Raw genomic sequence first — 111,354 nt, 5'->3', positions numbered from 1 at the left:
TTGAAAGGCATCGTAGGAACATCTTCCCACAACTGTCCTGCCGTACAGCCTCACATTTTCCCTCTTATAGCCACAGACATGCTATGTACCAGTGGATGCTGTATAAATTCCATGTTCTGATTCCAAGTATTTTCCAGTCTCTTTTTGTAAGTCCCAGACTATAATAAACAGCTTGCACCATTCAGTTTATCCCTTGGTATCTCCTTTGTTCCTTTGAGCTGTGTGCATATGAATCAGCTTAGCAGCAGTGGGGGCATGGTGGGAGGTGGGAGTGGGGAAGAATCATTCACCTTCTAAAATGATAGCAGCAGAGAGTCTTCTGTGGCAGTACCTTGGCTGGTTTCCTGCAGGCCTCCCCTTGGAAAGCCCAGAATAGCCACCTGTTGCACTCTCCTGTGCAATTCTGGCTGGGAGTCAGTTTGACCCTAAATGATTTAACCACGCTGGTTTTGCAGAATTTTTGTGATAAGAACAACAAGATCCTGCAACCTGGATAATATTCAATCCCTGCTAGCCAAAATTCTCTGTACCTTCAATGTCCCAGCCAGAGGCAGGTGATAGATTTGTGTTGTATTCGTAAGACTAGGAAGTTCAGTTTGCTTTTGGCAAGAGGAATTTTATAAAATAGTTCATTCCACTTCACATAATCATGGCCAGCCTTGGGAAAGTCAGAATTGCCAGTGTTGGTCGTGGCAGTTTCTCAGGGGATGACACCATGGGGAAAGCCAGGGAGAGTTCCTGGAGTGTCAAAGAGCAAGGGGAGTAAGAGCTGCTACCACAGTGGCCGGCAGGGGGCGCGCGGGCCCGGCTCGCAGCCTCTTTCTGGGCACGTGACCATGGCCCTGACCTCTCGCTTTACGGTCGGATGCCCCGGCAGGCGGCAGCCGTTGCCATGGGGATGGAGCTTGGGTGGCAACCGTATCTAGGGAGCTGGTGAAGAAGGTGCCCGCTGAAAGTCCAAAACCAGCTGAGGGCTGCAGGAGGCAGGACCCCGGCTTTTTGAGGAGCAAGGTGGGCGCGCTCTGTGAGTCTGGGGCAGAGTCCAGGGGCCGGTGGGGGTCGCGGCCTCGGGTGGCTGGGGGCGCAGGAGGAGGCTACGGCGCTGGGCTCTGCCCCCACAGACCCGCACACCTGTCCCCTCCCCAAGCCCCATGTCTCCAAGCCGGCCAAGGTGCCTGGCAGTTTGGAGAGTCAGCTGCTGCTAGCTTTCGCAGTGGCTTCGCCTCCAACTCGTGTTTGTTGTAAGGAAAAAATGAAAAGAGTATGTCAGAGGGCTTTTAAAGTGTTCATTTCTTTGCAAAATTAGGGTTGCTTTTATCCTCATAATGACCATTACCTTTTTTTTCCCTGCACTGTGTGCGGGAACTGTGTTGAGCACTTGGCGCCTTATCTAATCTTCACAAGCCCTGAATTTAGTATTATCATTTTGATTTTGCCTGTGAGCAAATTTAGATTCTGAGGGGTAAAGCGACTTGCCTAAGGTCATGGAGCAGGTGAGGCAAAGAAATGGAATTCAATGCAAGGCTTTGACTACAAAACCCATGCTTTAACCACAAAGCTACACTGCTTATTCTCTTATTTGTGTCCTTGGAGTCATTGCTAATGCCTAGGTTATGAATTTTGCTGCCTGTGGGAATGTGAATATATTTTAAATGAGTTAGAAGGCTCTAAGCATATTCCTAGAAAGATGAGAGGGCATGGTATCAATATTTTTAAGATTCAGGCTGGACTTTCCCAAGAATATGACATTCTTGCTGGGTGTGGTGGCACACACCTGTAATCCCAGTTACTTGGGAGGATGAGGCAGGAGGACTGCAATTTCCCGGCCAACCTGGACAACTCGGCAAAACCTTATCTCAGTTTTTTTAAAAAAATGGGTGAGGGAGCTGGGAACATTAGCCCATGCCTATCGCTTGGGAGGCTGAGGCAGGAGGATCATGAGTTCAAAGCCAGCCTCAGCAACCTAGCAAGGCCCTCAGCACCTTAGCAAGATCCTGTCTCTAAATTTAAAAATATAGGGCTGGGGTTGTAGCTCAGTGGCAGAGCTTTTGCCTAGTGTGTGTGAGGCACTGGGTTCGATCCTCAGTACCACATAAAAATAAATAAATAAAAATAAAGGTATTATGTCTATCTACAACTAAAACATTTTTTAAAAAAAGACTTAAATTTTAAAATATATTTTTAAAAAGAGGGCTGGGGATGTGGCCTTGTAGTTAAGGCCCCTGGGTTCAATCCCTGGTACCTACCCACTCTCCCCCACTAAAAAAAGGGCTAGGGATATAGCTCAGTGGTAGAGCACCCTGGATGGCCTCCATCCCCAGTAACACACAAAAAATATGATATTCCTCTTATTCCTGTGTAAAGAAACCAGAGCTGGTGTTGCACATTTCATCAATAGGATAGTACACCCAGGAATCAAAATGGGGCTTGCTGATTATTATGATCAATATCTCTCTAGAGGAACCTCTACAGAGAAAAATGTCGGATGCAGAAGAAAATGCCCTGGAAGAAGCAGAAGAAAGTGAAGAAACAGACGTGGAAGAAGAAGAATACAATTTGAATTATAAAGAGGTAGAAAATATGGAGCAAAAATCAAAAGAAGATGACACATCAGTATGGAGAGAATCTCAGGAGGAGGAGGAGGGGGAAGTGATGGAGGAGGAGAAGGAGGAGGAGGAGGTGGAAGGAGAAGAGATGGAGGAGGAGGAGGAAGAGGTGGAAGGGGAAGAGATGGAGGAGGAGGAGGAGGAGAAGGAAGGGGAAGAGATAGAGGAGGAGGAGGAGGAGGAGGAAGAAGAAGAAAAGGAGGGGAAAAGGGATAAGGAGAAGGAGTGGAGAGAAGAAACAAAAGAGGAGAAGGGAGATGAGGGAGAGGAGAAGGAAGAAGAAGAGGGTGAAGGTGAGGAGGAAGGAGAGGCAGAGGAAGAGGAGGTGGTGGTGAAGGAGGAAGAGGCTGTTGTAAAAGAAACCGAGGACAAGTTTGGAAAAACTGAGGAAGAGGTGGCTGCAGGAGTCCAGGAGGACATCACAGTGATACCTTCAGAAATCATGTCCATGATCAGTTTGGAGAAAGAATTTTCTAGTTCTCAGTCATCCATTTCAGGAGCTTTCCTGGTAAGTAGAATTGTAATTCATTCCTCCATTCATTCAAAATCATTAATTGAATACTCAATATACACCAGGCTCTGGGGATACAAAACCAAATAAGACACAATCCATTTAATTAAGGAGCTCTAGGGTATGTCTGGAGGCAGACCCACAACTGCATACGTAACACAACATGGAGGTGCAGGGATTGTGAGATGCACAGGAGATTAAAAAAAAAAAAAGTCAATTTAACCCATTTAGGAGGATGATCAGGACAAGTTCCCTGGAGGGAGGTGTGCACTCAGCTGACTTTAAAGGGCAGTAGGGGTTAGCGGAAGTGGGCTCATCTTAGTTAGCATCAGTGCAATAACAGTGGTATTGGCCTCCCCAGTCTGTTCCTAGTGGGGGAGAACTCAGCCCTGGCCCAACATAAATAACTCTGTGTCTAGCAGGCTTTTGGAAACCACCAATGACACTTAAAAGAATGATTTTACTGTCGTTGCCTGCTGGTAGGCTGAGAATAAATCCAGACTCACCCAGGACTCATTTTTTTTCTATTAGTTATTGATGGACCTTAATTCATTTATTTGTTTATATGCGGTGCTGACAATCGAACCCAGTGCCTCCCACATGCTAGGCAAGCCATCTACCACTGAGCCATAACCCCAGCCCCTTGGACTCATTTCTTAAGTACAAAATGTGCCAGGCTCCTGACACATTATGAAAAACATCTCATAATTCCAAGGTGAGGCTAACACCAAGACTGGCTGGTGAAGAATAGAGGGAACAATAAATAGGAGAATGTGCAGGAGGCACTGTGTTTAAGAATCATGATCTCCTTTTATTTCTTTTTAAAGGAAACCCAAGGAGATAAGTCTTCCTTACCATCAGGCAATTCTGAAATAAATGAAATTTTAAGAGATCTCAGCTCACAACATTCATTTCTGGATTTGGAGCAAATCAATAATGAGATTGATCAGACAGATTGGCAGTTCCCAGAAGAGCTTGAGGAGAAACCTGGAGAAGCTCCCCAAGACACAGTGGAACAAGCAAAAGGGGATTTGATATCAGAACAGGAAGCCACAGAATCAGAAGAGGATGAAAGGACACATGAAAAGAAAGAGTCATACAACCTCACTGAAAAAGGAGAAAAAGAAAGGGTCTCCAAGGAGTCCCTGGTGTCCACCACCACAGAGGATTCCTTGTTCCAAAAGGATGAGAGCACCCCTGTGTACCCCTTGGTAAGCATAAAGTGCACCTTCATTTCCCTGGTGCTTGGAGAGTATGAGAAAACAGGAGAATTGCATGTGTGTCTGGAGAACGCCCTACCAGAAAGATGCTTTTTAAGCTAAGAACTCTGGTTGGACATGTGTGATGAACGGGAACATGAACGCTCCATCTGGGTTCAATACTGTTGCTCAACGGGCAGGAAATTCCATGCATAGTTTGTTCCATAGGGTGTTGTTTTGAGCAAGAGACTCAAAATCTCGTCCTCCCTCTCTCCCCTTGACTTTTCTCCCTCTCCTCCCACCCTCTTTCCTTTTCTTCTCCTTTCCCACCTTCTTCTCCCTCCTCCCTCTTTCCTCTCCTCTCCACCTGCCATGTTGTAACCTCCCGGGTCCCTTCAGTTCTTTCCCTTCCCCTTCTTGCCTCACCTCTCCGCCCTCCACTGGGTTGATGCCTTTATGGACTCCCCAAATCCTGGCCAGAAAAGTGACAGGTGTGATGAAAGTGGAGACTGCTTTGCAAAGCACCAGCCTGTCCCAAGGACTCTGCCTCTGCTGCTGATATTCCAGGGAAGCACCATCTGGGAGGCATAAAAATATTATCATTTACTCAGAGAAGGAAAAGCAGGGTTTTTTTTTTCTTTTTCCCCTTCTTCTTCCTCCATCTGCTACTTTCAGAAAATCATTTCCTAGGATTTGCCTTGTTTTTCTTTTTTCCTGTAGTCTTATGCCTGTGGAAAGTTTGGCAGCAATCGATGGCATATAAAGTACCCAACATAGCTCCTAACACAGTGACCCACCATGGGTGTTCTACACTCTATGATGCAGAGGACAAGGACGATGGGGAGTGGAGTCATCCAGTGGGGAAGGCAGACTGCTACAAACCTCCTTTCTAGAGATTTGACCTTCTTTGAGCAGGGGTCCCCCACAGCCTGCAGTTGTTCAGCCTGAGCTGTAGACTAATGGGGCTGTGGGCCCATCCAGACTTTGGTCTTATTTCTCCAGCTCACCAGAGCTCAGGTAGGATGGCCGCAAGAGCGAGGAATCCATGCCCGGCCTGCCGCTGGCCTCCAGGAGAGCCATTCCCCAGTTCTGGTTCCAGTCGGCTTTGGTCTCGCTGAAGGACCAAAACTTTCCTGGATCTTTGCAAGTTTCTTTAGCTTTTTGAAAGTACCTTTCTCCTTTATTATTTTTCTTTTGTTTAAACCAATCAGTGCTCTTTGTAAAGACGTCATACAACATAGACATGTCTGAAGGAAGAGCCCTCTCCCACACCCACTCCCATCCATCTCGCTTCCCTGGGAACTCCTGCTCCATCTGGGAGACTGTGTCTTTCCTGATCTTTCTCCTGACGAACACCAACATACTGTGTGCTCATAGGGTGCACACACACACAGCTCACATTTGGTTTAATTTTTTTTCTTTTTTAACCACTGAGATATCCTGCATTTGTGCAAGATGTGGAAAACTCGGTATGTCTTGGAAGGTTTCTGATATCGGTGCCTGTAGCTCCATTTTTTCTTTTTAAATGTAACTGCTCACTTCTCTGTAGCCATTTATGTTTCTTCTAATTCCTTCTTCCCTCTCACAAAAGTTGCCATGGGGAATGTGCTCCTCCTTCTCTCTTGTGCCTCCGGTGGCCACCTTTTTCTTTTGAAGTCCCCTGAGAGAAGTCACAATGCTACTGGCAAAAGACATAACCATGAATTCCACCCAGCCAGGAAACAAAGTAATCATGTTCTTATGGGCAGGATCTCAGAATATCACACACAGAGAAGTTCAGGTTTGACAATAAAATTTTATTTTTCACATCAGCATGTTTTAGGAAAAGGCTGAGGTAAGAGGTGGCTCCCTCCTGGTCATTGTCCCCCACATTAGAGCTGATATAGAATATAGGGATTAACACTCTGCTAGGTGATGAGTCCCATCATCACTGGGTGAAGGCAGCCCAGTTGACCTGGGAAGAGCTGCTGTAGCTGAGGAGAGAGTCTGTCCAGAAATGTTTGCTTTTTATAACTAATTTACAAAATGGAAAAATTAATTTTCAGGATTAATATGATGATCCTTTTAGGATTAGCGACTTTCCAAAAGAACAATTTCATTTTGCATGAATCAGTTTTTAAGAACCAAATATTAAATAATTCTGTTCCTAGAAGTTGCAGCTTGAGACAATTATGATTCCATCGTTCTACCACTCACGCCCACACAATAAAAGATCTAAATAGAAATATAAATTATAAGGAACAGGCACATGGAAACAGAACAGGACAGAGAATGAAGAATGAAGGAGAGGGAAATTGGCCATATTACCTGCTATGTCTGTCTTGGGGAAAAATGTATGGTATATCCATTTAACTTTATAAATACTTAGTTCATAGATAAGAAAGGAAACTTTCCTGATTTTGTTTCTATAGTCCAATATAATTCCCTGATTTTTAACGTCTCATCATTCAAACATCACTTTCTACATTCTTCCATGTTTAATTAATTGTCCCTAATTTTTTAAAAAGAATTTTAACTTATTTTACTTATCTATTTTTTTTAATGTGTGCTGAGGATTGAACCCAGTGCCTCATCCATGCTAGGCAAGTGCTCTACCACTGAGCTATAGCCCCAGCCCCCTGGTTAAAAAAAAAAAAAAAAAAAAAAAAAAATATATATATATATATATATATATATATATATATATATATATATATATTTCTTATTTATTTATTTATTTTAAGAAGTTGACGGACCTTTATTTTTTTTTAATTTATTTGTATGTGGTGCTGAGAATCGAACCCAGTGCCTCACGCATGCTAGGCAAGCGTGCTACCACTGAACCACAGCCCCAGCCCCATGGTTAATTTTTAATAGACCTTATTTTTGAGCAGTTTAAGCTTATTGAAAATTGAGCCCAGGGGCTGGGGATGTGGCTCAAGCGGTAGCGCGCTCGCCTGGTATGCGTGTGGCCCGGGTTCGATCCTCAGCACCACATACAAACAAAGATGTTGTGTCCGCCGATAACTAAAAAATAAATATAAAAAGAAAAAAAAAAAAAAGAAAATTGAGCCCAGAGTTACAGAGTCCCCATCGGCTCCCTTGCACCTCCCTCTTCCCCAGGTGACCCTTTTATTAACATCCTGCAAGAGCAGTACATTTGTTGGCCTCCGTGGGCCAACATTGACAAATCATTGTTAACTAAAGTCCTTGGTTCACATTAGGGGGTCACTCTGTGCTGTATGCTGTGTGGGCTTTGACAAGCACAGAATGATGTGTATCCACCATTTCAGGATCTTTCAGGAGAGATTCACTACCCTCGGGATCCTCATGCTCCACCTATTCCCTCTTCTTCCTCCTGCTGGGCCCTGGCTGCCGCTGGAGTTGTCACTGTCTCTGTCATTTTGCCTTTTCTAGAATGTATGGAGCCCTTTTAGATGAGCTTCTTTTACTTAGCAATATGCATGTAAGGGTTCTCCATGTCCTGCTGTGGCTCAGCAGGCCATTTCTTTTTATCATTGAATTGCATCCCATTGTACGGATACACCACAATCTGTATGGATACACAAAAGATTACTACAAAAACAAGCTGTCATTGAATTAAAAGCAGTAGACTTTAAACATAAAATTATAATAAAAAAGCTTTTCTATTCAATTAAAAGTAATAGATTTAGCTGGGTTCAATGGTACATATGTGTAATCCCAGCAATTTGGGAGGCTGAGGCAGGAGAATCCTACGTTCAAAGCCAGCTCTTCAGCAACTTTGCAAAGCCCTAAGCAATTTAGCAAGACCCTTTCTGAAAATGAAAAATAAAAAGGTCTGGGAATGTGGCTCAGTGTTTAAACACCCCTGGTTTCATACCTCATATCCGCCCCCCCAAAAATGTAATAGGTTTTAGTACTTATAATTTTTTATTTAATGAAATTTTTATTTTTGGATTTATTCCTAGAAATGTGGAACTTTTAATTCTTCTAAGAGAATTTTGTCTTTTTATCTTTTATCCTTCCAGGAAAAAATGGTATATAAGAACCAAATCTTAGGTTGAATACTTGCCTTTCTTGTTACTTATTGACTTTATTATCACCTGACTGTTCACCGTGCTTTCAGGAAGTAATGGAATTTCACCATGTTAACTGCTCACTGTGGGTTGGTGCCTAGTGAGGTCTGGGTCTTGGGGAATGGAAGAGTAGGGAATGGTTTCTATTTACGGTTAAAGGCTTTTTCTTTTCTTTCTTTCTTTTTCTTTTTTTTTTTTCTAACTGGGATTGAACCCAGAGGTGCTTAACCACTGAGGCACATCCCAGTCCTTTCTTGTATTTATTTAGAGATTGGTCTCAGTTGCTTAGGGCCTTGCTAAGTTGCTGAGGCATCCATCTATCCCACTGCCTTTCCATTTTCATTTGCAAAACCGAAACTCTGCACCCATTTAACCAAATCTCTCCTTCCTTTCCTCCCTCAGCCGCCGGCTCTTGCTGTTCTCCTTTCTCTCTCTGAATTTGGAACCATAGCAGTGCTTGTCCTCTCGTGACAGGCTTATTTCCCTTCATGTTTTCAAGGTTCATCCATGTAGCCTGGGTCAGAACTTTCTTCCTTTGAAAGACTGAATAATATTCCACTGTAGGGAAAGACGGCAGTCTGTTCATCCATTCATTCACCAGTGGACACTGGGGTTGCTTTTGCTCTTATGAATCGTGCTGCTATGGACATGAGTGTACAAATATTTTTTGAGTCTTTCCTTTCAACGGTTTTGGATTTATACTCAGAAATTTAATTGCTAGATCAAATTGTAATTTTTTCCCCAGCACTGGGGATTGTACCCTGGGCACTCTACCACTGAGCTACATCCCTAGTTGCTGCCCTTCCACCTCCCCCACTCCTACCCTGCTTTTTCTTTCTTATTTTGAGACAAGGTCCTGTTAATTACCCAGACCACCCTTGAACTTGTGATCCTGCTGCTTCAGCCTTCTGAGTAGCTGTGATGTCAGGCACGTGCCACCATTCTTGGTGTGATAATGCTATTTTTAATTTTTTTGATCTTTGATTTCATTTTTAATTATCTCAAATTTTATGATCACATAATTTGAAAATTTGTGCTGATGGGATATCTCTTCTACTTTAATCCTTCTAGTGAGTTGGCAAAAGCACCATTACCCAATCACACTTCCACAGTTTTCCCACAGTTTTTGTGTTTTTGAATAGCTGTTTAAGAACAATCTTGCATTATTACTTAGTCTGATACAGAAAGTATTCAAAAGTATAATCTAGTTTGCTATTGTACATGCTGACTTTAAAACATCTGAACTTGCAAAAATGTGTTACATATTCTTTATTTGATATTTTACACATAAGTAAAAGACAGCATTTTATTTTATTTTGGGTACTGGGGATTGAACTCAGGGACACTTGACAACTGAGCCACATCCCCAGCCCTATTTTGTATTTTATTTAGAGACAAGGTCTCACTGAGTTACTTAGCACCTTGCTTTTGCTGAGGCTGGCTTTGAACTTGCAATCCTCCTGCCTCAGCCTCCCAAGCCACTGGCATTACAGGTATGTACCAATGCACCTGGCAAAGGCAGCATTTTAGATATGAGGAATTCTAATTAAATTGGATTGGTCAACAAAAATATAAAGTAGACCAGACTGCTTCCTTGTCCTCAGCCACGGTCCTTAACAGTTTGATGAACACAAATTGAAACGCGTGTGAGTCTTGTTGGGCTCAGAGACAGTGAAGGGATCTCCTCCAGGATTTAAACTTGTTCACAGAACCAGTCATGTAATCTAAGTATAAAACCAGCCTTCAGTAGGCTTTAAATGGCCTTCACTACCCTGTGAAAGGTTGGACATTACTAATGAATTCTAACCATATCTCTGGAAAGGAAAAATGGTGATCATACTTACTGAACTGGGATTATCATCAAAACTTTTTAAAAAATCATGTCCATTGAACTACAAATCAATTTTATTTGAACCAAGCCTGTCCAAAAAAATATTCTGCCAGGGCTGGGATTGTAGCTCAGTGGTGGAGTGCTTGCCTTGCATGTGTGAGGCACTGGGTTTGATCTTCAACACCACATAAATAAATTAAAAATAAAGCTATAGTGTTCATTTACAACTAAAAAAAAATCTGCCAGCCATTCCTGATCTGAATTCTGGTGTCTGTCATCAAGTAAATGATGGTGCATGCAAGAAAGCCATGAGGCATTCTGTTTTGTAATAAACAAGCCTGTGGCTATTACTCGTTAGTAGCTTTTCTGAGTTTTTCAGATAGTTTTTGTTCTGGGAGGTTCCTTTTTGAGATTCTCCAAATACTCTATCAGTGCTCCCTGTCCCCAGGTGACACCTGTATTCCTGTTGGGGAACCCAGGCCTGACATGCCTTCCACCCAAGCAGTCCAAGGCTCAGCCCAGTCTTGCACTGGCTGCTCTTCCCTTGGTGTGGCCCTGGGCACACTTCTGAACAAGAACCTTCTTGTCTTTCTCTACATCACCCATTTTTATCTTGCAGCAATTTCTCTGCCCTGTGCACCTCTTATCAGCTTATAAGACTTCTTCTTATAAGCTACTCTCCATTCTCTTCTGTTCTTAATTTTTTGGGGGGATGGGTACAAGGGATTGAGTCCAGGGATGCTTACCACTGAGCAACATCCCTAGCCCTTTTTATTTGTTTGAGACAGCATCTTCCTAAGTTGCTGAGGCTGGCTTTAAACTTGTGATCATCCTGCCTCAGCCTCCCGAGCTGCTGGGACTACAGGTGTGTACCACCTGCCCATCTAATGTAGGGTTTTTGTTGTTGTTGTTGTTTGTTTGTGTGTGTGTGTGTGTGTGTGTGTGAGGTTTCTTTCACTTAGTGTCCCCTCTTCAAAGATTCTTTCATATTGTAGCATGTAGAGCCTTTCTTTTTCTTTTTTCTTTTTGTTTGAGTCGGGTGGGTACCAGGGATTGAACTCAGAAGCACTTGACAACTGAGCCACATATTTAGCCCTATTTTTTTTGTGGGGACAGGTACCAGGGATTGAACTCGGGGGCACTAGGCCACTGAGCCACATCCTCAGCCCTATTTTGTATTTTATTTAAAGACAGGGTCTCACTGAGTTGCTTAGCGCCTCACCATTGCTGAGACTGGCTTTGAACTCATGATCCTCCTGCTTCAGCCTCCCAAGCTGTTGGGATTAAAGGTGTGGGCTACCCCACTGGGCTTTTTTTTCTTTCTTTCTTGAGATGGTGTCTTGCTGTCATCCAGGCTGGCATCAAAATTCTGGACTCCCACGATTGTTCCTACCTCAGCCTTACGAGTTCTGAAACTGTTGTCCTGTACCATGTACCCGGCTCACTGCTGAGAATTTTCTTAAAGTGATTTTTCTCTGTGGCACTGGTGCTGTGGAATTCTTCTCTGGGTATTGGTGCAGGAGCGTGGCTCTGGGCTCTGCACACTAGCATCCTGCTGGTTTTGCTTTTGTCTTCTAGAACTTGACCTGGTCGTTTGGATGGAACAGTTCCCTCCCTGTCTTCTATGTCCGTGAGAAGAACCATAGAGTCCTTCTGTACGTGTCTTCTCACAATGCCGTCATCTATAATATCTTCAGGAATAGCCAGTACCACCTGCAGGTATGTGGGGCTTTTCCTGCTTGTAAAGGGCTCTAACTTGTGGGTAGTGTTTTGCTTTGGACTTTCAGGCTGACTTCACTGTATCATTGTCATACTTTCCTGCCTCTCCTTTGAACTACAGCAAATCCTGCTTTTTTTTTAAAGAGAGAGAGAGAGAGAGAGAGAGAGAGAGAGAGAGAGAGAGAAATTTTAATATTTATTTTTTAGTTCTCGGCGGACACAACATCTTTGTTTGTATGTGGTGCTGAGGATCAAACCCGGGCCGCACGCATGCCAGGCGAGCGCGCTACTGCTTGAGCCACATCCTCAGCCCAAATCCTGCTTTTAGAAACATGTTATTGTTCACTGTCTCTATGATTCTAATCAGCATCAGTTGACAAATAGCAGTGGATATTAATTTTATCCTTGCAAGAATTTAAAACATCTGTATTTTTTACATTTCTGCAAAAATGTGGACAATGTAGACCATGATGTCTCCAGAGAACCACAGTGAACACAAGGACATCTGTTCACCAGGGAGTCAGGCCTAATGAATACTTAGACTCCTTTCCAGTTTCCAATGAGCTTGGATCCTCATAACCAAGCTGAGATGTGGGTATTAACATACCCATTTCACAGAAAAAGAAACTGAGGCTCAGAATAGTTTAAGTGACTTGCACAAGACTGTGGGTGGTAAACAGTGACTGGAGTTCTCCTGACCTGAATATATTTAGGAGGTCAGTGGGCCTCCTGTCCCTCCCTCCCTACAGTAGCTCTCTTAGTTCAACCCTGCCTTCCTCCTGTGCGTCCTCCATGCTGTCTTCCTCCTACCACTCTGTTTCCTTCATTCTTAACATTTTACCCCTCTCATTGTCATCACTCATCTACCTAACTGTCCTGTTTCTTGGTGTCTGACATGCCCTGGTTGACCTGGTGAACAGTTCTGTGTTATATTTTCATTGACTTGCTTTGTTATAGGACCCTCCTTAGTCAATACCTAGTTCAAAACCTTCACAAAGTATTTACCAAGAACCCGGACAATGTTGAGCACTGAGCCAGGAGTCCAAGGCACACACACGCAGCTCCAGGAGTTTCCTTCCTGGAAGCACAGAAACACTGACATCAATCAGCAGGCAGCCGCCTTGGAGCTTGGTTGAGTGTGCAGCACAGAGGGCAGAAGCTCCAGCCGAAGGGAAGGGAGCTTGTAGACAGGCTCGGCTGAGCTAGGAGAGGGAAAGGAGGGTCATGCTCCACAGAGTCCAGCCTCACCAGAGTCAATGGCTGGGAATGGCCTTGACCATTCATCATATCACAAACGTGAATCATGACCACTGCGTTTCTGATTGTGGGTCTGCAGTCGTGAACAAAGCAGGTGTCGTCCCTGCCCTAGTGAGCATCCAGACTAGTGTGGAAAGACATCAGATAGGTGAACGCATGACGACATGGTCACACTGTAACAGAGCAAAAATACTCCAAGAAAAATCGGGGTGAGAGAGAATTACTTTAACTTTTTAAAAAATTGAACCCAGGGATGCTTACCACTGAGTTCCATCCCCAGCCCTCTTTATTTAATTTAATTAATTAATTAATTAATTTACTAATTTATCTTTGGTACTGGGGATTGAACATAGGGGCATTTCACCAGTCCTTTTTTAATTAAAAATTTTAAATGTTTTATTATTATTATTATTATTATTTAACTATTTTAAAACTAGTTAATAGACCTTTATTTTATTCATTTATTTATATGTGGTGCTGAAAACCGAACCCAGTGTCTCACATGTGCTAGGCAAATGCTCTACCACTGAGCCATAACCCCAGCCCCTGTTTTATTATTTTTAACATTAATGTTTTGGTATTGGAGATTGGACCCAGGGGCTCTTTACCACTTTACCAGTCATTTTACTCTTTACCAGTCCCATCCCCAGTCCTTTTTTTTTTAAATATTTTTTTATTTGTTGATGGACCTTTATTTTATTAATTTATTTATATACTGTGCTGAGAATTGAACCCAGTGCCTCACACATGCTAGGCAAGTGCTCTACCACTGAGCCACAACTCCAGCCCCGCAGTTCTTTTTATTTTTTGTTTTGAGACAGGGTCTCACTCAATCTGAGGGCCTTGCTAAATTGCTGAGGCTACCTCCTGCCTCAGCCTTCGGAGCCCTGGGATTATGGGCGTGGCCACTGCAGCCTGCACTTAGAAAGTCTGTTTCTGCTGAGACCTGAGGGATGAGAATGAGCCAACAGGGACAGTTTAAGGGAAAGAACTTTCCAAATTGAGGGAGCTCCACGTGCTCGTGTGTGAGGCTCAGAGAGAAGGCCAGGTGGCTGGTGCAGAGCCAGGAGGGAGTGAGGGAGCCGAAGGACACAGGGCTCCCTGTGCTGCGCTTTCAGACATTCACATGCTTCCGCAGGATGCCTCTGTTGTGCGGGGCCACCCTAGGACCATAAGAGAGACCAGGAGGATTGTCTCTCTCCAGAGGGGAACTGTGTCCCAGTTGGTGGGCTGCGGGGAGCCCCATGAGTGAGTGGGAGATCCCAGGCATCATCTTTTTCTCAACCTGGGTTGGGGGGTTGGGTAATGCCCCCACCCCCAGGGAGCCACCGTTCCTGTGGGGAGTGTGGCTTATTCTTCAGGTGTTTGAGGAGAGGAATTCTGAAAAAAACCCACCACGAGATGGAGGAAATCACGGGCAGGCCCACGGGAAAAGTTCCTACCCAGAGGAGCCTTGAAGGGAGCTCAGATCTCTCTGCGGGTCCCCAGTCTTCTCTGAGGTGCGTGAGGCTGGGCCCATCCTGGGTGCTTCAGAGCAGTTTCTCCTTATTTCCACAGGGCCACCCCAACCTCATCTCCTGCCTCTGCATCAGTGAAGACAGGCGGTGGGTTGCCACAGCGGACAAAGGGCCAGACTGCCTGATAATTATATGGGACACCTTCACAGGGTAGGCTTGTTCGGTCCCTCCTCCCCCTCCTCTTCCTCCTCCTCCTCCTCTTCGTCTTCCTCCTCCTCCTCTTCATCCTCCTTCTCCTCTACTCTTCCTCCTTTCCTCCTCCTCCTCTTCCTCCTCTCCTCCTCCTCCTCCTCCTCCTCATTTAATTCCTAAGTGGTTTTGTTCAAAAGAAACATTTAAGTCAACTTTTTCATTGCTGTAACAAAAAGACCTAACAAGAGTAATTAGAGGAAGAAAAGTTTATTTGGGGGCTCATGGTTTAGAGGCCTTAGTCCATGGATAGCCAGCTTCATACCTTGGGGCTCCAGGAGGGCAGAACCTCATGGTGGAAGGGTGTGGTAGAGGAAAGCAGGTCAGGACATGGCCACCAAGAAGCAGAGAGAGCGTGTAGTCGCTTCTTTTCCCCCTGATTTCTGTACAGTGTCTGCCATCCAGTAAGCAAAGAACGAGTAACACTGAGGCCCAGAAACTTGGTTAGTTGGTGGCCCCAAGTAGCCTGGGCTGGGAGGGGCTGACTCACAGTATCCCAGCACACATAAGCTCAAAGGATAAACCAGAAGTCAAATCGGCCACTTGCAATAAAAACCATTGCTTTCATAAAGACAGATTTTCTAGTCCCGGGTCAGCCTACCTTTTCTGGGGAAAAAAAATATTTTTCAGTGCTGGGCAAGGAACCCAGGGCCTCATACTAGCTAGGCAAGGCTGTACCACTGAACTCCACCCAGCCTCCCTGGGAAGTCCTAAGTGGTCATCCCCAAGTGCTCCCTTGCCCCAGCATGCCATATGTGTTCCATGCTGCCTGGCCTCCCGGCTGCGGCACATTTCCTGGTGGGTGTGCTTTATTATGTTCCATGTGTTTGCCTGCCACAGAGGCTCTCCCATGCGCTGTTCCTTGGCAGCCCCTCCGCTTCTGACAGCTCACCCTGCTCACAACCTTCAGTTGACCTTTCCCTCCTTTAAAATTAGTAGGCTTTCACTTTTTTAGAGCAGTTTTAGATTAATAGGAAAATCGAGAGGATAGTAGAGAAGGTTCCCTGTATCCGTTATTTACATCTTACACTAGCGTAGTACATTGTTGAATTAAGGAACATTGTCATTATTTGCATAGGAGTATACCTAGATTTCCTTCCTTTCATCCTAATGTCCCTATTCTGTTCTGGGATCCCATCCAGGTGACCACCTTAGATTGACTTGTCATGTCCCCTAGGCTCCTCTGGGCTGTGGCGTCCCCAGCCTTCCCTGGTTTGGGGATGACCTTCGCAGTTTTAGGGACCAGGGCTTCTAGGGAGCCCTCCATGGGAATGGGTCTGGCATTCTTCTCATGGTAGGACCCAGAGCCCTTGACTCACTGCAACATCTGAGACGTGAACCACAGTAGGCGTTGTCTCCTGGGTAGATGGCGAGTCCTTTCAGTCCAGTGTCGCAGAAACCAGCCCAGGGCCTAGAGAGGAGGTCAGCAAGTCCAGGCTCAGACATGGGAGCCTGGGCCCAGGCGGTGGGATTCTGCACCCTCCAGGTCTGCTTGGCAGCTCATGCCCCTCTTGCTGGTGACGCTGGAAAGGAGTCTGCAGGAATCAAGGTGGCCACCCTTCAGTGCCCTTCTTCCTAATCATGAAGCTCAGCATTTGTGCCCCCCTCAGCATCAGCTGAGGAATTGAGGGACTTCTAGGGGCCAGCGCAGCACTGCTCAATGCGTGACACACAGGCTGAGCTGGCCCGTGCTGAACAGGAAGCAGAGAAAGTGAGAGGAAGCTTCTGGGAACTCAGTGGCCATCTGACCTTGCCACAGTGTTTTTACTTTATGAAAGCATTTGTCTGCAGTAGAGTGACAAATTTAGAAAGAGTCCTTCACCTCAGGTAGTTTGGGAAATGCTAGGCAAGAAGCTGCGTGGGCAGCTGGGTGTGGGCAGGCTGCTGTATTGCTTGGGGCAACAGCTGCCAAGCAGGAGGCTGGCTTAGCTGGGAATGGGACTGGGAATTTGGAAACGCGAGTGCAGCTCGGTTTAATCACTGGGAATACAGTAGATGTCCACCAAAGTGGAGGGAAAGAGCCCTGGAGTTCCAGAAAGCAAAACTGCAGCGTGTGGTGACGCCTACATGCTGACTTGGTGGATTCCTGAGTGACATGGTAGCCACGTGGCCAGGAGGAAGAGCGCGCAGGCTCTGGGGCCACCTGGCTTCCATCCCAGTCCTGCTGTGTGCTTCCTGTGAGGATTGGAGGCCTAAAGAAACCAAGTGACTTTCCCATTTGTGGAAAAAATGAGGCTAATACCTACTGTTTGACTTCTTGAGGCTGCTGTAACAAATTACCACAAGTTGGGTGGCTTAAAATAGCAAAAGTTTACTCTCTCATAGTTCTGGAAGCCAAAAGCCCAAAATCAAGGTGTCAGCAGGTTGGTTCCTGCTGGGGTCCTTCCCCTGGCTTCCACAGCTTGTGGCACCCCTCGGCGTTCCTTGGCTGTGGACGCAGCCCCCCAGCCTTTGCCTCCATCTTCGCAGGTGTTTCCCACCCCCCACCCCGTGTCTCTCAGTCTTCATTCTTCCCTGGGTGTTGGGCCGTCCTCATCCAGTATGATTTCATCTTGACTAATTCCATCTGCAAGACCCTGTTTCCAATGAGTCACATCCTGAGGTTCTGGGTGGACAGGAATTTGGGGGCACACTGTTCGGCTGACTCTCACAGGATTGTTGTGAAAATCAGGTGAATCCACACCTGGCCCAAGATAGATGCTCATAGCGGGGTTTTCTTTTGTAATCCCTGTCCTAGAGGCAGAGAGCAGCTCTAGATTCTCCAACAGGAGCTTAAGGCCCTGGTTGGGTGTGTGGGGAAGGGAGAGGCAAGTCCAGGGGAATGAGAAGGTTAGGCAGAAGTCCTGTTAATATCCTGGAGCGAGGGTCTGGAGCGAGGGTCGGGTCCCCCAGCTTCCTGGAGATCTCCACAGGCCACGCCACCCAGTCTCCACCCTTACCTTACTTGGGTCTCAGTGGCATCTGACACTGCATTTCCTGTGGCTTCTCTGACACCACAGCCCCCTAGTTCCCTTCTGCTATGGCCCTTCCTTCTAGTCTCTTCTCAGGATCCCCTTCCCGGCCATCCCTTGAACACCACCCATGGTGACAAGGCCACCAGCACCATTGTTCCCCAGATAGGAGAGTCTAATCTCAACAAGGGCTCTCTCAGCATCCCCTCTTCTTCCTGATGAGGAAGTGCTAGAGGACTCTCCACCTGGATGTCCCTGGGCCTCTCCTGCTGAAAGAGGAGTTTTGGGAGGGATCTCCCAAACTGCCTCGGTGACCTCCCCACTGCCTGGCCTCTCCTGTCTCCTCTTCTCTCCCCTCTCCCCTCCGCTCTCTCACCTGGGCTATTGCAACAAGCTCCTGGCTGATCTCCCTCCCAGCGGTTTACTGTGTGACTCATTCTCCATGACACAGATCTTATTTCATTGTGATAAAATATACACAACTTAAGGGATTGTGGCTGGGTGGTAGAGTGCTTGAGAGGGCCTGGGTTTGATCCTCAGCACCACATAAAAATAAATAAATAAAATAAAGATATTTGTGTCTAACTACAACTAAAAGAAATAAAAATAAAATATATGTATATACGCAACTTAAAATTTACCACTTTAACCATTTAAAAATGTGTAATTCAATGGTATCAATTATAGCCACCATGTGCAACCATCACCGCTTTTTCCACAAACTGAGTGGCATTTTTATCACTCAAATAGAAACTCTGGACTCATGAACTCCGCATGCTGTCTTGCCCAGGCCCTGCCTTCTGCCTCTGTACATGTGTCTACTTTGGACATTCATAAAATCACTCAATATATGGCCTTTTGTGTCTGGCTTCTTTTACCGAGCATGTTTCAAGATTCATCTGTGTCATAGCATGTGTCAATGCCTCATTCCTTTTGATGACTGAATCAACATTCCATTATATGGATAAATCACATATTTATTTATTTGTTTATATATTATTTTTGCAGTATTGGGTGTTGAATCTAGGGATGCTCTACCATTGAACTATATCCCTATCCCTTTTTTTTTGTATTTTTTATTTTGAGACAGGGTCTTGCTTAGTTGCTGAGGCTGACCTTGAACTTATGATCCTCCTGCCTTAGCCTCCCCAGTAACTGGGATTAGAGGTATGCACCACTGTACCTGGCTTATCTGTTGATTTTGATGAAAACGCAATTATTTTAATCCACTTCAACTGAAAGCTGAAGTCTTGGCTAGCTTTCATCTCCAGTCCTAGTGCTCTCTCCAACCTGGCCACAAGGGAAAGTCACCACCTCATGCAGCAGGATGTCCACAGAACCTGTCTCAGAGGCCTGTCAGCTGTGCCTCTTCCCCTGGACAGAGCTCGGCCTGTTATGAGCAGTTCTGGCCTGTTGATCTTTTATTCATTATGAAGCTGTTCCCCTGCTAGATGCAGCATCTTGAAGGGAGTGACATTTTTTTTTTTCCTAAATCGAAAATAAAGCATATCTGTGATTAACAATTCAAATGTCACGTGGATACAAGTTTTGTGATCTCCCAAATGGTGACTTTGGGACCCAGAAAAGATTACTCAGAGAATGTTTTGGCTTTAGAATTAATATCCTCTGTATTGAAGTGACAGATTACAAACAAAATGCTTCCTTAAATATTTTGTTCACTTTCTCATTTATAAATCTAGCATATTTTTGTGATCACTTTTGAGAAAGCTTGGATTAATGTTTGGCTTCACAAATTTGACTATTAGCTCTTTTTAAGCATTTTAAACTGCATTTATAAATTTAATATATTCAGTTTTACATGTTTTTAGTAGTCTAACAAATTCTTCACTGGTACTTAAGTAATTCTTAGAAATCTAATAAATTTAGTCACAAATATGGCAAATCTTAAGTTGTCTTAAGTGTTATAACATTGTACAACTTAATAGGATTTCAATTTAAAATCACAAGTCTAAATCCACTATGTGTTTTAAATTAGAATCAAATCTAATCTGGTAGAAACTTTGATATGTGAAATTCTCTTAAACATTATGCATTCCTTAAAAAAGAAGAACAAATTTTCTTATCATAAATATGTTACTTCTATGGATTTGACTGACTTCTCCATGTTTAATTCTAAATGTCTTCAGAGATGAGATACATTTTCCCACTGAGAACTCCACTGTGTCACTCCCAAGAATCTGAGGGTTGCCTTTCAAGTGAATTGTGAAATGACAGAACCTGAGTAGGCCTCAGCTGAGACACGGACTTGATTAAGACAGTTGGGGTGCCAACGTGACAAACTTAGGCCCATTTAAATTCACTGGGAACAGGACACCATAGTGGAACAAAGTGGGGCGCAGCCTGCCTGGCTCCCATCCTTTTTTTAAAAATATTTTTTTAGTTGTTGATGGACCTTTATTTTATTTATTTGTATGCGGTGCTGAGGATTGAACCCAGTGCCTCACACATGCTAAGGCAAGTGCTCTACCACTGAGATACAGCCCCAGCCTCTGACTTCCATCTTACTGCCACCCACTCTCCCCTCACAAGAGAAGCACGTGGACCCCCAACCCCATGTTACAGCCCACCTGCTCCAGTGCTGCTGGGGTTTCTTGCTTTCTTTGTCTGTCTCAGGTATGTCAAGGTCATCTGCTTAAATTCTGCACACGTCAAGCTCCACCTGAGCTGTACAGTTGTAAGTCCTTACCAGGGACACATACAGAAGCGTGCAGGTAGAAAAGGAAAGTCCCTTCTCTGCCAGACCATCTCCAGACTGCAACCACCGTGGACAGTCTGCAGTCGCTCCTACAGGCCTTTCTCGTACATATAAATGCCCTCACACCCTGAGGTTCTGGGTGGACAGGAATTTGGGGGCACAATGTCCGTCTGAATCTCACAGGATTGTTGTGAAAATCAGGTGAATCCACACTGTGTGCCACAGTCAAAATGACACTATGGATTTGTTTCGTGATATGCTCTTCTCACAAAGTTCTCGGTCACTCTCTCAGATCTATCCCATTCTTTTTGTGGCAGCCAAGTTTTTCCACTCGATGGCTTTGCCATAATAGTTTAAAATAATTCTTATTTTAACAGGTTTGTTTTGCTTTTTTTAATTTTGCTGTTAACACAGCATCACCAAGAAGATGCATCTTGGTTTATTTTGTTTAATTTTCCTATTATTTCTCTAGAAAAGTTACAGGAGTTGCAATTGCTGGACCTTAGAGTACAGATAGGGTTTAAAATTCAGATAGTCAGAGCTACATTGCTCCCAGGAAGGTGGTGCTTATTTGTTCTCTGTGTGCAGGGGGCACCCATTTTCCTGAGCTGGGCACCTCCTAGTTGTGGTTTTTATATTTGCATCCTTCATGCCTGGTGAAGCGCCTCATGCTGAATTGGCACCTGGGAACAGGTGACAGGGCCACTAGAGCTCGTGCAGGGTGAGCTCTAACACACAGCATTCGTGTCCTCTTCCCTGTTAGGCTGTTGGTTGTTACTGAGGCAAATTCACAAAACATAAGATTGGCCATTTGGATGTGTGCAGGTGGTTGGGCATTTAGTACATTCCCAATGTTGTGCACTCATCCTTCTGTCTAGTTCCAAAATATTCTCATCCCCTCCTACTGTACCCAGTAGGAGCAGAAGCCTCCCATCTGCTCTCCAGCCTCTGGCAACCACATCTGCTCTCTGTCTCTGGATTTGCCTGCTCTGGACATTTCATATCAATGGAACCACAGAATGCATGGCCTTTGTGTTTGTCTTCTTTCACTAGCATGTATTTTTGTGGGGCAGGAGAGGGATACTGGGGATTGAACTCGGGGGTTCTTGACCACTGAGCCCCAGCCCCAGCCTATTTTGTATTTTATCTAAAGACAGGGTCTCACTGAGTTGCTCAATGCCTCACTTTTGTGGAGGCTGGCTTTGAGATCCTCCTGCCTCAGCCTCCCAAACTGCTGGGATCACAGGCGTGCACCACCGCACCCAGATAGCATCATGCTTTTAAGTTTTGTCTGCGTTGTAGCCTGTGTCAGGGCTTCACTCCATTTTATGGAATAGTGAGTAATAATGAATAAATTAACTAGACACAGATATTCTTATGTTGTTATTAGTGATTAATAATGAGTCAATTAAACATAAATATCCTATTGTGTAGATAGACCACATTTTGCTGTGGTTTTGGAAGGTTTGAGCTGAGCTGGACGCTGTTCCTCCCTGTCCTGTTTTGCAGGATTCCTGTGCACACCATATTTGACAGCTGCCCAGAAGGTAATGGCATTAGGGCAATAGCCATTACCCGTGACGCCAAGTATCTGGCAACCATCTCAGATGCTGAAGTCCAGGTAAAGGGCCCTCTGGGTTGGCCTCAGCAAGCTGGTCAACCTGTCAGGTGTCCCCACAGTCAGCTCTGCTCCAGCCAGCTGGCCTCTGAAGTATTCCCAGGAGATGACCAGACTCCATGGTGCAGAGTTGGTGCTTCCTGCTTTGTGGCTTGGCTTGTGGTCCATTGCTTAGTTGCCTGATGTTACCATGTCACCACAAGGGACATAGCTCTCTGCAGCAGCCCTCAGAGGCCTTCTCACTGTGCTCTCCTTTGTAGAAAGTGTGCATCTGGAAGTGGACTTTGGCAGTGGAGACGCCGGCGTGCAGTCTCCTTCTCCCCAAGGAGTATGGTTTCCAGGTAGGTCAGTCTGGTCCTATAACCCTCAGCCTGACCTCACACTGAAGCCAGGTCAGAGCCTACCTTTTGCTTTGGTGGAATTCTGCTGTGGTGCAGCAGCACTTTTAAAAGTACTTTCATATCCCAGGCCTTGTTTATCTTTGCTTAGAAAAGCTAATATAGTTCAAGCACTTATTATGTGCCAGATTTGGCTAAATTCTTTACTTTCGTGATCTCACATAATCCAGGCAAACATGCTAGCAAGGAGATATTAATGTCTGTGGACTATTAGTAATTATTCAATAATCGGTCTGAAGTCACCCAGCTAGCAGACTTTCCTCTTCTAGACACGTGCTCTTAACTGCTTCTAACCTTATCAGAAGCTCATTGAAGTATGGAGAGAAATTATCATTATTCTTCTCAGTTTACATGAGGTGACTTGCCAAGGTCACCTACAGCATTTCTGCACAGTCTCTTGCTTTCCTGTGTCACTCCTGTCTGCCATGTTGTCACAATGTCCCTTGAATCCTTCATTCGTTATACATCTGTTGAGGATGTGCCCTGTGCCGGGCACCTATCCGGCTCACAGGGTCTAAAACCCCCAAAAAGGGTTTGGGTCACTAGACTCAGCAAGATACATGTCTTTATGTAGTCCTTATGCTCTGATTCCCTCCTTTCCCTTCTGAAAAAAAAATGTCCTTATTTCTTTTTTTTTTTTTTAGAGAGAGTGGGAGAGAGAGAGAGAATTTTTTAATTTTTATTTTTTAGTTCTCGGCGGACACAACATCTTTGTTTGTATGTGGTGCTGAGGATCGAACCCGGGCCGCAAGCACGCCAGGCGAGCACGCTACCGCTTGAGCCACATCCCCAGCCCCTGTCCTTATTTCTTAAAGTGGCACTAATACATAGTCAGGTGTGTGTGGTGACTTGGCATGGGTTTTCCTATTGCTGCGGAAAGTGCCTTCAGGGCTCTGTAGAGACTGCACTGGTCTGTGGGTCACTCTGGGTGCTGGTGTCTTCTTAATAATATTATTTTCCAGTCCTTGAGCACCAGATGTCTTGTATTTATTTATATCTTCTTTAATTTTTTTCAGCAGTGTTTTAGTTTCCTTTGTACAAATCTTCCACATCCTGGATTAAATTTATCCCTGTGTATTTGATTCTTATTTATGCTCTTATAATTGTAATTGTTTTCTTAACTCCCTTTTCAGATCATTCGTTGCTAGTGTACAGAAATGCAGGAGAATTTTGCATCCTGTGACTTTGCTGAATGCACTATTTAAATTTACATTGATTATGATTAAATAGAACTTCAGATGGGTTCCTCAGTATTGCTAGCTGCCCTGGAAGCGCTCACATGTGGCTGTTAGGTACTATATTTGGCATCACAGATCACACGGAGCATTTCTATTATTGCAGACAGTTCTGTTGGGCATCTCATACCCCCTCCCCTAGTGAACTCTGCCTTCTTGGTACCCTAGCTGAGCAGGGGATGTGGCCGGAGAAAGCCACCCAGAGAGTTAATTCAGGTGACATTGAGTTCAGCCATTAAGAGCAAAAGAACTCTCTGCTGTTCTGGCTGTTCTGGTGGCTGGCTAGCCTGCTTCCCACCTCACCGTGCACACACACACACACACACACACACATATTGTTGTTGTTGTTGTTGTTAAATAAAGCACAAATGCAAAATATGTATATTTTAAAGAAGAAAACAAAATGTACCTGTGTACTTACCACTGATCAAGATATGGAACATGAACCAACCCTAGAAGCCCACTGTGTGTGTGTGTGTGTGTGTGTGTGTGTGTGTATATGTGTGTTTGGATGTTTGGTTTGGTACTGGCGATTGAACCCAGGGGTGATCTTCCACTGAGTTACACCTTCTACACCTTCAGCCCTTTTTATTTTTTATTTGATTCAGCGTCTCACTAAATTGCCCAGGATGTCCTCAAACTTTTGATCCTTCTGTCAAGGTCTCCCGAGGAGCTGGCATGACAAGCATGTGCCATCGCGTCTCTCTTTGATCCCTGTCCCCAATCTCATTTGCTTTCTTTTCTCCCTGCAGTGAACCACTATCCCAAGTTTTGTGTTATACATTCCCTGTTTTCTTTATACTTTTCTCTATTTATGTATCCCTCAATTCCATCTTATTTAGTTTGACCTGCTTTTGACCTTGATATATTTGAAGTATATTTTATTGCTTCATCTGCTCAGCATTGCTTCTGGGACTCATCCTTGTTGGTTGCCGAGCTGTGATTCTTTCATCCTCACTGTTGCTCTGAGTGTAACACAACTTACGCTGGTGATGGGCGTTGGGCTCCTTTCATTCCTCTTCCACTCTTCCCACCCCGTGGCTCCATCCAAACCATGCTTGTTGTGGTCTCCGGCATGCCAGTGGGATGACCATGTTAGATCTCTTTACTCTTCGTCTGTGAGCAGCTCCATCCATGGCTTACAAGACACTTTTTGTGCTATTGCAGAGACCAGTCTTTCTCTGGCTCCTTTGTGGATTTTTTTCTTTCATTTGCATACATTATAAATATTGGTGTTCCTCAGATTTAGTTCTAAGCCATCCTCTTTCTCCTCCTCCTCCTGCACCTTCTTCATCTCTTTTAATTCGACTTCCTCTTTCTCTATTCTCTTTCCTCCTCCCCCCTTCTCCTCCTCCTCCTCCCCCTCCTCCCCCCTCTCCTCCTTCTGTTCTCTGTAGCTTTCTTGAGTGTTCTCATCCATTCTAAAGATGCCCTGAAGTTGTTCCTCTTTCCTGCATCTCTCCTGCCATCCTGTCCAGGCCGTAGTCACCTCTACCTTGTGACTACAGCTCCTTACCCTGGGGCTCTGAGCTCACTCTGGCCTCACCCCTGAACACTCTACCCCTGCAGGCACATGATGTTCTTTAAATGAGTAAAATATATATGTCTCTCTTACTTAAACCCTTGTATGATTTCTCATTACCCTTAAAATAAAAACAAAACACCATATTATGGCCTCCAAGGTCTGATCTGATCCATTAATCAATCTTCCAACACCGAATTCTATATAAGTGAACTTGTTTTTTTTTGCTGTGGGCTTTGGCTTCTTTAAAAAACTCAATCATTTTGTTCCATGCATCAATAGTTTATTCCTCTTTATTGCTGAATAGTGGCACATGGTTGTGTTACAATTTGTTTATTCACTGTTGGTGGACATGAGTTGAGGCTATTAAAACTTAAGTTGCTATGAATGTTCATGTACAAGCCTTTGCATAAATATATGCTTTCATTTTCATGGTAGTTTTCTTTTTCTGCTTTCCTTCCCCTTTCTTTGTTTCTTGGAACTCTACCACTGAGCTATATCTCCAGCCCTTTTGTATTTCTTTGAGACAGTCTAAGTTGCTTAGGGCCTCACTAAATTGCTGAGACTGTCCTTGAATCTCGATCCTCCTGCCTTAGCCTCCCAAGCCACTGGGATTACAGGTGCATGCCACCATACCCGACAATTGTTTTTATTTTTGAAGGATATTTTCTCAGGTAAAGAATTCTATTTTCTTTCAGCACTTTGAAGATAAGATTCCATTGTCTTCTGACTTCTTCCATTTCTCTTGAGAAATCAGCCATCAATCTGTATTTCTTTAAAATTTTTTTTTAGTTGTTGATGGACCTTTTAATTAATTAATTATATGTGGTGCTGAGAATCAAACCCACTGCCTTATGCTAGGCAAGTGCTCGAGCACTTGATTCCCAGCCCCAATCTGTATTTTCAAAGTTATCTGGATACTTAGAAATTTCTCTTATTTTTCAGGGATGTATCTGTTTGTATATGGGTATGTTGTTGATTTTTTAAAGCTTACTTTTGGGGGGTTTCTTGGACCTGGGATGCTTATATCTTTCCTCAGTTTTGGAAAATTCTTAGCCATTGTTTCTTTAAATATTCCTTCTGCTATATTCTTCTCCTTCTGGGACTCTAATTACAAATGCGTTGGGCCTTTTTTATTGTGTCCAGTTGGTCTTTTGTTCTCTTTTTTCTTTTTATATCCTTTTGTCTCTTTATGATCTAGTCTGGATATTTTCTGCTATAATTTATCTTTCTTTTCTACTGGCTAATCATCTCTTTGGCTATATCTAATTTCCTTTTAAAACATCTTTTTGAGTTTTTTAATCTCCTTTTTTTTCGGATTTAAAATTTCCATTTGCTTCTTTTTTTTAAAAAATAGCAGTATCTGCTGAGATCTTCTTATCCTAGCTTTCTTGAGCCTATTAATCACAGTTTTCAGGCTGCGTCTGTTAATCTCACACCTGGACTCCTGTCGGCCTCTTGCTTCACCCCCTTGGTTTTCAGTCATTTGCATCTGCCCCTTTCATATGTCTGGTTATGTTTCATTGAATTCTCAGTGTTCTATTTTAAAAAGTATAGAAATAATTTGAAGCTTGGGATGATGACTTCCTTCAAAGAAAACTTGTTTTCCCTTAGAACTGGGGATTGAACCCAGGGGCCTCACATATGCTAGGCAAGCGTTGTACCACTAAGCCCTCTCTCCAGTCCTTTTTATTTTTATTTTGAGATGGGGTCTTGCTAAGTCGCCCAGGCTGGCCTTGAACTTGTTTGTGATCCTTCTACCTCGGCCTCCCAAGTTGCTGGGGTTACAGATGTAGCCACCATGCCCACAAAGACTCGGCAAAGTAGTCAGTCTTGGAAGGTTCTGGTCCGTGCACTTGCTTTTATCAGGTCCTCCCTCCCCCAGGCCTCTGGCCTGGATGATTTAAGCAGTAGGCAAAGGAATGGGTTTGGAGCTGGGGTGAAAGCGACTAGCCTGGAACATAAACAGCTTTCCCCTGTCTCAGCGCTGCCCCCTGTAGCCCGCTATCTCTAGCTGTAGCTGCCCACCTCCGGTGCACATTTCCAGATACAGGCCTTCTGGCTCCCCGGGGGAATTTCTCGCTCTGTTGTTGTTGTTGTCGCTGTTTTGTTTCTGCATTTAATGTTTCCCTTACTTCTGTAGTTTCTGCAGAAGTGATTTTGGGGAAGGAAGCCAGCAACTCAAACCATGCACTATCTTGGCAGGAATCAAACTCTTCTTCCAACATCTTGCTTTCGTTCCAAGATCTCTTGTGGCCCTGTCAATTTTAGAAATGTGAATGCAGAAGTCCTTGTCCACAAGGACACAGAATAGAGGTCATTGGAGAGGGGCTGGGGATATATAGCTCAGTGGTAGAATGTGTGCTCAGCATGCATGAGGCCCTGTCCCTAGGACCAAAAAAAAAGGTATTTTGAATGTTGGCTTACTTTCTTTCACTTATTCTAGTTTATAGAATTGTAATAAGTAAGACTTGAAAATGAACACACTTTCTACTGTATTCCTTAACAACCAGCATTTAAATGGTATTCTCATTGCCCACCACATGCCATGTCTTCTGTTTTATATTCCTTCTTCATTATGTATTTTAATTAAAATTATTATTTAGTTGGACACGGTGGCACACACCTGTAATCCCAGTGGCTCGGGAGGCTGAGGCAGGAGGATCTTGAATTCAAAGCTAGTCTCAGCAATTTAGTGAGGCACTAAGCAACTCAGTGAGACCCTGTCTCTAAATAAAATACAAAAAGGATTGGGGATGTGATTGGGGATTAGTGGCTCAGTGGTTAAGTGCCCCTGAGTTAAATCCCTGGTACCAAAATTATACATATTATTAACATATATATTATTTCACATTAATATGTATTTTTAACATTCAATTTAATCAGAGAGAAACAAAATATATCATGTAATATATTTTCATACTTCATATTTCAGAACTACCTTACTTTTAATCCAACAAATAATAAAGAATTGGTGAGCAATAGTAAAACACAGGCAATATATTATTCATGGGTAAGTAGAAATATTTTGATTTCTTTAAATATGGGTCAAGTTTATTCTTTGGATACAGACATTTTAGTAATATAATAATACTGTATTTAGGGAGCAATGACTATATATCAAAATGTTGATTTAATTATAGTCTTTGTTTTAGTCCCATTGGAAATTAGCATATTAAGTCAGAAACATAATTAAATTTCTTTAAGTAATAAAGCAAATGTTTATTTGAATATAGTTACAGGTCTAAAAGTATATTTTGAGATCATGGACTTTATTTCCTTTCAGAAAGGAATTAGCAAACAGATCGGTAGTAGCATATATACCAACACAGGAAAAAAGAATGACATTAAAGAACAAAGTTAGGGCCTGGGGAGATAGCTCAGTTGATAGAGTGCTTGCCTAGCACGCACACACCCTGGGTTCAAACCCCAGCATCACTAAACAAACGGTGGGGCTGGGTGGGCTAGGGTTGTGGCTCAGTGGTAGAGCTCTTGCCTAGCAGGAGGTACTGGGTTTGATCCCCAGCACCACATTAAAAAAAACTAAAACTAAAACTAAATAAACAAAATAAAGGTAAAAAAAAAAAAAAAGATGGGGCTGGGGATGTGCCTCAGAGGCAGAGCCCTTGCCTACCTTGTTCAATTCCCAGCCCTACACAAAAAATTAAACGTAGAATTGCCATATGACTCAGCAATTCTAAGGTATATGCCTGAAAGAATTGAAAACAGGCATTCAGACAAATAGTGCTACACAAACAAATACTCATTGGAGCAGCATCTCCACCATAATCAAAAGGTCAAAACAAGCCATATGTCCATCGACTGTCAATCAGCTGATGAATAGGTAAACAATGAGACAGATTCATACAATGGAATATTATTGAATGAAGTACTAGCACTTGCTATGATGTGAATGAACATCAAAAACATTTTTTCTAAATGAAAGAAGCCGAATACAGAAAGTCACACATTGTCTGATTCCATTTATGTGAAATGCAGGAATCGGCAAATCCATAGACAGGGTGGTTATAAGGGGCTTGGTGGGAGAGTTGGTTACAGGGTCTTTTTGGGGTGATGAAAATGTGATAGTGGGGAAAAAAGAGAAAATATGATAGCGGTAGTTGCACCGCATTTTAAATATAATAAATACCACTGAATTATACACTTTAAAATAGTTAGCAGTTAATTTCATGTTAAGTGCATTTTGCCTCAATTTAAAAAATGCAAAACAAAAGCACATTGACTTGTTAATTCTCAGTAATATTCATTGCTTCAGCTGTTTATTTTAGCTTTAAAGGCTTATTAATGCAGAATTAAAATTCTTATTAACTACCATTTAAAGTCTCAGTCACTCTGGCATTTTCTGTGTATTCGCTTTTCTTTGAGAATTTTTTAGAGGTTCCTTAAGATGGTAGGTTCTCTTAGCTGTAGAGATTGCAAATCTCTGACCCTGTTTAGATGTGTTTGTTTTGATTTTGCTATTATGTAGTTCCTATTTTGGAAATTGGGCCTTTTTTTTTTTTTTTTTGGTAGTGATTATTTTATTCCTTTGCTTATCAGTGTGAAGAGAAAAATATACTTGCTCACAGTGCCCCACTCTTAACAGAAAAAGTGAGTATGCCTGTTGCATTTTTATATACCAGATTCCATGGAGAAGGATTGTGTATGTGCAAGCTCAGTTGTTTCGGATCATGTTTGAATGTCTTAATATTGAACCACTGAGAAATAATTGGAAAAGTTTTACTTGGGTCCTTTGCCCTTACCAAATTGTCAGTTGAAAATAACAGAAATATTGTTAAAAGTAAATGCCTTGGGCTGAGGATGTGGCTCAAGCGGTAACACGTTTGTGTGGCATGAGTGCGGCCTAGGTTCGATCCTCAGCACCACATACAAACAAAGATGTTGTGTCCGCCGAAAACTAAGAAAAATAAATAAATAAATATTAAAATTCTCTCTCTCTCTCTCTCTCTCAAAAAAAAAAAAAAAAAAGTAAAATGCCATATAAGAAAATATCCAAAAAGCAATGGATTTTATAATGACATATTTTTTTTTTAATATTTATTTTTTAGTATTTGGCGGACACAACATCTTTGTCTGTATGTGGTGCTGAGGATTGAACCCGGGCCGCACGCATGCCAGGCAAGCGCACTACTGCTTGAGCCACATCCCCAGCCCCTATAATGACATATTGACAAAGAATGAGAATTAATTAGAAGTCATGCCAGTGGAGTAGCCGGACATGAGTAGATCTCTTAGGAAGCTGCTCAGTTTCAGATTAATTTTTTAAAGAGTGTGTTCAGCTATTTAAGAAGGTAGGGAACCAGATGTGGAGAAAGTGTTTCTTCTCACCTTCTTACTTCAAGCCCCCTGCACCGGAGCTGGAACTGGGCTTCTGTCTACTACAGCATTTCCTCCCTTTGATGCCCACGTAATCTGCCCTCAGGGAACACTTTATGGTGACTTTACTGCTCCTGTTCTTTCTTAGTATGATTTGTAAAAATTACTTTTAAAGAGGATATGCCAAAAGAAAAAAAATAAAGATGGAATGAATGGACATAAGGAAAGATGGTTCTGTGTGCAAACTTATTTTCCAGAAATGAGAGTATAAAAGTAGTCAGCTCTCATTAATCAAGGTAGCTATGTTCTATAAAGTCCCTGCAAGTACTGAATTAGTGAATAGTGACCTATCACTCCCAGGGGAAATACAGTGGGTTCCTGTGAGCCCCTGGTCACATCTTTAACACTCAGCATCATTTTATGTATGTTTCTGCTTAAAGACACCATTAATATACAACACTGATTTATTAACAGGGGGCTCATGATGAATAGCACTAGAACTTTTCATGCCTGAATGAAGCTCATCTGACATGCATTTCCTCCACAGGGCACATCACAGCCTTCTTGTACTTAGGACTCTAGGTAGCACTTCAGCATTAAGTTTGAGGGCTGGTTTAAATACTGAAATCACCAACAAAAAACACCAAAAAATGTGTGCCACACAGCACTAAATGGAAAGAACATTTTTTTATAGTATGAGAACTGAAATAAGAAGGCAGAACCCTGGACTGGGGCTGTGGCTCAGTGGTACAGCACTTGCCTAGCATGTGTGAGGCACTGGGTTCAATTCTCAGCACCACATATAAATAAATAAATAAAGGTCCATCAACAAGGTGGTGGCAGAACCCTTCCTTGTTTGACTTTCAGCTGGGAAAGTACGTGTCATGTAAGTCAAGTTTTGTTTTGTTTTGCCATACTGTAAATACACATATATGCAAATGACTGTGAAAGTACTATATTGATTTAGGGTTACAAATAAATTCTAGCAAGTAGATGAAATTCACAAGTACAGAATCAGCAAATAATGAGCATGTACTGCAAATTGAAATGGTAAAAATGCCTTATGTTGAAACAGTGCTACTCTTAGAAAGAACTTGGTGCTCTTGTTTGGCCAATTTTTCTTTACTGATCCTCTTGGGTTGGGTCAGAGGACACAACCCCACAATCTTCTTGGCATACTTAGAGAACTAGGCAGCAGACTTGCTTTATCACATTGCTGAGTTTCATTTATTTCATGAACATTCACTAAAAAGGCTTTTATCATTGTTCTGTATTCTTTCTATACTTCAGCTCTAAGACACTGCCTAAGAAGAATGGCCTAGTGCCTTATTTTGTAGTACAGATTTAATAAGGAGTCTTATTTAGGGCATTTCTATATAAGTGTTTAAATAATTTTTACTGATGTGAAAATATCTCATGATCAAAGGAAACTGGGGTAATTATTTTATGATATGTTACAACCAGAGCATGCTTTTGCTCATGAAGGATGTCAATTTCTTTATCAGCCTCTGAAACCTCTGTAGAAGTTGGCCTGGTATAAACAGTGATTACCTACTCTTTTATTTGCTTTAAACAAGCAGTTTAATTGAACGCAGTACATAACCCATCATTTGCTCTTAGTAAACTTTAGGAGGTTCAGGACTGTCAGGACCATGGCAAGAGCCATGGGAGAAGGCCTTTAGTGATTCTTTATGTTTTTTTCCTCTTTCTTTTTTTTCTCACTTTATTTCAGCACAGTTTTATAAAAATGTTACATTTTTTGACAAATGCTTTGTTTTGTATCTATTACCAATAATAACTCATACTCTGTCTTTTGAAACACAGACATTCAACAAGCTTGTGGGAAAATTTAGCCAGTCCGTCTTTCACTTGAATTTAACACAAATACTCTCGGCGACGATGGAAGGGAAGCTGGTCGTCTGGGATGTACACCATCCCCCGGAGTCTTCCTCCACCCTCTTTAGCTTTCCCTACATCAAGCCCTGTAAACTGGTACATCTGCAGAGGGAGGGCATCACCGTGCTCACCACAGTTGATAAGTAATTAATCTAGTTAAAAAGTAGCTATAGATGATTGTAAAAATGCTTTAGAACTCTTTCTGTGCACATGTTTAGTATATGCATAGAATATTTCTGGGGAGACTCATAATTAACTGAGAACATTGGTTGCCTCTGAGGAAAAGAAGTGAGAACAAGAACTAAGGGTTGGGGTGGAGTTACTTCTTTTTATAGTCCCATTTGTACTAATTGGATTTTTTTAAGATCACAGGCCTGTGTTATGTTTTTAAAAATCCCTTTGTGTTGGTGAAACAAAAAGTAACTGAAGTTTTTTCTTTGGTGCTAATTACACTTGTTTTGCACCCCAAATTTTGCATACTTTACATTTAAAAAAATAACTCAAAGAGCTGTCTTGTTTCCATCTGATTGAAAAATGACATTTATGCATTGTGTGAAGATCAAATGCATCAGAACTTTATAGAATTCACTAACTTCATTTTGAGGGACTGTGGAGGCTCACAGATGATCTAAAACCTTGCTTAGAACAGAGTTCACATTCTAGCTGCAACTTTTCCTGGCTGGATGACCTTGAGCAAGAAACTTAACCTTGCTAAACCTACATCTCTCCATCCACAGAGTGGGCACCACAGCACTGTCTCTCTGTGAGTTATTTTATGAGGCTTTCATGAGACAAGTGTGTAGAACTCTGCACACTGCTTAGCCTAGAGGTGCCCCTAGGTAAGTGATAGCCATCATTAGTGTGCTAGAGAAGTTCCCAGAAGTGTGGAGGAAATACCCAATGATGAGGACCTACCCATATGGTTGGAGTCACAGTACCATCTGCTTTTAAAAGACCCATTAGCTTTCCTTTGCCTTCCCTCTGATACAGGGGAATAGTGAGGTCCTGGTGTGGTTTCACAAAGAGAGGTGCAAATTGTCATCTTCACCCAGCAGTGCATAAAACAGGAGATCTGTGATTGATGACGTAGTCAACTCAATTAGTTGGGGCTTAGGGCCCAAAGAAGACCATGCCTAGGTTCCCCTCTTTCCGTGTTAGAACCAGCCAGGACCTGGGAACCCTTGAAGGAAAACACTTGGCCAGTTTTGCTGCTTCTGTCCAGCAGAGGGCAGTGAAATAAGTTCTAGCTCATTACTCTGCCCACCTGCCTTGCTTGTTAACCAGAAACCTCATTTAATCACTGTGTATAATATATGAGAAAATTTACTCCCCTTCCCCATCACAATAATTGTGTCACAGTCTTTAAAAAAAAAAAAAGCTCATTTGGGGTGGATCCAAGGACTGGAAATAAAAGCCATTTTGTCATGCGACACTGCCTTTGACTGTGATGACTGGACAGGGGTTTATGATCACTCTTACAACAGTGCCCTCCTTGGAAGCAGCTAGTATCCCATTGCCAGCCTGTGTGGTTTTTGGAGGGGTGGTTGATTGACTTGGTTGTCATCTATAATGGTATAGCAAATGTAAATCACTGTCCCTCTATGCATATGGTTGACGTTGGAGATCAGGAAAGAGTGCATGAACTTTACTTCAGATACACCTGGATTCTCTGTGTGGTCAGTCTAGCCAGACGGTTGCAGGGCATATGTAAGTCCCTTGGGATATTTGGGATATACTTACTCAGAAGATTATTCATCAGCATGTAGTGGTGTATAACTGTATCCCAGCTACTAAGGAGGCTAAGGTAGGAGGATTGCCTAAGCAGCTTAGTGAGCCCCTTCCTCAAAATTAAATTTAAAATGAGCTGGGGGTATAATTCAGTGGTAGAACACTTGCTTAGCATGTGCAAGACCCTGGGTTTGATCCCCAATACTGGGGGGAAAAAGTCTGGTACGATGGCACATGCCGGTAATCCCAGTGACTCCAGAGGCTGAGGCAGGAGGAGCACAACTTCAAGGCCAGCCTCAGCAACTTAGTGAGTTCTAAGCAACTTAGCAAAACTTTTTTTCAAAATAAAAAGGGCTGGGAATATGGCTCATTGGTAAAGTGTCCCTGGGTTCAATCTTCAGTTTCCTACCCACCACCAAAAAAATCATTGCTTATCTTAGATTCAGATTTATCTGGGCATCCTGTGTTGTTGTTTGCTAAATCCAATAATCCTAGGTCTTGAGCAAATTTTTCAATTTTTCTGAGCTTAATTTCTTAGTTGTAAAGTGGGGCAACCTCATACTTTTCCTAGATATAAATCAGACAAGATTCAATGAAGTGGGCTGGGGATGTGGCTCAAGTGGTAGCGCGCTCGCCTGGCATGCGTGCGGCCCAGGTTCAATCCTCAGCACCACATACAAACAAAGATGTTGTGCCTGCTGATAACTAAAAAATAAATATTAAAATTCTCTCTCTTTCTACCTCCCTCTCTCTCTTAAAAAAAAAAAAAAAAAGATTCAATGAAGTTTTTCTTATCATGCCCAGAGCCCAGAATCCAACATAGTCAGGTATTCAATAGATGGTACTTGCTATTACTGCTATTAACAAACCCATGTTATTCTCTATTTCAGCTACCTTGTCACAGGTGACATTAAGGGTAACATTAAGTTCTATGACAGCACCCTGTCCATTGTTAACTGGTACAGTCACTTCAAACTGAGTTCCATAAGGAGTCTATCCTTTTCAAATATCCCAGCAAATCCTCCTACTGAGGAATCAAACTTCCTTCCGGACTGTACTTTAAAAGGTGACTTTTTCATTGTCAGGTAAGTTGTTGATAAATCTAGTCATCTGGAATGTCAAATAATGTCTGGGGTCATCTTTTGTTTGCAAGTAGTGGAACATTCCTCTTGTTCCTCAGATGTGAAATGAAGAGGCCTAGCCTTTCTCCTCAGCCCTTTACCTGCTTACAGATGGTCTCCTTTGCTGATTGCGAAGGATCATTGGATCATTTTTTTAATATAAGGAACCTTGAGTAACTAGAAGCTGGGAAGTCCTTATGCTGTGCTCTCTCACCTCTGTTGAGCCTTGAGTCCTTGGCCACAGTTGCTCTCTTGCTCTGAGCTGAGCTTGTCCCAGCCACTGTGGTTAAAGGCGCTAGATAATTAATAGCCATAACATTTCAAGACCGAATTATCTGTGAGTCTGCTTAATTACCCTTGCAGTCTTTACAGGCACATCTGTATATGTGCACCCAGCTCCATATTTGCATACACAAATGAATATTTGCATGTGCAGATTAGCTAATTGTACAACTGACTGTCCATCTGCATACTTAATGACTCAATTTACATGTAGAAAAGTGGGCTTTTTTCACTTGCAAATGGAGGCTGTTGGGTATTGGTGGTGTATTTTTGGAGATGTTGGGTTAATAATGTCACTAAATTACAGATGACAGAGGCGTTTCGTGTGCAATTAGAGGCAGAATGGCTGGCGTGCCCCATTCCCTGCAAACACTGATACTGTTTGGTCTCTCCTTGGCAAACAGGAATTTTATCATTGGAACATCTGATGCCTCGGTGTACCACTTAACAACAGATGGCACCAAACTTGAGAAGTTATTCATAGAGCCCAAGGATGCCATTTATGCCATCTCCTGCCACCCATACCAACCTCTAATCGCCATTGGGAGTGTCTGTGGGATAATTAAAGTGTGGGATTATGAAAAGAAGAAGTATCTTTTCAGCAGGGTCTTTGAGAAAGGGCTTGGAATCCAGAGTCTGACCTACAACCCTGAAGGTATGTTCACCTCTCCAATCTATCACGGGTTCCAAGTCCAAAACACGTCCACAGGGGCTATGCCCGTAGCTGCCAGGGCTCCAGGAAGTTGCCCCCGATAGAGGAGACGCCTTCTCTCTGAGAATGCTGTGGCCCTCTGGACCTCCTGCTCTCTGAGAGCTCATGCCAAGTGTCCAGCTTTTCAGTTTATTTCTCTTATAGAGACTTTGTTGTGCTGGTCGCTGTCTGCTCTGTACCTAGGACCAAGCCTGGCTCAGACTCCTGTTTCTCAAATGGAATAAAGTCCTTTTTCCATCAGGGTTCTCTGGCTTGTCATTTCAGGAGCTCTGCTTGGAGCTGGCTTCACAGAGGGGACAGTTTATATTCTTGACGCAATGTCCTTAGTAAATGAAACCCCACAGGCTTTCAAGTATTCCAGGACCAGCGTGACTCACGTCAGCTTCTCTCATGACTCCCAGTATATGGCGACTGCTGTAAGTATCTTCACTGACTGCTGGCAGGTAGCTTAGCACCCTTACTGAAGATCAAAAGAGGGCCCGTCGGGGAAAGTGGGGGTGACGGCACGTGCTAACGTTGCAATGATGGATGCACAACTCTGTGGCTGCGCTAAAAACCACTGGACCTTGCACATTAAATGGGTGAGCTGTGTGGTATGTAAATTATATCTCAATAGGCTGTTTCCAGCAAGGGGTGGGGGAGGTAGAAGGCCTTTTGCCTGTGCACAAAATTAGGCCTCAGAACTTCCAGACGTGGCTTCTTCTGTGATGGCACCTATTCTTTTAATCTTTGCCTCTCATTGTTGACAAGATGAAATCTCCTTGATTTCAGAGCAGCATCCTCTACCCAGCATTTTGTATTCTGTTCCTTCCTCTATTCTTAGGGCTCATGGTCTCAGGAAGGATATTCTAGACCTTTGACCTCTCCCTCCTGCCTGTACCACTGGTCTGCTTTTCTTGGGGGAGAAGTACCTTCCCTGGCCCCCCAGCCTCTGAGCGCCTCTACTGCTGCACAAGTCGCCTCTCCTCTGAGGTGCTTTCGCCAGGGCAAAGGCATTGGGGCACACAGCTTGGGAATATGTGTCCCTCCAGACCGTGCTCTCCCACCACAGCCTCTGTCATACCTTTTCTATTTTCTGCAGCTGAACAAAGAGAAGGGAGGACAAAAACAAAGGGTCAGGCTCTTGGTTTTCCGAGGAGAATGGGGGGCGGGGCAGGACTTGGAAAGAAGAGTAAGACTCCAGTGTCAGATGAACTCTTTTTCTCCCGTCCACCTTTGTCTACTTGTAACTGTAATTTTCTCATCTGTGAAATTATTTTACTGCATGTTCTGACAGAGTAAGATTTTTTTGGATAAGATATTCTGAGTTTTTTTTTTTTTTTTTGGTACCATGGAATGAACCCAGGGGTACTTAACCACTGATCCACATCCCCATCTGTTTTTATATTTTATTTAGAGACAGGGTCTCGCTAAGTTGCGTAGAGCATGGTAAGTTTCCAAGGCTGGCTTTGAACTTGAGATCCTCCTGCCTCAGCCTTCCAAAACTCTGGGATTACAGACGTGTGGCACTGTGCCTGGGTGGATAAGATATTCTAAAAGCAAAATTGTTGTGAAGAGCATAAACATGATTCTTAAGTCATAACATGAAAAAAAATAATAAATGACTTCTGCTCCTGTGCTTGTATCCAGGATGTAAATTTCACTGTGGCTGTGTACATGGTGGTAGTTAAAAGTGGACAAAGGGTCTGGGAATATTTAGCAAGACTCCGCTCTCACCGCAAAAGCATCCAAAGCCTCCTATTTGGGGTTCACCTGGACAGCAACGAGCCTAGGCTGCTGAGCCTGGGTTCAGACAGACTCTTGGTGAGCTGTTTAGTTTTGTTTTCCTGGTCTCCAGGACTGTGTCTTATTCTCGTTACAATATCCCTGGCATCTTGCATAGAACAGGCCCGCAATGTGTGTTTGTTGGAGACAAGGCGTACCCAGCACAGTGTTAGATCCTCCCCGAGTCAGCATCTTGCCTTAACACAGCTGTGACACTGTATTGGGATTCGGGGCCTGAAGGAGGGGCTCCTGGGAAGGGGCAAGTGGGAAGGCAAGGGAATAGGGTATCCCCCACAGCATGGAAGACTCAGGCTGGGGATGCAGCTCCATGGTAGAGCACTTACTTAGCATGTATGACACCTGGGTTGAACCCTCCAAGCTCCTAGAGGACAGGAGATAAAAAGAGAGACAGTGCAAGCACAATATTAAGGGATGAAGTCAAAAGGATTCCAAAGCATTCAGTGTATCCATCTGTGGTTTCTTCCTCCCTCCTTTCATCTTCTCTCTCTACTCCCCCTCTGCCTTCCTTTTCTGCTTTTCTTTATTCTATCCATTCATCCTGGAGTACCCACTAAAACATATCTATGGGAAAATGCAGCAGGTTACTAATTTGTGATCATTAAATGCTGAGATTTAGATATGAATTAGTTCCTGCTCTTAAAGAGTTTGCAAGATAATATTAAGGGTGCAGAATAACATAACTGTAAGAGTTCAAGTTGGGGTCATTTGGACCTGAATTTGAAGTTTCCCTCTACCATTTCTTAACTGCGTGGCCTTGGGCAAGCAGCTGTGAACATATATTTGACCCTCTGTGAAATGGACACAGCTACTACTCTGAAGGGAGTTGGAATTAAACTACCCAGGGCCTTACTCATACTAGGCAAGGGCTCCACCACCGCGTCACATCCCCAGCCCAAACAGTTGGCCCTGTTTCTCAGGGGAGTACTCAGTATGGTAACTTCTTCCCTACGAGATCTAAGTGATTCACCTAGATCTCAAGTTCCCAGAGCCAACACTGTCTCCCTGTGGGCTGAGGATTAGAAAGGCCAGCACCCAGAACTTGAGGCTCCTTGAGTGAGCTCTTCATCCAGCTCAGTCCTCACATGTGTCTTCCTGGGTTCTTCTGCAGATAGAGTATAATCTCAACAAGAGCTACAAAGACAACCTGGAAGTCCTGGACATACACCGAACTGACCAGGGCAATTACCCAACCTGTATGGTCTGGTACCCGCCACTCGTCAAGGAGCAATTCTTGCTTATTTGCAACAGTGGCTACAAAATGAAACTTTTTAATTCGACCACCAAAATGTGCAGGTGAGTGCAAGGTTCGCCTGGATCAGCTCCTCCGCCCCCAGTCTGTTTCAGGTCTCCGCCCAAGGGCCCATGACATTTTGGCTACTGTAATCATCCTCCTCACTTTGCAGAGGAAACTCAGGCACAGAAACACAAGTAGTTTTCACACAAGGTCACACAGCCCGGCAGGCTAGTACAGGTTAGAGGTAGGATGCCCAGAGCTTGATGCTTATGAATCAATGAATGAGACAGAGTCTGGGGCCCAGGAAAGGTTGCTGATGCTCTCCAGTGCCTGGCTCTTCTATGTGAAGAAAGCCATGTTTTCACCAGACTACTCCCAGCTTTTTTAAAAAAAATTTCTCACCCTGGCTCTCAAAGGTGGCATCATTTGTCCCCTGTCTGCATGAGCCAGCCTCTGTTCCAGGTGCTGAAGGGGGGAGGGGTAAAAGCCAAACAGCAGGCTGTGGCTGGGGCTCAGTGGTAGAGCGCTCACCTGGCACGCGTGAGGCACTGGGTTCGATCCTCAGCACCACGTAAAAATAAAATAAAGGTATTGTGTCCACTTACAAGTAAAGAAATGCATATTAAACAAAACAAACATTTCTCCATAGTGGGGCTTACACTTGCAGTAAATGCAGAAATTGACCAGGTGGTGAGGGAGCAGGTGCCAGGGAGTGGTGGCATGCAAAATGACCCCAAGAGGTGGGGTCCTGGGAAAGAGGAGCTGCTGTTTTCAAAGGGTAGCAGGGGATACCTCAGAGTAGGTGACATTAGGCAGAGACTTGAAGGAGGTGAGGGGGCAGGCTAGGGCATTGGAGGAAAAGACCTCCAGACAGGATCTGCACATGAAGAGAACTGAAGACAGAAAGCATCTGGGTTTGATAAATGCCAGGAAGTCTTGGTTGGAGTGGAGTGGGCAGGGGAGAGTATGGGAGAGCTCAGCCTGGGCCGGGCACCTGACACCTGGCCTCTGTCCGGGTTCTGGACTCTGGGGTACAGAGGGCAAAGGTAGAGCAAGGTCAGGAGGCTATTGTAAGAGATGATGGTGGCCCCAAGGGGTGACAGGGAAGGAGTTAGGTTCTGGGTACATCGTGCAAGCAATGCTAACAAGGTTTGCTGGTCGTCATTCTGCATGCCACCACTCAGCGGCACCTGCTCTCTCACCGTGTGGTCATTTACTGCATTTACTCTGAGTGAGAGGAATGTGTCAGGCCCCCAGGGTCCTGGCCTGAGCAGCCAGAGCAGCAGGACTGACCTCAAATCAGATGAGGAAGGACAGGTCTGAGACAGTCAGGACTGGAAGTTTAGACCAGGTAAGTTTGAGATTCTACTCATCATCCACGTAGGAATACCCGGCTTAGGTGCTTGAGTCCAGAGGTCATGAAGTAAGCTGGGCTGGAGGTCAAGAGGAAAGAAGGGTGGTTTAAAGCCACAGATAGGAGATGTCGAGGTAAGAGTAGATGAAGGTTGAAGGCCAAGCCTAGGGCATGCACAGCTGGTGTCTGAGTGCAGCACCTTTCCTGCAGAAGTGGTCCTGCAGCCAGGGGTGGCCGCAGGGTGTGCTGGACCTGCAGACTTTGGGCTTGCTCCTCCCCATGGGCACAGATGTGTGTCAGCTCTGTCCAGACCTGCACTCATTATCCATTTCACCCTCAAAACCCTGTGTCCTGCTGAGGTTCAGGTCTTCCCAGTGACACAGCTGGGCAGGACAGGCAAGACTTGATCTTCAAACCTCGCTCTGACTCTGACCTCTACTACAGACTGCACAGACCTGTGCAGCCTGGCTTTGGGTCCTGCCTGGACAGAACTGGAGGGGATTTTCTGCCTCTCAGGTTTAGCTAGAAAGAGGCAGAGCCAAGCAAAATTGGGAGCGACAGCATTTCCCGGGAGCAGGTAGGTGGAGAGCTCGCAGCAGCAACTGTGTTAGAGGACAACCACTGTTGTGACGAATGTCTCAGATGAGATAGGGCCTGCAAGCCCCGGTCATGGGGTCTTTTTTCTTCCTTAAAAGTTTTTTTTTTTTTTTTTCTAGAAAGCATAAAGAAAAATAAGAAATTCCACATTATATGGTAGGAAGAGAAATCCAGTACAATTTAGCGGGGAAAAATCTATTAAAACACTTGAAGAATGTATAAAGAAGAGTTTTAGGAAGATTTTAGAATCTCTGTGCATCATCTCTAATGGATGCACACTTCTAGGGCAAAGACTATCCCACAGATACTCTGCATTTGCAGGGCAGGAGAGTTAGGGATGGCATGCCTCAGGCTTGACATTCCTGCTAACAACTATCAACAAGAGAGACTTCTAGCCACACATTTAGCAGTTTTGCCTATTGGAGATCAATCTGAAATTAGCATAAGTCATCTTTTTTTTAAAAAAATATTTTTTTAGTTGTAGATGGACACAATATCTTCATTCGTTTATTTTTTATGTGGTGCTGAGGATCGAACCCAGGGCCTCACACTTGCAAAGCAAGTGCTCTGCCACTGAGCTACAGCCCCAGCCTCACATGAGTCATCTTTTAAGAAGATAATTTATAAAGATAAAATTCACATAACGTGAATCTCAGCATTTAAAAATGAACAATGCAGTGAAGTCCCACACAGCCACAGTACTGTGCAGCCGCCACTCTTGTTTCTAACGTCTGTGTCCTTCCGAAATAAAACCCCTTGCAGGAGACATCTTCCATTTGTAGGAGAAGTAAAGCCTCATAACCCCAGCTTAATGGGGAAGGAGTTGCTTTTTCTGATAAATCCAAAATAATTTTAAAACACATTTTAAAAATACTTGAAAGAACATGAAAAGGCAGTTCACAGAAAAAGGCCAATAAACATGAGCAGATGCTCAGCAGTCTATCAAAGATGCAAATGAAAACAAGATATCATTTTTTACAAATCATATTAGCAAAGATAAAAATGATCGATAGTGCCAAGTGCTGGCAAGGGTATGGGAGTCAGACGCTCTCTCCCGCTACGGTGGGGGTGCAAATTGGTGCAACCTTTTGGGAAAGCAATTTGTCACCCTCTATTAAATTTTATCATATCTTCTGAATTCTAGGAATGGAGCCCACAGACGTACTCACACAGTTATGCCAAGACATAAGTAAAAGGATCTCTTGTTTGAAAATATGTTTTAAAATGGAAACAATCCAAATGTCCATTAATAGGGGGTTAGTTAAATGATGGATTGTCAGTACACTGGAACACGGTGCCGCTTTTAGAAAAGAAAAAAAAAGAAAGTAAGATAGTTCTCTATGTGATAACAAGGAAATATCTCTAAGATATAAGATTAGATAGAGCAACTTGCCAAATAAGCATAAACAGTATACTTCTAACTTCATATGAGATCATAATTACAAAAGAAATTCTCAAATCATGTACATCTATTTCCCAGGCTTATCCTGGGACAGGGTGCAGCAATGTGGTGTTATAGGTTTATGTGTCTAAATGTTTGAAAATTTTCACAATTAGTATATAATATTTTTTTGGTTAGAAGAAAAAGATAATTAATTTACAAGATTGTCTGATAGGCTTAATAATACAGTTATGTGGTGGCAGTTAGGTGGCTGTGTGCCAGAAACCATTCTGAGGGCTTCATACATATTGAGTAATTTGACGTCCAGTACAGCCAGTGTAGGGGCCAGTGCTGTCCTTATCCCTATCTTACTAATAAGGAACCGGAAGCACAGATAGCACCTAACCTTTTCTTTTTTTTTAAAGAGAGAGAGAGAGAGAGAATTTTTTAAATATTTATTTTTTAGTTTTCGGCGGACACAACATCTTTGTTTGTATGTGGTGCTGAGGATCGAACCCGGGCCGCACGCATGCCAGGCGAGCGCACTACCGCTTGAGCCACATCCCCAGCCCCCCTTTTCTTTACTTTGAAATTTATTATTAATAATGATGACCCATGAAATCATCCTAATTCTGTTAGAAGCCCTCAGGGCTCACTGGGTACAAATAAGGGGTCCTGAGCTTATGTGCTGCCGGCCCCAGGGAACATCTAGCCCTGGCCTGGAGTGAGCCCTAGTTATAAAACAGTCTGAATTAGAGGAGTCTAAGCCAGGAGTAGCCACACACACCTGAAGTACCAGCTCCTCAGGAGGCTGAGGAGGAGGATTGCTGACACCCAGGAGTTTAAGGCAACATAGCAAGACCCCGTCTCAAAAAAGAAAAGTTGAATTAGAGAAGTGTCACCAATACCGTTGCAATCTGATGCATGAGCACAGATGGGCTTTGGAAATCTGTGTGTAGCACGCACCTGTGTAAATCAGACACATGGAACAAAGCGTAGATGTCATCCTCATCTTGAGGCCTCACACTGGGACTGGGGTGCTCTCTGTGTCCTGCCAGTGAGCGTCCTTTCCTTGCAGCTTCTTTCTTGTTTCTTGTTCACGTGTGCTTTAAGTCGTTGACACTTCCGCAAGCACTCTTCACAGCCAGGCTCCCCAGAGCGTTTGCTGTTTGGAGTTGTTGCCTCTTATTTACAGCAACCGTTCGCAGGGACTGGGAAGGGCTCTTACATCCCAGCTGAGCTGAGTGACAAGACAGGAAATTCAGAATCAAAAAATGCATAAGATCATCATGACCAAAGAGTCCCAAAGCCTGTGTTTAGATTTGTGGAATTTAAAAATCCATTCCTTTTTTCCCATCCAGAAAGACGCTTCTTGGGCCAACTTATGGATCTCCTATCAAGCAGACGCAGATCCTCCCGGTGAAAACCACCCTGGATCTACAGAGGCGCTACCTGGTGTTCATTAACAAAGACAAGGTAGCAGCCCTCTGCTCTCTACCTCTACTCTCTATCTCTCACCCGTGGGCGGCAGTCAGTCCCAAGGACTGACAGACTCAAGGACACCTGGTCTGCTGGCCACATGTAACCACTTCCGTCCAGGGTGATGTGATAGTAAAAATTGCTAGATTAGTGAGCAAGACTCTGGACCAGTATCTGTAGGTGGACCTGCTGTATTTTCTGTATCTCCAGTGAAGACACGTGGCCCTCTTTTTCCAAAGGATGGAAAAAAGTCTTTTTTTTTTTTAATCTTTTTCTTTTTTTTAAGTTACAGATGGACACATTAACTTTATTTATTTTTATGTAGTTCTGAGGATCAAACCCAGTGCCTCACATGTGCTAGGCCAGTGCTCTACCATTAAGCCACAACCCCAGCCCTTGGAAAAGTCTTTTTAAAGACATGAAAATTAGTTATACCTAGTTGTACATTTCACAAATCATCTATGTAGGAAAGTAGAAAGTCATAGATTGTAAGAATTATTCTGGAAACCCCTGGACATCTGATTGCGAGGATAGGGAGGAAGGCTCCCCGTCTCTCATGTGCGAAGCTGTGAGGGGCGCCCATCTCCCCCAGCAAGGGCCAGTAAATGGATGCTCTGCTACAGTCCACATGCCTCCCACACCCTAAGATGGTTCTGGACACACAGGTTCTTGCAGCTCATGGATCAGGAGGTGACATGCAGCCGGCCAGGCCTGGGTTGGGATCCGGTTGCCTGAGACTGAATGTCCTATTACATATTCCTTCCTAGGTTGGACTTCAGATCTTGCCAGTTGATGGAAATCCACACAAGACATGCGCTATTGTCTGCCACCCGGATGGGGTGGCCGGGATGGCTCTTTCCTATGACGGCTCTTATGCCTTCACAGTAGGAGGACGGGACCGCTCAGTGGTGCAGTGGGAAGTCAACTTAAGGTGCGTGACAGGACACCTTGGCCTCTGAAGGAGGCGTCAACCCCTTCTTTTCACTCAACAGCAGCTGACAGCTGTGGAGCCCTACCATATGGCAGACACTTTGCTAGGATGTCACAGAGCCTGGAAGGATGCCCTTGTAACACCTGTTTACTGTACAGACCAAGAGTTGCCGTGCAGTCTCGTGGGCCATGGGACTGAATTGATGCTTTAGGTTATTCGAGTCCACCTCGACTCACCGTGCTCCCTGAATACCCCTCATTGTCATATCCACACCAGCCGGAAAGATCTAGGCTGAATCTCCAAAGTGTACATTACAGAATTAGAGTATTATTTGAAATGTGTACTTTCAGTCTCCTCTTCTCACCCTTCCTGCCCTGAACTGAGAACCTCTACCTAAGGTGATTCTGGAGGATTCTAGGGTTGAACATCAGAGAGTACAGGGACATGGGTTTGAATATGGAGCCTACTCTGCTGGCTGTGGGACCTAGGGCAGTTTCTTAATATCTCTGATATTTAGATTTCTCATCTGGGAATGAGGGTAACAATAGAAACCTTTACAGGTCCCTTGTAAGGATAATATATGTGAAGTACCTAATGTAGCTAGATTACACCTGTAATCCCAGCAATTTGGGATACTGAGGCAGAGGGATCACAATTTCAAGGCCAGCCTCAGCAATGTAGCAAGACTCTGTCTCAAAAAAAAAAAAAAAGTATTATTTAGTGCAAAGCTATGTATGCAGCAATGAATGATCACCTTCCCTTTTCTTGATGAGAGTGTTCACTTATGAGCTCAGGATCTTTCTCACTGAGAGAAGGGAGAAGCACTAAAATGATCCCTTCAGCTACTCAAATCCAGTCAACTGCAACGGGGATGGAACAAACCACTCAGCAGCAAGTTCCCAGTTGAGAACACCCTCTCTGTGTCCCCGCTCTGCCTCTGTTTCAGACCTTTCCCAATAGTGTGACTTTAGGGGTAAATAGAGACAGCTTGGAGGCACCTTCCTTCCTCAAAAACACAACTTGATTCCTCCTCCTGCCAAGCACACACCTTCCTCTTTACAGTGGACACTCAGGCTTCTCCTCTTAACAGAAATTTGAGTGAAAATAGCCTGTGGAGTCCACTCCGGTGCTCAGGTGGCTTGAGATGGCAGCTGCAGCTCTGACTTTAATCTGAGCCTTCACCCAAGAGAGCAGGGCCGGGGCATGGGGCGTTAGCAGCCGGAGGTGAGCGCTTCCATTGAAAAGCCCTTCCTGAGCATGTCCTGTGTGAGGTACTTGATTCCGTGCCACCTCACCTGCCACCTGTAACCTTAGTGCAGGTGATACCCTGGTGGGAAAGCAGTCTTCCCTTTTTCATTCTTGTCCTCTTCTCAGCCATCCCGGGATCTAGAAGGGTAGGGATTAATAAAAACAAAACCAAAAGACCTGCTTTCCAGTAGCTTTCCCATGCCTGGCCAGAGTCCAGGCTTCTGAGAATTTCAATTTAATCTGTTGTGGGGACAAAGGATCATTATAAACTAATTAGCACTTTATTGCTGCTTCTGGTGACTTAATATGTTCGGCGCTTCACTAATGGAAAGAAATGTAAAAACCCTAAACAAGGAAACAAACAGATTTCCTACTAGATGGCAGAATTTTAGGGTGAAAGGAAGATGACAGATCCCCTCGTGTTCCGATGCTTCTAATTAGCACGTGTCCAGGCCCAGACGCCGGGGTTGCGGCATTCAGAGCTTTTTCTCCAGCACCCCTTCTGCCACCCTCCCGGTGCTTGTCCCACATTCCCCTTCCTGCTCGCCGCCTTTGCTAGTGTGCTTCCCTTTTCCTCTCCCTGGCATGTGTTTTAAAATCCTCCATTCCCTTTTTATGCTCAGCCTGGCTGTCTCCTCTTCTCCTGCCGCCCTATTCAGATAAAAGCAGAAACTTTGATTCAAGTCTTAACTTCACCATTTATTTACTGGATGACATCAGGCAAGTCTTGTAACTTCTCTCAGTTCCTCCGTTAAATGGGAGTATCATCATTGAGTTCAGACTGGCTTTGAGGGTAACGATTACCACCATTGTTATTGCTCTGCCTTCTCCAACTTAGGCAGAAAGGTGGGGGAGTTATGAGAAGGTCATCAGGATCCTGTGTAGCTGTGTGGCAGTAGGAGCAGGGACAGTGACACTTGCCACTGTCCCCATCCCTGTCTGCCTGGCTCTGTGGTTGGCTTCTCTCTGCAGAACTAGGTTTGGTTTCTCAGTAGGAGTGTGGCCACTGACAGTTCCTCAGTTTCACAAATTGTAGTTCTCATCAGAGGGGGAGCGAGTCTCTCTCCCTCTTTCCCTGGTGGGAGAAATCCTGATACAGTCCTTGGCCCCGCTGGGTCAGCTGACCACGGTCAGGAAGCAGGGCATGTGGTCAGTCCTGACCAGCATAGCCCAGAGTGTTGGGCTGTCCAGGAGAGCCAGGAGCTCGTGCAGCCTCCCATCTGGGTTCCTTGGTAGTAATGGGCTCCTCTGGGTCCCTGCCGTGCTCCAGGACCACATGGCTGAAGGTGGGGGAACCCCGAGGGCTGAAACCTCCTCCACAGCCCAGTGTCAGAGCCAGGAATTGGGGTGAGGACCAGGCCCTGCAAGAGGGGACCTTGAGCCTATTTGGAGAAGGCACCAGGTGCCCAAGCCCTGGCACTGCCTACTGAGCTTGGGCAGAGCCCTGACAGCAAGACAGTTTTGTGGGTATCTCTTTGTAAGAGAGGGTAGGGGCATGGCGGTTCTGTTTCCATGGTATCAGTGATCCTAAGCACTTTGTTTGGAGTCTTTCTTCTGGGCCAGGCCTGTACGGAGTGCTTTTCACATGTCCCTCCTGCTGTCCTGTCCTGTGAGGTGGGCACTGTTGTTATCCCCACATAGAGGTGAAGAAGCTCACTGTGTGGGGTACATCGACGGCTCAAATGGAGTAAATGGAATACGTGCGGCTGGGATCCTGCAAAGCCAGGCTTGCTGCCCTGATCCCCACTTCCAAACACACTCCACAGGAAGAGACCAAGGACCTGGCAGCAAATCCTCCCTGAACACTCACTTTTCAGATCCTTCCAGCAACCTTTGTGCACCTTCCCACCTCACAGATGAGGAAACAGAGGCTGGGGTCAAGTTTCATGCCCACAGTCAGTCCACAGCTTGCAAGCATCCCTGTGGCTCTACATTCCAGACGTGGAGCCCTTTCCCCACAGTGTGCCGCATTGCAGTGTTTTAATGTCCCAGCGGAGGGGCCAATCACCAGTTAGCAGAAGCCCAGTTCATGGACTGGAATATTATAAAGATTTCAGCTTATTAGCCTTTTATATGAGACAAAGTCAGTCTTATACCAAAGTAGGTTTTCTTACCACTTAAAGGACCTATTTTTGGAAATCTGACCCTGTGTTAGAGAGCAGAGGGTTATTCTTGTCTGACTGGCATGGGTCCCTGTGGTCTCCTGAGTTTTTGTGTAAGCAATTAGAGTTGGCGGTCCACCTGCACGGTTTCCCAACCTTTTGGTGTCTAAAGTTACCGGTAAAGCTGCTCTGCTTGGGAGTATGTGGTTTCAGAATACAAGCACCCACCTACCCTCCCTTAAGAAAGATGTGGTCTCCAAAGACTGCAAGCAAATTACCAAGCACCTGCCCTGTTATCAGCTAAAGAACACAACCATAATTAAGGTGGGTGCCCTGTACCACCGAGTCCCACACTTGACATTGAATTTTCTGTCTCTGGCTTCATTACAGAGGGACTTCTCTGACGGAGTTGGCAGAGACCTGCACTGGACTGGTGGCTCAGTGCCCTTCAGAGGGCCCTGCTCCAGGCAGAGCCCTGCCTGGGCCGTGTTGGAGCATGAGTGCCTCCTAATTGTGACTTTCTGTTGCTGTTCCAGTGCCCTGGAGGCTGCGGTTTCTCTTGGGGGTGAAGACTTGACCCCGTTCTATGGTCTGGTGTCTGGTGGCAGGGAAGGAAAGTTCTACAGGGTAATTGTCCTCAGAATAAATGCTTCCTGCTACATCTAGTTAAGTCTGTAGAAGAGACACGCCTGGGCTTGGCCCTTGTTGTTTTTCTCCCAAACTCCTTTCCCTGCTAAGCTCAAAACATACTTTGTAGAGAATGTACTTGAACTCTTAACACCCTTGCCTAAGCCAGAATGCCGTGTTTCCATTTCATCTCCACACAGGAGCTGGAGGATTATTTTTACTACTCTCAGCTCCGCAGTCAAGGTATTGATACAATGGAGACCAGGAAGGTGTCGGAACATATTTGCCTGTCGGAGGTTCCTTATGTCATGAGAGCAATTGGCTTTTACCCATCCGAAGAGAAGGTAGGTAGGACAGAAACAAGAACGGGGTGGATGCGCTATTTATAACAACTACCTCTGGGAAGATAATTATAGGTCAGAGTAGAAGTTTAACATTTTTCTTACATAAATGGATCAGAAAGAAGGTTGTGGGCATTTCAGATGCACTCCTGAGTAACTGATTTACAATAAAGACACGATCCCAGCTACTCTAGAGGCTGCGGCAGGGGAACTGTGAGGCCAACCTGTGCAACACGGCGAGACCCCCAACTCCAAAACCAAACAAATAGAAAGATGCGTGTCATTCCCCAAAGATGTGTTCCTTATGGAAGTTCCATATTGGGGAACCCGGGACTTACAATATGGGTTCTGGAACTGGACAGACAGCACCCTGCTGCGCCCTGGCAGGAAGAGGTCTGGCCTTCTCAGATTTGAGGGGACGCCTGGGGGGCCCTGGGCATGGAGGAAGAACTCGGCATTTCAATCACTTTTATTGTCACTGTAGAGTGCGTGTGTTAATGGGGCACCTCTGGGAGGTGGGGACCCTTCTGGACTGAGGAGGAGCCCAGTCAGTCATTTGTCACGCAGCGGAGATAGGCAGAGACACCCCCACTGCAAGAGCTCCCATCAGGGACAAGAAGCAGCCCAGGGGGGCATCCTCAAGTGAACTGTTTTTTTTTGGTACTGGGGATTGAACCCAGGGGCACTTCACCAATAAGCTAATCTCCTGTTCTTTTTTCCTTTATTTTGAGATAAGAACTCATTAAGTTGCTGAGGCTGGCCTCACACTTGCAATCCTCCTACCTCAGCCTGGCATGTACCCTGTACCCACCTTACACATACATGCATAGTTTTAAAAGGCTTTTTGAAATAATTTTTTAGTTTTAAAAAATTGGTACTAAATTGAATATATATTTCTATCTTATTTTTTACTTAATATTATATCATAAGCACTTTCCATTTTACCATAAAATCTGTGAAAACATGCTCTCTAAAGGATATATTTTAATTTTATAACTTTTTCTGATTTAAAAAATAGAACTGTAAAGAGGAAAATAGAAACTAGAGATGATCACTGTTATTATTTGGTGGATATATATATATATATATATATATATATATATATATATATATGTATATACATACTATATAAAGAAAGATATGTTTATATTTTTAAACAAAGAATTGGCATTCAATGGTGTAAATATGTATGTGTGTGTGTGTATATATATATATATATACACACACACACACATCAACATTATACAGTCCGTATATGTGTAAGTACTTGGCGTACGTATGTATGTGTGTACATGTATCGGCATTCTCAGTAACGACTGGTTGGTGAGGTTGATGGTGAAAGTCCCTTGATGGCCTGCCTTTAGAGGCTTGTACCCAAATGAACAGTCCCCCAGCTGGTGGACACAGAGGTGGTCTGAGTATTTGGCCAGCAGACACAGCTGTGATGAGCGTCTCTGAGCAGGGGTTTTGCTTACTTTTCCAGTTATTTTCTTGGGTCATTCTGAGAAGCAGAATGACTGAGTCAGAGAACATGAACTTGTCGGCCCCCATGTTGCCTGGCTGCTGTCCAACACTGTGGCCTGTTACCCACCTGCCATCAGGCACACACAACCCCTGAAGCCCAGTGGAGTCTTGATGTTCATATTAGGTGACAGAGCTCCAGGGGCCTACCCAGAATCATGTATTGTGTGTGCTTGAAGGTGGCTTTTATTTTCAAGTAGCATCTGGAGAGAGAAATGAGTCATTGGAGCCCACAGCCCATGGCTGAGTCCTAAATGAGGACCTTGAACACCAGGTGTTCTCTAAGCGCCACAGAGGGGGTTCCTGATGTGCATTTTGTAAACACAAGACTGGTACCACACTGCTACCAAGAAGGGGTATGCGGCCTACGTAGTGGTTTTCTTTAAGCTGGTGTTGTGTCTATAGTCCCTGGTACATGGGAGGCTGAGGCCAGAGGGGCACTTGAGCCCAGGAATTCAAGGATATTCTGGGCAACATAGCAAGACCTCATCTTAAAAACAACAAACAAACAAACAACAACAACAAAATAGTATTCCTTAGAGCTATATTTTCCAGACCTAACCTTCCAATGCTGGTTCCCAAACTGGTCAGCCACATCAGAATTATCTGGAGAATGTCCTCAAATTTCCAATTCCTGGGTCACATCCCTGATGGAACTAATCTGTCTCCAAGTACAGGGCCTGGCACTCTGTATTTTCACCTCCCTGGGTTCAATCCCCAGCACCACGTGGCGGGGGCGGAGGGTGGGTATTGCATAGGATAAAAAAAAATGGGTCCACTATTCAGAACTTTAAAAGGTCCCTGGGCTCTGGAATCTGTAAGTGATGAACACTAGAGCATTCCCCAAGCTCATTCCATTATGGAAACCTTCTCATTTCCTGAGGAAAGCCCAGCTCACACCTTACTGCCCCCACTCCATTGCATTTCACCTTCATGGTTGTATCTGTGGTTCTTTTTTTTTTTTTAGCTAAACGTGTATCTTAAACTGATACCCATCTTCTCTGGGTGATTGCTTGGCACAATGCCTGGTGCTTCAAGATTGAGGAAAGAAAAGGAGCCGATCTTGGTGGGAAGTGCAGGGGACTCAGAATTAGTTGACCTGATGGCCATTCCTAGCTGCTGGATCTGCAAGTCATTTCAAAGATAGTCTGAGTTCCTGGATCCTTGACTCTAAGATGAGGCTGGAAAAACCTGCAACCTCAGTGTTGCCATGAGACTAAAGAACAAAGGCCAGGCAGCACCCAGCACAGAGTAGGCACTTACTCAGTGGGATGCTTCTGCCAGGCACGGTGGTACAGGCCTATAATCCCAGCAATTCAGGAGGCTGAGGCAAGAGGATTAAAAATTCCAGGCCAACCTTAGCAACTTAGCATGACCCTGTCTCAAAATAAAAATTTTAAAAAAGGCTAGGGTCTAGCTCAGTGGTAGAGCTCCCCTGGGTTTAATCCCTGATATCCCCACACCAATACTTCTTCATCCTGCATTTCTCATCAAAATGGCATGTTCTTTTTAAGAGGTTGATGGGATGGTGATTTTTTTCTCATTTTTTACTTTTTATGGTAGAAAATTCCAAAAATCCACAATAGTAGACATTTATCCTATCCTTGGCAAAATAATAATAATAATAATAATAATGTATAACAACCTACCAAAATCTTGCTGATGAATAATAGGTATCTAAAAAAATAATTTTTTAAAGATGGACACAATATCTTTATTTATTTTTACTTATTTTTATGTGGTGCTGAGGATCAAACCCAGTGCCTCGCATGTATGAGGCAAGGGCTCTACCGTTGAGCTATAATCCCAGCTCCTAGAAAAATAATTTTTAGTCTATAGCAAATGTTTATAAAGTGACATTGATAATTATTTACAAACTAAAAACTAAAAAAAAAAATGGAATAAAACAGCAGTGTGAAGTCTCCACTGGCGCCTGCATCTGCCCATCCCCAACCCAAATGGGGAGTTTCAGGGCTGACGTCAGCATCTTCATAAATCCCTTGGACTGGGGTTTTAAATCCACTTTAAAGAATATATTTACTCTTTGGAGACACTTTCTGAAGGCCCTGGGATCCAGATGTGCCCCATACCAGTGTGCAGGCTTTGTGAGCTGATGAGTTACTTTATATCTGAAGCTGCACAGGGAGAAGTTTCTGATCTTTTGTTTTTCATGTCAGATTTATAGTGATTAAAAAAAAAAAATCTTTTCAAGGCTTTGAAACTTCTCAACTCTGGCTTTTCTGTGGTTAATGGAACACATCCATCCTATTAAGATGCAATGGTCCCCCGTACCCAAGAAGCTGCACAAAGAAGTTGGCCTAGCTAATAGTGTTTTAACACTTGGGCACATTAAAGGCTCAAGCACAGAGATCCAAACCAGCCCCGCTAAGACTATATCGTATTTATATTTTTCTTACATCATAGTAATTGCCTCAGGGATTTGAAGCTAGTCAACGTGGTAAATTGAAGCCAAATTATACAAGAATATAACCCTCCCCAAAGAATTCCTAGCCCTTCCCTTGTTTTGCAGGAAGCTACTCACAGAATACAGCTAAAGCAGTCAGAGTGGGCAGTTCTTATAAACCATGTTTTTAAATGAACGATTAGTAAAGTGTACAATGTTATCGAATGAGCCAGGACCTAGGTGTCCAGTTTATATAGCTGATGATGTCGAGAATGTTTCATCTCCCATCTTTATAAATGCATCAGGTCTTCCAGGACATTGGAGCATCGTGTTGGAGGGGCCCCTGTGCAAGGTTCCTTGGCTGTCACTCCCAGCCTCTCTTCTGTTTAACCTGTGCAGCATTGTATAATCCTGACCAGTTTTTGTAGTGAATTAACACCGTGCAACCACTTAGTTCCATAAATTTAAGGCGAATCCCAGGAGACACATGTGTGCCTTCAAAGTGCCCCCAAAGTGAACACTCCACAAGTGTTACCTGAGTGAGTAAATGAGTGAATGGTGCCCACGGGCCACATTTGACTGCAAGGACAGTGAGGAAGGAAGAATCCCTGACTTTATGATTTGACCTCTGAGTGATCATCAGGTACCCCTAATGTGTCTGCTGTGTTCAGGAGTAGTGGCATTGTTTAGGAGTGTTCGGAGAGGAAATAAAGGACTACTTGTCTTCTTAAATGTGTATATCTTTGGACTCAACAAATTTACTTTTTTTGTGTCTGTGTGGTACTGGGGAGCTTTGCTACTGAACGACTTACCCAGTCCTTTTTAATTTTGAGACAGGGTCTTGCTAAATTGATGACAACCTCAGTAACTTGTTGAGGTTGGCCTCAAACTTTCAATCCTTCTGCCTCAGCCCCCTGAGTGCTGGAGTTATAGCTGTGTGCCATCTTCCTTACCCAACAAATCTACTTTTAAGGGTATATCCTACAGGAAAAGTCTCACAGTGTACAATAATACACATAAGGAAGGGACAATTATTGCAGGATAGTTTCTAGCAGCAAAAATTAAAACAACCCTAATGTCCATTGACAGGAGATGGGATCAATAAAATAGGGCACCCCTACATTTAGTAACCATTAAAAAGTGAGATTGAGCTGACATATCTGTAGCTGTCTATAATCCCAGGAACTCGAGAGGCTACAGGAGGATCACAAGTTTGAGGCCAGCCTCAGCAACTATCTCAAAATAAAAAATAGAAAGAAGTGAGGATGTGTTTCACTGATAGAGCACCCCATGGGTTCAATCGCTAGCACCCTCCCCCGCCAAAAAAAAAAAAGTGGGATTGACGCATGCTTCCTGATTCAGAAAGAATGTACAGGATTTGTTACTAAAAGGAAAAAGGCAAGTTTCTTTATTATATGGGTTTATATATGCCTGGGAAAACATGAAGGAACATGTTCTAAGCCTCTTTTTTGTGGGGGAGGGGGTACCGGAGATGGAATCCAGGGGTGCTCTACCACTAAGCTGAATCCCCAGCCCTTTTTATTTTTATTTTGAGACGGGGTCTCACTGAGCTAATGAGTTTCAAACCCTTAACGATACCATTTCTGGGGGATGGGATTTGGGAGGATGTTGCTTCCTGCTTTATACATATAACCTGATTTAAACTGGGGCCTCCAAAACCAGCTGGAACCCTGGCCTCAGCCAGCCAGAGTTTTGTGGTTGCTCTAGGGGCTCGTGCCCTCCCTATCTCAGGGTTCTGCCTGTGCATGTGCAGGTTCTGTGCACCCCCGTTACCCCAGGCCTGACACCTTCCCTCCCCCACTTTCCACATAGAGCCCACTCCCACAAGAGGACTTTCTTGAAATTTTGGGAGTCATCAGGTAAGGTCACACAAAGCCACATTCACCTCAAGCTCCTGTTAGACATTCTTTTTCTCAGTCCTTATGACCTGCCACCATGGGGGCCTCCTCTCTGGCCTCCATCCCACTCAGCCCTCCCCTACCCTGGCTCCTCCAGCCTCCTTCCTGGAAGGCCCCAGAAGCTCCAGGTTCTTCTTCCTCTGTGAGCCATGGAATTTCAGCTCTTCTTAACTTCTGTTTCCCAGTGTACACTGTACACCCTCCCAGGGGTCTGTAAATGAAGACCACTACCCTTCTTGGAAGACACTCAGGTTACAAATGCAGGGGATGAGGAACTTCAAACCTACATTTTCATATTACTCAGTTTTTCTTAACTGCAGCCCATAGTTTGTGATGCTTTTGTATTCAGAACAAAACTCAGAAAGACAAACACACAGATCCTCCTAAAGCCTTGTGCACGAATCCTTACAGCTAAAATGTGGTCCCAGCTGGGGTGGAGAGACCTAGCCAAGTAGTCCAGCCTCACCCATAATGAGGGGGAGAAATTTGAGCCAAGAATCATGGGCACAATTTCTGCTCTGATAAAGATCCCAGGGGAATTTGGAAATTTGCACATTGAAGAGAGGCTCTCAGTATGTTGGGTCTTGCTTTGAAACATAAATATTGGGAGGCATTTCCATCCTGAAGGTAAGAGAAATGGCCCACTGTTCTAGGGGAGGCCTACCTGGTCCGCTGAGAGCCTCCAGGCTGGGCCCTTACCCAACAAACAGCTTCCTGCAGAAAAACCAGAGCAGGACAAGACTTTCACACTTAACACATTAAAGAAATAAATCCTGGGATACCATGAGCCACTGGAAAAAGGAATGTAGGTGATGATACTGTAGCGACCACCAACTACAGCAGCAGCGGCTCTTCTCTCTGGAGCTGTGCTTTGAGCTGCTGAACCCCTGGGGCCCTTGGTCCTCCTGGGTCATTTAATCCTCAGGGTGACTGCAGGAGGCACAGCTGGCTGTACCCTCTCCATTGCACAGGTGGAGACAGTGAGCACAGAGCCTTGGGAGGATTGCAGTCACTCAGGTCCAGAGTCTAGGACTAAGCTGGCCCACACCAGACCCTGGCTCTGATCCTACAGGTATTAGGTACAAAGGAGGAAGAAAACTCTGAAAGTCCAGATGGCCACCCTAGCTATTGTTGTGGGATGGGGATTCACAGGACATTTATATCTCCATTGTTGGAATTTTTCACAACAAACATGTATTAATCTTTACAGTTTTTATGGGGGCTGGGGTTGTGGCTCAGTGGTAGAGCGCTTGCCTAGCATGTATGAGGCACTGGGTTCGATTCTCAGCACCACATATAAATAAATGAATAAAATAAAGATCCATCAACATCTAAAAATTTTTTTTAAAAAAGTGTAGTGCAATGATGGTGGAAAAAGGGCTGGGGATGTGGCTCAAGTGGTAGCGCTCTCGCCTGGCATGCGTGTGGCCCGGGTTCGATCCTTAGCACCACCTACAAACAAAGATGTTGTGTCTGCCGAAAACTAAAAAATTAATATTAAAAAATTCTCTCTCTCTCTTTAAAAAAAATTCTCTCTCTCTCTCTTTAAAAAAAAAATGATGGTGGAAAAAATATATATCTTATATATTTTGGGGGATTGAACCCAGGGGTGCTTAACCACTAAGCCACATCCCTGGCCCCCTGCTTTTTTAAAAATATTTTTTTAGTTGTCAATGGATCTTTTATTTTATTTATTTATATGTGGTGCTGAGGATTGAACCCAGTGCCTCACACATGCCAGGCAAGCACTGAGCTCCAACCCCAGCCCACCCTGGCCCTTTTTTAAAAAAATATTTTTAGGGGCTGGGGTTGTGGCTCAAGTGGTAGAGTGCTCGCCTAGCATGGAGCACTGGGTTTGATCCTCAGCACCACATAAAAATAAAATAAAGATATTGTGTCCACCTAAAACTGAAAAAATAAATACTTAAAAAAATATTTTTAGTTGTAGATGGACACAACACCTTTATTTATTTTTATGTAGTACTGAGCATGGAACCCAGTGCTTCACATGTGCTAGGCAAGTGCTCTACCACTGAGCCATAGCCACAGCCCTTTTTAATTTTTGTTTTTATTTAGAGATAGATTCTTACTAAGTTGCTCAGGGCCTCACCAACTTGCTGAGGTTGGCTTTAAACTCGTGATCCTCCTCCCCAGCCTCCCGAGTGGTTAAGCACCACCACACCCAGCAAATTTTAAAGTACTAATGTCCTTGGATCTGAAGTTTACTTGCTCCTGCCATGTCTTTACCTCCATATTACTTCTTTTCTTTCATTCTTTTTTTTTTTCCAGGGGGAGTGGTACCAGGGATTGAACCCAGGAGCACATGGTCACTGAGCCACATCCCTAGCTTTATTTTGTATTTTATTTAGAGACAGGGTCTCACTGAGTTGCTTAGCGCCTCACTGTTGCTGAGGCTGACTTTGAACTCTCGATCCTTCTGTCTCAGCCTCTCAAGCCGCTGGGATGACAGGCACATGCCACCATGCTTGGCTTCTTTCTTTTCTTAGTAACTTTACTGTGATGCAACACACACTGTACCATCCATCCATTTGGAGTGTGCAATTCAGTGGCTTTTGCATGTTTGCAGAGTTATGTGGCTGTCTGCCCCATGTAATCCCAAGTGTTTTTATCACCCCAGAATAAACCTCAGGCCCATTAACAGTCACTTTCCTTTCCCCCTCCCCCAGCACCTGGCAACCACCCATCTGTTTTCTGTTCTGAGGATTTGCTTCTTCTGGCATTTCATATAAATGAGAGTGTATAATATGTGATATTTTATGTCTGGCTTCCTTCACTTGGGATGATGTTTTCAAGGTTCATCCGGGTTGTGGTGTGTGTTAGTGCTTCGTTCTTTTTTATGGCTGAATAAGATTCTATTCCTTCATGTGAATATGCTGCATTTTATTTATTCATTCATGAACTGATCAACACTCGGGTTGCCCCTGCTCTTGGCTATTATGAAAAATTTTGCTATGAGCCTTCCTGTGTAATTTTTTGGGTGAATGTGTGTTTTCATTTATCTTGCATATGTACCTAGGAGTGGATTGCTACCTCAAATGGTGACTCCATGTCCAACTGTTTGAGGAACTGCCAAACTGAGTTCCATCCATATTATTTCTTGACTTGAACCAGAATCCATCTGGTGCTTCACGGTGCACAAGGCAAGATCAGAATTTCAGAGAGCTGTGGGCACCTGACAAACCCTCAGTTGTGGTTTTGGGATAGGGTGCAGAACTTGTCATTCAGATAGCAATGTCCCTTTGAAACTCTTGAAAAACATTCACAGAGGTGGGGAAGAGTCCCTGAAAGTGTTTGAGGCCTGGGCTCTGATGAGGGAATGAGTGAAGGTTATCATAAGAGGCCTTCTGGTTGGCGTTGTCCACACGGGGTATAAAACAGCTGGGAGAAAGCTCTGTGGCCAAGTGGCCCAACTGCCCAGGGGGCAGAACCTGACCATGGGGTTCACCACTCCAGGATAAAGAGGCAGTTGTTCAGATATAGTAGCACCCCCTTGTCCATAGGTTTGCTTTCTGTGATTTCAGTTACCCTGAGTCAACTGGATCCAGAATCCATTGAATGGAAAATTCCAGAAATAATTCATAAGTTTTAAATTGTTTTTCTGAGTAACATGATGAAATATTGTGCCATCCTTTTCCATCCCACCCAAGACAACTATCTCTCTACCCATTGTATCTGCTCTGTATACACTACCCGCCTGTTAGTTACTTCATAACCAGCTCTGTAGTCAGGTCAACCACTGTAGTATTACAGTACTTGTGTTCAGGTAACTGTTAATTTACCTACTGGCCCCAAAGTGCAAGCATAGTGATGCTGGCAATTGGATATGCCAAAGAGAAACTGAAAAGTGCTTCCTTTAATGAAAAAGGCAAAAGTGCTCTTTTTAATAATAATTTTTAAAAAGGCCAGGCATAATGGCACACACCTGCAATCCCAGCAATATAGAAAGCTGAGGCAGGAGGATCCCAAGTTTGAGGCCAGCCTCAGCAACTTAGCAAAACCCTGTTTCAAAATTAAAAATAAAATAAAAAGGACCAGGGAGGTAGCTCAGTGGTAAAGAACCCTTGGTTTCAATCCCTAGTAACTGCGCTCCCCACTCCAAGAAAAAGTCATATGCTCAGGTTACTAAGATCTATAGTAAGAACAAATCCTCTGTGAAATCATGAGGAAAGGAAATGAAATGTATACTAGTTTTGCTATTGCACCTAAAATCACAAAAATTATGACCAACCACTATCCATGTTCAGAGCTTAGTTAATATCGAAAAAATGATGATACAGGGTTCTATACTATCTGTGGTTTCAGGCATCCACTAGAGGTCTTGGAATATATCCCCAAGGATAAGGGAGGACCACTGTATGGTTCCAGAGGAGACCCAGGGCCGCTGTGAGGCCAAGGGGGATCAGAGGTGTCTGCAGACAGGGCCATATCGTGAAACTGCCCAGCCCCAAATCCTCTTTGCCTGACTTATTCCCTGAGCTGGGCCAGGGAGGCAGGGCTGGAGTGAGCAACTGGGAGGAGGCGTGGGAGATGAGCTGTGACCAGGGCTGCCTCTCGCTTCATTGAGGATGTTCTAGAGAGCATTGAATGTGGAGAGGAGGATGTGAGCAAGAGGGAGAGTGCTCCAGCCTGGGAGTCTGTGAAACCATCACAAAAGGAAGCCAACCCCATCTGCAGCCTTCTTACAAGAACACCGAGTGGCCTCAGTTCAAATGCATCAGGTTCCTCTCCATTAAACAGGGAGCTTATAAAACTTAATTATAAAACGTAATTCAGAAGCCCTCTGTGTGCAGCTGACAGCAGGAACCACAAACCAAAGGCCTACCTGGGTCAGTGACAGGCAGAAGTAAAAATCCCGCGTGAGGGACTCTAGCCCACCAAGGGCAGGCCACCCTCAGGTCACAGGGGCTAGGTCAGCCGTACCAGCAGAGGCCCCAATCCCTAAAAGTTGTAAATCAAGTGACAGATCATTAAATAATATCCCACCTTGGCCAAACCAATGCACAGTAACTACTAGAAACTGAGTTCGTGAACCAGGGCAGTGAGTGGTCATTCCAAGGAAGCCTGTGTGAGTTCTCAGAAATTCTTTCATTGTCCACTTCTCCATGCGGCACTTCCCTGAGCCCCTGCAACACCAGGCTAAGGCTGACTGAGCTGCTGTGAAGGTAGACAGCTCAACACAGGAGCCGGGCGTGGACCCGAAGCACCCACACTCAGCCCACAGTTGCCCCCCATCATCGTGCTACTGAAAATCACAAGGCTGGCGCTGGTTCCTTTTGACATGAGCATCACCTCCATGAACCCCTGTGTCCCAAGACAGTGGTTCTCAAAGGTGGGCCCCCAGGCAGCCGCCCTGGCATCACTTGGACTTGTAAGAAATGCAGATTCTCAGCCCCATCGCGGGCTTGCTGAATCAGACACTCTGGGGTGGGACCAGCAGTCTCTGTTTTACCCAGGCCTACATGGTTGTGTTGGTGCCTGATGCGGTTTGAGAGTCCTTTGCCTTCAAGCTGGACATCCTGGCCATGGCCACACATTCAAATCACTGGGAGCTCTTAGACACTGTGACTGCTCAGACTCCACGCCAGACTACTTAAATCGGGATCTGGGAGTGGGACTGACCCTCCGAATCTTTAAAGCTCCCCGGGTGACTGGACTGAAACGCTGCCTTAGCAGATGATGGGCTAGCCTACGATAAACGCCCGGACGAGGACAACCAGTCTTCTGTACAGGCCGGCGTGGCCTCCTGTTCCTCCAAAACCATCTTCATGCCGGGGTATTATGAAGGTGCTCAGCATGCCATTTCCATCTCAGAGGTTCCTCTTCCAAACATGGGCTTTGTTTAGACAAGTGGCAGCACCTGCCTTTGCAACCAACATTTGCAGAGGTGACTCAGGAAGGAGCTGTCAGGGATGCCAAAGCTGCCAGCTTCCTGCTTGTTGAGCAGCCATTCCTGGTCCATCACCAGGAAGAAGAGAGGAAGGAGTGGGTCACCTACTGAGTGGTTTGTGCTGAGAATGTTCCCTGAGATCTTTGGAACTCTGGGGTGGATGAACTCAGGCACTATTCTATTGGATTCCATTTTGTCATCCTAGTTTCCTGCTTCTGAACTAAGTTCAATTGTATATTACATTAATAATTTATATATATATTACAATTTTATAGTTATAAATTACTATATCTAATTAATATGATATATAATTATATATTGTCACTTGTAATTACCTATGTTCTAATTAGCAATTGCATGGAAAATATAATAATCATAGAATAATTACTGTTTGTTGAGTGCTTACTATGTGTTAGGCTTTGTGTAAGCATTTTACATATATTATCTCAAGAACCCACTGTGTTAACCCCTCCTTCAAGGACATTGAGGCCAGGAATGTGAAGTAATTGCTCAAGGTCCCATGCATAGAAAATGGCAGTGCCAAAGTTGGAACCTAAGTCTCTCATCAAAGATTATACTTTCAGGGGCTGGAGTTGTACCTCAGCAGTAGAGCTCTTGCTTGTACTTATGAGGCACTGTGTCTGATTCCCAGCACCACATATAAATAAGCAAATAAAATAAAGGTCCATCAACAACTAAAAAAATAAATAAAAATGATTATACATTTAGTTTCTATTGGTTCATAGTAAATAGTGGCATACAATATATGAATACAGTTAAAATTATATAATATTAAGATACTGTAGTATGTAAGTATGATACTGGGTGTTGTTTTATTTGTACAAAACTTTACACACATAATAACATGCAGTTGTATAAAACTTAATATGAAACAGTGTTATCCCTTACAGCTACTAATATAGTGTCAGTTATATTTAATTTGTATCCATAACCAATAATGTTATTTCAAAAGACCATTTCTAAAATGTTGCATTGAGAATTTGTGGCTGCTTTGAAAATACTGGGTGACAGGCTGAGGGTGTAGCTCAGCAGTGGAGCACTTGCCTAGCACGTGGCAAGGTCCTAGGTTCCATCCCCAGCAGTGGGAAAAAAAAAGTCCCTCCTGTGGGCCTGGGTGGGTTGCCATGGGCTGCCCAGGTGATGGTGGTGGTGGCATAATCGTGTGTCCTGTGCTAACGGCCAAAATGAAACCCTTATCAGAATGGCACTTAGGGCCTGAGGCATGATGTTTATCTCTGAGGAGGTGGCATTCCTGATCAAAAGGTAAGGAGGCCGAAGCAGCCCTGCAGAGTACCGTAAAGTTCTTGGGATCAGACAGCCAGCATCTGACAGTTCTTTTCTCACACAGATGGAGTGAAAAATGTCATGTTTTCTGTTTGCTTCATGCAGATGTGCGAGTCTAAGCAGCAAATGTCTGCAGGTGAACTTGCTGAAGCAAAGGGAGCTAGCAGGCTGTGGTGGTGCCAGGGCCACTCAGCAACCGTGGCCGGGGTTGCAGTGATCCAAGGGTCTTCAGAGTAAAAGGAAGCAGTCTGTGGGCTGGGGATGTGAGCTCATGAATGAAGCTGTCTCAACCAGTGGAGAGAGGCAAATGGAAAATTCAAAGGATGGTTTCGTGGGGCAGGAGGTGGGAGGTGGCCCCGGGAAAGAGGCACCTGAGTAGATGCAAGGCACTGGTGACTTTCTTCTTTAGTTGGGTGATGGCTTCTTGGAAAAAAAATATTGAGATGGAATTCACTGACCACACACCCTTTTAAAATGTGTAATTCAGTGGATTTTATCATATTCACAGTTGTGTGAACAGCATCACAATCCACTTGTATAACATTTTCATCCTCCAAAAAGGAAACCCCAGACCCATTACCAGTCACTCCCCATTTCCTCCAAACCTCCTCCCCAGCCATAGGCAACCACTTTTACTTTCTTTCACTATGGATTCACCAAATCTGGGTATTTCATGTAAATGGACTCTTACAGTAGTGGGGGGGAAGGAGACTGGTTTCTTTCACTTAGCAGCATAATCTCTTATAACGCATATTTTCAAGATTCGTCTATGCTGCAGCAGGTATCTGTGGTTCATTCCTTTTTATGACAGAATAATGCCCCACTGCACGGATGGGCCACCTCTCATTTCTCATTTGTCAGTTGATAGACATTTGGGTTGTTTCCATTGCACAGCATTATGACAATGCTGCTATGAATATGAATATTCGTGTCCAAATTTTCATGTGAACATAAGCTTTTGTTTCTCCCAGGCATGTACCAGGAGAGGGATTCCTGGGTCCCGCAGGGGCTCCATGTTTCATCTGGGGAACATCTAGACTGGTTTCCACAGCAGCCGTGCCGGGTTACGTTCTTAGCAGAAGCACATCAGCATTCCCATTTCTCCTCATGCTTGCCAACGCCTGTCTTTTTGTTTTTAGCCATCCTGGTAGATACGAAGTGGCATCTCGATGTGGTTTTAATTTGCATTTCCCTAGTGGCTAATGACAAGTGAGCATCTTTCCATGTGCCTCTTGACCATTCATATGTCTTCTTGGAGAAATGTCTATTCGGATCATTTGCCCACTTTCTCATTGGTTTTGTCCATCTTTTTTTTTTTTTTTTAATTGTGTTAGAAGAGTTCTTGGTGTTTACTGGCTACAAGTCCCTTGCTTGTCACATACCTGATCATCTACACATATGTCTCCCTTTCTGTGGGTTGTCATTTTGGTTTCTTGATGGTATCCTAGGAAGTAAAAATATTTTTATTTTTGGTAGACTTTAATTTTCTCTCCATTTTTCTTTGGTTGTTTTGTGCTTTGGTGTCACATCTGTGAATTCTGCCTAAACCAAAGATTCACCCTGATGTTTTCTTTAGGAATTTCATAGTCTGGGCTTATACATTTAGACCTGACGAATTTAGAGCTCATTTCTGTGTGTGGTCATCCTGTTGTCTCAGCACCATTTGTAGAAAAGACTATTTTTGCCTATTGAATTGACATGCTGCCCTTGTCAAAAATCAATTGATAATGAAGGTGAGGGTTTATTTCTGGACTCCTAATTCCATTTCATTGAACCTCACGTCTGTCAGTCATGCTGTGTCTTGATTTCTGAAGCTTTGTCATAAGTTTCAAAATTGGGAAGTATGAGTCCTTCAGCTTTGTTCTTTTTCAAGGTTGTTTTTTACTATACTTGGTACCTTGCAATTTGGATTTTAGGATCAGCTTGCCAATTTCTGTGGGGGAGGGAGCCAGATGGCATTTTGATAGGGATTCTGCTGAATGCAAAAATCAATTTGTAGAGTCTTGTCACCTTAACAGTATTAAATCTTCTAAGCCCTGAATACGGGAGGTCTTTCCCCTTCTTTAGGTTTTCTTTAACTTCTTTCAATAATATTCTGGAGTTTTTCAGAGCACAAGTTTATGTTTCTTTTGTTAAATTTATTCCTGTTTATTCTTTTGGATGCTATTAGAAATGGATTGTTTTCTTCCATTTTTGTGGTGTTTGTTGCTAATGTGTAAAACACAATGTTTTAACATATTGACCTCATATCCTGTAAAGTTGCTGAACTTAGTTAACAGTTCTGGTAGATTCTAGTGGGTTCCTTAGAATTTTTTATGTATAAATCATGTCAGCTGCATAGAAATAGCTTTACTTCTTCCTTTCAAATCTAGATACTTTTTATCTCTTTTCTCCTGACCTGCCTTCCAGGTAATTTCCTTGGCTAGAACTTTCAGTAAAGTATTGAGTTGAAGTGGTGCGAGCAGGCATCTTTCTCTTGTCTTGGCCTAGGGGGACAGTTTAGCTGTGAGGTTTTCATACCTGCCCATTACCAGCTGAGGAATTGTCCTGAGCCTTGTGTGTGGAGTGTTTCTATGATGTGAAGCATTAGAGTTTTTGTCAAATGCTCTTTCGGGCACTTAATGAAAACATCATATTTTTTTTGTCCTTTATTCTATTAATAATCATGTTTAACATTACTTTGGGATTCAAATGTTAAACCAATTTTGCATTCTTGGGATAAACCCCACGTGGTCCTTGTGCATAGTTGTTTTTGTATGTTGCTAGGTTCAGTGTGCTTATGTTCTATTGAGAATGTTTGCATCTAAAATCATAAGAGATTTTGGTCTATGGTTTTCTTTTCTTGTGAAGTATTTGCTCTATGTTTGGTTTCAGGGTAATACTGTCCATTATGGAATGAATTGGAAAGTAGTCCCTTTTATTTTGGGGGAGAGTTTGTAGAAAAGTTGATATTCTTCTATAAATATTTGGTGGAAACCAGTGAAGCTATCTGGCCCTTGATTTTTCTTTGTGGAGAATTAAAAAATTAATGCAGTCTCTTGCTGTACGGTTTCTTCTTGAGTAAGTTTTGGTCATTTGTATCTTTCTAGGCTTTTATTTATTTCACCTCAGTTCTCTAATTTGTTAACACCCGATTGTCCAGCCTGTTCCCTTAGGCTTGTTTTTATTTCTGTAGAATCAGTAGTGATGTCATCTCCTTCAATCCTTTTCTCTTTTTTCTTGGTTAATTTGGCTAATATTTGTCAATTTTATTGACCCTTTCTATGACTAACACTGGTGTTTGTTCTAAAAAATCACACCATGTAAGTTACACATATGTTACATATAATCTGTTGTATACATAAAATATTGCACAGTAAAATTAGAAAAGTGATGAAGAGGGAATTGTGGAGCAATTATTTATCTTAAGTTTACTAGGGATGGAGTCCTATAGTTGAGCTCCCTACTGAATTATTGGCTTATTCAACTAAATTCATTTCCAATTTATTGTGGATTCTAACTTTAAAATAAGACTACTATCTGCTTCCCATGGCAAAGAAGTAGTTGATACAGCATGAGATCCTTAGTTGAAAGGAGTAAAAAAGCGCTCATACCAGTCCTTGCAGTATTGACAAGCCTGACGGGGCTAGGGCAATAAGTACCACAAACAGGGTGGCTTAAAACAACAGAGATTTTAATTAATTAATTTGGGTGCTGAGCATTGCACCCAGGGCCCAGAGCCTGCTAAGACAACAGAAATCGATTATTCTCTCAGAATCCCAAATCAAGGTTTCGGCAGGGCCACACTCTTCCCTGGGAAACCCTCGGGGAGAATCCTTCTTTGCCCTTTCTAGTTTCTAGTGGTTGCTTGAAGCCCTTGCAATTCCTTGGCGTAAAGCTTTCCCAGTCGGATCTCTGCCTCACAGGACCGCCCTGGGTGTTTCTTGTGTACTCCAGTGTGGCCTCATCTTTGTGCATCTGTGTGTGTACGGGAGTGTCCCACCACTGAGTTACATACACCCCAGGCCTTTGTATTTTTTATTTTAGGAAAGAGTCTCACTTAGTTGCCAGGACTGGCTACCAACTTATGATCCTCCTGCCTGAGCCTCCCAAGTAGCTGGGATTACAGGCGTGTGCCACAATGTCTGAATGACCTCGTCTTACTAATTACATCTGCAAAACCTGTATTTCCAATAAGGTCCTGAAGGTTAGGACTTCAACATATCTTTCTGGGGGGCACAATTTTACCCTAACAGACTTGTTCCAAGTTGACTGTGAACATCAGTCTCTTCCTTTTCAGTTTTTAGAAGTATAACAACAAAGTGTCTTTCCTGTTTACCATGATCTTTTTTTCTTAAATTTCTTCCCTAGATTGATGACATGTTTAATGAAATCAAATTTAGTAAATACGTGGACACTGGAAAGCTAATTGACAAGATCAACCTACCAGATTTCTTCAAAATTTACCTTAACCACAGGCCACCTTTCGGTAACACCATGAGTGGCATCCAGGAGAGCTTTAAAGTTCTTGGTTATACCAATTCCAAAGGAGAAAAGGCTATTCAGAGAGAAGATTTCCTGGAACTGCTCCTAACTAAAGGTAGATACATGAAGGGGGTCTCTGGTAACATCCTTGGGTTGTTCTAAGTAGGGAGAACCAACCTAGGCGAGACAGACCCCTGGGATCTCCATCCATCGTGAAAGAATAGTAATTTGAGAGCCTTTCAACCATGAAGGATGCTGCGACTGTATTCCATATCCAGCAAGTTGGGGTGAGGGGAGGGACCCTACATGGTTCATGTCCCAGCCTCCGGAAACTGCCAATTTCATCATCCTCACTTATAAAATGGGGATTCAAATGCCAGCTTATCACTCTCACAGGGCTAGCATCAGATTGGGATATATTCGGGAAATAAAACTTCACCAAAGTAAGCTTTTATGTTTACCTGCTGTCTTCCACATTATTTTATGTGGGGGGTCAAGTCAGCTTTCTCTCAGAGGAAGGGGAGGTTCCTGTGAGTCTAATTAGGGGGTTCTGGTGAAGGGAACTTGAAGATAAAGCTGGGCAGTCTCTCTGCAAGTTGCCTTATTTCTCTCTACAAGCCCCAGCATATCTCCCTGATGGGAGCACACTTTTATTTTATTTTTTTTAGTATTTATTTTTTAGTTTTTAGCGGACACAACATCTTTGTTTTATATGTGGTGCTGAGGATCGAACCCGGGCCGCACGCATGCCAGGCGAGCGCGCTACCACTTGAGCCACATCCCCAGCCCCTGGGAGCACACGTTTAACATCACTTGAGGAAGTGCTCTGACAGTGAATGGGACTCTCCTAAGTGTTTTGTGTGTAAAGAGAAGGGAATAGCAGAATAACTGAACACCTTGAAGAGTGGAAGCTGAGACCTTTGGCTTGATGATCCCAAACTCAGATCTCATGCTTGGCCCCCAGAGCTGAAAAGCCTCCTTTTGCTCTTTGATGCCCAGGTGAGCACATGACAGAAGAGGAGATGCATGACTGCTTTGCCACACTGTTTGGCCTGAATCCTGAGGGGTGGAAATCGGAGCCTGCGGCCTCGTCTGTCAAAGGTACTGGGGCCGGCTCTGTCTGGGCATGCAGCTGTGGCTTACTAATTTGTTGTAGACTTAAGTGTGTTTATCTCTCCTGACTGGCACAAGCCACTCTCCTTAAGACTGTGCACTCCACAAAGTCGGCCTGCTGGGAGTCCCACCTGAATAAATTATGAGGAGCCCTGTGCAGGGACTCTTGCTGCCAACGAGAGCTTCTGCCCCTGCCCTCTGCTGTCATTTTGTGTCTCCTGGCCTTGCTCTTTCCTTTAGTTCACCAACCTGATCTTCATCCCATTAGTCAAGGGTTTCTGCGTTAAGCGGGTGAACACCAGCCACTAGTAGAGGGTGCATTGTGGCAACGGTTTCAAGACAAGAGTATTGACAGGGAGACACAGATAAGGAGAGACAACAGCTTGGTGGCGGCACAAGCCCAGCTTCAAGCTGTGAGAACATTAGACTGCTTCGGGACCGTCCTGGGCTGGGGTGTAGCTCCATGGTAGAGCCCTGGCCTAGTGTCACCTGGCATACTAGAGCCTGCTCCCCCAGGACTCAGAAAATAAATTAACAAGTACATAAATAAATAAGTAAATGGGATCCTCCTTCTTGGCCTTCCCGGATTCTCCACCCTCTCCTTTTAGTCCACTAGCCTGAAACGCTGCTTGAACTTATACTCAGGAGGAACCAATCCAAACAGCCCTTCTGGGCCTTCTTAGGCTGGAATGTCTCCAACAACACGTCCCAGTGGTCAGGGCTGCTACCTACTGTGACAAAGTTTCCCTGCCTATCTCCCTAATTCCACTACTTCTTTTATTGTCCATTCCCAGAATCTAATTTTTTAAAAATATTTATTCTTAAGTTTTAGGTGGACACAGTATCTTTATTTTACATTTATGTGGTGCTGAGGTTCGAACCCAGTGCCTCATGCATGCTTGGCGAGTGCTCTACCACTGAGCCACAACCCCAGCCCCCCTCCCCCAGAATCTAATTTAACAAAGTTCCTGAACTCAGAAAATTCTGGAATTCGGTATCTGATGGCTACCCATTCCTTTGTGTACTTTGGATCTCAGAACATGGCTTTCCCGATCATTAGATATTTACCTTTTGTTTCTAGGAATCTTGAAACAGTCAATGATGGTCAAGGGTTTCTAGCAAAAATTGCAGAGATTTGGGTAAAGTAGAGATTTGAACTGGTTTCCACCCAGTGGTTTTCAAAGGGTCAAAGTCAAACCACAGCACAGAGCACCTCTTGCTCTTGTTTGGTGTCTCCCCTTGTGTTTTTGGAACGTCCTCTGTGTTAGAAGCCTCATTAGTGGAAGGCATTTGGTTTTCTCCTCTTGTTTGGCCAGGCTCAAAAATTTGCCTCAAAGAAGAACTTCCAGACGAAATCACTGCGGAAATATTCGCGACTGAAATTCTTGGCTTAACCATTGCAGAAGATTCTGGATGATATGGTCAGTGAAGCTGTGAGGAATGTTTGAAGCACAAAGGACTTGTGCGTGCATTTTCCAAGAAGCATTACTTTTTCTGCATTTGTTTCTCTACCCCCACTCTAATCTTCAGAACATTTAGACATTAAAAGAAAATTTCTTTTAAGCTTTGGAATTTGCTAAGTTGGACATTCCAGTGTTTCTGAAATAGAAAAGTGGGCGGAGACAAGAACAGCCCTAGCAGCTGGGTGTACATGGCGGCTGGACACCCGGGACTGTCTTCGTGCCTCATCTAAGGCAGTTCTTCCTGGACGGGTTTGCATAGCATACAGCGGGTCTCAGCCAGCAACAGACCTTCCTGTTGACATAAGTGGTCCAGGGAAATGATAGTCAGTGGCCCTATTCCCTTCCCCTGGAGTGTCACCTGGGCCCTTGGCCTAATGTGACTCAGTATAGATCAGCTCTGCCTGTTGTGAAGCTGGTGAGGAGGTGCTGGGTGCTCTGGGCTCCTGAGAGTCACCATCTGTGGCTTTTTCTCAGCAAAAACCCAAGCAGTTGTGTGTGGCTGTTAAGATGAGCACCACTGGCCATGCTTAACCCTGGTGGCAACTGCCAGAGGGAATACAGAAGCAGCTGGAGCCCTGGTGCTGCACCTGGGCCAGAGCCCCGTGCAGCCCCACCCCTATGGGCCAGTACCTCCCCTTGCACCGCAGACTAACCAGCAGGGTTGTGGTCGCTTCACCACCTCACACTCTGCTTGACTTCCGGACAGATAGTGGGCAAAAGCAGGGGCTAGTACCTCAGCTCCAAGGACATGTAGGGGACATCATCACTAAGTTCACAGTGGTATTTTGGCCTCAGAAATAGCATAGCATCACAGTGTAAGCAGAGGAAGGTTAGGATCTGATCTTAGAGCTTTGTCATCGTTTCTGAGGCCTTGGTCAGGCAAACATGTCCAGTGCTTCCATCCAGCATGCTCAGTCCAGCACACCCACACCTCAACCTGCGCATTTCCCAGAGAAACCAGCACCAAGATAAAGTGCCACTCTCCTAAGGAGCAGTCCCCAGGAGATAAATCCAGCAGGAGCAGCCGCCGCTTCCTGTGTTGAGCCTTCTCACTGCCTCATGTCCAGTTGGAAATTTGGCATAGTGAGAGTCTTTGGAACACCCTGGAACATGGAACGGAAGAAACCATCTGCCCCAAACCAGACTGTGTCACAGCGACCTTGGGGCAGATGGTGAGAGCCAAGGTTCTGTAGGCGCCCGCTTGTTGGAGCGTCACCAGGGCTCTGCAACCTCGTTTACATTTTGTTCTTTAAAAAAAGCACAAAAATAAAAACAAGCTTTATACATCAATTTTGCAGCTGCTAAGGACTTAGGAGATATATTACCAAGCCAGATAAAAAAGTTTCCGGGGACGTTTTAGGGAACAGGAAACTCACGAATGACTTGTTGTTCTCTTTAAAAAATAATTCAGAATTGGACAAGCGTGGACACCAATCAGGGGCTTCTTTCATTAAATCTGGTGCCCTTCCATTTTGATCTTATCAACTACATATATTGGAACAGCTGTCTTAAGCAGAGCTGACCGGGATCAGTTGGACCCGATAGAGTTTGGGACCACTGTGAAACCCAGGCTGCGATGCTCTTTCTGGGCTGATCCAGCCGTGGTGGAGGGAGGCGAAGTCCTGGTTATGTTTGTTCATCCAGGAAGACCAAAATAGCTGCGACTGTAGGATGGGTATCAGTGACGTTCCCAGCCCACTTCCAGCCTAGCCTGGCAGGGCCCTTCCCACCTTGAGACCTCTATCAGCAGGGGCCTTGGTTATATTGTCTCTTGACTTCTTTGACAGAGGCGGAGTTAGACAGTGTCCCCTTTTAACCCCTTGAAGGTCCCTGCACTTCCCACCCCAGACAGGCCCAGCCTCAGAGAAGAGCCTGGGCACCAGCACCCTGGCCCAAGAGAGGGGATGGGCAGCACAGAGAGCTCAGAGTCTCCAACAACGGGAATGGCAGAGCGGGAACAACAGCAGGGGACAACAAAGAGACAAAAGACAGTGTGACTGAGCTTGTGTATCAAGACTTAGGGACCAACCACTAATTACCACCCAAAAGCACATTGTGATGTTTTTATAAAGTGACCACTGTTGACAGCAGGGCCTCTGGGTAGTTGTTACTTGAAGGTCAGGAACACGGGGACTAGCAGTGGCCTTCCATAAGCACTGAGAGCCTCCCCCAGCCCCAGGCCTCTCCCCTCACCCCAGGCCCCTCTGGAGGGTGGCCACTGTGGAGGCTGCCGACTTGCAGACTCGAAGACTCGGCTGGGCTCCTGTTCTGTGTCGTTCATGGCTCCCTGTGCACCGTGCGGGTGGCTGAGCCCTTCAACCTCAGTTTCCTCCTGAACAACTCCTGGGTGGTTGTGAGGATTAAAAGAGACAGTGCAAATAAAGCAATACTGGCACAGGGTAGTGCTCCAAATCTGACAGCAGCTATTCTTATCACAGGCAGAGATTGTTCTGGAGAGCGGGGAAGACATTTGGAGAGAATTGCTTCACACCTGCTCAAACTAGGGTCTCTCCTAGTTTTGACCATGGGCCCTGAGTAAGTTCCTCTGAAATCATTATATGAGTGAACTTGAAACTTCAGTCCTCTTTTAACAACTGACTTAGCTTTTGAATCAAAGTGAATTTCAGGTCCTCACAGGGCCCTCTGCACCAGGATTGGCAAGCTCTCTATAAGGGGCTTGAGAGTCAATATTGAGGCTCTTTGGGCCAAATGGTCTCTGTCACAACTTCCTAGTCCTGCAGTCATGGCAAAAATGTCACTTAGATACTACAGGAAAGACTAACTGTGGCTGCTTTCCAATCCAGCTTTATTTATGGTCACTGAAATTTGGATTTCATGATGATTTCCATGTATCATGACATATGCTTCTTTGGATTTATTAATTTTTTTTGTTGGTTTTAGTTTTGCAGTACTGGGGATTGAACCCAGGGGCACTCTCTCACTGAGCTACATCCTCAGAACCCCCAGAACTTTCTGACAAGAGCTTGTTGAATTGCTAAGGCTGGCCTCAAAGTTGTGATCCCCCTGCCTCAGCCTCCTAAGTTGCTCAAATTACAGATGTGTGCCACCACCAACAGCTAGATTTTTCAACCACTTTAAAAATGTGAAAGCCATTCTTAGCTTGAGGGCTGCACAAAACCAGACCACAGCCCGGATTTGTCCCAGAAGCTATAATTCACCCACCCGTGCCCTCTGACAAATTTTTACAAATACAATAAATCTGTATAAAATATCTGGCCTCTACTCTTCAAAAAGTGTCAAGGTCAGGGCTGGGGTTGTGGCTCAGCGGTCGAGCACTAGCCTAGCACGTGTGAGGCCCTGGGTTCAAGCCTCAGCACCACATAAAGATAAATAAGTAGAATAAAGGTATCATGGCAACTACAACTAAAAAATAAGATATTTTTAAAAAAAGTGTCAAGGTCATGATGAAGATAAAAGATTGAGAACCAGTAAGGACAACATGACAGCTAAACATAACCTGGGAACCCAGATGTGTTCCTGAAACAGAGAAAGGACATTGTTGGGAAAACCAGTGAAATGCAGATCTGCACTGGTGTTGATTTCTTGGTTTTGGTAAATGCACCATGTTTCTGTGAGACCTGTTCACCTTAGGAGAGCTGGCGGAGGGCAGGTGGGAACACTGTGCTATCTTGGCACTTTTCTGGAAATCTAAAAGTACTCCAAAGCTGAGTACCGGGGCGCACACCTGTAATCTCAGAAGACTGAGGCAGGCAGGTCGCAGCTTCCAGGCCAGCCTGGGCCACTTAGCAACCCCCTGTCTCACAATAAGCAATAAAAGAACTGGGGAAGTAGCTCAGTGGTAGAGGGCCCCTGGGTTCAATTCCCAGTACAGCAAAATAAAATAAAATAAAATAATTCCAAAATAAGAAGGGTGAAATCTGTGCCACTTTTCTAACTCAGTTCCCCCAGATTTTTCTCCACCTCTTCCCGCGCCTTTGCTCTCCTGCAAACACTCCAGAAAAAGCTGATGCCACGGACCCCCTCGCTGCCTGTTCTGAACAAACCTGGCCTTTGTGGGCTTCAAGGTGATGCAAACCAAAAGCATCCCCCCCTAAGCACGTGTCCTCAGGCTGAACCAGCTTGGTGTTTTCTGCTTGATCATGTCCTTTAGGGATTTGGCCCGCAGTTCCCCATGTGCAGCTGTTTCACAATTGACTGTCACAAACAGACACAGGGCCCTGGGAGTCAACGGCACCTTGCCACCTACTCAATGTCATGTGACCACCCTCCTCTACCTCAGCCGGAAGGAATATGAAGGAAAAGAGAAAGGATGGACAGAAAGGAGGGAGGAGAAAAGGAAACGGTAGAAAGAGAGAAAATACAGAGAAGCTGGGGACACAGAGTGCGTGCTCAGCACGTGTGAGGCCCTGGGTTCAATCCTAGCACCCACAACAAAAAGACGTGTGGACTCAGTATCTTCCATGTGACCTTAACGGGTGCTTCCACCAAGGCATCCCTCGCCTTTGGTGAGTCACAATGGATGTTTCTCCACGCCCAGGTGAGACTCTTTAGGCCCAGGCAGATAATTGTCCAGCTGGGGTCTCACGCAGTGGGAGAGGGCTGCCTGGCACGTGCAAAGCCCTGCCTCAATCCCAACGCCGTAGAAAAGGAAAAATAATTAAAAAAAGTAAGACCACTGTCCACCAGTGACCTCATTTTCCTTGAGAGTTTGAAATTGGTGGTGCCAAGAGGTAGCAATGGGGAGGCCCAGGACCCACATCTCCCTGACAGGAAAGGGTCAAACCACTCTCTCTCCCCTCTTCTCATGGATTCTACTTTCATAGTTTGGAAACCACAAAACACATCCCCATAAATGTGATATTTGGTTTTGTGTATTCTCACTCTTTTAAGCAAGTTGGGGTGTTTTCCTTGGTGAGGGGGGTGGGTTGAGTTTAATTGCGACAACTTGCACAGGCTCCTGATGAACCCTTTGTACAGCATGGATGTGCCTGGCACCCAGCCGTGGCTCAGCGTGTTTGCTCTGGGCCCCCAGGTCCCCGGCAAGGCTCTGGAGCTGAGCAGATACAGATGCTGGTGTCACACCCAGAGAAGATGGGGAGAGGGGCACACATTCTGCTTGGGGACAGCCGCTGCCCCTCTCATTTCTTCATCTATCATCCAAGAGCAACTGACTTTACTCATGGTTTGCTCACAGCTGCTGGGCATCACGCAGGGCTGGTCAGCTCTCACGGAGCTTGTGCTAATCACTGATCCTCACGTTGGGGTTCCATAGGCTCCAGAGGCGGCCTGCAGGGTCCACAGTGATCTCTAATCTCTCTGCTTCCTTCATCACCCCCTCCGTGTGCTTCTTCCCCATGAGTCTGAATGTTTTCATGTGTGAAATGGGCAGCAAGAAAGGAGGCGGCCAAGTTCTCTGAGAGGAAAAGCCGGCCATTCTCATTTTCTTATAGGCAAAGAGCCTTGATGTGGGATAGGCTGTCACTCGGAGAATCCCAGGAAAAACCATAAATGAGTCGCAGGCGGTGCCAGCCCTGTCTGGTGTGTTCTTCCAGTGTGGATAGGAGGTGTCCCCAGTGCTCCTGTGTTAGTGCAGGCATGTTCAGAAGCAAAAGGATTAGATTATGGGGCTGCAATGTACTGGGCCCATTCTAGTTTGAAGAACTGACTGGGTGGTAACTGCAGGCAGGTGGGGTGTGGCTGGAGAAGGTGGGTCCCTGGGGGCGTGCACTGGAAGGGTGCATCTTCCCTATGGCTCCTCCCCCTTTCTTTCCACTTTTCTGGCTGCCTTGAGTGGAGCAGCCTTCCTCCACCACACCCGCCCACCATGATGTCCTCCTACCTCACCTTGGGCCCAGAGCAAAGGAGTCGCCCCACCACAGACTCAACCTCAGCAACCATGAGTCAAAATAAACTTTTCCTCTTCTAAAAGTTGTCATTGTCAGGTATTTTGATGAAAAACTGACTAACATGCTGGCCGAAGGTAAAGGAGCTCACATTTTGTTTGTCTCAGGAATGTGCTTAATGTCCTTGAGGGGATGTCTTTTCACCCCTCTGAGTTTCCCTGGGACTGCAGCTATATGTGAGGTGGGCGTGCTGGGACCAAACTTAGGCTCCACGTGTGCTAAATACATGCTCTATGCTGAGCTACACCCCAGCCATGGCATTTTTTGAAAAATGGAATCAACAGCAGTTTTCTCAGTAGGTGTGTATCAGGTCAGAGTCACTGGTGATTGCCAGGCGCAGCTGCAACAGATGCCTGCAGCTTACCACCACCATCACCCCCTGCCAAGGTCCTGTTGGTCACCTCTACCTCTTTGTGCTAGGAGAAATGACAAGATGGCAATAACTTGTGTCTACAGATACCCGAACAGTGACTGAGTGTCAGCTGTCTGTGTGCTGCTTGGTGTGCTGAACCCTGAGACAATGTGACACAGAGCATGGTCCTTGACTTTGGAAGGTTACATTGTACAAAGGGAAGCAGGCCTGTCAATCATCACTACAGTATCTTGCAATATGATACAGGGACAGAGCTGGTGGGGTAGGGAAGAGGAGAAAATCACAGACGGGAGTGGAGAAATTACAGAAATGAAGGAGTGAAGATGGGAGGGAATAAGAGATACTTGAGGCATCCCAAGCCAATCTGAGGGGTGCCCAAGGAGCAAACCAAAGGAGCCAATGGTTACATTATGGATGTCCTGAAGAACTAAATCAAGGAGGTTAAACTGGATTCAAGTGAAGGGGGAGATGAGGATCAAATATGCATCTTAGGGGTAAAGGGCTAGGTGATGGGCTTTTGGGGGCTGGCGGGGGAAAGTGGGAAATAGTGAAGAATCTATTTTGTAGTTCAGGGGAAGGCAAGGATTGCAGCAGGAGAAGTAGCATTTGGGAAGAGTAAGACTAATGAAGATGAAGAGGCAGCTTAAATATGATATTGATCATAATCTTTGGTTGGCAGTAATAGAAGTTGGCTCTGATTAGCTCAAGTGGAAAGGGGCTTTATTTGAAGACTATCAGGTCGTTCAAAGATTCAGTGGAGAGTCTAAAGAGACAAGCTCTCTAATGGGCAGGAGCCAGAGAAGCCTGGGGTGGCAATAGTACCCCCTCCATATGCACTCAACCCTCCAGTCCCCTTAGGCTCCCCAGTGGCCACTTCTGTCTCCCCAGTGGAGAGTCCCTTCTCCATGGCCCCTACATTCCCTCAAAAATGAAAATGAAAATCAAAACCACTTCACCTCCACCAGGATGGCTAAATAAAAAAGACTGACAATAATAAGTGTTAACGAGGATGTGGGAAAGTTGGAAGCCTCTCATTTCTTGCTTCTGGGAATGTGAAATGATGACACTTTGGAAAGCAGTTTGGCAGATCCTCAAAATGTTAAACAGAATCGCCATATGATCCAGCAATTCCCTCCCTAGGTATGCAGCCAAGAGAAAGGAAATACACATTCACACAGAAACCTCAGAAACCTGTACATTAATGTTGACAAGAGCATTATTCTTAATATCCAAAATGTCCATAATAGCCATAATGTCCATCAACGAATGGAAAGATAAACTGTGGTGTGTCTGTATAATGGAATATCACTCAGCCGTGAAAAGAAATGAAGAAATGGTACGTGCTGCAACAAGGATGATCTTGAAAACATGCTAAGTGAAGGCAGTCAGATGCAGGAGGCCACACAGGTGATCCCATTTATATGGAACATCTAGGCTACAGTTTGGATCTGGATCATTCCCCAAGACCATGTGGTAAAGACTTGGTCACCAGCCTGTGGCGCTTCTGAGAAGTGGTGGAACCTTTAAAAGGTGAAGCCTAGTGGGGGAAGTGAGGTCACGGAGACATGCCCTTGAAAAGGATATTGGGAACCCAGCTCCTTCCTTTCTCTCTCCTTTGCTTCCTGGCCACCATGAGGGGAACAGGTTTTCCTCTGCTACGTGCTTCCACCATGATGTGCTAACTCATCACAGACACAATAGCAATGGGGCCAAGTGACCGTGGACTGAAACTGTGAACTAAGTAAACCTTCCCTTCTTTTAAGTTGTTTATGTCAGGTATTTTGTCACAGTGACAGAAAGCTAACACAATCCAAGAGAGAGACAGAAAGTCGATTATTGGTTGACAAGGGCTAGAAGGGAGGGAGAAGGTGAGTGACTGCTTAATGGGTACAAGGTTTCATTGATGAATTATGAAAATGCTCTAAAATTGCTGTTGGTGATGATTGTATAACTCCGTGAATACACTAAAAACCACCAAATTACATAATTTAAAAGGATACACTTTATGAAGTGCTCAATAAAACTGTTACTTTAAAAAATCAACTAGCAGCTGGGCACCTGTAATCCCAGAGACTTGGGAAGCTGAGGTAGGACAATTGAAAGTTGGAGACCAGCCTCGGAAATTTAACAAGACTCTAATCAGCTTAGCAGGACTCTGTCTCAAAATAAAAGTAAAAAGGGCTGGGGATGTAGCTCAGTGGTAGGTGCCCCTAGGTTCAATCCCCAGTATAAAAAAAAAAAAAAAACTGGTTAGCTGGGTATGATGATGCACACCTGTAACCCCAGTTACTCAGGAAGCGGAGGCAGAAGGATTGCAAGTTCAAAGCCAGCCTGGGTAACTCCACGAGACCCTGTCTCAAAATGAACAATTACAAGGGCTGGGGATGTAGCTGAGTGGTAGAGCACCCCTAATTTCAATTCCCAATACTGGAAAAATAAAATCAACTAGCTAGACATCCAACCATAGCCATCCCTGGGTGAAAATACAGATGGGCCCCTTTAGCTCTGTAGTGTGGCTTGTCCCCATCGCCAAAGGCTCACCCAGAACTAGGAAGGGCATTTGTGTGCTGGAGAGTCTAAACACCTGCACATGTGGCGAGTAAGGGAGAGAGATGCAGGCAGCTCCTAGATTCCTGACCTGAGAACTCACCAGGCCTGGTGGTGGAGGGATTCTAGCTTTACTGGGTCAGGACCAGACTTTCTGTATTTAATCATTCAATGTTAGAGGAGCATTTGGGTGACATTACCTCATCTTCGAACACATTCGTCGTTCAAAGCCCTTCCTGTCTACTATCTCTTTTGGTTTTTGTTTTGCTTTGTGGTGCTGGGCCTCGAACCCAGGGCTTCACACATGCTAAGCACATGCTCTACCACTGAGCTACATCCCCACCCTTTTTTGATTTTTGAGACAGGATCTTGTTAATTTGCCCAGGTGGACCTGGAGTTTGTAATCCTCCTGCCTCAGTCTCCAATTTGCTGCTGCAATTTGCAGGCCTGCACCTGGCCCCATAGTGACTAATTTCAAACTGTCAACACTATAGTGCATACGGAATGGGGAAGCCCAGGGACCACACTATGGGTAGAGCTTGATTCTGGCCCTATCTCTGCTAACTGGCCATGTGGCTATTTGATTTTAGCTTTTATTTATTTTTTTCCTAATAGAGGGAGGTGGCGCTGGGCATGGTGGCACACTCCTATAATCCCAGTGGGCTGAGGCAGGAGGATCTGAAGTTCAAAATCAGCCTCAGCAATCTAGTGAGGCCCTAAGCAACTCCTAAGCAACTTAGCAAGACCCTGTGTCAAAATAAACAATAAAAAGGGCTGGGGATGTGGTTCAGTTAAGTACCCTTGGGTTCAATCCTTGGTATTAAAAAAAAAAGTGGGGAGTGGCCTGGATGGTCTATTTCATCTTTCTGCCCCTTTCTCAAAGGAAGGGACTCTATTCCACTTTGTGGTTGGAGCTTTCTCTGCACACTCTTCCCCCTTGCTAGGCCTGGCTAATGACCTGCTCCCAGAGCCATAGAGCACCTCTGTTTATGAAAGAGACATTGCTGCTGTTGTTGCAAGTTGCTAGGCTGCAGAGAAGCCCCAAAGCTGGGCCTGCAGTATCCTCCCAATTACACATCTCTACTCCAGAGATGGAAACCTCCTCCACCCCACAGCAGTGCACCAGCCTCCACCCAGAAGAACGCTCAATGGCAGAAGTGGAATAAGAGTTGAATTTAGCAACCCAGGGTAGGAGAGTAGTTTGACTTCAGACTCTAGTGTGGGCCTTCCTAATTCTGGCAATCACACAGGTCCTGAATTTAGCTTTACTTTGTGCCCACGCTGTTCCAAGTGCTTGACAAATATTGTGTTTAATCTTCATAACAACCCTATGAGGTAGGTGTGATTATCTTCATCCCCATTTTACAGATGAGGTGAGCGTTTAAGCTGTTTAACTAAACACACTTTTGTAACTTTGGAATCATCTTTTACTTTTTTTTTTTTATTATACTGGGGTTTGAACCCAGGAGCCCTCTACCACTGAGCTACATCCTTAGCACTTTTTATCTTTTATTTTGAGACAAGGTCTCATAAATTTCCCAGACTGGGCTGGAACTCACCATCCTCATGCCTTAGCCTCCCAAGTACCTGGGATTACAGGTATGTGCCACTATGCCCAGCATCTTTTGCTCTTAACATGTCTAGAATATTAACTTTCATAAGACAGTTTGAATCCTAGTTTCTGGCAAATAGTTGCTCAGAGTAACTCTCAAGGTGAGAGTAACTAAACAGCTAGGAAGAACATTTGAAAACATGCTAAAAGCCACCATGTGCTGACAAAATAGTAAGAATTTAACAGGCCAAAATGGGGGGATAATGCTAAAAGATAATCCAGCAAGGAAGCCATGTTTACCCTGCAAATATTTGCGAACCCTAGCATATTTGAACTTGACTGTTTTGTGGGGTGAGAGGCCAGAAAATTACGACCCGGGGCCCACACCCAGTGGGAAATCCCTCCATAATAATTTGGGAGCCACCTCCCTCAGTCAGGTTTCTCCACTGTGTGATAAGCTGGCAAATGTTCAACAATCAGCTCTGGGTAGGGTTGGGGAAGAAGGGTCCTGATGTATACAGTGTTCCAATTTCCATAGTGTAAATATTCCCACTGTGGATGATTTCAAACTCTCAACCTGAAGTCCCTGGACACAGAGCTCAGTAGCTCAAGCCCATAAGTCAGTTACAGCACATTATAGACGCCACCCTCAGAGGACTGTCTGCAAACCAGTCTCCACCACTGCACAGGCTGCACTTGCATCAGCTGGGTGGTCAGGGAACCACAAGCCCTGAACTTGGATTTTTGTAGTCCCACATTAGCAGTGACCTCAGGAGCCTGGCAGAAGCAGATGTCAATCATCTCTGGAGGAAGGCCTCAAATTATCCCTATAAATAAATTTTAAAATACAGTATCCAAGATAGGAGTGGTGGTATATAACCATACCTGTAATCCTAGCTACTTGGGAGGCTGAGGCAGGAGGATCACAAGCTCCAGGCCAGCCTGGGCAATTTAGTGAGAACCTGTCTCAAAATAAAATTTAAAAGGGGGCTGAGGTTGGTAGAGGGCTTGAACATACGGGATGCCCTAGGTTTGATCCCTAGTACCACATAATAAATAAATAAATAAATACAGTATCTAGCATAGTCAAAGATAATCAGGCATATAACAAGGAAATATGACACCATGAGCAAGAACTAGCAAAAAAAGATCCTCAGATACTTTACAATATTAGAATCATTGATCACTAGATATAAAACAACTGTATGCTTTGTTGAAAAAATAATTTTAAATATCTCATGGCCAGAAACTGTAAACTGTAAAACAATTTTTATAGAAACTGAAAAAATTGACAAACTACGTTTATAAAGAACATTTGTAGAAGCTGTATGGTTTAGGGATCAAGAACAGAAACACTTCAGGGGTCATACAGGTACCAGAGATGAGTCAAGTGGCTGGATAAGCACTCTGGCGACTGGGACAGCTTTGTCTGTAGGGCACAGAGCTCCTCAGGTCCAGCTGATTGGTGCCCTGTGGCACTTGAGGCCCTGTGTGTGGATCTAGAAATCTCAAGAGAAGCTGGATATTTGGATTTCTTTTTTTACAGATTCAAAGGTTGAACTGAGGGCCTCATGCATGCTAGGTAAGCACTGTTACCACTGAGCTATACCCTCAGCACTTTTTACATTATTTTGAGGCAGGGTCCAACCTGGAATGTGTAGTTCTCCTGCCTCAGTCTCTTGAATAGCTGGGATTATAGCTGTGTGTCTCCACTGGGCCTGGCTTGGATTTCTTTTTATGATTGTGAAATACATGTAACATCAAACTGCCTGTTGTAAGCATTTTAAAATTACAATGCAGTGACACTTAAGACATGCACAATGTGATGCAATTGTCACCTCTATCTAGTTTCAGAACTTTTGCATCATCCCAAACGGAAACCCCATGCCCATTAGTTGTCACTGTGCGTCACCCCTCCCCACAGTTCCTGCCAACCACCAACCTGCTGTCTTTGTGGACTGCCTGTTCTAGATAACTCACATAACTGGAATCATACCATCTTTGTCCTTGTGTACCCTGCTTTCAGTTAGCATGTTTTAGCATGTCAGGACTTTTTTTTTAGCATGTATTCATTCCCTTGAGTGACTGATATTCCACTGTGTGGATACATGCATTGATCAATTCATCGAATAGTATTTATATTTTTGACATGGTGTCTTATTTTAAATCAAATATAGCTGAGTGCAGTGACACACACCTATAGTCCCAACTATCTGGGAGGGTGAGGTGGAAGATCCCCTAAGCCCAGGAGTTCATGGTCAGCCTGGGCAATATAACAAAACCCATCTAATAAGAATAAATATAGGGGGCTGGGGTTGTGGCTCAGTGGCAGAGCACTTGCTTAGCACGCATGAGGCACTGGGTTCGATCCTCAGCACCACATACAAATGAATAAATAAAGATCTACAACTAAAAAAAATATTTAAAAAAAAGAATAAATATATATTCTACAACTATTGATTTGTATACCATTTTTTATTTGTTCTTTTCTTTTTTATTTATTTTTGTGGCACTAAGGATTGAACCGAAGCAAGCTAGGCAGTCACTCTACCACTGAGTCCAGAAATATATATTTTTAAAAGTTCTCTGTGGCCCAAAGCACATATCTGATGGCTAGATGCAGTGAAAGGGCCAACAGCATGAGAGTTCTGATTTGTGACCCACTGCTACTATTGTGTTTGCTTGAGATGGAGTCTTCCTATGCTGCCCAGGTTGGTCTCCAACTCCTGGGCTCAAGTGATCCTCCTGCCTCAGCCTCTGGAGTAACTGGGAGTACACAGCACACAGAACCAGGCTCCTGTCAGGTAATTTTTCCCGCATAAATCCTCAGGATGCTTCTCTGAGGTAATTGTTCTTATCTTTACTTTCATGTTGGGAGTTTGCATTTCAGAATGGTAAAAGATATGTCTAGGAAAAGTCTCTCACTCCATTTCTGTCAAAACCAAAACCACAGGGAAAACTTCTTGGTACTGGAATGAATGAGAGTCATAGGTTACAGCTTATGGCTGCAACCCTGAACTTCCCTGAGACTCAGTTTCCTACCCTGAAATGACTGGTATTGGGTTAATTCATCTCCAGCACAGGGCTTGCTCACATTAGGTCACCCTTTTCCCAGCATCCATCTGGGCAGGCATCCAGTCTGGTCCAGGCTCAGCTGCAGCTGCACACAGAGACATGGCACTTGGTTCTCCTGACCCTAGTAAATTCTTCCAGAGCTCCGTCCTAGCGGCTGGAGAGATGGAACGATCCTTAAAAGTCCTCCTTGTGGGTCGGGCCAGTCCATTTTACCTTCTACCGTTATGTGTGCAGTGGCAGCACCTGGTCTAAGCTTGGTACTTCTGTCAGAAGCGACTTACGGTTAAATTGCGGTCCTCTGACAAGCCCCAGCGAGGACCCCCTCACCTTATCTATGACAGGGCAACTTATCTCTGGGGAAAAGAATCCCTGTGACAATGATGATAATCATTAGGTTCCAGGCACCTTTCCTAGAACCCTAGTTTTCCAAACGGGCGTAGCATGCAGAGCGACGTCCTGGCTCATTTTTAAACAGAGCAGCGGGCCAGGAGAGATCGGTATCTCTCAACTCTTCTAAGAGCACCTCGCGTCCCGAATCGCCACCTCCAACTCTCAGAAGTCAAGAGCACCGCAGGAAACTTGCATTATTGCATCCGCTGCCACAAATCCCGGGCAGGGCACTAACCAAGCTGGCTCCAGGAATGCGCCCCCTCCGCGGCGGGCTACCCAGCCAGACTGCCATCCCCGCGGCACCTGCGGCCTCCGAGTGAGTCCCCGCCCTCTCCGCGTGCCGGGGGTCGGGGTCGCCAGGCGCCCCCCGTCGCCTCCCGGGAATGGGGTCGGGTGGCTCCCTGGGGTGGGCGGCGGCGGCGGCGGCGCTGGCGGCGCCCGGAGCCTGCACTGCTGGCGGCCGCGGCGGCGCTGCTCCCCCTGCTCTGTGCAGCTGCCGCCCGGCGCTTGCGCACTGGGCCCCGGGCGCGCGGCGGCATCAGGCTTTGTGTGTGTGTGTGTATGTGTGTGAGTGTGTGAGTGTCTGTGTGAGTGAGTGAGCGGGCGGGCGCGAGTGTGGCCGCCGCGGAGCGCGAGCAGGACCCGGCGGGCGCGCTCCCCCAGCCTCTCTCCCCGCCAGAACCATGTCGGGCAGGTCGGTTCGAGCCGAGACCAGGAGCCGGGCCAAAGATGATATCAAGAGGGTCATGGCGGCTATCGAGAAAGTGCGCAAATGGTAAGCCGAGGAGCCTGCCCGCCCGCTCGCTCGCTGCTGGGCGCCACGGCCGCCTGGAACCCTACCCTGGCACAGAAAGCCGCGGGGCGCAACGCTCCGGGCCGCCCTGCCGGCCGCGGGCCCGGAGTTGGCGAGGGCGGGCGAGCGGGCGGGCGGCGCGCGAGCCGGGTCACCTGCGCCAGGCGGGGGCCACGGCCGCTGCCCAGGTGCGCTCGCGCCTGTCGCCCACCTGGAGCGGCGGCGGCGGCAGCCCGGAGGCGGCGGGCGCCCAGGGCCGGGCGGCTGGAGCGGCGGGCAGCCCCCGCCGCGGCGCTCGGCTCCCGGGAGGGGGGCTCGGGGCCGGCCCCAGAAGCCATTTCGTTTTGTGCAAGTCACATGAAAGCGGCTTCCCGCGCGCCGAGGCCGCGGTGCCGGCGGCGGCGGGCAGAGCGCGAGCTCCATTGTGCAGGCACCGAGCGAGCCGCCGCCGCCGCCACCGCCGTCTCCTCCCCGCGCGCCCCGGGCGGCGCAGCACTGGCCCAGCGTCCCGGCCCGCGCCGGGCCTCCCGCCCTCCTGCCCTCCCAGCTCGCCCGCCCGCCCGCTCCCCGCCTCCCAGGCCCGGCGCCCTCGAGTCTGCGGAGTTTGCGGAGCGCGAGCCGTTTAAATTTAGCGCTTTGGGCTGCCTGGAGCGAGGGCTCTTGGCGAGGAAGAAAGATGGGGGCGAGCGCCGGGAGGCAGCGGCGCGGGCGGCCGCGGGGCGCGGGGCACCTACGACCCACCCGGCTCTGCGCTGCGCCCAGAGCGCGGGGGGCGCGGGCCGGCTCATATTCGGAGCCAGAAACCGGTTCTGGGCCGCGTCTGCCCTTCCCCGACCCGGAGCTCGTGTTTGTTTTGCGGGGAGAGCCGTTGTTTTTGTTCTCCGCGCTGGAGAACAGCAAGATTCGGCGTGGGCCGGGCGTGTTTTTCAAGCTCAAATTAGATCGTGTCCGGCGTGGCCTCGTTATAATCAGTGGGTTGGCACATTTTCATGGCCTCGGCAGGGTCTGGTTCGGAAGCGACCCCAGGGCCAGGCCTGAGGCGCGAGCAGATCGCCAGGTTGCACTGGACTTGTTGAAAACTCCCCGCTCCGTGATTTCAACTTTATTATGTTTTTCCCACGGCTTCACCAGAGTCCGGGAGGGAGAGGAGCAGCCGCGACGGTGTCCCTGAGTGTCAGCGCCCGCGGGCTTATCCTGACCTTTTATTAAAATTCTAGAGCCTGACCAGGCCCCACGGCAGGCTCTGTTTATATTTGGGGGTGTCATTTCTTTGAGTAACGCCTTGGTCTCTAAAAACCACTGGGGGCGAGCCTCCGGTCAGGTGGTGTCACAAGTTAGCTGTCCTTTCTGAGTCAAACCCAACAAAAAGGCAAGGGGAAAATCAATAAAGTCCACGTGCTCCCGGGCCTCCTATGGAAAGGGCTGTCTGCGGATGGCTGGATGCCCGGCCGTGGGCTGGGTTTGGCTCCAATGGGACAAAGAATTTTCACAACCGTGAGAAGGAGAGGCTTTCCAAAGTTGAGATCCAAGTCTTGGGTGCCGGCGGGAGCTCCCCTGCCGCGCAGGGCGCCCAGTGCCCAATTGGAGCCATTTAAAAATGGCAGAAACAGCTGCAGGCCAAAACACAGACAGGAAAACAACCCATAACCTTCTCTCCTGTGGGACTCCCAGTGGAAAGGCTGGAGTCACCTCCTTCCCTGCCTCAGCCCCTGTGCAAAGAAAGAGCTGGTGTTTGGGCCTATGTCCCTTCTGGCTGTCACCAGCCTGGAGGGTAGAAAGGGACCAAACAAGCTGCCCTTCTCAGCTCCTGGAGGCGTGGTGGGGCCTCCTGCCCCGGGTTCTCAGCCCTGCCCAGGCTCCTGCACCCAGTGACAGCTGCAGCCAGGGCTGCCAGCTGCTCTGCAGGGAGGGCAGATGGAGGGTTGGGGCTTTCTACCCAGGAGACTCCAGAGCAGCCGGCCTCTCTGTCCTGGCCAGACACCTCCATAGGGAGGGGGATCTGTCAGAGTCTGTTCCTGTGTTTCAGGAAACAGCACCTCGAGTCCTCTACAGACCTCTGGCTTTTGGGACCTCCTGGTTGAGCTTCTGCTTCACTTCTTTGCTGTGACCTTGGGCAGTCCATGTAACTCAGTTCTCTAACCCCGGCAACAAGGGGCTCAGTGGCTCTCTCCCATCCTGGGTCTGTTGGAGGTGGTTAAGGTCATGTCTCCAAAAGCACATTGTCCTGCTCACAGGAGCACTTGTGAATGTTGTCCTTATTATAAGGTGGACTTTGTAGAAACTTGAATTTTGCACCTCCCCCCTTTTCCTCTTATAAGCAGAAAGCATGGTCTCATTGCCCAGGTTTCTCCAACGACCCCTGAGAAGCTGAATATGGCTTTGCTGAGCCTTTAGAATGGGTCTTCCAGTTAGCCCTAGAGGCTTTTGGGTTGTTTATTAACTGACCACCAACCATGCATTTCACCACTGGCTAGGAGGGAGAGTTGCCAGATTTAGCAAATATAGAACACCCAGTTAAATTTGTATTTCAGATAAACAACAAAATAATTTTTAAAAATAAATGTTTCTGCTGGGTGTGGGGAGGCTGGGTGGTAGAGCACATACTTAGCATGTGTAAGCCCCTGGGTTCAATTCCTGGTACCCCCCCACCCCAAAACAAATAGAATATTTTTAGTGTAAGTGTATTCAACACAAAATTTGGGATATGCTTATATCAAGAAATTATCCATTTTTCTGAAGTTCAGATGTAACTAGGAAGCCTGTGTTCATATGTTTGTAGAGCTGGGGAAGGAACCCAGGGCCTCACGCATGCTGAGCACATGCTCTACTGCTGAGCTGCACCCCCAGCGTGTGTCCTGCATTTCATCCAGAGGACAGCAAGTTGTCTGGCATACCTGTCAGTGCTTAAACCTAGGGGGGAATTTCTTCTCAGCATCAGTGACCCTCAAAATCCACACCCCCTCCCCTGCCAGGCCCACCCTTCTCCTGCCCCTGCAGAAGAAGCCAGCAGCTAGCAGTGGCCTCCTTTCTATCTGCTGTCCTAGGAAGGCAGGCTATGGAGTGTGAGGCCAGAAGATGGCTGAAGTAAAGGCAAAATGGTGGGTCTCTGTTTGGGCAAACTGGGCCAGGGGTATGAGGCCCAGTGTGGGTGGAGAAGAGGTGGGGAAGGGGCGTCATGGGTTGGGAGGCAAAGGCTTGAGCTGCAAGGTGAGCGTAGACCTGGGACGGCTCAGCACTTGCAGGCTTCCCTCAGCGAGTTGCTATGAAGACTGAGGCCTGTTTACCTGTCTCTGGAAGAGACCTGAGTTTGAGCCTGGGGCCTCATTTGACTCCTTAGGGGTTTTGTCCCAGCTACCTACCTTCCTTCCTGCCAGAACAAGCAGGTAAAGTGGACCTGCGCCTAGTTTGGATGAGGCCTGGACTAAGGTGTCAGGACCAACCCTGGGCATGGATACAAAGTGAGGGAGAGAGAGCTCTCTTTAGAGGGTCCCCTTGGGTGGGGGGCAATCCCCAGATGGTCTCCTTGGCCAGCCCTTACTTTTGGACCAAGGAGAACATTGGAACTTGGCCTTGGCCTAGAGAATCCAGGATGGGTACTTCTTATAGTTTATATAGGAGCCCGGGGGTATGTTCCTAATGTGGGGGAGACCTCACATGCTTTTGCTCCTTGAGCCCAGTCTATTATTATGAGGGGCAGTTTCATAGCTAGGTTGGGGTACGGCCCTGCGGTCATGTTGAATCCTGGCCCCAGTGCCTACAGGTGGTGGGAGTTGGGGGGGTGAGTGAGCTACATCGTGCCATCTGGAGCAAGCTGGCATGCCTCGGGGCATGTGGGTCCAGATCAAGTTTTTGAGAGTAGCCAGAAGTCTGGATTTTTTTATGTGGAGTTTTTTTTTTTAAGTTTGGCAATCGATTCAAATTTTTAAAAGTACTCGGCAGGCCAAACAAAACATGTCTGTTAGCTGCTCGTCTGTCACCCTGGCTGTGAGGTGGTGGGAACAGCCTAGTACCCTCATTGGGGAGGGGCCTTGTGTCCTGGGGTAATGGGTTTGGGCGGCAGTATGGGAAATCTCAGCTGCTCCCCTGAGCCTGGGCTCCTGTCCCACGTGTTTGTGAAGTCCCGTTTTGCCCTCCTAAGAGCTCCTTCCATAGCTTACACCTGAGTTCCAGGCCTCTCTCCCTGGGAAGTGGCTGGTGGAGCCCCAGTGCCCAGTGAGGTTCTCCACACTCCTGCTTCTGTCCAGGAGCCCGCTCCGTGTCCACTGCCAGGAGAACAGCTTCCTGTCTCTCTGATAACTTGGGGACTCAGCAGAGGGGTCTCTGGGCTTCCTGTTTTTCCACCTACAAAATGTGGTGACAGTGGTCCCTTTTTCCACCTTTTGGGAATCTCTGGCCAAGAGTCTAAAGTGCTTGGTGTGAAGCCTCACATGCACCAGGCCCTCGGTGCACAGTGGCCATTATGATTGTGGCTCTCCTTACCACAGAGGGTGTTTCTGGAAACATCCTTGTCCCTTCAGGTACCCTCTGATTATTTGGAATGGAGGTGGCAAAAGATTGGGATCGTGCTGACCTGTCTGTTCTGCCTGGTAAGAGGGATGAGGGTGGCGGCCTCACAGACTGTTCCAAAAAGCAGCATGGCTCCAGGGGTTTGGACACTGGCTGTGGAGAGAATGAGTTTCCTCTCCATGCCTTGGTTTCTCTGTCAGATGGGGCATGAACCACTTCCTGATACCCAAGGTTTTGTAGAGATTAGAGAAAGTATGTCTGGTGCTTAACACATAGAAGGCCCTAGAAGTGGTCAGTAGTATAATAAAAGCCAAGCCCTAGCTTCCTCCTGCAGGACCCGCGCAGGCAGAGGTCGGGGGTGTAGGTGTCTGTGGTTTTGGTTAGCTGGTTTTGAGTGTGCATGGGCCCTGCACCCACAGAGGGGAAGACCCAGGGGTGAGCTTGGGTAGAAAGGCCAAAAACAATGTGTCAGACAACTCAAGAAGGTCCTCGTACCACATGTAATTTTCAGTTCCAGTGGAACTGTTATCATTGAAGTTACTGAGGGTCCCTGGAGGCTCTACCACCTGCGCCAGATGTGCCTCTGGCCCCAAGGGCTTCCCATGAGTCCCCAGAATCAGCCAGGTTCCTCGCCAGGCCCTCAACAGATCCTCAGTGACTTCCCACTTCTCTGAGATGGCAGAGCTGAAGGCCAGAATATCAGAATTCAGACCCAAGCTCCATTCCTGAAGCTGTCCCTGAGCCTCTGTCCCCCTAGGTGTGTGGCTCTGAGTAAGTGGGGCAGGAAGTGACACAGTCTGACGGAAGTTCTGTGGCAGCAGCAATGATCTAGAAAGTGGCGATGGCGCAGAGCAGGGTGGTGGTGGTGGAGAGGGCAGTAATATTACCACCCCTTTTCCTTCTTGTGGCTTATAATTTTCTCCTCATCTGGAAACCTGCCTCTTGCAGCTGGAGGCCTGGATTCTGTCCTTCAGAGTTCAGAGGGTGGTAGCCTGGCAGACAGGGCAGAAGAACCTTGAAGGTAGGGGCACAGAGATGCTCCCCACAAGGCCAGGCTCTGCCCTTCATGGCCCCCCAGCGTCACCCCTGAGGGCACCCTTTCTGTCCAGGAAGCTGCTCTCTAGAGCCTCTGAGCTGTTCCAAGAGGCAGATGGCGGGAGAGGACGGGGGCCACTGTGCTTTCTGCTCTCAGGAGGGCAGGATGAGGCTTACCTTAGTGATGTGACTTGCCAAGGGTCCCCAGCTATCAAAGGGCAGAGCTGGGGGGTCAAGGCCACCTCTGTGCCATCAGGGATTGTTCCCTTACCGTTCCAAGGAGTGTGACTTGTACCCTGCCACAGGGATGAGCAGGTTCCTGCTCCAAGCCGCCTTAATGATGGGCTCTTCCTCATCCTCCACAGGGAGAAGAAGTGGGTGACTGTTGGTGACACGTCCCTACGAATCTACAAATGGGTCCCTGTGACAGAGCCGAAAGTTGATGATGTGAGTATGCGGGGTTGGCCTCAGGGGTGGGGCTGCCAGTCTGTGCTCCTCCCACTGTGGGGAGAGGGCCTATCTGCTGCTATTCCCAGAGCCAAGGGAACCTGCAATACAGGGACCCAGCTGAAACCCAGAGAGGCTGCTGGACCTGTGTCCCTGCCTTCCTCCATAGTTCAGCCCCAGAGTGGCAGGAGTGTCCCCTGCAAGTTGTGTCTTCTGTACTGAGAGCCCCATGGTTTGCCAGTGGAGACACAGCTAGTACAAGGCTGCTCCCTCCCCAGGTCCAGGGCACCATGGTTTGGGGGTGGGGACAGTGGTATCCACAGCCACTCCCACCCTCCCTACACTGTGGTCCCATTCCTGAGCATTTAACATCTGCTGGGCCCTGAGCTCATGCTTCACCTTATTATTTCATTTACTTTTCATACTGAACTTGTGGAATTGAACTTTTAAAATCTCTATACAATTGAGGACACGTGCTCAGAGAGGTGAAGTCACTTCCCCAGAGTTACACAGCTAGTGTCTGAGCCAAGGATGGAGTTCAGGTCTGTCTGACTCCAAAGTACATGCTGCCTGCTCCTGGGAGCCTTCTGCTCATTGCAGCTGCTGGTGACAGGTGGCCCTAGGAGTGAGAAAGCTTGGTGCAGGGTTGCCTGGGCTCTTGGGAGGAGTTAAGCGGGATGGGACTATGTCTCCTGAGACATCTCGAGGGAGCTTGGGTGGCTTTGCTGGATCCTGAGGGATCCACAGCAGGCAGCTGCCAGGCATTGCAAACAGGGTTTCCCAGCTTCCTAGCTTTGATGCCAGTCACCTGCTAAAAGGGCTGAGACACCATGTTGGTGCTGTTTGGCAAGCTTGCCCCAGGGGGGTCAGTGTGGGGCTGAGGGCTTCGATATTTGTCTTCCCTCCTGGTTCTGTCCTGGGCTCCTAGAGGAGGGACTGAGACTTGGTCCTCTGCAAGTCTCCAGAGGAAGAGCAGGGTAGCCCAGCTCCTGGAGGCGGCTCTTGGCTCTGGCCCGTGCCTGGTCCTCGCTCATCATTAAGTGGTGTAGAAACGCTTTTGAGAAGATGTGGTCCCTGCTTTCAAGGAATTTCTAATCTCATTGGGGGAAGATAATTATAGAATAGCATGAAACAGACATTAGGGAAGTGCCAAGTGGAATATGATCAAGGAGAAAATGGAATAGAGGGGCCATCAGAAGGACGGGGCAGCTCCAGGCTGGGCCAAGAGTGCTGGACTCGCAGTCAGGCAGAGAAGCCCTGCTTAATCTTTGAGGCTGGACTGGTTGCCCCACCCTGTGGGGACTCCACTCCCTCCTCTGTGTAGTGGGGCTTTGCTGTCCAGTTCCTGGGTTTCTCACTGAGCACACACGAGGTATCAGCTCCGGAAGCACCATGCCTTTCCCTGTCTGAGATGTGACGCGCAGTTCACCCGCCCCTTTCCCTGTGGGGCCAAGGTTCCCAGCCTGGCTGAGCATCTTGATTAAAAATGCAGATTCTTGGACCCTGCCCCAGACAACAAAATCAGAATCTCTGAGGTTAGAGCTGGGGAATCTGCATTGTGGGTGATTAGCTCCTGATTGCTTTAAATAATACCCAATTAGTATACAGTAATACCATTTTTTAAACTTCAGAACTCTGGAAGTTTTCATTCTTACAAATATGTAAAATGTTTCAAAAATCCAAATGTTACTTTAAAATGTTTTTAAATTAAGGCAGTTTACATACTATAAAATTTATTTATTTATTTATTGGTACAGAGGATTGAACCCAGGGGCGCTTACCCACTGAGCCCCAGCCCCAGACCTTTTTTGTATTTTATGTAGAAACAGGGTCTCTGAGTTGCTTAGTATCTCGCTAAGTTGCCGAGGCTGCCTTTGAACTCATGATCTTCCTACCTCTGCCTCCCGAACTGCTGGGATTACAGGCGTGCATCATGGCTCCCTGCAAAATTTACTTCAATCTTGCAGTTCTAGGGATCAAACCCAGGGCCTCATAAGTGCCAGGCAAGCGCTCCACCATGGAGCTGTGCCCCACATTCTTCACTCTTTCAAAGAGTGCACTTCAGTGTTGGTATATCCCTGGTTGTGCAACCACTACCACTACAATTCCAGAACATTTGTATCACCCCAGAAAGAACATTCATACTCGTGATCACTCACTCCCTGTTCCCCACTCCCTGCATCCCTGGTAACCACCAGTCTATTTTCCATCTCTGAGCATTTGTGTATTTATACTTTTTTTTTTTTTTTCTGTTGTGGCGCTGGGAATTGAACCCAGGGCCTTGTGCATGCAAAGCAAGCCCTCTGTCAACTGAGCTATATCCCCAGCCTGTATTATTACACTTTACCATGGCTTTTTTTTTTTTTTTTTTTTTTTGTAGTTTAGATGGACAGCATGCCTTTATTTTGTTTATTTTTATGTGGTGCTGAGGATTGAACCCAGTGCCTCACACATGCAAGGCAAGCACTCTGCCACTGAGCTACAGCCCCAGCCCTAACATGGCTCTCCTTATGATATGCCTGTCCTCCTCGAATGCACCCTCACCCCACTTCTCTTCCCTGGAGTGTTCCCAGTTTGTTTTTATCCTTCCAGAGGGAGCCTGAGCTTACAAACCACATAGAAACACCCATGTTTGTCCCTTTCTCACCATTGGTGAGAAATTCACATGTTCCATACCTTTCTTTTATACATCTTAGAAATACTGAAATATTTTCATAGGTTAATATTCTTGCAGATGGCCCCCTATTAGTACAGGGGAAGCGGCCATATTCTCTGTAGTTGTTACATTGTATACCTTATTTATTTAATGAGTCTCTGACTGATGGATACAGGTAGTTTCCAACATGATTCTGTTCCTGTGGTGAAAACTGGGGGCTGGGGGTGCAGCTCAGTGGTAGAGCTCTTGCCTAACGTGCCTGAGGTCCTGGGATCCATCGCGACACTGAAAACTAGAACGGAGTAGCATGGGTTTTTGCTCTGGGGTTTTGCTCTTTCCCTACACTTGGAGAAAGGCAGCCCCTGGGGAACTGAAACTACTGAGAATCAGTGACCCCTGCCTTCTGGGGTTCACCTGGCCTCACCTGGCACCTGCCAGTCTTCCTAGAGGCGGAGACCATTGCTGCCAGCCACAGTGTTTGCTTGACCACTAGTGATCCCTCCACAGAGAAGGGATTATTTCCCAGGGTGCTGCACCTAGGCCAGCTGCGGCCATCTCCCTTCTTTGATTCCAAAGCGGAGGAGGCCCAGAGCTTGGCTTTTAGGGGGACACACTTAAATGCAGACCAAAGAAAACCCTGCAGAAGTTTGGGGCTCCAGGTTGATGGAATGGAATAAAACATTCGTAGCACTACCCGGGGTCGCTCGCGCATGTGTCCTCACATGTGATTCAGTGACTTGGTTCTGCTCCATTTTCCCCTCCAGAAAAACAAGAATAAGAAAAAAGGCAAAGACGAGAAGTGTGGCTCCGAGGTCACCACCCCAGAGAACAGCTCCTCCCCGGGGATGATGGACATGCACGGTGAGCTCCCCACGGCCGCTGCCTCAGCTGCCAGGTCCCTGGGCCTTGGGAAGCGCTCAGTTGTGTTTTTGTTTCTCTAGCAGGTTTGTTCACATTCCAGGCAAGGGGTAGGAGGATGGGCAGGACCAAGAGGCCTCTGTGCCAAGGAGAAGGCTCTGCAGAGAAGAGGAAGTTCCTATCCCCAGTGCACCAAGCCAGAAAGCAAAATAAACCAGAGACAAAAATAAGACCCTCTCCTCCCGCTGTGACCAGAAACCTCACCGCTGTTTCTATAGCCCAGTATGCCCAGGAGGAGTTGGGGGGAGGAGTATATGTTTCTTTTTCCCTCCTGGGTCTGGCTGATCATATAAATGACTGTATTTTCTTTTTCCCATTTTGTTTTGCTACTAGGAAGCTCCAAAATGGATTTCTTTCTTTTTTTTGGTACCAGAGATTGAACCCAGGAGCACTTAACCACTGAGCCACATCCCTAGTCCCCTTTTATTTATTTATTTATTTTAAAAATGTTTATTTCTTTTAGTTGGACACAGTACCTTAATTTTCCTTATTGATTTTTAAAAAATATCTTTATTTATTTTTATGTGGTGCTGAGGATCGAACCCAGTGCCTCACACGAGTGAGGCGGGCACTCTATAACTGAACTTACAGCCTTAGCCCCTCTTTATTGATTTGTATGCGGTGCTGAGGATCGAACCCAGGGTCTCCCACATGCAGGGTGAGCGCCCTATTGCTGAGCCACAACCCCAACACCCCCTTTTGATTTTTTGATACAGGGTTTTACTAAGTTGCTTAGAGCCTTGATAAGTTGCTGAAGGTGACTTTGAATTTTCAGTCCTCCTGCCTCAGCCTCCCAAGTTGCTGGGATCACAGGGGTGTGCCACCGCATTCAGTTTCTTGCTATCTAATTTCAAAAGTTGTAACTTGAGCTGGGCATCCAGCAATCACACACCTATAATCCCAGTGACTGGGAGGTTGAAGCAGGAGGATCTCAAGTTTGAGGCTAGTCTTGGCAATTTAGCTAGACCCCGTTTCAGAATAAAAAATTAAAAGGGCTGGGGATGTGGCTCAGTGGTAAAGTGTCCCTGGGTTCAATCCCTAGTACCCAAAAAAAACAAAGTTGTAACCTGTGTCCCATGTATCAAATCCAGGCTGAAATGTGATTTACCCAGGTTCTCGTTTTCACACCTTGTTGGTGTTTGTTTCTCTTTTTACCTTTTATTGCGGGGGCGGGGGGGGGGGGATTCAAATCCTAAGCATATAGCTCTGTGAAATGTTCACAAACAGTATACTCCCATGTAAGCAGCCCACGTCAAAACCCCAGATAGTTTCCAACTAGTGCCAGTGGGCTTCCTTGTGTCCCCTCCTGATTGTCCCAACCCCACAAGAAAAATGTTCTCAGAGATTCCAGTGTGAAGTTTTTACAAAACTGAGTTAGCTTCTACGTTAGCCAGCTTCTGTTACTATAACAAAATTCCTGAGTTAATAAACTTAAACAGAGGAAAGGTTTCTCTTAGCTCACAGTTTCAAAGGCTTGAGTGTCCACAGGCATTGTTTCTGAACCTGTGGCAAGATAGCACATCGCAGCAAAAGTCGAACAAAACTGCTCACCTTGTAGCTAAGATGCGTGTGTGTGGAGAGGGGAGTGGAAAAGAAGAAGAGAAAGGGGCTGAGGTCCCACGGTCACCTTCAAGGGCACGTCCGCCTTCCACCAGGCCCCACATTAAAGTTTCTACCGCCTCCCAATCATGCCGTGATAGGGACTTAGCTTTTCATATGTAGGCCCTTGGGGACATTTGAGATCCAAACTAGAGCAGCCTTTAATATTTATAAGTCAGGAAATCTGCTCTATTACCATCCTTTGTGGAGTCAGATCTAGAACCCTGGGAGTGGCCAGCTGAGCAGGAGCAGTTGTTTTGTAGGGAGGATGGGACTCTGGCCCACCAGGTTCGCCTCATTCTTGTCACCTGGCTGGCCCGCGGGGTCATAGTGCCTGCCACCCCTACTGCCATCCACCTCTCGATTTTGATTTCAATGTCTGTACTTTTGTCCATCCCAAACCTTTTGTATAGCAAGTAGCATCAGAGAAATAACTAAGTAAGTAAATGGAAGAGGAGTTCACTGGAGTTTCTAAGGCCTTAGACCCCCACACCTGTCTTGTTCTGGGGAAAGAAGTCTGGAAGACCCAATCCCTGGCTCCAGGTCCCAGGAAGGCTTGCTTTTTTGGAAAACCTGGCTTCAGAAAGGCACATGGGGTTTCACTGCCCATTAACATGTCAAGAAAGCCCCACAAGTATCCACGTCATCATGGTCAAGATTCATTTCCTTTTCAAAAATGGACCTTTGAGCTGGGACGTGACTTCGTTCCCAGGCATCGCCCAGCAGCCCCTCTCTCAGGAACCCAAGAAGCCAGCCTTACCCAAGATTCAGGCTGGACTGTGGCATTCCTCTGGCCTTGGGGTTTGTCTCATTTTAATCTGTAGAAAGTGGATGGTGGTGCCTGCTTCATAAACTCATTGTGAGGATTTAAATGATAGTCTCTCTCAAGCCTTGGCACGTTAACAGCTACCACTTACCAAATCATCAAGGCGTGCCAAGCATCATGCCAGCCCTGTTTTCGAGCATTACCTCATTTGAATTTAATAAAAAGTCCCATTTTACAGATGAATAAACTAAGGCTCAGAGAGATGAAGTGACTTGCCTAACTTGAAGTTGGAAAATTTGTAACATCTCATCCCAGTGCTGGCATTTGAGGTCCTTCACGGGCAGAATCCAGGCTCATAGCCTGAACTAATGCAGAAATCCAGAATGCTGAGTGGAGGAGCTCCCAGGATGTGAGCACCACGTCCACCTTCTTGCATCCTTTCCATTCTAGGGCACGTACAACAAGACAGGTGTGAAGGCCAAGGGAGAGACATGGGAGACATGGGCCCTACAGGTGTTCCACAATGCTTTGGGGGGGTCATCAGCGCTGAGCTCTTTGGTCCCCAGGATTCCACTAAAGTGGGTCCAGGTATCAGAGTCCTGCTATTACCAAGTTCCAGGCCAGTTTCTGCAGCTAGCTCGTTAAGCATTAGTGTATATTGTCATTGTTAATGCCATAAATGCACATGTATCTTTGCATAAGAAAGAACTTTAGATTTTCTTGCAGGGTAAATCAGGAGAACACACTTTTTTTTTTTTTTTTTTTTTGTCTAGAATTCATAAGAGGATGCTTTTGTGTAAGAAGGGCCCCAAAGTATACTTAAAGAAAGATCCTGGGCTAGGATTGTGGCTCAGTGGTAGAGCACTCACCTAGCATGTGCGAGGCCCTGGGTTCGATCCTTAGCATCACATAAAAATAAATAAACAAAATAAAGGTAAAGAAAAGAAAAAGAAAGATCCAGTTTAACCCAGCTGGGCTGTGTGATTGCCTGGCACCTCTGCAGCATGTTGAGTAGACAAGAGAAACAGAACTAGGAATTGGGTAGAACAGCTTAAACCAGTGTGTCTGCCGCTCTGAGCCTCAGTTTCCCCCTCCATACAGTAAACATGGCAACATTGACTACCTGGTAGGTTGTTGAGAGGATTAATCCCCATGGCTATGTCCATTGGCGCACAACTGTAATCCCTGCTGCTTGGGAGGCTGAGGCAGGAGGATCACTTGAGCCCAGGAGTTTGAGGCCAGCCTGGGCCTCATAGCAAGACCCTATCTCAAAAACAGGCAACTAAGTGCTCTTGCCCAGTGCCTGTCTCATTGTAGGTGCCCAGGACTATCAGAGTGCTTTGCTGCCCCCCACACTCACTTTCACAAAATTGGCCTTGGCCTGGAGTGTAGCATGGTCCAGAAAGGCAGTGTCAGATTATGGTGTTATTTTTGAAATCGCTGCAGGACAAGGGGAGATGTGCCCTGGCACCCCCCAGCTCTGCCACCACCTGACCACTAATGTAACTGCCCAGTTACCTCCCATTGCTTTTTCCTTTTTATTATGAAAAGTTTCATTGTAAAGCATAGAAGAGAAAGTAACGTGATGGCCCCCGTGAGCCCCCTCCTTGGTTTTTATGAGCACCAGCCCATATTTGCCGCATCAATTTTTTTAATGTGTTAAGTTTCTTAATTGACAAATCATTTACATATTTTTTTAAAAAACAGCTCTTGTGTGTGAAGTTCTGGGAGCCGTGATGGTTGTCTGCAGCCTGTGCTAACGCATTTTCAAGTCAATTTCCGTGCATCACGATGTTGGAGTCTGTACCTACACATTTCAGAACACATTGCCAAGGAGTGACATTCTCTCTGCCTGCTGTGCCATTATCACTGCTAACAAAATTAACAATAATACCTTAATAGCTTTTAAAATCCAGGCCATATTCAAATTCCCCAATTGTCCCAAAATGGGTTACAGCTGGCACATTCCAAACCGAATCCAAATAATTTCCATATATCATATTTAGTCTTAAAGTCTCTTAGGTTTCTTTAATCTGTAAATCTGTAATAATATCCCCTGCTTCTCCTTGGTATGTGTGTGTGTATGTGAAAGAGAGAAAGAAAGAAAGAGAGGGAGAGATGTGCTGGGGATGGATGCCAGGTTGCTACTAGGCAAGAACTTCACCCCTATACCATGTCACACCTAAAGTGTTTAACTACTGAGCCACATCCCCAGCCTGTTTTATTTTCAATTTGGAGACAGTTATCTGTTAGGGCCTTGCTAAATTGTTGAGGCTGATCTCCAACTTGGCCATCCTCCTGCCTCAGCTTCCTGAGCACCTGGGATTACAGGCATGTACCACCATCATGCCCGACTCAGTCCTTTTTCTTTTCTTTCTTTCTTTTTTTTTTTTTAATGACAGTGACTTGATGAGATTGGGCACTTGTCCTAGGTAGCCTGCTCTTGCTACCTGGTCCCTGTCTCCCTTTGATTCTGGGTCACCTGGAAGTCAGTGCAGAGGTTTGATGCACTTTGGAGGAGGCCCTGGCAGGCTGCTTCACCAGTCATGCTGTGTGCTTCACAGTGCTGTATGGCTTTCCCCGCCCAGAATTAGGTCTCAGGTGTCCCCCAAAGACGTTCGATGTATCAGGCCCCTCTCTCCATACACAGTAAAGGCCACCCAGGTTGGGCCAGCTTCCATAATCCTTTGCTTCACAGGGCATGTGGGGTGGCCCTGGGTGGTCAGCTCCAGAGGAACTGCCCAGACCTTTCCCTGGAGAGCAGCCTGGGGGGCCTGAGGCATCAAGGGATGCTGACACTGTCCCCAATCTGCTGTTCCTCGGCCCGGCAGGATCTCACCCTGTGCCTGTTTCTCCCCCTGTGCAGACGATAACAGCAACCAGAGCTCCCTAGCAGACGCCTCCCCCATCAAACAGGAGAACAGCAGCAACTCCAGCCCCGCACCAGAGCCCAACTCCGCCATGCCCAGCGACGGCACGGAAGCCAAAGTAGATGAGGCGCAGGCTGACGGGAAGGAGCACCCTGGGGCTGAAGGTACGTGCCTGCCGTGGCTAGGGTGCAGAAGGGCCTCCCTGTAGCCAGCCTGCATTCAGTCAGGGCACAGGTATTCAAGGAGGCCCTGCCATCAGCCAGCCCCAGAAGGTGACAGAAGAAGGAAGGTAAAACACCTGAAGCTGCCAGGTGCAGTCGTGCACACCTATAATCCCAGCAGCTCAGGAGGCTGAGGCAGGAGGATTGTGAGTTCAAAGCCAGTCTCAGGGATTTAGTGAGATCCTAAGCAACTCAGTGAGACCCTGCCTCTCATAAAATACAAAATAGGGCTGTGAGGGCTGGAGATGTAGCTCAGTTGGTAGAGTCCTTGCCTTGTAAGCACAAGGCCCTGGGTTCAATCCCCAGCACCACCAAAAAAAAAAAAAAAAAAAACAGGGCTGGGGATGTGGCACCGTGGTAGAGGGCCCCGAGTTCAATCCCCAGTACCCCCCACCACCACCCTCAATAAAAAAGAAAAAAAAAAGGAGAAATTCCTGGAGCAGGTATTCTTTTGCAGCAATTAAAAAAATCAGATAATCCAGTATTTGAAGATGTGTGGGGATAATTATAAAATAGAAAAAGGGAACAGATTGTCTTACTGAGTTATGGCAGGAGGAATGATGATTTTAAATAGGGTGGTCAGGAAGCACCTCACTGAGGTGACACCGAGGAGATGAGGGTCAAATTGAGCGAGTGGCAAGTTGTGGGAGAACCTTGCTGGCAGAGGAACAGGCAGTGTGAAGGCCCTTGGGCAGGAGGGGGCTCTGCATGGCTGGGGAAGAGTCAGCGGGGCAGGAACAGTAGGATGAGGTCAGGAGTGGTGGGCTCGTAAAGCCACTGTGCCCACCTGGATTTTTACAGCAGGTGAGACAGGAGTCACAGGAGATTTGGATGGCAGGACCTGAAGAATTAAGAACAGGTGATGGGGATGCCAGGGTGGAGGAGGGGATGCCAGTGAGGAGGCTGCAGAAGTTGTCCCAGTGGGAGAGGGTGGTGACCAGGGCAGAGCAAGAGCAGAGGGAGCAGTAAGAGGTGGTTTCATTGTGAAGGGAAGATTGGGTATACACCTGCATTTCGTAGGGGTGTGTGTGTGTTTATTTTGCAATCCCTGCCAAAAAATGGAAATAGCATCATACATGCCTGTGTATCTGCCAGCTAAATTTGGCAGTTATTATTTGAGGGTTTCTTTTCCTTTCTGCTTTATCTGTAGTTTTTTTCCTAGGACCATGTGAAAGGAATCTGTAGACATAGGGCAGTTGGTCCCTAAGCGTGCCTCTTAAGAACATCCTCTCACAGAATCACCACTGTGAACCCCAAGAAACTGAACAGTTGTTCTGATGGTCTGTCGGGGGGTGTGTTTGAGTGTTAGGAGAGAATATGTGTTGATGGGTGCACCTGGGCATGAGAAATGGGCTGAGGGCAGCTCCGGGTACCTGCAGGGAGGGACAGCAGAGGCTGGCCTAGGCAGGCAGGTCTGGAGCTCCCTGGGCAGGTGCCTGCGTCCCAGGGTGTGCCTTGCGAGCAGCTGGTAAGGTTCTGGAGGAGGGCCACCCCTACTGGAGAGTTCGTCCTCATCCCAGAGAGGCTCTGTGCTGGCTCCTAGGTCTTAGTCACAGCTACATCCTGCTTCCTGTCCCACAAGAGCAGAGGTCCTAGACTAGATCCAGCCTGTGGGGTGTGGAGGTGGCCATGAAGCCCAGGACTATTGTTTGTTTTAAATTCAAACGTGATGTCAGAATTTAAAAACTGGACAATTTCACTTAAGATTGATTTCTACCTTCTCTCCCAAAATCAGAATATTTGGCAATACTGGGCCTGCTTTTCCAGGGGCACCAACAAGCAGGAGTGGGGAAGTAGCTGCTCCTGGAAGAAGGGCAGTAGGGCTGTCTGCTCCAATTACCACACTCCCCACCTCTCCCTGCTGCCTTTCCCACACCAAGGCCAAAGCAACATGTATTACCTACAATCACTGTTTTTCTCATTGAAGATTTAGAAGACAATTAAGATATTTCTTGAATTCATTTATCTCTCCAAAGTGAAAAAGTAAAAGTCTGAGAAGGCTGTTTTGTTTTTTGCAGTACTGGGGATTGAACCTGGGAACATTGTACCATGGAGCTACGTCCCCAGCCATTTGTTTTTGTTTTGAGACAGAGTCTCGCTACATTGCTGAGGCTGACCTTGCACCCAGCTCTCTTTTTTTTTCTTTTTTAACATGTGGTCCCTGCAGGGAGTCTCATACACGTATCTCTTTGCACCTTTGCCCAGGTACAAGTAGATCTGTAGGACCTGTACCTGGCAGTGGGACTGTGTAGTCAGAGGGCACATGCAGTGAGAACATGGCTAGTTGGGCATGGAGGCGCACATCTGTGATCCCAGCAGCTCAGGAGGCTGAGGTAGAAAGATTGCAAGTTCAAAGCCAGCCTCAGCATCTTAGTGAGGCCCTAAGCAGCTTAGCGAGACCCTGTCTCAATTTAAAAAAAAAAACAGGCTGTGGATGTGGCTCTATATGGTTAAGCCCCACTGGGTTCAATTTTTGGTGCAAAAGAAAAAAAAAATACAGGTAGAGCTGGGGATGTGACTTAGTGGTGGGGTGCTTGCCTAGCATGCTGGGTTTGATCCCCAACACAACAAAAAAGTTCAGTGGCACACGCCTGTGATCCTGGCTACTTGGAAGGCTGAGGGAGGAGGATCACAAGTTTGAGGCAGATTTTCAAATAAGTCAAAAGGGCTAGGCATGTGGCCTAGTGGTAGAATGCTTGCCTAGCAAGCACAAGACCCTGGGTTCAACCCCCAATCCCACCAAAAGAGTGGGGGAAATGTGTGGAACTGAAATGTGGAGATCCAGCTGGGATCTGTTCCAGGGAGGCCGTAGGTAGGGTGACTCCCCTAGAGCAGGGGCTCGTGGCCCTAGCACCATCGAGTAGTTCCTGGCCGTGGGGGCCTCCTGTGCGTGATAAGGCGCTGGGCAGCATCCCTGCTCTCTGCCCATTCGATGCTCCCTCACCCCCAGCTGTGACACCAAAAATGTTTCCAGATATTGCCCAGTGTCCCCAAGGAGAGGATTCCCCTAGCCGAGTGTCCTGTAGCTCTTCCACATACACTATGTAGGCCCCCTCTCTGGTTCCCGCTCGGCAGCCCCCACAGTTAGGGCACACCTGCCAGGCGTCCAGCACCTTCCTGGTCAGGTTGCTTGGCAGGTGGAAGGCAGAGGGGCTGGGACAGGTGGTGTGGTCACATGGAGGCTGACATTTACTGGCTGCCTGGCCTTGGACAGGGAGCATCACCTCCCATACCACTTCCTGTTTCCTTGTTTGTAAAATGGGATGATAAAAGTTGCCTCCCTTGTCAGGTCCCTGCAAGGAGTCATGGAGGCGGGAGGGGCTCTAGTGGGCAGGAAGGGCCTGGGCAGCTGTGGAGACCACTGTGTTCACCCTTTGTGGGAAGAATACTTCTGGGGGTGCTGGGACACATGTGACCACATCTACAGCCGTGTCCTGGCTTCTTTGCCTTCCTGGTTTCTTTCTGGCTGTGGCCTTGTTTCCCCATATTCGGGGTCTGCGTCTCCTCTGTCCTAAGGGCCACTGAGTTGCGGGAGTTATATTTTGGGCTAAAGCTTTCATAACTCCCACGTTTGGTCCCTGCACCCTACCAGGGTCCTCTTCCAGCCACCCCAGGCCACTGGGCCTGTACCACCTCTACCGGCACAGGACAGGCCCATGTGGCCTTCCCAGGTGGGTACACTGGGACCAGACGGGCTGGCCACCAGATATTGACCTTGCTTTGAACTTGTTTACTACTGAGTGAGTTCAGGGAATGACATAATGTCCAAGCTCCCTGGACTAAATTTAGGCCCCAGGAAAAAAATTTCCCCTGGGTAAGTTCCAGCACCAGCGCACTCAGAGAACAGGACTGCTGCCCTCAGCCCCGAACATGCCACGGCCAGCTCTGCCTGGCTTTCAGGAGAGGCCTCTGGCTGGGGCATATGTCTGCCCAGCATAGGGGCAGCATGAATCTGCCGGGTGAAAGGCCACCCTCATGATCTCTAAGCCATCCTCCTGCCCCTCCATATTTTACTAAGATGAAAGTCACAAAATTTACTATTTCATGGCTGGGGGTGAAGCTCAGTGGTAGATCTCCTGCTTAGCATGCATGAGGTCCTGTGTCCAGTGCTCAGCATCAAGAAATAAATGTAAAAATTAATCATTTGTGGGGTTGGGTTTCTAGTTCAGTGGAAGAGCACTTGTCTAGCATGTGTGATGCCCTGGGTTTGATCCTCAGCACCACATATAAATAAATCAAGTAAAGGTCCATCAGTGACTAAAGAATATTAAATAATAATAATAATAATAACCATTTATAAGTGAACAAGAATTCACTGGTACCAGGCACAGTGGCACACACCTGTAATCCCAGCTACTCAGGAGGCTGAGGCAGGAAGATGGCAAGTTCAGGGTCAGCCTCAGCAACTGAATGAGGCCCTGTCTCAAAAAATGGGCTGGGGCTGGGGCTTAGTGGTAGAACACTCGCCTAGCACATGTGAGGTGCTGGGTTCGATCCTCAGAACCACATAAAAGTAATAAATAAAGGTATTGTGTCCAACTACAACTTAAAAAAAAGTGCTCAGTAGTAGAGCACCCTTGAGTTCTATTTCCAGTTCCACCCAAAAAAAAGAAAGTTCAGCGGCATTGATTACATTATTACACTTACATTGTTGTGCAGCCATCCCCTCTATCTATCCCCTCTATCTAGTTCCAGAACATTTTCCTCACCCCCAAAAGAAACTGTACCCGTGAGTCCATCACTGCCATTCCTCCCTCTCCCCATTCCCTGGTAAACAGCAGTCTGCTGTTGGTCTCAATGGCTTCGCCTGTTCTGGATGCTCCATATAAATGTCATCACACAGCACGTGGTCCTTTGAGTCTGGCTTCTCTCATTTAGCATCGTATCTTCAAGGTTCGTCCAAGTCATAGAGCATTTTTGGTGCTTTATTCTTTTTCTTTTTGCCTTTTTGTGTGTGTGCACACTAGGGATTGGACTCGGGGCCTCGCATATACCAGCAGGAGCTCTACCTTTCAGCTCCATCCCCAACTTTTTTTTTTTCCAGTTTGATTTTGAGATGGGGCCTCAATAAATTGCTGAGACTGACCTCTAACTTAAATCCTCCTGCCTCAACCTCCCAAGGAGCTGGGATGGCAGGCATCCACCACTACACCCAACTGTTTCATTCCTTTTTATGACTGCATAACATTCTGTTGTATGGAGAGACCACATTTTGTTTGGATATTCATCTGTCCATTTACATTTGTGCTCTTTCTACTCGGGGGCTGTTATGAATAATGCTTCTGTGAACATTCATGTACAAGAGTCAAGAGTCCCTCTTTTAGATTTTCTCGGTTTATACCTAGGAAATTGCTGGGTGCTTTGCTAATTTTTTGCTGACTTTTTGAGGAACCTCCATTAACATGGATTTTAAAGGTAAAACTAAAAACATCAAAGAAATTTCAGGTGTTTATAGCGTTTGGCTCTGTACCCTAAATAATTCCTTCAGTTACTCCCATCTGTTAGTTAGTTGACAGTTTGGGACCTAATCATGTCATTCCATTTAATCCACAGCCACTTGACAGGGTGACACTGTCAGCCTTGTTTTTACAGAGGGGGCAACTGGGACTGAGAGCCCCTGGTCCCACAGGCAGCCAGTGGCAGAGGCAGAATGGGCAGTATTTGAACCCCAATCTGTCGTCCAAATCCTGTGTCCCTCCACACACCGGGTTGTAGGTAGAGCCCAGCCCTGATGATGGTGGATCCTGACTCTTCCTTGGAGCAACAAGAGAGCCCAGCTCTAGGCCGGGCATGGTGGCACCTGACAGCAGCTCAGGAGGCTGAGACAGAAGGATTGTGAGTTCAAGGCCAGCCTTAGCAACTTAGCAAGGCCCTAAATGACTCAGCCAGACCCTGTCTCTATATAAAATATTTTAAAAATGGGCTGGGGATGTTGCTCAGTGGTAAAGCACTCCTGGGTTCAATCCTTGGTACAAAAAAAAAAAATACCGCCCAGCTCAGAACCACACACATGAACCTGGGCTAGTGCTGGCCTCCTGACATGGCTACAAGAGATCAGGGCTACCGGAGTGGGGAGGAACAGGGCAATGGCAGCTCTTCATCCCCTGTCGGCCTCCCAGGTTGGAGGATCTTGCGATTCCTAGCAGCCCTGCTTTCTAGCCCTCTGCACCCCAGCCAGTCGGGGCCCTGAATAGCCACTGGTTCTTTCTGTGTTCCCATGTTGCTTTCTTGGCTTTCAGTTCAAGTCTGACTGATTTTCTCCTATTGAACATTTTTATATTCTGCCTCAGAAACCCCAGAAAGTAAGTCCAGGTTGTTTAGGCATTCCTTGTATTATTTTAGTGTGTGTGGTTTGGGTTTTTTTTTTTTTTCAAACCACATGGTCTGTTGTCTGCACCTTGCATGAAGCATCTCAGGCAGGAACTTGCTGTTCCCTCCCTGGGTCCCAGAATTCCAGGTAACTCACAGCTCCTGCCGCCCCCCAAGGCTCTATTCCTTCTTCCAGTCCACACCTTCCTACTGCCAAAGAAATTTGGGATGGGGAAGCAGGGAGACTGAATCATGAGAAATAACCCAAATCGCCAGAATCTCAGATAAGGGCTTGCTAACTGGAATGCTGGGCAGCCATCTTGTAAGCGCTTGTGATTAGGGAATTTGTAAAGATATGAAAACTTCTCTGTGATTGCCATCCAGGGAAGTAGGAAAATGAGAGACACGTAGAGGAACAGTCTAGAAAAAATGGGAACAAATCCTCTAAAAATGTTGTTTTGTGCTATCTGTGGGTGGTTTGAGTGAGATGACAGGTTGATTTTAACTGTTTTTTTTTTCCTGTATTCTGTCTCTTGAACGAAGTCATTACTCTGATATCAGAGGAACACCCATATTATTAAGAGAAATGTTTATAAAGGGTCCGTTCTCTCGAGACTGCTGGTTCCATACAGAAACGGGGCAAAGCCTCCCTGCCAGCCACCTCCCCAAGGGGAAAGGAGTGGACAGCCATGATTGTTGGGCACGTCAGGCCCACCAGAGGGCGCCAGGCACCAGAAGCATCCTGAGGTTGTCCTGCTGCAGGGCAGCTAATAGATGTTCCCGGAGCAGCCTGTGACCCCCCTGCTTAGAACAGCCTCACTAACAAGTAAACAGGAGGCTTCCCAAGCCCCACAGCTCATCCAGCCCTGAAAGATGCTGGCCACAAGAGTACCCAGTTCCTGGTATTTTTAGTACTTGGCCCATCTGGCGACGCATCTCACGTATCTGAAAACAGCTTCTGTCGTCTTGCTTTTCTCCCAGACGCTTCTGATGAGCAGAACTCACAGTCTTCGATGGAAAACTCGATGAACAGTTCAGAGAAAGTAGAACGGCAGCCGTCTGCAGAGTCGGGGCTGGCAGCAGAGATGTCCACAATCTCTCAGGTACCTGGAGTGAGGCCTCAGAGCGGCCAGGAGCCTGGTGGGCTGTTGGGGATGCTTTAAAAGGTGTTTTCTCATTGTTTTGTCAGTTGGAACTGCCATTTATCCATCAAGCAGTGTCCATGACCGTCACCCTGGGTGCCTTTGCCAAGCAATAGAGGAGGAGGACATGGGTCCTGCTCCTGGGAGCCTCTGGGGGGTGGGGGGTCCTTCCTCCCACCTCAGCTTCAGATCCACAAAAGCACCACCTTGTCTCAGAGACCTAAAGGCTGGGGGGTCCTTTGCAACTGAGCCCAGGCCGTTGCTTGGGCCCCTTGCTGGGTCATAACCAAGTGTCAGCATCTGCTTGAATCATGCTGCCTCCCATCCCCACCTCCCCACCTTGCATTGGGAAGACCCCTCTGCCTCCCTGATATTTGATCTGGCCCGAGTCCCACTCCTCTGTCTCCTCTGTCTCTCTCCCAATGTGGAGCAGGTCAACTCTGTAGGTCCAGATCCGAGCTCCCTCACCGTCACCCTCGCTCAGTGCTTTGCCAAACAGAAGGCCCTTCACCTGAGCAGGGCCACCTTCCCTGGGAGCCCTACAGCCCACTTTCTCCGGTTAACACCCCTGTGGAGTTTGTATGCTCTTCAGTTAAGGGAAACATAGTTCAGGGAGGAAGAGAGCAGGCCTTCCAGAGTCCCTGGCGCCTGCTGCAGGGTCCCCAGAATAAGCTCACACAGCCTCCTCCAACCCTGAAGCCCAGCCCATATCCAGGCCCAGTGCCTGTATTTCATATTTAACACCAAGCAACTGCTGTGTGCTGGGTACCAGGGACACGGGACAGCTCTCATGGGCTGAAGACCAGGCTCAGCGGGACACAGACTAGACACAAAGTCTGACCGAGTGCTGCATGGGGAGAGGCACAGGGTGATGTGACGAAGAGTGACGAGTCGGGAGGTCTTGGGGTCCACATGAGCCGAGAGGAATTGTGTTTGAAGGGTGCAAATGCCAGCGATGGCAGGCTTCCAGGCAGCTGCAGCCAAGGGCGCTCCGGCCTCAGGACAGAAGCCAGGCTGGGGGGTAAAAGGGAGGCCAGGGCAGGGTGCGAGGGCCAGGGGAGAGGAAGAGTCCACTGGAGCTGGTCCCCTGGCCTCTTCAGCCCTGGAAAGGAGTCTCATTTTGTTCTGAAGTCAGAGGGAAAGTGTTGGGAGGTTTCATGCCCGTTGTGTGGCCGATGGCTTAGGAAGGTGCTTGGGCTGGGTTGGGGGACATGCGGGAGGCTGCAGCGGAGGCTACTGCATCATCCAGGCAGGTGGTGGCTCAGGAATGGCTGGGGCAGTGGTGAGCAAGAGAGGCAGGCAGGCCATGAATGAGACTTGCTAAAAGGTGGTGGTGATGGAAAGAATGGGGGCTGCAAGGTGCTGAAGGACCACGGGCTGTCTCCCAGGCCAGTGGCCTAACTGGTGAGTTAGGAGGAGCGTGACCCAGAGCTTGGTCTCAGGTGTTCTCAGGTGGCCAAGGTAACTGGGTGGTGAGTGAGTAGATATTTGATCTTTTTTTTTTTTGGGGGGGGGGGGTCATGGGACGTCTTGGGAATTTGTTGACAATTACAGACTGTTCCCCAGAATAATGTGTGTGTGTGTACATTTAACAAAGGTTAAGGGTCTGCCCTGGGCCAGGAACTTGTGTCCTGGAGGAGCAATAGTCCAGGTGACACAGTGGTTCTAGGCCTTGGGAGACTGCCTAGGGCCTAGGCAGGTGCACCTGAACCTGGTGTACCAAATAATTACCGTCACACTTCACTGCAGATGAGACAGTGCCTCACAAGTAAGCCTGGCCCTTCTGGGTGGGGTGAAGGGGTGAGAAGCTCGTCAGGGCCAGGCAGGGTCTTTGCATAGCTCTGAAAGCACCAGGGCGCGACGTTCCCCTGCAAGCCTGGCTGGGGCTGGGACCGCCAGCTCCTCCTTCCCTCACTTTCTTCCTGGGCCTGAATCCCTCCCCTGCTTATTAACCCACGTCTCTCTGTTGTTCTTCCTTCTTCCCCCAAGGATTTGGAAGGAGTGCCACCCTCTAAAAAGATGAAGCTGGAGGCCTCTCAACAGAACTCCGAAGAGATGTAGACGCTGAGCTCGATCCTCCGGTCCGCGTTCCGTGGCAGGCGCGTCAGCAGGCTCACCCTAGAAAGCGCTGTGAGCTCCATTCCTCTTGGGCGCGAACAGGACTACTAACGTTTCAAGTTTACCAAGTGCAAATCCAAGAAAACCCAGAACGGCAAAACTTCTCAGACACTGAAGAACTCTGCTGTGAAGCGAAACACCCGAACCCCGAAGCGGCTGTCCTGGGAGGCGGGCTGACCGCTCAGGAACGTCCACACTGTCTCGGAAGCCAAGATCACATTTGTGTTGCTGCTGTTTCCCTCCCCCACTTCTCTATTTATCGATATAAGCTATTGGAGGGTGGTACCCATCAGGAATTCGCTTTTCTATCGGGGGCTTTTCACTGTTCTACCAATTCCTTCCACTTTCTTTTTTTGTGCCTTGTGCCCTTGAGGTGACCTCTGGCATGTTTCCTGGTTATTTTGCATCTCCCTTTACAAAGTGCCCTCTCAGTCCGGATGAGGCAGCGGCCACCACCTTCCTCGCCCTGCTCCTTCCTGCCCAGGACTGCTGTGGAGTGGGCAGGCTGGAGCTGCAGGACAGTAGACACTCCTCAGCTGGCCCAGTTTTGGAAGGGGGGACTTGGGCACCCTCTGAGCCCTGGGTGGGGTTGGCACCAGCCTCCAGGACTCCAGGAATTATAGGTGCCAGGGCCCAGTCCTTAAGGGCTGGCCTCCTCGGGTCCAGGCCATGCCCTTACCTCCTCGGGGCCTTGGGGGCTGGGTATTTCCAAGTTCCCAGCAGCCCAGATGGACATGCAAAGCCCTTAGATTTTTCTGGCACTTCCACCCTCTTGCCCCTACTGTCACCACCACCTCCATCACTGCTTCCTCCTGGACCTCCGAAGACCAAGTGGCTTCTCTGGCGGACTGCGTGTTTGTCTCCTTAAGACGATAGCAGGGCCAGGAGGTGGGAGCGGGCAGCGGGAGCAGCTGGTGCTGAACTTTCTCACGGGACGTTGCTTGGATTTCAAATCCATAGAAACCTGCTGCCCTCTGACCAGCCCCCCACCGGCATCCTTGGCCTCCCCCAGCCCCCAGAGGCAAGATTGCAATCGGAGGAAACCCACTCGCTTCTGCAAAATGTTCTGACTCTCAGAGACGACAGTTGGATGGAATCTCATTCCCAGGACATTTATGCCGTCGGGTCCCCACCAGGGATCAGGCCTTGATGGTTGGGCCTTAAAGGCCAGAAACAAGGCACCAAGGAATTGGAAAGATTTGCACACCCTCTAGAAAGGAGCGACTGAATTCCCCTCCCTGTGCCCGGCCTGCGCTGGGACGGTCCTCTCAAAGCGGAGATGCCCCCTTGGATGAACTGCCTAGCTATTGAGTTTTGAGGCCTGGTTTGCTCTTAATTAACATACGGACTCCTCAGACCGTAAACCTTTTCCTCAGCTTTCTTTACTGCACTGGAGTTCTGACTCCCTTTGAGTTGTGTGTTACTGGGGGGGTGGGAGGGGGACTTCGGGTTTTGTTGGGGGTTTTTGTTTTAATTTGTGTTTGGGCTAATTGGTGCATATTCAGGTACCACTTTGACATGTGGATCTTTCTCCCGACCACCATGGGAAGTGTCTGCCAGGTTCCATTTTCTAAGAGTTTCTGAGGGTGAAGCTCCTATTGTTTTTTTTTTTTTTTTTTTTTTTTTAAGGGAGCGTATATATTTCCTGCACTTCAAGAAGAATCAAAATGTTCCTGAATTTCAAATACCTCATGCAAAATGTCTCCTGAAATAAGGGAAGGAAAAAAAAAACTTTGAAAAATCTTAATGTTGAAGTGAGCAATGCCGAAAGGTTCTGTCTTAAAAAAAAAAAAATCCTTGTACTTATCACTTTTGCCCCTCAGGCGGTCAGTTCTGCTGAGAACTGTGTTCTGCGCCTCGGCGTGGAAGTGACCCCAGGCGCCACCTCTCAACGTATCTCAAGGCGGCTTTACCTCCAGATCCTGTAGAGTTAGGGTAACGTTTTTTCTTTGCAGCAAAGCTCCATTTTGATGAAAGATGAATCTGGATATTTATTTCTGTTTTGGAAAATGAGAGGTTACAACCCAGACAGCTGAAGGAGACTCCAACAGCATCCATGGAGACAGGAAGGCAGCCAGGCCTCCTCTGCTCACGCGGCCTCTCTGGACAGACGAGGGGACCCGGCCTAGTGGAGGATGAAGATGTCCACGGTACCAAGGCTGTCATTAGTTTTTCTCTGAAGTGCCTGAAGGTAGGAATAGGCCAGCGGTTGGGACCAGCTGGGCCCCGCCAAGGCCACGCCAGGCAGAGCGCCAGCAGCCCTGCACTCCACGCTGGCCGGAAAGGCCTTCCCTGTGGCATGGTTAGACTGCAGAAATCCAATGTGCTTCCTTCCCCGAGGCAGTCTGCTCCTCGGAGCTGCTGCTCCCCACCCACCCTGCACCCCTTGCCCTCGTCCCCACCACGGAATCTAAGACCTTTTAGCCGGCGGAGCCAGGGGTGGGGGATCCTAAGCGATTGCCTTCCATGGACATCAGGCCCCGTGGCCTAAAGGGCTCCCAGGGCAAACTTAACTCCCCCACAAAACTTGAAGGTGGGGGAGCTGCGGCTACACATTCCACAAAGTGCTGGCACTTACACCCATAACCCGGAAG

At 46.4% G+C, this 111,354-nt stretch overlaps 2 protein-coding genes and 1 non-coding gene across 3 annotated transcripts; all 3 read left to right on the top strand.

Annotated features, from left to right (window-relative positions):
* The first annotated feature begins 2,478 nt into the window (after nt 1–2,478).
* Nucleotides 2,479–69,512, top strand: Cfap251 (cilia and flagella associated protein 251). The gene is made up of 23 exons (XM_027949106.2): nt 2,479–2,649; nt 2,905–3,114; nt 3,393–3,414; nt 3,958–4,328; nt 11,763–11,903; nt 14,718–14,827; nt 22,043–22,154; nt 22,412–22,492; nt 28,242–28,319; nt 29,867–29,917; nt 32,468–32,682; nt 35,158–35,352; nt 36,075–36,325; nt 36,647–36,798; nt 38,012–38,185; nt 39,276–39,460; nt 44,095–44,209; nt 44,980–45,143; nt 49,030–49,120; nt 49,321–49,464; nt 66,869–67,097; nt 67,982–68,083; nt 69,412–69,512. The coding sequence occupies exons 1-23, from the start codon at nt 2,479–2,481 to the stop codon at nt 69,510–69,512; spliced, it is 3,465 nt and encodes a 1,154-aa protein (XP_027804907.2).
* A 14,413-nt stretch (nt 69,513–83,925) lies between these two features.
* Bcl7a (BAF chromatin remodeling complex subunit BCL7A) lies at nt 83,926–110,183 on the top strand. The gene is made up of 6 exons (XM_027949192.2): nt 83,926–84,155; nt 90,080–90,161; nt 93,582–93,678; nt 98,967–99,134; nt 106,482–106,603; nt 108,632–110,183. Exons 1-6 carry the CDS (start codon nt 84,064–84,066, stop codon nt 108,701–108,703), a joined length of 633 nt encoding a protein of 210 aa, XP_027804993.1. The 5' UTR covers nt 83,926–84,063; the 3' UTR covers nt 108,704–110,183.
* Trnat-ugu (transfer RNA threonine (anticodon UGU)) lies at nt 99,433–99,505 on the top strand. The gene has a single exon. It is a non-coding gene; the product is annotated as a tRNA-Thr (tRNA).
* Nucleotides 110,184–111,354: the final 1,171 nt, after the last annotated feature.

Source organism: Marmota flaviventris, chromosome 1 (genome assembly GCF_047511675.1).
Source record: "Marmota flaviventris isolate mMarFla1 chromosome 1, mMarFla1.hap1, whole genome shotgun sequence".
In the NCBI taxonomy this organism is placed as follows: domain Eukaryota; kingdom Metazoa; phylum Chordata; class Mammalia; order Rodentia; family Sciuridae; genus Marmota; species Marmota flaviventris.
This window is presented reverse-complemented; position numbering and strand designations above follow the sequence as displayed.

Coding starts and splice junctions, on each gene's coding strand:
- Cfap251 (XM_027949106.2), top strand. CDS start 2,479: ATGTCGGATGCAGAAGAAAATGCCCTGGAAGAAGCAGAAGAAAGTGAA. Junction 49,121..49,320: donor GGGAAGGAAAGTTCTACAGG/GTAATTGTCCTC, acceptor ATCTCCACACAG/GAGCTGGAGGATTATTTTTA. Junction 67,098..67,981: donor GGAACTGCTCCTAACTAAAG/GTAGATACATGA, acceptor TTTGATGCCCAG/GTGAGCACATGACAGAAGAG.
- Bcl7a (XM_027949192.2), top strand. CDS start 84,064: ATGTCGGGCAGGTCGGTTCGAGCCGAGACCAGGAGCCGGGCCAAAGAT. Junction 84,156..90,079: donor ATCGAGAAAGTGCGCAAATG/GTAAGCCGAGGA, acceptor CATCCTCCACAG/GGAGAAGAAGTGGGTGACTG. Junction 90,162..93,581: donor CAGAGCCGAAAGTTGATGAT/GTGAGTATGCGG, acceptor TTTCCCCTCCAG/AAAAACAAGAATAAGAAAAA.